At 45.8% G+C, this 144,179-nt stretch overlaps 1 long non-coding RNA gene across 1 annotated transcript; it reads left to right on the forward strand.

The window, feature by feature from the left end:
• Window positions 1–21,940: 21,940 nt before the first annotated feature.
• LOC132573408 (uncharacterized) lies at window positions 21,941–106,968 on the forward strand. Its single transcript, XR_009555541.1, has 2 exons — window positions 21,941–21,991; window positions 106,806–106,968. It is a non-coding gene; the product is annotated as an uncharacterized LOC132573408 (long non-coding RNA).
• Window positions 106,969–144,179: the final 37,211 nt, after the last annotated feature.

A 144,179-nucleotide genomic window follows, 5' to 3' on the forward strand; every position in this document is an offset into this window, starting at 1 on the left:
TGGGGTTTGTAAAACTTCCTGGTACTTTCTATGGGAGCTCACAGATATCTAACCTTCCACTGAAACCCTCCTGGAGACAAATAATTATACACAAACCGAATGGTTAATACTTCCATTTAAAAATTTCAACCCCAAGTAGCTAGTGCATTGTGAAATGTATGCTTTCACCATACTGGGGTCATTTCGGTCCTCCCTCCAGAAGCTGTGAAATACAATGTTTCATATCCTCCCATTTAGTTTAATTAGAGCATAACCCAAAGCTTAACTTTAAATACTTAATTTTAAACAAAACCAAAACCACAGTAGATGAAGTGATTGAAATGCTACGGAACAATTCCCTTTATTACAGAAGAATAAATGTAATATATACAGGGGTGGAATTGTAGCAGGAGCTCCTTTGCATATTAGGCCACACACCCCTGATGTAGCCAATCCTCCAAGAGTTTACAATGCTCTTTTTTGTAAGCTCTAGGAGGATTGGCTACATCAGGGGTGTGTAGCCTAATATGCCAAGGAGCTCCTGCTACAATTTCACCCCTGAATATTTATGAATGTAAACAAGGGATGCCAATCTCCAGGTAGGGTCTGGAGATCTCCCAGAATTACAATGGATCTTCAGACCAACAGATATCAGTTTTCACCTGGAGAAAATGGCAGCTTCAGAGAATGGATTCTATGGCATCAGATCCTGTCGAGGTCCCTCCCCTTCCCAAGCCCTGCCCTCCCCAAGTCCCACCCCCAGATCTCCAAGGGTTTCTCAACCCAGACCTGGCAATCCTAACATAAGCAAGACCTTATGACATCGTAAAGATGGACAGTTGTTTAAATTCTAGAGCATTTAAAACTGGTCTCTTGCACCACATGTATATGAAAGGGCGTTTTAAAAATCCCACATGTGTTATTCTTATTTACAAAATCGATACCATGCCTTCCTGCTCTGATCAGAGCCACCAGGGCAGTTAACAGAGTAAAAATGTACATAAGAAAAACAGAACTTAGAAACCACTTAAAACAAACAAAAAGATATCATTAAAACACTGAATGAGAGTTGTCCGTTCTGAGTTGGGAAAGACCTGATGATTTTGGGGGCGGAACCTGAGGAGGGCGAGGTTTGAGGAGGGGAGGGACTTCAGTGGGATCGAATGCTATAGACTCCACCTTCCAAAGTGGTTGTTTCCTCCAGGTGAACGGATCTCCGTTGCTAGCGATAAGATGTAGTCCCAGGAGATCTCTAGCCACCTCCTGGGAGTTGGTAACCCTAACTGAATGTCAAGCTAAAATGAAAATACAGTACAATAAGATACACATACCATTAAAAGAACAATTAAAACAGTGGGAGGGAGGGAAGGATCACTGAGGGACCTCTTTTGGGCATGCTTTCAGGTTGCTTATGAAGAAGATGAAGATACTGGATTTATATCCCACCCTCCACTCCGAACCTCAGAGTGGCTCACAATCACCTTATCTTCTTCTCCCACAACAGACACCCAGTGAGGTGGGTGAGTATAATATAGTGGGTTCAACGCAATGAAGAGGCAAGGTGGTAATGATCATAGCTCTTTTGTATCATCACAGTATAGTATAGGGCTGTGCTCTAAGACTGAAGACAGGGCCAACAGGGCCAGTTATATATACACGCAAGGTTTCCATGCTAGCATCCTATTGGACCATTCAAACCAGCAGGGGGCCCGTGATTGGAGCAGGACAGCAGGGATTTGGATCCTACTGCCTATTGCTCCCGAGTCCCCAAGCTCAGTCCTACAGGCTCCAATGAGCCAGGCAAGAACTCCATACTTTATACATATATCCGACCACATATACAAGAGGCTGAGAGAGCTCTCACAGAAGCTGCCCTTTCAAGGACAGCTTTGCAAGAGCTATGGCTGACCCAAGGCCATTCCAGCAACTGCAAGTGGAGGAATGGGGAATCAAACCTGGTTCTCCCAGATAAGAGTTCACACACTTAAACACTACACCAAACTGGCTCTCTTATGACCCCTTAAAGCACAGAAGGTGGGAAAAAAAGAAGCATAATCCCACACCATACTGAATTAGCTCAAGAGACTATTATGTGGATTCTTTTTGAATTCAGGTTCATTTGATAAAAAAGTCTCTCTCGATTGATGCGCATTCATATTGAGGCATTCTTGCAAGAATATGAATATTCACATTTGACATGTGGATTTGAAAAAAAAAAAAAACCTCATCATGTCTTTTGGAACTGGGATGTAGAAACGGAGCTGAAAAATGGCATTCGGTAGAGGGGGAGAAAACACACACACACACACACACAAAACCTGGATGAGTAAACCAATTTCTAAGCCTGGATGTTCCTTGGCTTCCTTATGACTAATGGGGTCTGATCAGAAATGAGTTGCTGGGTAATTTATTTCTTCCATTGCTTAATAACTAATTTTCTTCATTCTTAAAGTTCTCCCTCCCCACATAGACACTTCACTTCAGAAATATGATGGGATTGTGCTAATGAGTGACAGCCAGTTGTTTGAGCGTGTTCTCCCATCACTATGCCAAAATCTAAGTGCGTTTGACTGGAATGGGCAGGTAGCAAGTGGCCATCTAGTCTGTTCACACCGCTCTCCTGGGAAAATATATGGAACCTGTCCTTCAAAATAATCCGGAGTGCATTATATAATCTGTAATCCCTGGAATCATTCTGGGTTTGGAATAGGTCCAGAGGCAGTACGGTGTAGTGGTTAAGAGCAGAAGACTCTAATTTGGAGAACTGGGTTTGATTCTCCACTCCTCCACATGAAGCCTGTTGGGTAACCTTGGGCCAGTCTCAGTTCTCTCAGAACACTCTCAGCCCCACACAGGGCTTTTTGGGTAGAAAAAGCTCAGCAGGAACTCATTTGCAGTGGTTAAGTGTGCAGACTCTTATCTCGGAGAACCGTGTTTGATTCCCCCCTCCTCCACTTGCACCTGCTGATATGACCTTGGGTCAGCCACAAGTTCTCTCAGAGCTGTTCTGCTTAAGAGCTGTTCTGGGAGAGCTCTCTCAGCCCCACCTACCTCACAGGGTGTCTGTTGTGTTGAGGGGAAGGAGATTGTAAGCCACTCTTGAGACTCCTCTGGGTAGTGAAAAGTGGGGTATAAATCCAATCTCTTCTCCTTTTTTCTTCTTTCCTTGTTGCAGCTCTTTGCATTTTCAAGGCAAGAGATTAACAGAGGTGGTTTGCCATTGCCTGCCTCTGCACTGCAACCCTGAAATTCTTTGGGAGTCTCCCATCCAAACCAGGGCTGGCCCTTCCGAGATCGGGCTAGCTTGGGCCATCCAGATCAGGTAATCGGTCTCTACTACTAGAGATTTCCTTACCACTATACAGATATGAGAACGAGAAATAGCTTTTAGCTGAGCTGGACACCGGTCCCCATAGCTCTCTATCAGGGAGGTACGAATGTGGCCTCTTGCATTTATTTCAGTTTTCACGAGCATTTGCTGCGTTTTCATCCTGCCAATATTTTGTGGTTGGTTTTCTTTTTCATTCGTCTCTTTTGTGTCCTCTTTACATGCCGTTTCATGCTGCATTTACAATAGTCCTACAAAACCAACGAACAACTAGGCTTTGTTTTTAATCAGGGGTGGAATTCTAGCAGGAGCTCCTTTGCATATTAGGCCATGCCCCTCTGATGCAGCCAATCCTCCAAAAGCTTGCAAGGCTCTTTTTTGTAAACTCTTGGAGGAGTGGCTGCATCAGGGGTGTGTGGCCTAAAATGCAAAGGAACTCCTGCTAGAATTTCACCTCTATTTTTAATGATACTCCCACCAAGTTTTGTTGGTATGCTTGAAAATAAAAAGACAATGCCTAGCTTTGTGCCAAGCAGGAGGAATTTCAGATTTAAATTTATAAAATTCAGTAGACTACCTTCAGTCCATTAAATGGAGACATCAAAGACCTTGGGAAAAGGGTTGTTAATTCCGGGTTAGCAAATTCCTGGAGATTTTGGGGGTGGGGCCTGGGGGTGGGAGGGGCTTCAATGGGGGATAATGCTACAAAGTCCACCTTCCAAAGTGGGGATCTGATCTCTGTTGCCTGGAAATCGGTTGTAATCCCAGGAAGTCTCCAGCCACCACCTGGAGATTCAAACAAAAATCAACTGTGCCAGAAAAAACAAAAACCAAGTCTTTAGGAAATGTACAAATTTATACCAGAAGTTCTCAATCCATGCGATAAAAGTCCGTTACAAAGGAGATCCCACACATATACAGTCCACAAAAATCCATTCTGATAGGTCGACTCCTGAAGAAATTCGCAACTCCAAATGGATAAAAAAACCTCCTTCTTCCTTACAACACACAAGGAGTCCAACCAACGAAGTCAGCTTCTAAGGTAAAAATCACCTCACGTGATCGCTAGCTTGAACCACGTTCCGCTATAGATAGCTTTTTCGAAAGCCGAATGATAAACCTTAACGCATCGTTCTGTCACACTCTTATCAACGCCCATTCTTAACTTCTTAAAGCGGTCTTTAAGAAGTTAAGAATGGGCGTTTGATAAGAGTGTGACAGAATGATGCGTTAAGGTTTATCATTCAGCTTTCAAAAAAGCTATCTATAGCGGGACGTGGTTCAAGCTAGCGATCATATGTACAATTTGTACAATTTCCTAAAGATTTGTTTTTTGTTTTTTCTGGCACAGTTGATTTTTGTTTGATTCCCTAACTGTGCAGCCGCTGTTGGACTTTACCACTTGGAGGTTGGCAACCTTAAATAGGGTTGTCATCTCTGGGTTGGCAAATTCCTGGAGACTTTGGGGTGCAGCCTGTGGAGGACAGAATTTGGGAAGGGGAAGAACTTCAGCAGGGCATAATGTCATTTAGATTCTACCTTCCACAGCAACCCTTTTCTTTTGGACAACTGATCTCAGTCATCTGGAGAACAACTGTAATTGCAGGAGTTCTCTCCAGATCACATCTAAAGCAGGGGTGTTGAACTCATTTGTTATGAGGGCCAGATCTGACCAGGACGGGGAGGAGCCTCAGCCAATAGAAGGAAGAGAGGCTTGGCTCAGTATCTCTTCTGTGTGATTGAGAGAGCCTGGCAAAGCAAGCTATCCCTCCCCCCTTCCTCTCCAAGGGAGGAGCCTCAGCCAATGGAGAAAATAGAGGTTTTGCTCTGTAGCTCCTGTGCGATTGAGCAAGCCTGGCAAAGCAAGCTATGATGTAGAAGGAAGCAAGAGAGAGGGAGAAGGAAGCAGACAGCAGACAGTTGCTTGGGGGGCATGATAGGGTCACATGTTTGACACCCCTGATCTAGAAGTTTGTAATGCCACTTGGAATCATGGATGCAAAGGCCTAGAACTGAACTGGATGCCCTCCCCTAATTATTTTATAGCCATTTCCTCAATAGCCACTCAGTAGACCAACCAGCCACTCTGTTACATAATCTCTCATCAATGAGAAGCTACAATGTCAGGTACACAACACACCCCACCGGCATTTAGAGGTGGTGCGGCCCAGAAGACGCAGGTTTTCCACTTCCTTGAGAACTTAAGCCTTCAATTTGTCATTTTGCCAGAACATGTTGCGGCAAGCTAGGTTGACTTCCAACCCTTGGCATGGCGAAAACCCATTGCAACATAGACCTATTCAAAATTTCCAGGAGTTATCATGCTTTTTAAAAAAAAGCATTAAAAAAGCATTAAAAATTATTATGAGTATTTAAGCTTTCAACTTCTTGTGGGACATAAAAATGATATCCGTATCAAAAGAAAAATCCTGTGCTGTTTAGTAATCTCCTTAACCCGGCTTTCCCCCATTTGTAATTGCACCTGGTTAATTAGCAGACCCAAGATGATCACACCCATTGTTGTGACACTGGGATTATTTCCAATGACAATGAAACCCCATGCACTTCTGGTATGTCTTCCAAGGCAAGCCAGCTGTTGCCCCCCCCCCCCAGTTTTCCTGACAGGGTTGATTGATCTGCTTTAATTCACCAAAGAAGAAGAAGAAGATATTGGATTTATATCCCACCCTATACTCTGAATCTCAGGTCACAATCTCCTCTTTCCCCCCACCCCCCGCAACAGACACCCTGTGAGGTAGGTGGGGCTGAGAGAGCTTTTTACAGCAGCTGCCCTTTCAAGGACAACTCTTGTGAGAGCTATGGCTGACCCAAGGCCATTCCAGCAGGCGCAAGTGGAGGAGTGGGGAATCAAACCCAGTTCTCCCAGATAAGAATCTGCGCACTTAACCACTACACCAAACCAGCTCTTGAGAAAGGAAGTTAGTATGGATCGGGATAGGATTTGTAACAGAGTTTAAAATAATAATTAAGAAATATTTAAAGTTTGACCAAAAAAAGAGGCCAGTCCTGCTATTGGGAGTTTTGCTATCGGATTCGTGCTTCTTGATTTTGACTCTGACGGGTGTTAAGTATGAGGGTTTTTTTAACCTGGGAGCTGTCAAATGCTGCCAATTGTTAGTCAATATCCTTGCTTACCTTCCTTCAGTGATACCCCTGCTCTTCTCCCCAGTGGGAGGCCCAAAATAGATAGCATTGTTCTCCACAGGAGCAGAATTCTAGCAGGAGTTCCTTTGCATATTAGGCCACACACCCCTGATGTAGCCAATCCTCCAAGAGCTTACAAAACAAAGCCTTGTAAGCTCTTGGAGGACTGGCTACATCAGGGGTGTGTGGCCTAATATGCAAAGGAACTCCTGCTAGAATTCCACCTCTGGTTCTTCACTCCTCCATTTTGTCCTCACAAGAAGCCTGACTGGCCCACTGTCAGCCAGCAAACTGTCCCACAGTAGAGTAGGTAGTAGAGTTGCCAACCTCCAGGTGGGGCCTGGAGACATCCCATGATCACAATTGGTCTCCAGATGACCAAGATCAGTTCCCCTGGAGAAAATGGTTGCTTTGGAGGGTGGACTGTATAGCATGATACCTGTATGAGGTCCCTCTCCTCCACATACAGCCAGCTGGGTGACCCTGCATCAGTCAGTTCTCTCAAAACTGTTCTCTCAAGAGCAATTCTCTGAGAACTCTCTCAGCTCCACCTACCTCACAGGGTGTCTGTTGTGGGTAGAGGAAAGGAAGGCAATTGTAAACCACTCTGAGACTCCTTCAGGTAATGAAGAGTGGGTTATAAAAAGCAAGTCTTCTTCTTCCTCCTTCTCCTCCTCTGCCTCCCCAAGGCCCACCCCCCAAATCTCCAGGTATTTCTCAACTCAGAGTTGGCAATCTAGCCTGGGTCTCCCTGATTCTAATGTGGCACTCTAATGACTTGACCACACTGGCTCTCATTTGCTTCATCTGTTGCTGAATTCCCTTGCAGTGGTTTGGTATCAGAGAACAATGTCAAACTAGAAAATATTGAAATCAAATGCCATTATTATCAGCTGCTCAAGTATTCCGAGAACATTTTGCTGGCATCTTCTGAATATTCAACACAAACATTGTTAGAAGGGAGCCTTTGGGGGCAATCCTGCTGAATGGAGGCCAAGAATTGTTCCCCTTTCAGAGATGTGGGGATTTTTAAATAGGGATTTATAGAAAGACAGCATCTAATGCTTTTGAAAAAATCCACTTCTTAAGGAGCAGGACTGTAATCTTAAAGTTGTATTACTTAAAATGCAAACGCCTGCCTGTCTGGCTCCCTCTGTCAGTGCTTCCAAAATATATATTACAAAACCTCATCTTCCTACTTTCCCGTTGGCCCTGTAATCCCTTTCACTTGTGATTCTCAGAGCTTTTTTAGAGCAGGAACGCACAGGAATGCAGTTCCAGCTGGCTTGGCGTAAGGGGGTGTGGCCTAATGCTAATGAATTCCTGCTGGGCTTTTTCTATAACAGGGGTGACCACACTCTGGCTCGGGAGCCACATGTGGCTCTTTCACACATATTGTGTGGCTCTTTAAGCCCCCATTGCCCTGTTGGCCGGCTTGGAAAAGGCATTTGTCTCTTTAAATCACTTCTCCAAGCCGAGCCAGCTGGCAGCTTGGAGAATGCATTTCAAGTTACTTTCTTTCTACCTGGTCTTCTCTCTCCTTCCTTCCTTCCTTCCTTCCTTCCTTCCTTCCTTCCTTCCTTCCTTCCTTCCTTCCTTCCTTCCTTCCTTCCTTCCTTCCTTCCTTCCTTCCTTCCTTCCTTCCTTCCTTCCTTCCTCTCTCAAACACTTGATGTTCATGTCTTGCGGCTCTCAAGCCTCTGTCATTCATGTCTTGTGGCTCTTACATTAAGCAAGTTTGGCCATCCTTGTTCTATAACAAAAGCCCTGTGTGAAACAGTAGTGATGCCAGGGGGTGTGGCGTAATATGCAAATGAGTCCCAGCTGGGCCTTTTCTGGTGATTCTGGTTGGATTTCCAGCCTCCCAATGGGGCCTACAGTTATCCTAGAATTACAACTGATCTCCAGACCACAGAGATCAATTCTCCTGGAGGAGACAGCGGATTTGAAGGACAGACTCACATACCCACTGGCTCCCTCTGTCAGTGCATCCAAAATATATATTACAAAACCTCACCTTCCTACTTTCCCGTTGGCCCTGTAATCCCTTTCACGTGTGATTCTCAGACCCCCTTCCCTCCCCAAACCCTACACTCTCTGAGCACCTCTTCCAAATCTCCAGGAATATCCCAAGAGGGATCTGGCAACCCTCGTCTAACCTATTAGGCCAGGCCTATACCCTTTTCAAGTTACAGAGTCCTGAGGGGACAGAATGAACAGGGCCACTGAAACCAGCCATTGGGGAGATCTGGTTTCCATAATTCTCACCAAACAGAAGCCTAGCACATCAGGAAACATGCTGGATTGCAACCTTGCTCCTTGCAACCTTGCAGTGTTATTCCTTGGAGGTAGCCAATACTTGCCTACATGCTCTCTCTGCATTTAGCCTCCTAATAACTCTGGGAGTTGGTTTGCCCAAGAGACCAAGTTCACACTAGACCTTTAATTCTGGTTTAGGTCTGTCCCCAAACTGAAATTCTACACTAGAATCAGAGAAACCAACTCTGTGACTCTATGATTTTAGCGTAGAATGTCAGATTGGGGACAGCGTTAAACCAGGATTAAAAATCCGGTGCAAAATTGGTATGTGTTGCTACAGCCAGGGAATGCCCAATGCATACTGCTCTTGAACTCAGGTCTCCCTGTCCCAGATCTAGCCCTATCTACTACCCCAGGGGGTTTCAAGTGAACCCTTTCTGCTTTGATAAGGAACCTCAGAAGGCATAAAACAAACCTGGTTCATTGCATTGCCAAAGAATTCAGTCATATTCTAGTGTTGTTTGGGCTGGAACCTGTTGGGCTTCTCCATTTGGAGGGCTCCCATTAGTCCCCTTGTGGCAGCGACCTCCAGTCAATTATAACCCTTGCCTGCCAAAACTCAGCAGAAACTGGGGCCAAGCAGGGAGCAGTAACATCCTGGGGAGAAAAGTTAAATAGAAAAACAAGGCTTTGTCAGCTCCCTGATGTAGCCAATCCTCCTGGAGCTTACAGTAGGCCCTGTACTAGAAGCCCTGTAAGCTCCTGGAGGATTGGCTACATCGGGGGTGGTGGTGGTATGTAACAGGAACTCCTTTTTGCATATTAGGCCATACCTCCCTGATGTAGCCATTCCTCCTGGGGCTTACAGTAGGCCCTGTAGTAAGAGCCCTATAAGCTCTTGGAGGATTGGCTACAGCAGGGGTGTGTGGGCCTGGGCAAAGCACCCCTAAATCCCAGGAATCTCCCAACCCAACTGGCACACGCAGCAGGACCATGGCAACCCATGCTAACCGGCTTTATTACATGTGCCAGGGTTATGAATCTTTCCCTTCAGTGCCTAGTGGGTTTTCCTCTGAGTGGTTATTATGAAACCGCGCTTAGGCACTTGTGCATTACATTCTTTGGTCAAGTGTTTTGAAAAATAAAAAAAGCCCCTGGCTCGCATTGCAGGGTAATGCTTTTGGCGATTGATGTTTATTTCAAATCCATTTTATGCTGCCCTTTCCTCCCCCTTCCCCCTCTTTTCCTTTTGTGTGCATCCATGTGCAGGGAAAGCCTTTCAGGCTCCAAGCCATTTATCTTCTAGAACAACGACTTAGTTGCAACTTCAGTGTTATGAATTTCCACGGAGAAGGACGGAATGGAGAGCCAGGAGGGAGATAGATGAGGGGGTGGGCAAAAAAAAAAAAGAGAGAGAGAGAAACCAAAACGTGGTGGTGGTTTATTATTATTATTATTTTAAAAAAAGAAAGAAATCCAAGGGTATTGAGCCAAAGCACATGCCACTTCTTGTGTATCTTATTCGACAATCCTTTTGAAGTTTTAATCTTTCTGAAAAGAAAAGCCTTTTCAGCTCCTCCGTGGCAACAAGGCGGGCTCGCAACTTTTGACTCGGAGTTCACAAACTGATCTCATCCTTTTCCTGACAATTAGTGCTAAGTGATTTTCAATTTGATCCTGAGCTGCCACTGTGTCAGCTGCCTGGAACGATTTGCCCACCTCCTTCTCTTTTATTCCCCCACCCCACCATCCTTAAATTAAAAAAAAAAAAAATCCAGCTCAAACCAGCTTCCTTTCCCAGCAGGCCAGAGCAGGGAGTTCGCAGTTCGCTTTCTTCCCTTTGTCAGCATCTTTCTCAAACTCTGCAGCGATATAAAGTTGGTGGTTTTCTTAATGTCCTGACCTGGAAAGCCCAGGTGTCAGAACATCAGACTGGAGTCCAAGGCTGTATCCTTCCCCATGGTGTAGTGGTTAAGTGCGCGGACTCTTATCTGGGAGAACCAGGTTTGATTCTCCATTCCTCCACTTGTGCCTGCTGGAATGGCCTTGGGTCAGCCATAGCTCTTGTAGGAGTTGTCCTTGAAAGGGCAGCTGCTGCAAGAGCTCTCTCATCCCCACCTACCTCACAGGGTGTCTGTTGTGGAGGGGGGGAGGTAAAGGAGATTGTGACCACTCAGATTCAGAGCATAGGGCTGGATATAAATTCAATATCATAATCATCTTCTTCTTCTAATTCTCCTCCTCCTCCTTCTTCAGTAGGGCTTGCCCGGACGGAAGAACCTCAGAAGAGAGAGGAGAGTTTTTACAGCATCCTCTTCCCGCTCCTGCCAGTAACCTCTCCCCAGTTGCCTTACGTGAGATCTGGCCCTTCCTCCCTCATTCTCCCAGGGTGTACCTTTTAAAAGACAGCCCAGGGGTGGGACAACTCTGGCCTCATCCATTCCCTCTATCCTGGGGGATGGGCCTATTGGAATGGCAGGTCCTAGGCCCAATGGGCACCTGCCTGCCTGGGATCCTATTTCCCTTGCCCCTCCCCCTTGGAAACCTTGTAAGGCTTTTACTCTGCCCCCTGCTGGCCTGAGGAGATCACTGCAGCCTGTTTTTGCCCTATCCCTCCAAAGAAACTTTCCTGATGCCCACAACAGGGGAGGAAAGGGTCATCCCTTGTGGTGAGTTCTGCTGCTCTTCTGCCAGGGTTGCTGATTTGTGCTTCTGCTGCTGGCTGGCCCCTGGCCCGCTTGGCGATCTGGGTGAGCTGGGAATATGCTGCTGCAACTTCCCCTTGGGCTTCTGCAGCCCTCCCTGGATGGGTTCTTTTTAGAATTGCCAGTCCCAAGTCCTGGTGGGGGGTTCCCCTAGTTTTTAAGGCTTCCCCTTACCCCTGGTCAGGTGACCAGTGGGGAAAATCCCATCCCCAAACAGTTACGTCACCACACGACATCCCCGATGTGATGACATCACCCGGAAGCAATGTCATCATGTCAGGGATGTCACGTGCTGAAGCTCTGGCTTGAGGGCAAAACTCTATGGTTTAAAGCCGGTTTTATCATAGAGTTTTGTAAAAAAGAAACCAGAGTGTCACCATGTGATGTCCCTGATGTGATGACATCACTTCTGTGGAATGTCATCACAAGATGTCCCAGATGTCCAGGAACGCCCAACCAAACCCCCCAGCCAGCACAGTGAGGGGACTTGGCAGTTCTACCTGGCACAGTCTGGAGGCCTCTGTCTCCTTGAAGGTAAGCGTGAGGTGGTAGGTCTGGCCTGAGCAGCCTCCACTTGGAGCTCCTCCACTTGCAGCTGCTGGAATGGCCTTGGGTCAGCCATAGCTCTCGCAGAGCTGTCCTTGAAAGGGCAGCTGCTGGGAGAGCTCTCTCAGGCCCACCCACATCCCAGGGTGTCTGTTGTGAGGGGAGGAAGGTAAAGGAGATTGTGAGCCGCTCTGAGATTCGGAGTGGATGGCGGAATATAAATCCAATATCTTCTTCTTCTTCTGATCTTGTCAGCTCTCGGAAGCTGAGCAGGGTTGGCCCTGGTTAGTATTTGAATGGGCGACCTCCAAGGAATCCCAGGGTTGCTATGCAGAGGCAGGCAAGAGCAAACCACCTCAGAACATCTCTTGCCTTGAAAACCCTACAGGGTCGCCATAACTTTTTAACTGTTTATATTCGTTCATTGCCTATTGTTTTATTGTTAGTTATTACTTACTGTTACTTATTGTTTTGTTACTTTTATTGTTTTAATGTGTCGCAATCTGCCTTGAGCCAACCTGCGGGACAGGATGGAATAGAAATGAGCAGAGCGGGGTTTTTTTGAGCAGGAACGCACAGGAATGCAGTTCCGGCTGGCTTGGCATTGGGGGGTGAGGCCTAATATGCAAATGATTGCCTGGTGGGTTTTTCCCTACAAAAACCCCTATGTAAAACAATGATGACACCAGGGGTGTGTGGCCTAATGTGCAAATAACTTCCTGCTGGCGTTTTCCTACAAAAGAACCCCTGGAAATGAGCAAAAACAAACAAACAAATAAATCTATGTCAGCTGTGACTTAATAGCAAAAAAAAAAAGTAGAACTATACCACAATAAAATGTTTTTCAGGAAGTTTTTTTGGTAAAGGTGTAGAGGCTTGGTCTGTACTACTTATATGTACTGTCTGTTGCTGTATGTATGATCCTGCTATGGGATTCCTGTACTGTTTAATGTCTCACATTAATGCTTATGCTTAGTTTCAGCTCTGTTATTGGGGGAGGGCAGGAATGTTTGAACAACTCTCTCCCCTTCCCCCCAATGAAATTAAAAGGAACTAAGCCTGAGGGATCAAAAGTTATGCAAAGCTGGTGGGTGAGTTTTTTGTGGTTCACCCATTTATTGACAGTCCTCTTCTCCTCCTGCTGCAGCTGATGTTTTTATGACCCACTTTTAAGATCGCTTTGTATCACTGTGATGGTTTTGGGAACGGCTAAGTCTGGCATCCGGCCCCATTACTCCTTGGCAAATACAAGGGGAAGATGTGGAAGTAGCGACAGACTTCACATTTCTGGGATCCAAGATCACTGCAGATGGCGACTGTAGCCATGAAATTAAAAGACGTTTGCTCCTTGGGAGTACAGTTATGGCAAACCTAGGCAGAATAATAAAAAGTAGAGACATCACTCTGCCAACAAAAGTCCGTATAGTCAAAGCGATGTTATTCCCAGTAGTAATGTATACCTGTGAGGGTTGGACCATAAGGAAGGCCAAGCGCAAAAGAATAGATGCTTTTGAGCTGTGGTGCTGAAGAAGAATCTTGAGAGTCCTTTGGACCGCAAGGTCAAATCAATCAGTCCTAAGAGAGATCAACCCTGACTGTTCCCTGGAAGGTCAGAAGCTGAAGCTGAAGCTCAGATATTTTGGCCACCCAATGAGAAGGGAGTACTCACTGGAGAAGACCCTGATGCCGGGAAAGACAGAAGGCAAAAGAAGAAGGGGACGGCAAAAGATGAGCTGGCTGGACAGCATTACTGATGTAACGAACACAAATTTGAGCAGACTTCAGAGAATGGTGGAAGACAGGAAGGCCTGGTGTGACTTTGTCCATTGGGTCGCAAAGAGTCGTAATCGACTGTGCAACTGAACAACAACAAAGTCTGGGATAATATTATTGATTATTGACGGTTTTATTTATGGCTTAAAAAAAAGGTAGCCACCTTGAAGAGGTCTCTGGAGAGGCAGCATGCAGATTGGTTAAATGCATGAAGAATTTTTAAAATTGATATGAGGTGACCAGTGTTCCCTCTAAACTGAGTTAGTGTGAGCTAGCTCACAGATTTTTAGCTTCCAGCTCACACATTTTTGTCTTAGTTCAGGAGGGATGACCCCAGAGCACAATAATCTATGCAGTAGCTCATAACTTTAATGCCAGTAGCTCACAAAGTATAATTTTTGCTCACAAGCCTCTGAAGCTTAGAGGGAACATTGGAGGTGACTACTGTAATGCGCTGTATGTTGGTCTCCCCTCCAAATCCGTTTGGCAATTCCAGCTGGCGCAGAGTGCGGCAGCTCAGCTATTTTAGGGAGCTAGATGGAGACTGCATCTTGCTCCTATTCTGTCGTGCCCATCAGTTACTGGGCTTGACGGAATGTTTTGGTTATTGTAATGTGCTGGGATCGGCGCAGTAAGAGACCAGAGTCAGAGAGTGATTTCAGCAAGCTTTACTTCAGGAACACACACACACAGACTGAGCTCTGTTCAAACTTCCCGCTCCTTTATACAATTCTTCCCCCCTTCTGATTGGTCCTTAACTATCTACATGGATTGGCTATTTACAGGGCCCTAAGGGCCTATCAGGGTACAGTATGAGCCTGGATGTTGATTGGCTACTTATGTTTCAATCCTTCCCCTGATTGGGCACGCTTAGGCCTTCTCTGGAACCCTGGTGTGGAGTTCAAGCTCTGGCTTGTTCGGCTTCCCTCCAAAAGTAACAGTTACCTCCAAAAGTAACAGTTCTCCCATTTGAGCCTAGGACACAACAGTTATCATGTGGCCTTCATGGCCTTGGACCCTCATACAGGGCAAGCCCTGCCACTAGGCAAACAAGGCAATTGCCTAGGGTGCCGGCCTTTTGAGGGTGCCAAATTGGGTGCCCTTTATGAGACTTGGTGACATTGTCAGTGCATGGGGGGTGGGGAACACTGGTGCCAACCTGCTAATGGACAAAATTGACAACTGCCTGTACAGGTGCCTTCTCTGTTGTGGCCCCTAAAAGACAGAAGTTAGCCTTCCCAGGGTGCCAGACAGTCTAGGGCTGGCCCTACCCTCATATCTGTGAGACCACTGCTCCTCTTGCATTCCGCCATGACAGGTCCTCTCATCCCAGCAGGGCCTTCTGCAGGTGCCAACCAGTGTTCCCTCTAAGCTGAGTTTGTGTGAGCTAGCTCACAATTTTTAAGCCTCCGGCTCACATATCTTTGTCTTAGCTCAAGAAAAATGGCCCCAGAACAAACTGATTTATGCAATAGCTCGCAACTTTCATGCCAGAAGCTCACAAAGTAGAATTTTTTCTCACAAGACTCCACATCTTAGAGAGAACGTTGGTGCCAACCAAGACTCCAAGCTGTGGAGTCTTGCGAGCAAAAATTCTATTTTGTGAGCTACTGCACGGATTAGTTTGCTGTGGGACCATTTTTCCTGCGCTAAGGCAAAAAAGTGTGAGCCAGAGGCTAAAAAAGTGTGAGCTATCTCACACTGACTCAGCTTAGAGCGAACACTGGTGCCAACCTGCTAATGGACAAAATTGACAACTGCCTGTACAGGTGCCTTCTCTGTTGTGGCCCCTAAAAGCCTACTTGAGGAAGTCAGGAAGGTTTCCACTCTCCTGGCTTTCCACAAACTGTGGAAAACTGAAGTATTCCAGAGGACTTCTCTATGTAGATAGCAGGGTAGCACTGTTCAAAGCAATTTACAAAGATACTTGGACAAATTATTTGGGGCTGTGGTCCTCACTACTGTGTACAGTTTGCTACAAGTTGGATCCTACTATGGAGCCTTGCATCATTTAATGCAGGGGTGTTGAACATGCAGTTCGGGGGCCAAATCAGGCTCCCAGAGGGCTCCTATCAGGCCCCCAAGCAATTGGCTATCATCTGCTTCCTTCTCCCTCTCTTTTGCTTCCTTCTGCATAACAGCTTGCTCAATTGCACAGGAGCTACAGAGCAAACCTCTAGCTTCTCCATTGGCTGAGGATCCTCCCTTGGGGAGGAAGGGGAGAGGAATAGCTTGCTTTGCCAGGCTTTCTCAGTTGCACAGCAGAGCTACTGAGCCAAGCTTCTCTTCCTTCTATTGGCTGAGGCTCCCCCCCATCCCCCTGGGGAAGAAAGGAAAGAACCAGAGCTTACTTTGCCCTGTTCCCTGAATCCCATGGGAGAAATACAAAGAAAGCACCTTTAAGACCAATGAATGCTAACGTTTTAAGCATGTTTTAAGTTTTATAAAATTTATATCTCTGCTACCTAATCTTAAATAGGTACACACATGGCCTGGCCTGACATGGCTTAGCCCAACCTGACATGGCCCAGCCCAACACCATGTAATGGTATTAAATTGTAACTATTGTTTTATTAGTTTTAACTTGTAAATATGAATGTTGTTAGCCGCCCTGAGTCCGCTTGTGGAGAGGGCGGGATAGAAATTTAAAGTAAATAAAATTAAAAATAAATAAATAAACAGGATCTCATTTATGTCAGATCCGGCCCTCATAACAAATGAGTTCGACAACCCTGATTAATGTGTCGAGTTACCACAGTTGGCTTGGCTTTGGTTTTTCATGTGTCTGGTTGGTTCTGCAACCCACATCCTATTTCATTGTTTCTGGAATGTTCCATCCGCTGAATGTACTCACTCTGAGTAATTTGCCTTGAGCCCCTGGGAGAAAGGCAGACTATAAACAATGCAAACAAACAAACAAATATCTTCTGCTTTTTCAGCTGTACATCAAACCCAGGCATTTTGATTCCTTGATTGACCGGGACAGATTTTATATACTTATTTAGAGCATTTATTTTGCCCCTTCCTCCAAGGAGTTCAGAGCAGCATGCATAGTTTTCCGGTCTCCATTTTATCCTCACAACAACCTTACGAGGTAGGCTGGGCTGAGGAAGAATGATTGGCTCAAGGCCATCCGGTAAATTTGCATGGCAAGTGGAGATTTGAACCTGGAACTCCCCAGATCTAACTACCAGACTTTATGGGTTGCCTGATGGCTAAAATTACATATCAAATATCAAAGACAGAATTTTCACTTCAGTTCGCACTATCTGAAATAACATAAAGCTAGGGTAGATAGGTGTAGGAAACAGGGCTGTTTACGAAGCTAGTTGGATAATAGGCCTATGAAGCCCCTGGGCCGGGTGGGGGTTCTCCTGACCTGGAGGTTCCGAACCTGCTGGCCCACGTTGGGCCGGTGGGGGAACCTCCCCCGATGTCACCAGCACGATGACATCAACCGCAAGTGATGTCATTGCACCGGTGATGCCGTGCACCGGCCACTCTAGGCATTTCCAGGAAAACTCTATGGTTTCCCCGGATGCTCTAGCAATTTGGGAGGCCATGGGGGACTTTGCAACCCTATTGGATAATAAGATGGTATAGAAAGCTAGTTGGATAAAGATTTAGGGTCTGTGGTCTATACTACCGTGTGCAGCTCATGCTGTGCATTGGTTTCAGTAGGACCCTGCATTTTTGCAGTGCTTAACACATCATGTTAATACTTAATGCTTTTGTTTCAGTTCTGTTTCAGATTGCTGGCTGGTTCCAGATTTCTACAATCCGAATCCAATCACCCTGATTACTGGAAGTCCCACCCTGTTGACTGTATTGTCTTACTTTGCATGATCCACCTTGAGACCAAGTAAGAAGAGAAGACAAAGAAATAAACAATAACATTAATAAGTACACAAATAAATATAAATTGTTAAGTTATGCAATACTGGGAACTCATATGTATATGCATGATCCAATCATCGGCAACTGAGCCTAGGTTAAAAAAGAGTTTCCTAAGATATTCAAAAGATAAAGGTAGTCCCCTGTGCAAGCACCAGTCATTTCTGACTCTGGGGTGATGTCGCATCACAACGTTTTCACAGCAGACTTTTGACGGGGTGGTATGCCATTGCCTTCCCCAGTCGTCTACACTTTACCCCCAGCAAGCTGGGTACTCATTTTACTGGTTTCGGAAGGATGGAAGGCTGAGTCACCCTTGAGCCGGCTACCCGCACCCAGCTTCCGCTGAGATCGAACTCAGGTTGTGAGCAGAGAGTTTGACTGCAGCACTGCAGCTTTACCATTCTGTGCCAGGGGGCTCTTTCCCAAGATATTAGATCAATATATTTTAAAAGATGAACATTGACAAACTTATCATGACAAACTTACATAAGTCAGGCATCTGGCATTCTCATTTGTATGCTCTAAAAAATTTCGTATCCTGCAAGAAAGTCTCATTCATAAAGTGGGGGGGGGGGGACAGAGAAAACTTCAGGCCACCTGTAGAAATGTATCCTGGGTTACAGTTAATCAAAAGAATGTATTACTTTAGAAATATCCTTTCTACTCTCTGCAACATTTGACTAGGAAGTAAACCTGTCAGATGGTTCTAAGGTGTTTACTTTGGGCAACAGGTGAAATCTTATGCCAGGAGAAGTCCCTGCTTTATTAAGCTTTAAACAAAAAAGTCTACCTGAGGTGTTAATTAGAATCTTGATTCAGGTGCTAACCTCTTTGACTGAAAGCACCCGTTGAGTAATTGCAGGAAAGGGGCCAATTTCAGGCAGAGCAGTAATTACTGAATTAGTAGAAAAGTTCAAGGAGAGCTTCAGATTTCCAGTCATTACTGAGTTTTCTGGAAAAAAAAATAGAACAGCTAATCCCAGAGGGACTGGACTTCCCTCTCTCACCTGTGGACCTGGAAGATGATGTACTTTAAGGCAGTCGGCTTCCATTTCCAAGAAAACGGACATAAACAATGAGAAGTTGGTTGGAGGGAAATAATCTTCCTTTCTTCTTGTGGCTGATTCCAGCGTCGAAGAGGAAAACTTTTGGTGCAATTTTTTTTTTTTAAATGACCCACTTCCTTGGTTTGGACGGTGGCATCTCCTATTACATGGATCTCAGTTAGCAGGGCTTGGAATGACTTCAGCGAGCTGTTGCCTGTTAAGCCTTCGGCTAGACAGATCACTGGTTTTACGCAGTGTAAGGCAGATTCATAGCTTCATATAAAAAGAAAAGCAACATTTGCTGGTGACCAAGATTGACGTTCATTCATACCAGGGTATTCCTCATTATTAGGGAGATGTGCAAAAGCTGGACAATGAAGATAGCTGACGGGAAGAATGTTGATTTGTTTGAAATGTAGCGTTGGAGGAGAGGATTATGGATATCGTGGAGTGCCAAAAAAGATAAGCAAGTGGGGGTCTAGATCAAATCAAGTCTGAACCCTCCCTAGAAGCTAAAATGACTCAAACGAGGCTATTGTATTTCGGCCAGATTGTGAGAAGTTCAGAGTTGCTGGAAAAGACAAAAATGCTGGGGAAAGTTCGAAGGCGGCAGGGAAAGAGGACGATCCAACATGAGATCGATTGACTCAGTCAGGGAACCCACAGCCTCAGTTTGCAAGATCCAAGTAAGGCTGTTAATGAGAGGACATTTTGGAGGACGTTAATTCATAAAGATGTAGCCCCGTGGCGCAGAGTGGTAAAGCTGCAGTACAAAGCTCTTCTCACGACCTGAGTTCGATCCCGGTGGAAGCTTGGCTCAGGTAGCCAGCTCAAGGTTGACTCAGCCTTCCATCCTTCCGAGGTCAGTAAAATGAGTTCCCAGCTTGCGGGGGGGGAAAGTGTAGATGGCTGGGGAAGGCAATGGCAAACCACCCCGTAAGAAAGTCTGCTGTGAAAACATTGTGATGTGACATCATCCCAGAGTCAGAAACAACTGGTGCCCCTTTATTTTCTAATTCTTAAAGGTCACCATTAAGTTGGAAGCAACTTGCCAGCACTTAACACACACACATACATGCATTCAGATGCTTTTAGAAGAAACTCTCAAGACTGATTGGTACTGGCAAAAATGATGAGTATGTGCAGACACTGATATGAACATATGAAGCTGCCTTATACTGAATCAGACCTTTGGTCCATCAAAGTCAGTATTGTCTTCTCAGACTGGCAGCGGCTCTCCAGGGTCTCAAGCTGCAGCTTTTCACACCTATTTGCCTGGACCCTTTTTTGGAGATGCCAGGGATTGAACCTGGGACCTTCTGCTTCCCAAGCAGATGCTCTACCACTGAGCCACCGTCCCTCCCCGATGGATTCGTGGAATTGCAAACAGTGTTCCTATGTAGCCCAGGCAGGGCTTTTTTTGGTAGAAAAAGCCCAGCAGGAATTCATTTGCATATTAGGCGACACCCCCTGATGGCACCATTGTTTCACAGGGCTTTTGGGGTAGAAAAAGCCCAGCAGTCGATTTATGGTAATCCTGGAGGGTTTTCAAGGCAAGAGACATTCAGAGGTAATTTGCTATTGCCCGCCTCTGTGTAGCAACCCTGGACTTCCTTGGTGGTCTCCCATGCAAGTATAACTGAGGCCAGCACTACTTAGCTTCCGAAATCTGATATGATATCCTAACCTAAGCTCTTCAGGTCAGGGCTCTATTAAACCTCTGTCAAAGTAAGAAGATTTTTCCCCTCCAGGCCAGTTGGCAACCACATCTAATGCAAATAGGCATGAATGCTCCGTATGTTGTTAGAAAGGGGATGTCTACGTGGGCCTCATGTATCTCCATGCAGCCTCCTCACAAATCTTAAATCATTCTTTGCTGCCTCAACTCCTGCCTTCAGCTTGCGGAAAATACCTTTCTCTGTTTTTGAAAGACATTAGAAGGGGTGGGGGTGGGGAGAACATGTTAGGTTTCGAACCTGTGCCTCTTCATTTGATCCCCTCTTAAACCTTTTTTTGACATGTTGAGAAGCCTGTGATGTAGGTGTCCTTCAGGTGTGTGGGCTGCCATGTTTGTTGGCAATGTTTATTTTAGGAATTTAAGTGTCTGAACATTTCTAATATCTAAAAGGATCTCTGAGCTTCGGCGTGATGCAACATGCAACCCAGGGGCAAACAATGCATAGAAATTGAAGAACTCGCCTCTCCTTAAGCTGATGAAGACATAAAACCCCAGGAGGTGCAGGCATTCAGATTCTGAAAGTGAACAACATTTGCGGGGCGGGAGAGCATTTGAAGATTTGTACTTGTGGTTCCCACTGCATGTTTGTAGTTGCTTATTTCCGAAGGCTTATATGCATGCATGTTACCTGCAACCATAAACCTGCATTTATTCCAAAGCTCCACACCATTACTTGACATCTGCTTCATTCACAATTGTCATGTCTTATGAGAACTGCCAGGGGCGGAATTTTAGCAGGAGCTCCTTTGCATATTAGGCCACACACCCCTGATATAGCCAGTCCTTCAAGAGCTTACAAAAAGGAGCCTTGTAAGGTCTTGGAGGATCGGCTATATCAGGGGGTATGTGGCCTAATATGCAAAGGAGCTCCTGCTAGAATTCCACCCCTGAGAATTGCAAAGACTACACATCCCATAATGCTATGCAACCATGGCTGAAATGGTAATATGCCAGCCAGGAACAGCCAGGCATGTGTACAGAACATGGTTATCAGCATATACACGGATGGCCCATAGTAGCCTGATCTCACCAGATGTCAGAAGGGCTAAGCAGGGTCAGCTCCGGTTTGTATTTAGTAGATGGGAGACCACCAAGGAAGTTCAGGGTCACTACAAAGAGGCAGGCAAGGGCAAACCACATTTGAACATCTCTTGCTTTGAGAACTCTACAGGGTCACTCTAACTTGGTTGCTATTCGATGGCAAAAATAACATTTTTTTTTAAATAGCACATATAACACACTGTCCTCTGGGGATAAAAACATCACTGGCTTCTTTGTACATTAATTAAGACTCTTCTAGGCTATCATTGTTTGGGGCATTTTTGGTTCTTGTAATGGAATTCATAGCCCTCCTCTTAACATAAGAATGTAAGAGAAGCCATGTTGGATCGGGCCAATGGTCCATCCAGCGCAACACTGTCACACAGTGGCCAAAAAAGCCAGGTGCCATCAGGGGGTCCGCCGGTGAGGCCAGGACACTAGAAGCCCTCCGACTGCTGCCCGCCCCCCCCCCCCCGGACCAAGAATACAGAGCATCACCTGCCCCAGACAGAGAGTTCCATCTCTACCTTGTGGCTAATAGCTACTGATGGACCTCTGCTCCATATATTTATCCAGTCCCTTCTTGAAGCCGTCTATGCATATAGCTGCCACCAGTGCTCCCTCTAAGCGGAGTTAGTGTGAACTAGCTCACAGTTTTCTAGTCTCCGGCTCACACATTTTTGTCTCAGCTCAGGAAAAATAGCCCCAGAGCAAACAAATGTATGTAGGAATGCACAACTTTAATGCCAATAGTTCACGAAATAGAATTTTCGCTCACAAGACTCTACAGCTTAGAGGCAGCACTGGCTGCCACCTAGGGTTGCCAATCCCCAGGTGGGGGCAGGGGATCCCCCGGTTTGAAGGCCCTCCCCCCACTTCAGGGTCGTCAGAAAGCAGGGGGAAGGGAGGAAATGTCTTCTGGAAACTCTGTTATTCCCTATAGAGATTTATTCCCATAGAAAATCATGGAGAATTGATCTGCGGGTATTTGGGGCTCTGGGGGGGGGCTGCTTTTTTTGATAGAGACACCAAATTTTCAGTATAGCATCTAGTGCCTCTTCCCAAAATACTCCCCATGTTTCAAAAAGATTGGACCAGGGGGTCCAATTCTATGAGCCCCAAAAGAAGGTGCCCCTATCATTCATGATTTCCTATGGAAGGAAGGAATTGAAAAGGTGTGCCGTCCCTTTAAATGTGATGGCTAGAACTCCCTTTGGAGTTCAATGATGCTTGTCACAGCCTTGATCTTGGCTCCACCCCTAATGTTTCCTGGCTCCACCCCTAATGTTTCCTGGCTCCACCCCCAAAGTCCCCAGATATTTCTTGAATTGGACTTGGCAACCCTACTGCAACCACTTCCTGCATCAGTGAATTCCACGTGTTAATCACCCTTTGGATAAAGAAGTACTTCCTTTTATCAGTTCTAAAAATATATATTTTAAATTCTTTGGGGGAGGGGGATCCAGATTCGGTTGCTTGTTTTGACATCAATTTTGCAATCATTTTATAATTTTTCATGAATGTAATTTGCTTTTTTCATGAATATAATTTCAGTGACACAAATGATACACAGTTTGCTGCCTTGGCTGCTGTTCTGATCTAGGGTTGCCAACTGTCTGGAGGGAACAAATGCCCTCTCCCTTTAACAGAGGCTCAGCTGAATGTTATTTACCCTTATGTCATGAAAAGTGTCACCTTCCTATCTAGATACAACCAGTCTCCATTAAAGAGACTGGACTTGTCCCCTCTCCAGGCCTGTGGACAACCCTATTCCTTCACACAGATTTTGAGTCCAGTGGGACCTTTAGGTTGGTCTTAAAGAGAGCCAGTTTGGTGTAGAGGTTAAGTGTGCGGATTCTTATCTGGGAGAACCGGGTTTGATTCTCCACTCCTCCACTTGCACCTGCTAGCATGGCCTTGGGTCAGCCATAGCTCTGGCAGAGGTTGTCCTTGAAAAGGCAGCTGGTGTGAGAGCCCTCTCCAGCCCCACCCACCTCACAGGGTGTCTGTTGTGGGGGAGGAAGGTAAAGGAGATTGTGAGCAGCTCTGAGACTCTTCGGAGTGGAGGGCGGGATATAAATCCAATATCTTCATCTACCTCACAGGGTGTCTGTTGTGGGGGAGGAAGGTAAAGGAGATTGTGAGCCGCTCTGAGACTCTTCGGAGTGGAGGGCGGGATATAAATCCAATATCATCTTCTTCATCTTCTTCTTCTTAAAGATGCCACTGGCCTCAACATTTGTTCTGCTGCTTCAGTTCAACGCGGCTGCCCACCCGGATATTCTCCTGTGCAATTGCTCTTATTGCTCAAACCTTGGATTCATAACATTTGCTAGAATATCACTTCCTGTTTTTTTTAAAGGATGATTTGTTTTGGGATAGTCTTGTGACGAGGTTTGGCTTCATTTGCCAATATAGCGGTACAGCTCCACCCACAATAGAGTGAGTGGCTACCTGTTTCCCCTGTTTATTCCAGACTGAGAGTTCCGTGTCCTCTGTGCTGGGAGAGGTCACATCTCCAGGCTCTACAGCTTAACATAGCTATCCGTGGATTACCTCCCCACAATTAACATGTCCTAAACAATCAGCAGCAGCCCCGTGGTGCAGAGTTGTAAGTCTGCAGTCCTGCAGTCCAAGCCCTCTGTTCATGACCTGAGTTCGGTCCTGGTGGAAGCTGGGTTCAGGTAGCCAGCTCAAGGTTCACTCATCCTTCCATCCTTCCAAGGTCAGTAAAATGAGTACCCAGCTTGCTGGGGGGTGGGGGGTGGGGAAGCAATGGCAAACCACCCAGTAAAAAGTCTGCTGTGAAAACGTCGTGTTTTGATGTCACCCCAGAGTCAGAAATGACTGGTGCTCGCACAGGGGACTACATTTACCTTTAAGCAAATATCACCCTATATTCCAAGTGATCACCAAGGAACGGTGAACTAGTTCTTACACAGAAAGAAAAGCTATTTTTAACAAACACATATATGAGTGGTGTAATAGCATGAGATTAGTTAGGGGTCAAGAAAGCCGCCTTTTAAAACCTCTGAACGTCTCTTGACTTGAAAACCCTACAGGGTCACCATGAATTGAAGAAGAAGATGATGATATTGGATTTATATCCTGCCCTCCACTCCGAAGAGTCTCAGAGCGGCTCACAATTTCCTTTACCTTCCTCCCCCACAACAGACACCCTGTGAGGTGGGTGGGGCTGGAGAGGGCTCTCACAGCAGCTTCCCTTTCAAGGACAACCTCTGCCAGGGCTATGGCTGACCCAAGGCCATGCTAGCAGGTGCAAGTGGAGGAGTGGGGAATCAAACCCGGTTCTCCCAGATAAGAGTCCGCCCACTTAACCACTACACCGAACTGGCTCTCCAATTTGTGACTTGCCTGCGCTTTCCACCACCAAACTTGAACCCCCTCCCCCCAATAAGGGATTCTGAGCTACGCCTCACAGACAAATCTTACAAGATGGGGGAAGGATCCAGGTTGCACAAAAAAAATTCAGAGTTGCATAAATTTACTCTCCTGGACCGATTTCCCACTCACCTTCTGCCGCTCTCACGTTCCTCTTCTCAGCAGAGCTTCCTTCCGATTTCACACTATCTGCCCCGGGGCTATAGCAAGAATTGGTTTTTCGCGCAGCAAACAGAAACTGGTTTTTAGTGGGTCAAGATAGCCGCCTTTTAACTGGTTTTTAATGGTTTCTGTTTGCTGCACGAAAACACCAACACTTGCTGCAGCCCCGGGGCAGATAGTGTGGAATTGGAAGGAAGCCCCGCTGAGAAGAGGAATGTGAGAGCAGCATAAGGTGAGTGGGAAATCGATCATGCTTTTTGCTTTCAAACAACTCACCTGAGGCATAACTGCTTGAAGAGCCAGCTTGGTGTAGTGGGTAAGTGCACGAACTCTTACCTGGGAGAACTCTTACCTGATTCCCCATTCCTCCACTTGCAGCTGCTGGAATGGTCTTGGGTCAGGAGTTGTCCTTGAAAGGGCAGCTTCTGTCAGAGCTCTCTCAGCCCCACCTACCTCACAAGGTGTCTGTTGTGGGGGAAGAAGAAGAATTGCAGATTTATGCCCCACCCTTCTCTCGGAATCAGAGACTCAGAGCGGCTTACAATCTCCTTTATTTTCTCCCCCCACAAGACACCCTGTGAGGTGGGTGGGGCTGAGAGAGCTTTCACAGAAGCTGCCCTTTCAAGGACAGCTCTGAGATAGCTATGGCTAATCCAAGGCCATTCCAGCAGAAGATAAAGGAGATTGTCAGCCGCTCTGAGACTGACTCAGAGAGAAGGGCGGGGTATAAATCTACAGTCTTCTTCTGTGTGCATGCAATGTGCCCCATTGATTCAGGGCTGCCCTCGGACCTGCTGGGTGGAAAACATGATGCACAGCTGTGCACAATACATTTACGAGACACAAATAGGATATTCGCTTTTGTGGATAGGTGTCCAAGAAGTGCAATTCTAACATACAGGAAGGCAATGATTTCAGTTGAAATAAAAGCAACAAGTTTTGTGCTCCCCTTTAGCAGGCCCTTAACTCAAGTTACAGATCTTTCCTGCCCTTTACAAACAGGCAATGCACCTGAGGGGACACGAGGCTGCAGAGGGGAAAGTGAAAACACGAGCTGCGTGTCTGTCTGTTTCTCTCATAACTGAAGGGTGGGGAAGGGGAAGGAGATATAGAGGGAGATCAAAGAGCTCTCTTCCTCTCTCCGGTGAATCCAGCCCCAAGGCTCTGATGGCCTCCAAGGTTTCCGTTGTTCTGTAGGATCTGCAACTTGTCCCATGTCAATCAAGATTAGAGCAAAGGAGAAAAAGAAGATATTCATCCTGGCGGAAGGGCCATAACTCAGTTCCATAGGCGCTGCGCATAGCATGGTTTGGTTCACTCTAGCTAAAAGGACCTGCAAGCTCTCTGCTGGAGAGATGAGATACCTGCTGAGTTAGCATAAGCTAGGTCTCAGAATTTTAGCTTCCAGCTCAAAATTTTTTGTCTTAGCTCAGGAAGGATGGCCCCAGAGCACACTCATTGATGCAGCGGCTCACCACTTTAATGCCAGTAGCTCACAAAGTAGAATTTTTGCTCACAAGACTCCACAGTTTAGACAGAACATTGCCTGCTATGTGTTGGGGTTAATTGAAGGGTTGCCAATCCACAAGTGAGGGCAGGGGATTCCCTAATTTGGAGGCCCTCCCCCAGCTTCAGGGTAATTAGAAAGTAGGGGGAGGATGTCTGCTGGGCACTCCATTATTCCCTATGGAGACCGATTCCCATAGGGCATAACGGAGAATGGATCTCTGGGTGTCTGGGGGGCTTGTTTTTTGAGGTAGAGGCACCAAATATTCAGCATAGCATTAGGTGCCTCTCTACAAAACACCCTCCAAGTTTCAAAAGGATTGGACCAGGGGGTCCAATTCTATGAGCCCCCAAAAGAAGGTGCCCCTATCCTTCATTATTTCCAATGGAGGGAAGGCATTTAAAAAGTGTGCGGTTCCTTGAAATGTGATGGCCAGAACTCCCTCTGGAGTTCAATTATACTTGTCACAGTCTCACTCTTGGCTCCACCCCCAAAGTCTCCTGTCTCCCTCCCCAAAGTCCCCAGATATTTCTTGAATTGACTTGGCAACCCTAGTCAATAGGCTCGCCTTGGTGAACCAGTTCCCTCAGTTCGTGCAAGCCAGCCCTATAGGACAAACCATGCAGCAGTTCTGAGGTGCACTGAGTGCTTAGGAAACTGCGGCCGCAGCCGTGCCACAGACTTAAACTGTTTCTACAATGACGTTTTTGTCCCACACTTTCTCCAAGTAGCTCAGGTGGGCATACATGGTTCCCTCATCCTCCAACTTATCATCCCAGCTGTTACTGTGGGAACTTTGGAAGATCCTCCAGGTCCCACAAAGAAATTAGCCCAGCTGCTTGTAAAGAAACTGAGCAGTTTGTTTACATATGCTCTTTTGCATCTTAAGCCACACACCCCTGATGTAGCCAATCCTCCTGGAGCTTACAGTAGGCCCTGTACTAAGAACCCTGTAAGCTCTTGGAGGATTGGCTACATCAGGGGTGTGTGGCCTAAGATGCAAAGGAGTTCCTGCTACAAAAAAGGCCCTGAGATGTAGTTACATCCTAACTTGCACACAATGTCTCTCAACGAGTCACTTCCTGCTTGGTCTTTGTTGGAAAATACCTGGAGACTTTGGGGGTGGACCTGGGAGAGGGTGGGGTTTGGGGAGAGGCCTCATCATGATACAATGCCATGAAGTCTACCTTTCAAAGCAGGGATTTCCTCCAGGGGAGTTGATCTCTGCCAGCTGATGATCTGGTGTAAAAGTGGGAGATCTCCAGGCCCTGCCTGGATGTTGGCAACCCTACTTCCTGCTTCTCCATCAGCCTTGGAAATTGTGGTTTAATTTTCATTCCCAATTTTTATTATTTATTTATTTCGATTTATATCCCTCCCTACCCCACTGAAGCAGGCTCCCTATACGCAAATAAACAACATAAGACCGCAAAAGTCCAAATGTGACAATAAATACTGTATGGCTGAGATCACACACACTAAATAATGCACTTTTGATCCACTTTCAATGCACTTTCCACCTGGATTTTACTGCGTGAATTGGAAAAACCCAGTTGGAAAGTGCATTGAAAGTGGATTGAAAGTACATTATTTAGTGTGTGTAATTGCAGCCTTTATCTACCATAAATAGTTACTAAATTTCTATCAACTTTGTCCTATGCTAGGGTTACCATATTTTGGAAAGCACAAAAGAGGATATGTTTCCTGACTTCAAGGCAGTTTACAAAATAAATAAGAGCATCACATTCAGAAAGCAAACTGCTGGCATCCTCTTCTCTCTTGTTCCTTCACTGTAAACAAGGATTAAATCAATGGGTGTTTAATTACCAACCATGACAGCAAAAAAGAGGAACTTCCTATATTGAGAGGCTGCAGACATCTGGCCAATGGATGCTCATAACAAGCAACCCAGAATGACTCTCCATGTCTCATACCTTGCTTATGAAGCATGAAAGGGCATCTGGTTGGCCAAGGCTGGAGATCAAGTGTAGATTGAATGAGAATTGGGATGATCAATCAAAGCAATTCTTAGGAGAACATTTTGGGGCAAAGAAACAAGATGGCCCCATCTTGCTAGACCAGGGGCGGTCAAACTGTGGCTCAGGAGCCACATGTGGCTCTTTCACGCATATTCTGTGGCTCTCGAAGCTCCAACTGCCCTGTTGGCTAGCTTGGAGAAGGCATTTCTCTCTTTAAACCACTTCTCCAAGCCAAAGTAGCCGGTGACTTGGAGAATGCATTTGAAGTTTCTTTCCACCTTTCACTCCCTCCCCCGGATTTCTTCCTTCCTTGCGGCTCTCAAACATCTTATGTTTATTCTGTTTGGCCACCTCCATGCTAGACAATCCAGAGTCAGACGTCAATGGATTTTCAAAGGAATAAAAAGTGCTTCTGATAAGAACACATTTTAGAAACCTGGACTGTCTGTTTCATGAGTTGCTCCACCAATGCACACCTGTCTAGCAAAAAAAAACAAACCCCAACCTCTTGAAATATATATATATATATATATATATATATATATATATATATATATATATATATATATAAATAAATGCTTGAAATAAATCAATCAGCAGGTTTGATTAAACAGTATAGACAGAAGCTAGGTACACTGGAGAAAGTAACAAGATTAACTCTACTCATCAAAAATGAAAAATATCCCCTCCCAAAGTAAGGAAAGGGGGGGCACTAGCAGGTGTTGCAAATAATCAAACCTAGATCAATGATGAATTGGGCTTCTCAAGTACATAATCAGATCACACATAATCAGATCACATATAATCAGATGGAGAGTATTGATGAAGGAAGTTTTTAAAATAAAGTTTCCTCTAGCATCCATAATGATACTACTCAAGATGCTTGGCTGCCGAAACTACCCTCATGTGTGGGAGATTATGGCTATATTGCTGCCTACAATCCTTTAACTGACAGTACTTCTTGCAGTTGCACTACATGCTTTTGTTTTCATCATGCCTCCTCACAGTCACACTGCATGTTTTTGTTTGTTTCATCTGCAACTTCTCACAGGCACGCTACATTCTTTTGTTCTCATTTACAACAACTCTTAGACTGACTTCTTGCAGTCGCACTGCATGCTTTTGTTTTCATCTGCACTTTCTCACAGTCGCACTGCATGCTTTTAGTTTTCATCTTCACTTCTTAGTTTTGTTCATTTAGGTTTTGTAATGGGGAAGTTAATTTCTCTGTAATCCTTTTGGGGAAATAATTTGGCTACTGGGCATATATACAGCATATGCAAGTATTCAGATCGTTTAACATGAATTATCTCAGTAACATCAACCCAGTGACATAGGCTGGTATTGTTATAAAGAGAATATTGATGGCACATATACTCGCTTCGTCCTAGAAGGACCACACAGCAGTACTCACATGATCCCCCATCATTCTATCCTATATATAGAACAGGGTGGCCAAACTTGCTTAACAGAAGAGCCACATAGAATAAACATCAGATGTTTGAGAGCCACAAGACATGAATGTCAAATGTTTGAGAGCCACAAGGCAGATAGAAGGAAGGAAGATCTCGGTCCTTAGAAGCAAGAAATGCAAGGTTCATAATTGTGGAAGTTTTATTACTTGCTAGAGATGAGCTGATGAAATAATAGTCTCTGCTTCCAGAAAACCAACACCAGGAACTAGAGGACAGTATCCTGGTGCAGTCATCAGGTTGAGAATCCCCTAATGTCCCCAGTCCCCTTCACAATTAAGGTTGCCAACTCCAGGTTGGGAAATACCCGGAGATTTTGGAAGTACCAGATAGGGCAGGGTTTGGGGAGGGGAAGGACTTTAGTGTGCAATGCCCTGGAGTCCACCTTCCAAAGCAGCCATTTTTTCTAGGTGAAATGATCTCTGTCACCTGTCTCTCTCCAGTCTCATTGCAATCCCAGGAGATCTCCAGCTACCCCCTGGAGGTCAAGCGTAGGCACCGTGTACCATTGACTCCTGTAGCAGAGTTAACCCTTTACAAACCAATTCAAAAAATGAAAATATGTCCAAAACATTTATTAATTAATTCAGACGATGAACATCGACCCCAAGGTTATAGAAAATGTCTCCAATATCAAAAATTAGTTTCCACAAGGGGAATGAAGCTGACAGGCAAAACCGATCTATTTTTCCTCTATCGCTGTAAGCTCTATCTAAGCCTTCGCTTATTCAATTTGCAAAACAACTTCCACTCTCAAAGATCATAACATTCTAACACTTCCAAGAAAAAGCTTTTTTTGCTGTTGGAGAAATATACCCTTGGGGTCGATGTTCACCATCTGAATTAATTAATAAATATTTTGGACATATTTTCATGTTTTTTGAATTGGTTTGCCAAGGGTTAACTCTGCTACAGGAGTCAATGGTACTCAGTGCCTACACTTGCTCTCCAGTTCCACATCCCATGTGACTCTCTTTTTGGTTACTACCTGGAGGTTGGTTCCTTGAGGTGCCATGGAGAACTTCAGCCAGTGCCCCATTTCTTCTTATATTTCTGCTCTCTTAACCCAAAAGTCTTGAACAGATAAAGATCCAGCCCTCTTACAGACAGTCACCACAGCTAAATAGAATAGAATCATAGAGTTAGAAGGGACCTCCAAAGTCATCTAGTCCAACCCCTGCACAATGCAGGAAATCCACAAATATCTACACCATATTCACAGGATCTTCATCGCTGCCAGGTGGCCATCTAGCCTCTGTTTAAAAACCTCCAAGGAAGGAGAGCCCACCACCTCCCAAGGAAGCCTGTTCCACTGAGGAATTGCTCTAACGGTCAGGAAGTTCTTCCTAATGCTGAGCCAGAAACTCTTGATTTAATTTCAACGCATTGGTTCTGGCCCTGCCTTCTGCGGCCTCAGAAAACAACACGCCATCCTCTATATGACAGCCTGTGGAGAAACGCCATTTTAGTCAGTGGTGGTGCTTCATTTGGCAGGGGTCAGTAAATCCCTCAGCAGGCTTTGTTAGCCTTCCCCTCACTCCCCCCCTCCCTTCCAGAGCCAAACCAACAACGCTAGGGGGAAAATCTCCTAGAGAGGCAGGAAGTGCTTTTGTTCTTGGCTTGTGTGTTAGCAGGAAGAGAAAGGCAGTTGGAAGCCAGCGCTCGAGCGAGCATGTGGTGAGCAATGGAGGCTCCTGCCTGGGAGGCCCCCAGGCAGGCAGGCAGACTAAGTAAGTAATTCATAAGACAGGGCAAGTTTAGATCAGGGCCAGCAGGATGCGTTTATAATCAACTTTTCTTTGTTATGCTGTGTGCTGTACGGGTGCTGAGCTGTGCTGTGCTATGCTAATTTTGTAAATGCAACTGTTTTTGTTTTCCTATCTTTTTCTCCTTTTAAATAAATGTTTTTTCTGTTTTAAATGCTGGCAGTCAATCTCTGTACCACCTAGATCCCCAAACCGCTTTAGACCACGCTGTGTTGAGAAGGGGCCCCGGGGAAGGGGGAAGGCATGCAGTTGAATAAGGTGCCAATCCTCCAGGGGTGCCCCAAAGAAGTGCTGAGGTCTCTGTGAAACCCAAGTACAGGGTGGCAGAGGACCTGGAGGCCTAGCCTCATAGACGGAGAGGGGGATTGGGAGTCCTGTTCCTCTCAATCTGAACCCCAGGACTGAGCAGGTGGTGGCAGCGAGCCCAAGGGGCAGGAGGAGAAATAGCTCCCTCCAGGAGTTGGCGACTCAATAGGGAGCTGACGGGACCGGGTCTGAAGGCAGAATCGGGCCGGTTCCGCCACACAGCCCTTCAAGTACTTGAAGATGGTGATCATATCACCTCTCAGCTGCCTTCTCCAGGCTAAACATATCCAACTCCTTCAAACTTTCCTCATAGGACTTGGTCTCTAGACCCCTCACCATCTTCGTCGCCCTCCTCTGGACCCGTTCCAGCTTGTCTATATCTCTCTTAAAATGTGGTACCCAAAACTGAACACAATACTCCAGATGAGGTCTTACCAGAACAGAGTAAACGATACTATCACATTACATGATCTGGACACTATACTTCTGTTGATAAAGCCCAAAATTGCATTTGCCTTTTTAGCTACCTCATCACACTGTTGACTCATGTTCAGCATATGATCCACTAAGACCCCTAGATCCTTTTCGCACATACTACTGCTAAGACAAGTCTCCCCCATACTATAACTATTCATGGCTAGGGTATAGCTAGGGTTGCCAAGTCCAATTCAAGAAATATCTGGGGACTTTGGGGGTGGAGCCAGGAGACACTGAGGGTGGAGCCAGAAGCAAGGTTGTGATAAGCATGATTGAACTCCAAAGGGAGTTCTCGCAATCACATTTCAAGGAACTGCACACCTTTTAAATGCCTTCCCTCCATTGGAAATAATGAAGGATAGGGGCACCTTCTTTTGGGGCTCATAGAACTGGACCCCCTGGTCCAATCCTTTTGAAACTTGGAGGATGTTTTGAGGAGAGGCACCAGATGCTATGCTGCAAATCTGGTGCCTCGACTTCAAAAAACAGCTCTCTCAGAGCCCCAGATACCTGTGGATCAATTTTCCATTATTCCCAATGGAAATCATTCTCCATAGGAAATAATGGAGTGCCCAGCAGACATTCCCCCCATCCCGCTTTCTGATGACCCTGAAGCAGGAGGAGGGCCTCCAAACCGGGGGATTCCCTGCCCCCACCTGGGGATTGGCAACCCTATGTATAGCAATTGCTAAAGTAGCTTTCTGATCCTCATCTACATGGAGAGAAAATGGTAAAGGTGCAAGTACCAGTCATTTCTGACTCTGGGGTGATGTTGCACCACAGCATTTTCATAGCAGACTTTTTATGGGGTGGTTTGCAATTGCCTTCCCTAGTCATCTACACTTTACCCCCAGCAAGCTGGGTAGTTATTTTACTGACTGAGAAAGGATGGAAGGTTGAGTCAGAATAGCAAAAATCCAGTTGCAAAAATGCATTATTTAGTGTAGTGTGAATGCACCCTATAACCAGCCTTCCTGTATGGCAGTGCCACACTTAATCCAGGACTAGCAAAAAAGAGAGCCAGCTTGGTGTAGTGGTTAAGTGTGCGGACTCTTACCTGGGAGAACCAGGTTTGATTCCCCACTCCTCCACATGCAGCTGCTGGAATGGCCTTGGGTCAGCCAAAGCTCTGGCAGAGGTTGTCCTTGAAAGGGCAGCTGCTGTGAGAGCTCTCTCAGCTCCACCCACCTCACAGGTTGTCTGTTGTGGGGGAGGAAGATAAAGGATATTGTGAGCCGCTCTGAGACTCTGAGATTCGGAGTGGAGGGCAGGATATAAATCCAATATCATCTTCTTCTAACAGATGCTTGCTTATGAAAAAATGCATTCAGCTCTCCCGTCCTGGACCTCTTTCTGAATCATCAGGGTTTTGTAATCTATTTTTAATGTAACTGATTTTATTGATATTAATTTATGTATTCTGTTTTCATGTTGTACATTGCCCATAGCCTGGCACTAGCTGGAATGGGGTGATTCATCAAATAATAATAATAACCCAAACATCAGCTTTAAAAAAAATGAATCTCTTTACTCTGCTCTGGTAAGACCTCACCTGGAGTATTGTGTTCAGTTTTTGGCACCACATTCTAAGAAGGATATAGACAAGCTGGAACTGGTCCAGAGGAGGGCGACGGTGAGGGGTCTGGAGACCACGTCCTATGAAGAAAGGTTGAAGGAGCTGGGCATGTTTAGCCTGGAGAGAAGGCGGTTGAGAGGTGATATGATCACCATCTTCAAGTACTTGAGGGGCTGTCATATAGAGGATGGTGTGGAATTGTTTTCCGTGGCCCTGGAAGGTAGGACCAGAACCAATGGGTTGTAATTAAATCAAAAGAGTTTCCGGGTCAACATTAGGAAGAACTTCCTGACCGTTAAGAGCAGTTCCTCAGTGGAACAGGCTTCCTTAGGAGGTGTTGGGCTCTCCTTCCTTGGAGGTTTTTAAACAGGGGCTAGATGGCCATCTGACAGCAATGAAGATCCTGTGAATTTAGGGGAAGGTGTTTGTGAGTTTCCTGCATTGTGCAGGGGGTTGGACTAGATGACCCTGGAGGTCCCTTCCAACTCTGTGATTCTCTGATTCTATGAATCCAAGATGTCACAATCCCATCCTTATTAGCCCCTCTTTCCAAAAGGCTGAAGCAATAAAGGGGAAGATGCCGTTTAATTAAACGCTTTCAGGTTTCTAACCCTCTAAGCAACTCTCCCCCCCCATAATTAAACAAACCATTGATTTATATATGATAATATAATCTCCCCTATCTCCCTGGGTTAACTCCAGGAGCATTCCTATTATCTAAGCACCTTGGAAGCGGCACTGACAAACCAATATTATGGGTGACAGTTTCCCAATGAATCGGGACAGACGTCATGAAAGTTGATCGTTGTAACTTGGTTTTATCAGGCTCGATACAGATGTAAGGTTACTCACAGATCAGGCACCGTTTGGATGCTTGCTTCTGCTTCGTTGCCCACATATGGGTTTGTTGAGCATGAATGATTAATAACGGAATTGTTGTTTTTTTTTTAAATGCCGGATGATGTGCCAATTGTTGTCGGGTTATAAATATGCTTCTTCTAATTGCATAGTTACCATTTACTCTACCACACGGATCCACGGAGTACTAATTGCTCGAGAACAGTTTCCACCCCTTTCTTTGGGTTCGGTCGGATGTAGATTTGGACTGAGAGAACCGGGAGGAGAGAAAGCTATTTTTAAAATTATCAATAGTGATTAGGAAATCATGCATCAAACTAGGCTCTGAGCAAGGAATTCCTTGCACTGACCGTTTGAACATGGAATCCAGGGCTTTGTACTGGAGAGATCAGAGGAATTCAAGCAGACAGTGATAAGACAGGGGCAAAGGGGACCTTTCTTCCCATGAGGTTATTTTTGTGGGGGTTGCATTTTTATGGGTTTGGGGGCGTACTTATTACTTTTGAGATGAGGACTGGTGTAGAGCAGTGCTGTTGGCATATGACAAAATATTACCTAACGGCAGGGCTTTTTTTTGTAGTAGGAACTCCTTTGCATATTAGGACACACACCCCGGGCTGCCAGGTTTCTGGGCCAGGTGGGGGTTTCCCTGCCTGGGAAGTTCCCAACCTGCCAGCCTGCTTGGGCTAGCAGGGGTGGATCCTCCCCCGACGTCACCGGCGCGATGATGTCACTTGTAGTGATGTCATTGGAGTGGCGATGTCACATGTCGGCTGCTCTAGGAGCCTCTGGGAAAACTCTCTGGTTTTCCCAGATGCTCTAGCAATTTGGGAGGGGAAACTCTATGGTACCTATCATATCATAGAGTTTTCCCTCCCAAATTGCTCTTGCATGCACAGGCCTACCCCCTATTCTACCCCCATGACATTCTCTTTCTTGATAAATCAATCCCAGAGGCTGAAACCATAAAAGAAAAAAGACACTATTTATTTATTTAGGTTTTTTTTAAAAAAATAATTGATGAATGTAATATGACAAAAATACAAAAAAGAGTAATCTCAGCACAATAACCCAAGGGAGTACAAACTATTGTCATTAATCATCCTTTACAACAATGGTAAATCTAACTTTTAAATAGTTATTGGGCAAACTATAACAATGTCCATAAAGCCTTATCCTTGTTAAGCAGATAAAAACAAACTACGATGAAGATAATTAAAGTATTTTTTAAACTCTGTCGTTTGCCGTTCGTGTTCTAGGATAGGAATCCATTTGTGTGTGTGTGTGTATATATACACATATATTGGCCACTGTGTGACACAGAGTGTTGGACTGGATAGGCCATTGACCTGATCCAACATGGCTTCTCTTATGTTCTTATCTAACAAATTAGATAGTCCTGTCTGAGAATCCATCCTATGTAAAGTGTCTGCTATTTTATCCACAGTAAAAAAACAACCATACCTTGGCAAGCCATCGATCAATGGTAGGGACAGATTTAGATTTCCTATTTAGTTTTTTATTATTATTATTATTATGGCATGTATATGCTCCTTTTCTCCCCAAAGGGAGCCAATGCAGTTGACAGAAAAATACTGACATACAATTACCAATTAAAGGAAATAATGCAAATTAAACAAACCAAACAGACAAAGAAACACATTCTGGCTGGTCTTGATCAACATGACTGCCTTGCCTTGCCCCACTCCAGACTGAGTGCCTCAGGTGAAGAAGAGTCCTTTGGCTTGTGCCTCTGATTCTAGCCAGGGTTTAAATACCTCCAAGCAGAGGAAAACAGCCCTGATGGATTTCAGCAGCTGCTAGCTTCCTCCCATGGACAAATTACAAATCAATGCAATAAAGAATTAATTCACTATCTATTTAAAGTCCAATACCATAATAAAGACTATCCAGATCAAACTGTTATTCTTTCCGTTTGTTAATTTCACTGTTTTGCCATTGGATTCTAACTTTGTACCATTTTGCATGCTTAACCACTACCCATACCTTCAAGCTATATGTAGTTCTGCTAACTGTACCCCATTTCATTGTCTGATGAAGTGTGCTTCCAACACACAAAAGTTTACATTCTCAATAAAACTTCATTGGTCTTAAAGGTGCTACTGGACTCCAACTTTGCTACAATAAAGAATTAATTCATCGATGCCTCACATACATTCACAAGAATATTTACCCTGCAAACCACAGTCCATATAGTCTATAGAAGTATTTCAAAAAGATGCTTGTTCTTATCCTATGGAATCCAATAAAGTGCTCAAGGAAGTCTTATGTATGGCTCCTCATTCCATTTTAGAAGTAAAGCACATTTCACAGATATGTCGTAAAGCCTCTGACATGTATAGCTGTTTCCCATTCCTGCTTTTTCAAAGAGACAGACTCCAATCCAATCCACCCTCAGCATAGAGACCATCTAGCTTGCTGCCAGCAGGATCTCCCTCGTCTCTCTCTCCTTCCATGAATTATGTTATTTAAAATAAACTCAGAAGATATTGTTGAGCCCCGAGAGTTGCTGAAGATGTTATTGAGTCCCGAGAGTTGAAGATCTTCGAGGAGCTGGTTTCATGAAGGTTGAGGTTTGCCAAGACCGGCCTTAGACTGTTTGGCACCCTAGGCAAGGATAACTTCTGCCCCCCACACACACACACACTGATAACCTCACCGAGTCACATGGGGAGCACCCAATTTGGCACCCCCAGAAGGCTGGTGCCCTAGGCAATTTGCCTAGTGGCAGGGCTGGATCTGAGGTTTGCCCAAAATAATGTCCAATCAGATCCATCTCTCAAGAGAAACTGGGATGGCAGCAGTTCGTTGTGGTGGTGTCAAGTTGCAACATAGCAACCCTGCAGGGTTTTCAAGGCAAGAGATATTCAGAGGTAGATTGCCAGTGCCTTCCTCTGTATAGCTACATTGGCCTTCCTTGATGGTCTCCCATCCAAAAATGAATTGGGGTCAACCTTCTTAGCTTCTGAGATCTAATAAGACTGAACTATCATGGGTTAGAAAAGTATTTGCTGTATTACTCTCAAAATGGTAGAAATGAACATGCATTAGGGTTTGTAGAATCTTTTGGGATCAAGTGCCGTGTTCTACTGGAGAAAGTTTTCCTTCCAGACGTTTCGTTCTCAGCTGCGGAGAACATCCTCAGTGGCGTTGCAGCCGGAGCAGCCGCTCAGACCCTAATGATGTTACGAGCCGTGAAAACCTGAAATCTTTGATAATGAACATGCAGTCATGCAATTACCTGGCCACTTCTCATCTCGTAACTGTCATCCATAGCCCATTGATTGGGTTGGGTTGCCAACTCTGGCTTGGGAAAGTCCCAGAGACTTGGAGAGTATTGCCTAGGAAGGAAGGAATTTGGGTAGGGAAGGGAGCCCAGAGGGAATATGATGTCATAGAGTTTCCCCTCCAAAGCAGCCATTTTCGCCAGGGAAACTCATCTCTGAAGTCTATAGTGTGTAATGTGCAGGGGTGGAATTCTAGCAGGAGCTCCTTTGCATATTAGGCCACACACCCCTGATGTAGACAATCCTCCAGGAGCTTACAAGGCTACACAAGGGGTGTGTGGCCTAATATGCAAAGGAGCTCCTGCTAGAATTCCACTTCTGGAGTGTGTAACTCTGAGCTACACACTGGAATATTAGAGATGTATAGACTGAAAAGGACTGGAGATCAGGAATGCTTCTGCTAGAACTCCAGGCCCCACCTGAAGGTTGGCATCCCTATCAAATCTTTGAAAAGATCCTTAAAAGGTAAAGGTAATCCCCCTGTGCAAGTATTGAGTTGTTACCGATCCATGGGGTGACATCATATCATGAGGTTTTCTTGACAGACTTTTTACAGAGTGGTTTGCCATTGCCTTCCCTAGTCACCTACACTTTACCCCCTGCAAGCTGGGTACTCATTTTACCAATTTTGGAAGGATGGAAGGCTAAGTCAACCTTGAGAGAGCCAGTTTGGTGTAGTGGTTAAGTGTGCGGACTCTTATCTGGGAGAACCAGGTTTGATTCCCCACTTGCACCTGCTAGCATGGTCTTGGGTCAGCCATAGCTCTGGCAGAGGTTGCTCTTGAAAGGGCAGCTGCTGTGAGAGCCCTCTCAGCCCCACCCACCTCACAGGGTGTCTGTTGTGGGGGGAGAAGACATAGGAGATTGTGAGCCACTCTGAGACTCTTCGGAGTGGAGGGCGGGATATAAATCCAGTATCTTTTTCTTCTTGAGCAAGCTACCTGAACCCAGCTTCCACCAGTATCGAACTCAGGTGGTGAGCAAAGCTTGGACTGCTGTACTGCAGCGTACCACTCTGCGCCACTACCCACATGTTAAAGGAAGGATTTATAACTTGCTAAAAACTTTCTTGAAATTCTATTTGTGTTTTTTTTAAAAGCAGCCCTCCCCAATTTGAGTTGCTTTCAATTTTCAGATCTCAAAAGCTGATAAACTTTTTGCAACCTGTCGTAGCCCGGAAAGATTTTTTATTGCTTCTCCCTGCTTCTCATTTACCATATGGTGCGCCATTCACTGGCTGTGGCCTAATGAGAATTACTTTTGCAGGTAATTTTCTGTTGATTGTCTTGGGATAAACAAATTTTTCATACTTGTTTTGCTAATGTATTCAAGTAGGCTCACGGGGAAAAAGATTAATCATCTCAAAAGCAAGCCGGCACCTTTCATTATGCTAAAGGAGCCCAAATATGATCAGAGCAAACCACTTGTTGCTATGACAGCGGATACCCCCCTTTTTTCCTTTTTTGGGTGAGGTAAACGGTGTCTCCTGAGCCGATTGGCCGAAATTAGATTACCACAATGACCAACCGCAGGGAGTTAATTTCATCAGAATGCAGAAACGATGGGAAATCCTGCCGCGATCCGACAAAGGAATTTTCATTAGAAGTCAACAGAGTCAGGGGTTTGCTTTCATCGCAGGGAATACGTTGCCTCTAATAAAATAATTTGGGAGAAACAGACAATAGAATTAGCCTATCTATTATTGCTGATGTCTACATAAGCTTTAATCTGTTTTCCACTAATGCCTCCATTCACAATAAAGAACCCCTTATTTTCCCAATAATACCTCTGCTACCCAACACTGTCATCATGTACCTGTTCATGTAATTGGAGATTTAATTGCCATTCAAAAGGGGCTGGCAAAGAGACAAACATTACATCAAGGATACAAAAATTACATCAAAAGAGTTTCTGGCTCAACATTCGGAAGAACTTCCTGACCGTTAGAGCAGTTCCTCAGTGGAACAGGCTTCCTCAGGAGGTGGTGGGCTCTCCTTCCTTGGAGGTTTTGAAACAGAGGCTGGATGGCCATCTGACAGCAATGAGGATCCTGTGAATTTAAAAAGGTAGTCCCCTGTGCAAGCACCAGTCGTTTTCGACTCTAGGGTGATGTTGCTTTCACAATGTTTTCACGGCAGACTTTTGACGGGGTGGTTTGCCATTGCATTCCCCAGTCATCTACACTTTCCCCCCAGCAAGCTGGGGACTCATTTTCCCGACCTTGGAAGGATGGAAGGCTGAGTCAACCTGGAGCCAGCTACCTGAACCAGCTTCCGCTGGGATCAAACTCAGGTCGTGAGCAGAGGGCTCCGACTGCAATACTGCAGCTTTACCACTCTGCGCCATGGGGCTCTTCCTGTGAATTTAGGCGGAGGTATTTGTGAGTTTCCTGCATTATGCAGGGGGCTGGACTAGATGACCCCGGGGATCCCTTCCAACTCTACGATTCTATGATTTACTCATGTTCATACTGAATGGGAAGAATGGACACAATCCATTTCTTTTTGGGCCTTATTTTTGTTTCTTGTTGGACAGTTGTCATTAGGGTCACCAGCTCTGGGCTGGGGCAATCCAGGAGATTTGGGGGCAGAGCTCAGGAAGTGGAGAAGGAAGGGAGCTCAGCTGGGCTGTGAAGCCATGGAGTCCCCTCCCCCTCCAAAGCAATCCTCTTCTGCATGAGAACTGATCTCTGTAGCTTGGGAATCAGTGATAATTCCAGGGGCACCCACCTAGAGGATGGCAGCCCTTGTTGTAATCTACCAAGCGAAAAAGAGGCCTGCCACAAGCTGTTTGGGCAATGTTTGCTCATTTTTTTAAAAAAAATTTGTATTTACATTATATTTATATCCCGCCGATTCTTTGCAGGCACAAGGCAGCTAACAACATAAAATACACAATAAACAATAAGCAATATTAAAACAATAAAGCTACCTACCTATCTATCTATCTGAATATATGAAGCTGCCTTCTACTGAATCAGATCCCCCTCAGTCCATCAAAGTCAGTATTGTCTACTCAGACTGGCAGCCAGTTCTCCAGGGTCTCAAGCTGAGGTTTTTCACGCCTATTTGCCTGGACCCTTTTTAGTTGGAGATGCCGGGGATTGAACCTGGGACCTTCTGCTTACCAAGCAGATGCTCTACCACTGAGCCACCGTCTTGCAATGGTGCTCCTTCCTTGGAGGTTTTTAAACAGAGGCCAGATGGTCATCTGACAGCAATGCGGATCCTGTGAATTTAGGGGGAGGCATTTGTGAATTTCCTGCATTGTGCAGGGGGTTGGACTAAATGACCCTGGGGATCCCTTCCAACTCTATGATTCTATGATTTACTCAGAATGTTCATACTGAATGGGAAGAATGGACACAATCCAAAACCTCTCAGGAAAAACGCATTTCTTCACAGTCCTCTTATTTGGATAATATCTGAATAGGTGGGACATTTCATATATGCTTGGGATGCCATGTTCACTTTCCATAAGGATCACAGGGGATTTTATAGAGGTCGACATCTATAGAGGTAAGGAGCGAAGTTACTGAAGCTCGGAGCTGCAGTGTTGATTAAAATCTAACAAAATAATGTTTGTACTTCCATCTTTAAAAAATGCCAGGGTGAATAACCAGCGATATAATCCTGAAAGGGAGCACTTAGGAAAATAAATGATGGGACGTTTCCCTCCCCAGCCTTCCATGCCACTTTCAGATTTCAATTTTCTAAGGTCACTGAGAGAGGATGAAGTATTGAATGCCGTGTGGGAAGCTTAGCAATACAAATATGTTGATTTAGGATTTTACTCTCACTTGTTCTTTCCAGTTTCCAGCAGAGAAGCCAAAAAGAACTGTACCGAGAGAGTGTATTAACCTGAATTGACTTGATTTCTAAATAATCCTGTAGAATGGCAACATTTTCACCCCGGATCTAGAGGAAATGAAACATACCCATTCACACAGAGCATATGAGTAACACATATCGGCAGCAATGCTACGTTTATTCCAGAAGTGTTTTACATATTAAAACCTTTCAGAAGTTTCCTTTTTAATTTAAATGTAATGATGGGGAAGAGTTTTAAAAAGTGCCCTTAAACAACCTGCTTCTTAAAAGTTTTCTTTCCTAAAGTAAACAATATCCCTAAAGCAAAGGGGTTTTTTTTAAAAAAAAAATTTTATTTCGTTTAAACTCCGACTTCTTCCCCACTGAAGACCCAAAGTGGTGTACACATCATTATATTCTCCTCCATTTTTCCCCCATCACTACAACCCTGTAAGGTAGATTAGGCTGAGAGGGTGTGACGCTACTGGTCCAAGGTCACTGAGCAAGCTTTCATGGCAGAGCAGGGAACTGAATCTGGGTCAACCCAGATCCTCGTCCGTTGCTCTAGTCCAGGGTTGTCAAATAGGCCTCCTATCAGGCCCCTGAGCAACTGGGTGTCATCTGCTTCCTTCTCCCTCTCTCTTGCTTCCTACTGCATAACAGCTTGCTTTGCCAGGCTTGCTCAATCACACAGAAGCTACAGAGCAAAGCCTCTATTTTCTCCATTGGCTGAGGCTCCTTTGTTGGGGAGGAAGGGGAGGAAAGCAGAGCTTGCTTTGCCAAGTTCTCTCAATTGCACAGCAGAGGTACTGAACCAAGCCTCTCTTCCTTCTATTGGCTAAGGCTCCTCCCCCTCCTGGTTCCTTGGGGAAGGAAGGAAGGAACCAGAGTTTCATTTGCCCAGTGCCTGGATCCCATGGGAGAAATACAAAGAAAGCACCTTTAAGACCAAGCAGTGTTAATGTTTTAAGCATGTTTTATTTAAAGCTTTAAAAAAAATCTTTAATTGAATTGTGTTTGTCTGTGTCCTTTATAAAGTTTATATCTCTGCCACCTAATCTTAAGTATGTACGGCCTGGCCCTACAAGGTCTCATTTATGTCAGCTCCGGCCCTCATAACAAATGAGTTCAGCACCTCTGGCCACTGCATCATGCTGCCTTTCAAAAACAAAATGAGTGAGCAAAGATATATGCAGCTGAATCAGAGCATCTGGTCCATTGAGGTCTACTCTGATCAGCAGCAACTTAGTGCTGGTTTCACTGCCTTCTCTCTCTAGGGCAGGGTGGCCAAACTTGCTTAGAATAAGCGTCAGATGTTTGAGAGCCGCAAGTCAGGAAGGAAGGAAGGCAGGAAGGTGAATAGATGGGGATGGGAGGATAGAGAGGTAGAAATAAAACAACTTTAAATACATTCTTCAAGCCACCGGCTGGCTTAAGTGAAGTAGTACCTTCTCCAAGCCAGCCAACGTGAAGGTGGAGGCTTCAAGAGCCACACGATATGTGTGAAAGAGCCACATGTGGCTCCTGAGCCACAGTTTGGCTACTCCTGCTCTAGGGCATTGCCAGACAACACGTCAGCATTAAACCAGAATGTCACTCTCACACAGGAACCCATGAAGCTGCCTTACATTGAATCAGACCACAGGTCCATCATGGTCAGTATTGCCTACTCTGACTGGCAGCAGCTCTCCGGGGTCTCAGGCTGAGATCTTCCATATCACCTACTGCCAGATCTTTTCACTGGAGATGCCGGGGATTGAACCTGGGACCTTCTGCACACCAGGCAGATGCTCTGCTGGTGAGTTTATCAAGGCTGCAACACCATTACCTTAAAACTCCTAGAGATTTTGGAAAAGCATCCCAGGAGAGCAGAATTGCAAATATCATGTGGGCTTATTTGCATTCTGTTTTCATCAGGATTTCTCTATACAAGATTATGGTACATTTGATGGATGAATATGTGGATGAAGTCCATTGAAAAGCAAAATACTAGAACAAAATGTGGAATTTGCTGCCAGAGAATGTAGTGATGGCTGCAGGAATAAACAGCTTTCAAAGGGGATTAAATAGATTTTTGGAAGGTAGGTCTATCAATGGCTGCTAGCCATGGTGGCTGAAGTGAACCTCCACATTCAGAGGAACTTAACCTCTGAATCCCAAAGCCAGGAGGCAATATCAGGGTAAGGCCTTGGCCTCTATGTTCTGTTGTTGGCACTGCTGAGGAACTGGTTGGCCACTGTGTGAGACAGGATGCTGGATTAGATGGACCACAGGTCTGATCCAGCAGGGCTCTTCTTGTGAACTCATGATGGCCTCAGTCTCTATGTCTTGGTATTGCCTGTCATCCAGAGCAGGGTTTCCCAAACTTTTCTTTCCCGTGGCCCAGTTATTTTTACACTTCTCCTTTGTGGCCCACTAAAATTTGGGGGTGGAGCCAGGAGACTTTGGGGGTGGAGCCGGGAATTATGTCATTTCCTGTGGTGTCAAGGACCATGTGATGTCACCTCCAGGGCACTCCCCCAAACCTGCCTCTTCTTTGAAAGTAAATTCATTTTCAGAAAAATCTCTCTGAAACTCATGCTGAGCCAAAATGGGAGTGGAAAGTGGACCATCCTCTCTTTTCACCCCCACACCTGCATGCACCTATCTGTTTGTGTATTCTTCTCCAGTTTGCAAGCACTCCTAATGCCCATGTTCAATTGCCTGCATCACCTACACATCCCTTCCTCAACAGCACTGGCCAGTATATGCAGTTGGGAGTGCTGTTGCCATTGCCATCAGGAATGCCAGCTCTGTGTACCACCCACACTGGGCCCTGGCAGCTGCTCTACCTCAAAATATGCTGATACATTTAGTAGGCCTACTGCTACTTCAGCTACTTCAGCTGCTACTACTGGAACCCTGCCTCAAGCTACAACCAAGCTTGCTTGGTTTCAAGGAAATCTTTCAACAGCTATTTTTCATACTTTTCTTTGGTTGAAACATGGGGGAATTGCTGTAAAAGGTAGCAGAATTGTATTGCAATTAATGAATTAATTTCAAGTTATATGAAGTTCATACAAGCTTTTCTGCAGTTATCCCAAAAAGGATATTTATGAGGGGCTTGCAGCTTTTTACTGGCTGTGTTTCCCATGTCTTTGCAACCTGTTGAGCAGATACTTAGCCAGTGAACTACTTTCATCCTTTTTAATATCTACAGGAGGAGTTTAATTTTGGTGTCAGACAGCTGTTAAAAGCAGGACCAGTAAAATGGTGCCAGGTTCATAGTACCATCTCTTCAGTGCTGTTGAGATATACCGCAGTAATCTCCAATAATCTCTTTCTGTCCCACACCTCTTACTCTCACTCATTCACTCACTCACACAGAAATCTCATAGAAGGCCACATGACTGCAACTGGGGGTGCCAACTTTTCATTGGCAGAGCTCCTATGTCTACAAAACAGTATGATGAACAGAAAAGTTTCATCCAGTAAAAATGGAAGAAAAAAAAGAAAAGAAAAGAATGAAATGGAAAGAAAGGAAAAGAAAAGAAAGACATGGAAAGAAAGAACATAAACATAACAGGAACCATATTGGATCAGGCCAGTGGACTATCCACCAGTCCAAAATTCCCTCATACAATGCCCCAAAAGCACCAGAATGTCCACCAGTGGGGCCAGGGCACTAGAAGCCTTTCCACTGCCGCTTCCCCCCCCTCCCAGCACCAAGAATACAGACAGAGCATCACTTGCAGGGAAAGAAAGAAAGAAAGAAAGAAAGAAAGAAAGAAAGAAAGAAAGAAAGAAAGAAAGAAAGAAAGAAAGAAAGAAAGAAAGAAAGAAAGAAAGAAAGAAAGAAAAGGCTTCTTCACCATCAGATTACTCCAGCCAGCAAAAATTCTGCCCAGGGGTCGTTTGGTAAAAAAAATAGCTACTGGAATGCCCACTCCCCACTCCTCCTGGCTGAAGAAAACACACACCCTTCTTTGCCGCCCAGGCCTCCTGGGGAAATCTCTCCAAAAGAACATACTGGGAGGCACATGAAAGCTCATACCTTGAAGAACGCTTCATGGGTTTAAAGTGCCAGTGGATGCTAGCTTTTCTCTCAAACACTGGGAGTGGGGGAGAAGGAAGGAGACACAGCCCGGCTCCTCTCTGCACAACACAGAGATGGGGCGGGATTAGCTTTGCTGGGGGTGCGGCTAGCTTTGGCTTTTCTTGTGACCTGATAGTGAGGCTTCTGTGGCCTGGTACTGGGTCACAACCCTGCAAATGGGAAACACTGCTCCAGAGAAACTGGTTGGCCACTGTGTTAGACAGGATGCTGGATTAGATGGACCACTGGTCTGATCCAGCAGGACTCTTCTTACGCTGTTATGCTCTTAACCTACTTCATAGGATTGTTGTGAGGATAACACATAGGAGTGATTTAGGCAGGTGTCATTTTGTAGAAAAATAGGTGGTGGAGCTCATCCAGGGATTGTTATGCAGCTGCACATACTATTCAATGGGCAAGGAGGTGGAACTCTCAGAAGGAGGAACTCTCAGAAAGGTTCAGGAGCTGTGCTCCTGTGAGTTCCCACTGAGCCTGAGGCCTGGATTTAAGTACCCTATCTGGAGTCCCTTAGAAAGAGAGCAGGATACAAACGCACAACGGATGGAAAAACCAACATGTTTCTTCCCTGCGTGCAGCTGCAAAAGGCTGTCTGCAAAAAGCTGACAATGCCAACATTTTTGCGCAGATAAAAGAATCCCATTGCTACTGCGGACATCCTTCAGCGGCTCGGCAGCAGCTCCTAACAAGGTGTTTGTCAATGCCGGTGATTGACAATGAGATGTTAATAAAACATGTCTGTTCCTTCCATAATGTTTACCCAAGTTCCCACCGCAAGCCTTTTCATGAATCCCTCCACCTAAGATCAAAGAGTCAAGAAATTATAGCTGTTGTATAGTTCCTCTTAAAAAAAAAACCCACCAGAGCAGAGAGAGAGGCTTTCCCCCATAAATGTGCAGAGAGTTAAAATACTGCGCTTGCACAATTAACAATTTGGGGCCAGATGACAAGACAGAGAAGCCTGACGTTAAAAGGCGGGGGGAGGGGGGGAGGGAGAATAAAACCGGTTCATGACTTTAGAAGGAAGGGTGTGGAGGGGCATGGAGAGAAGCAGGTTAGATTATCGGGATAGATATTACGGCAGCTCCTGTCCCCTTCTGTAGAAAGCAACAGCTGGCAGGCAGGAGGGAACAGGAGAAAGATCCCTTGCCTTTAATCTACTCGGGTGCTGTTCAGGGCCCGCTTTGCTAGAAGACTCAGTCGCTCGGGGACAAAGACTGTTGACGGATCTGCACAATTACTCGCTCTAATATCGCTCTCAGCTGTCTCCCTTGACTGACAGCAGTGGATAAAGTTTAGTTAAAGTCTGGGAAAAAAGGTTTTTTTTAAAAAAAAAAAGATATTAAAAGTGGGAGGACAAGAGACACTCCCGTCTTTGTGGTTATTTTGCATTTTTTTTTTTTAAAGTGCTGCTAGTGTAATGGTTTAAAATTCATTTTGCAATTATTACAACCAGGGCTTTTTCTGTATCAGGAACTTCTTTGCATGTTAGACCACACACTCCTGGAGCTTACAGTAGGCCCTGTAATAAGAGCCCTGTAAACTCTTGGAGGATTGGCTACGTCAGGGGTGTGTGGACTAATATGCAAAAGAGCTCCTGCTGCAAAAAAAGGCCCTGATTACAACAATATAAAAGGACCACATGGAAAGTTAGGAACTCGGTTTGCACTGAATTATCCTTAATCTTGCAAGCTATTTGCGTAGAGGTTGGTGGCTGATGCCTGTATTCTCGGGGCTGTTGAATTCTCCAGTCACGCTTCTGCGGGCCGGAACAATCATAAGAACATCAGAGAAGCCATGTAGGATCAGGCCAATGGTTCATCCAGTTCCAACACTCTGTGTCACACAGTGGCCAAAAAACTAGCTGCCATCAGGTCTATCAGTGGGGCCAGAACACTAGAAGCCTTCACACTGTTGCCCTACTCAAGCACCAAGAATACAGAGCATCGCTGCCCCAGACAGAGAGCTCCATCAATACCCTGTGGCTAATAGCCACTGAAAAACACCCTCATACAGTGGGCAGCACCCAGCAGTGGGGAGCACTGTAGGGCAGGCAGGGGTCCCCAATATGGCACCTGCCAGCCCCTTTCTTGGTGCCCGCCAAGTGGTTTTAGTATATTGGGGTGGTGGAGCTCCTGCCCAGCAACGTTTCTGATTGGCCACTGGAAGAATGAGTGGGCTGTGCAGATTCAAATAACATGGTTTGGGTGGCAGCTGATTTTATTCCTTCTCACATTCCTTTTCCCCAGTGCATTTTTTTCAAGACTGCTCATCTTCAGCACTTGGACTTGCACTTTACATGTGTGCCTTGTGTGGTGGGCGTTTTGTGGTTGTGCCCATCACCCTGTGTCAGGATCTCAAAGGTGCCTGCCAGCTCAAAGAGGTTGGGAACCCCTGCAGTATGGGATAGAGACACTAACACTATGAGAATTTATTGACTGAGGAATGGATGTGCATTTTAAAAGATCTTGAGATGTACTCATTCTTCTTCTTCTTCAGTTTGATGTAGTAGTTAAGTGTGCATGTTCAAGTCAACATGAAATGGTGATGGAACATATTGCCAAGTCACAGCTGGCAAATGGCGACCCTGTAGAGTTTTCAAGGCAACAGACCAACAGACGTGGCTTATCATTGCCTCTGCATAGCAACCCTGGACTTCCTTGGAGGTCTCCCACCTAAGTACAAACCAGGGCTGACTGTCAAGAGTATCTCTTGCCATGGTTGCTTAATGGAGGGGGTCCATGCTTTGCCTGATTATTATTCTGCTTAAAAATGCCTGCCTGTCATGTCTTTACCTTACCAAGTCAATGTTGAGGGATTTCAATTGTACCCCCAACAAATAAAACACCAAAAATCAAAACCCTGCAGGAACTCTAAAACAACCTGCAGTTATCAGAAGGCTAGTACATACCTACTAATAAGTGTTAAGACCTCGTAGAGAAACTTTATCTCACTCCAGGCTTCTCAAGGCAAAAACAGTTTATTAGACTCCAAGTTTCTCTCCCAAACAGTTTAGATACCATTAGTACATTTCAGTTTCTTCTTTAAACAGAAGGCTTCAGATCCTATAGACTTCAGAACACTCCTTTAAAAGGCTTAAAATATATGGACAGAAAGTCAGAAGAGAAAACAGTTTACACAGTTAGAGCATAAAGCATACAATACAACATTGGAAATCTAAGTCCCAGCAGGACTTAGCCTTATTAGTCTACATTTTTCCATTTAAAATGTAAGCCCCAATTCCCATTCTATGAGAGCTATGCTCTGTGTTCAATGTTTGAGGCCTCCGACAGAAATTAACAAGGATTGTTCAGTTCTGGGCTAGACTGACAAAGAGGTCCCTGCCTCTGATACAGTCTGCAGCTTTTGCTCAAAAGTGGAGGGCTTATAAAGGCTTCAACCCATCTCTTTATCAGATCTGCAGGGTCACACAGTACCCCAGCTGTGTTTCTGACGTCAGCCAACTGTAGCTGACTCAAAACAATCATGGCTGAGATTGTCCTTAGTTCACTTCAACCCTTCAGCTGCTTAGCAGCCATCTTTGCAAATGGCTGCCTCCTCCATCTTGTTTTCTCCTTGCTAGATAAGGATTTTTACCATATATGGTCCTTCCTGCATGATAGTGCTGAATAGCTTAGAGCTCTAGTGGCGAAGTTCGTAACTGCAGTCAAAAATCATAGAGAAATATAGAGGCTTCTAAGGCGTTTGAAGAGCTTAGTGCTCATTTCATGAGCACAGCTACTTTCAGAAAGAGTTCTTGTAGCCAATTTCATAAAGAGTATATTTAAGATTATGTTTAAGACCATAGAGAGTATGGTTAGGATCATAAGGAGGGCCAACCCAAAACAAATTCCACCACAGTCATCTCTCTACCCTGGGAGAATGTGCACAGTGGTACCAAGGTCACGCAGTGTTATCTGACTCTCAGAGAATGTACTTTCATTTCTTTCTCACAACACAGATTTGGGATGTTACTAGGGGGACTGGGAGGGGGGATGGTAGATTTTGGCTTTTAGAATTTTGAATGCTTAACTTGACAGCATATTCCACCACCATTTTGACTTTCCCTGGTCTGAAGGACGTCTGGCTTGCCTCACCCAGAGCCACGGCTTTTTTGGTCTTTGCCCCAAACTGGTGGAATCAACTCCCCATGGAGATTCGGGAGAGCCAGTTTGGTGTAGTGGTTAAGTGTGTGGACTCTTATCTGGGAGAACCAGGTTTGATTCCCCGCTCCTCCACTTGCACCTGCTAGCATGGCCTTGGGTCAGCCATAGCTCTGGTAGGAGTTGTCCTTGAAAGGGCAGCTGCTGTGAAAGCCCTCTCCAGCCCCACTCACCTCACGGTGTCTGTTGTGGGGGAGGAAGGTAAAGAAGATTGTGAGCCACTCTGAGACTCTTCGGAGTGAAGGGCAGGATACAAATCCATTATCTTCTACCTGACTTACTACCATTCTGTAGGGCCTGCAAGACAGAGCTATTCTGCCAGGCTTTTGGTTGAGGCAAGCGGGCGTCCTTACTATATTGCTTACACCAGCCGTTTGTCCTCCTCTATTGTGACATACCAATTTACCATCTTGACTATTATATCTCTGGCCAATATCTATGTTTAATCAGTAAAATGGGCCTGCACCGCCAGGGCTTTTTTTGAGCAGGAACGCAGCTCAGGCTGGCTTAGCATCAGGGGGTGTGGCCTAATATACCAATATGTTCCTGATGGGCTTTCCCCAGAAAAATCTCTGTGCAAAACAATGGTAGCATCAAGGGGGTATGGTCTAATATGCAATGCGTTCCTGTTGGGCTTTTTCTACAAGAAAAGCCCTGTGCATCGCCTATGTTGTATCTTATCCTATTGCTTCTATTTGGATTGTTTTATTATTATTTCATTGCTGGGTTTAAATTGTTATTTATTACATACATAGCTATTTCCTTTGTTGGCATTATAAAACTGTTAGCATAGAAAAGGGTAGGATATTTATTATGTCTGTAATCTGCCCTGAGCCCAGAAAGGGTGGAATATAAATTTACTAAATAAAATAAAATAAAATAAATAACAGATGGACCTGAACCTATTTCTGAGGAGGGACTGAGGTCCTGGACCTCAGTTTCAGCAAGAGCAGTCTTGCTCTCTGTACTTGTCTATATATACAATAAACAGCTCTGTTCGCATTTGGAGGAGTCATTACGGATGAGGACTACAGAACGTGACACCGACCCTGTTCAGCACAGCTTCTGAGGTCTGATGAGATCAGGGCAGCCTGGGCCATCCAAGGCAGGGCCAATAGGAAAGAGCTACCACTAAAAGCAAAGCAACTACTATTAAAACTTCCCCTCAACCCCTGACTCTTCCCCAGTGCCTTTGCCAAGGCATAGCTTGCTTTGCCCTGTGAGTGTGCTGCTTCCTCCTACTCAAAGCTCACCTCAAGGATGGCAGCTGTGGTTGGTTGGCATGAAGGATAACCAGGTTGACCACTGATGCAGATTCCTTTTCAGTCCTTGCCCGGACCTGGTGGAATCAGCTCCCTATGGAGATCTGGACCCTACCTGGTTTGTTAGCCTTTCATAGGGCCTGTAAAACAGAGCTGTTCTGCCAGGTTTTTGGATGAGGCGGCGGGCATCTATCTATTAGATCAGTTGGCCTCCCGCCCTACTGTACTGCTGTACCGTGGTACTATTTTTCTGTGCTATTCTGTAGTACCATTCTGCCATCCTATTCTGTTACGTCATCTTGCTGGACCGTCCTGTTGCACTTTACTAAATGTTGTGATTGGTTTTTATTATGAAGTTATTGAAATTTTACTGTGATTTTATTATGATTTATGATGTACTTCGCTCTGAGCCCCCAAACGGGGAAATGGGCAGAATATAAACAAACTAATAATAATTTTTTAAAAATAATAATAGGTATGAGCACTGTCCCTTGCTTGGGAGAACATCCACTGGACAGACCTGCTGGCTGATAGGCAGGGCATCCCTCCCATTGTCACCTTGGCCAGACCTCTCCAAAGGGGCCCCATGTCTTTCTCAGCCCAATATGCCAAGGGATGAGTTTTCTTTGGCTTGAAAGGCTCCTCTCTGCATCCTTCCTCATTCACTTTGGGTATGGCGTCCCTCTATGGTGGTATCCCTGGGGACAGGCCCCTGAGACGCGTCTCAGCAAAGTGTTTTAGAAATCCCACCTTGTGTTGCAGAACCAAGATCCTTGAGCCTAACGATTCCTGCCTCCATTGGCTGCCAGGGGTCCCACTACAGAGAAAGACCCCCTGCCAGCCACCATCCTTGCCTCCTGCTGCTCCAAGTGGTGGTGGGAAGAAAATAAATAAATTGAGGCCCTGTGTACCACTACATCACTTCTGGGGGAAACCCTGTTGTCAGTAGGGTTGCCAAGTCCAATTCAAGAAATATCTGGGGACTTTGGGGGTGGAGCCAGGAGACCTTGGGGCAGAGCCAGGAACAAGGGTGTGACAAGCATAATTGAACTCCAAGGGAGTTCTGGCCATCACATTTAAAGGGACAGCACACCTTTTTTAAATGTCTTCCTTCCATAGGAAATAATGAAGGATAGGGACACCTTCTTTTGGGGCTCATAGAATTGGACTCCCTGGTCCAATCGTTTTGAAACTTGGGGGGTACTTTGGGGAGAAGCACTAGATACTATACTGAAAATTTGGTGCCTCTACCTCAAAAACCAGCCCCCCCAGAGCCCCAGATACCCAATTCTCCATTATTTCCTAAGTCTCCATAGGAAATAATGAAGTGCCGAGCAGACATTTCCCTCCCCCTCCCCACGCTTTCTGATGATCCTGAAGTGAGGGGAGGGCCTCCAAACTGGGAATCCCCTGCTCCCACCTGGGGATTGGCAACCCTAACACACTTACTTGATCTGAAAGGAAAGCAAAACAAAGGGAGGGACTCTGCTTTGAGGAAGCAAACTGCTTCTGACCCTTCCCAATGAAGTACTTCCTGCTTCCTGCTCTTATTTAAAGGCACACATACACATTTTAAAATGGAACCTATTTGCAGGTTTCTAAAGCTGCTGGAGATCTAGAGGTAAATGGTGGCTGTGGGGGTGGAGGGAAGCCTGTAAAACCAGGGGATCACTCGCTGGGACCTGGGGATTGGGAAGCCTAGTTGTCAGTGTCACCACGGCCTGGGTTTGAACCAGTTGCCCCCTGCAATGCTGCCAGTATTACAGGAGCCACTCAGTTGACTTCCAGGCCACTTTAACACCCCAGATCACCAGCAATGGTAGACAGACAAATCAGTCTCATGGCCCCTACTCTGGGGTGTGGGAGGTTAAGAATATAAGAACATAAGAGAAGCCATGTTGGATCAGGCCAATGGCCCATCCAGTACAACACTCTGTGTCATACAGTGGCCAAAAACCCAGGTGCCATCAGGAGGTCCACCAGTGGGGCCAGGACACTAGAAGCCCTCCCATTGCTGCCCCTCCAAGCACCATGAATAGAGACAATCACTGCCCCAGACAGAGAGTTCCATTTATACCCCGTGGTTAATAGTCACTGATGAACCTCTGCTCCATATGTTTATCCATATGGATCCGTATGGATTTGTTTGAGGGCTGAGTCTATTTTTTGCGTGATTCCCTCAAAGACACAGGGCATCTTTTAGCTGAGTCAGAAACTACATCTGGCAGTTTCTGATATTGCCATGAGGGACAACCCACACTTACTTGAGATGACTTCATCTGGTTTTATGGCTCCTTCCTTTGCTTTGCAGGAGTGTGATAAAAACCTGAAGGGAAAGTGGGCTTTTCCCAAACCTGTTTGTTTGATGTCACTCCCTTACAACCGACTCTGGAATTGACTTGAAACCATTTACTCATCAAGGCATACCTGTGTTTGTTTGTTTGTTTTCTCCAGGAGACTTAAATTTCAAGGAAATAAAACAAGAATGTACACACATCTTTGAGCCTCCCCCACCCCCGCAAGCAAAGGGTGGCAAGTCTTACTGCAATCTGCAGTCACAAAGAAAGCACAAAATGGTTCTTTATCACTTGAAAACCTAAGTTTGGAAGCTAGGCTTGCCGTTTCAAAAGAACTCAGCTTTCCTCTTTTGTGACACCTAAGTTGCTAGCCCTCGTGTTTGTTCAGGAAAGTTTGGAAACAATAGGGAAGTGCTGAGGAGAACCAGTTAAGCTGGAATATAGCTAATAGTCAATGGATGGACTTCTCACAGAGTTGCCAACCTCTGGGTGGGCCCTGGAGGCTTCCTAAGGTGAGAACTGGTCACTAGGCTACAGAGCAATCTCAGAGAGCAGACTGTATGGCATACCATAGATTCTAGGCAAAACCACTTCCCATATATCCCTCCCCCCCTAGACACAGACTCCAAATCTCTTGGAATTTCCCAAGCTTGCAGTTTGGAAAACCCCACCCTGCTCAACACTTGTCTACCTCCGTGCTCACATCAAGCAGACGAGGACCTGAAAATCAGTCACTGCTCAGGATGGCAAAACCAGCTGCATGTCGCTGAACCATAACAAGGAAGAAGACCGTAGATTTATACCCTACCCTTCTCTCTGAATCACACTCAGAGCGGCTTACAATCGCCTTTATCTTCTTCTCCTCACAAAACAACCCCATGAGGTGGGTGGGGCTGAGAGAGCTCTCACAGAAGCTGCCCTTTCAAGAACAGCTCTGCAAGAGCTATGGCTGACCCAAGGCCATTCCAGCAGGTGCAAGTGGAGGAGTGGGGAATCAAACCCAGTTCTCCCAGATAAGAGTCCACAAACTTAACCACTACACCAGACTGGCCGCACAACTCCAACTCTGAGGCTGTATCTGTACAGGATTTCCCCCCTAACTTTGGCTACCCAAACGGGACTGCCTTTTAGTTGATCCTCCACACAGCATTGTGGTCTAATCATACTCCTGTTGTCACTTTCTCCATGCTCAGTGCACCATTTTTGAAACTGTCTTTTCTCCAAGTATATTTTTGGGGGGAAGGAGGAGAAGGCAGGCCCAATGTCTCCTGGGACATTTTGAAAGATGCTCTTTTCCTTCCGTCAGCCCCTTGAAGCTTCCATGTCCCTCCACTGTGCCATCAGGGGGCTTTTGGGAAAAAGTAGTAATTATGGTATAGCACTAAGGTTGCCAGCTCTGGGTTAGGAGATACCTGGAGATTTGAGGGGAAGCCTGGGAAAGAAGGAGGAGAATATTATTGGATTTATACCCCACCAGGGCTTTTTTTGGTTGGAAAAAGCCCAGCAGGAACTCATTTGAATATTAGGCCACACCCCCTGATGTAACCCTTGTTTTGCGCTGGGCTGTTTGCAGAAAAAGCCCAGCAGAAGCCCATTTGCATATTAGGCCAAACCCCTTTGCACGAAGCCAGCTGGAATTGCTTTTCTGCTCAAAAAAAGCCCTGTACCTCACTCTTCACTACCCAAAGGAGTCTCAGAGCAGCTTACAATCTCCTTTCCCTTCCTTCCCCACAACAGAATTTGGGGGGAGGTGAGAGACCACAGAACAGGCCTCACATTCAGCAGGAGCTCACAGGAGTGCAGCTCCTGAACCTTTCTGAGGGTTCCCCCTCTTCCTCCCCAACTACCTTGTTGTCCATAGAATAGTAGGTGCAGCTGCATAACAATCCCTGGATGAGGAGAGCAGGCAGGCAGCCAGCCACCAGGGGGTTTGCCACACCCCCAGCAGCCCTCATTAACCCCTGGAGAAGCCCGCACCACCCTTTCTCCACTTCTTATGTGATTTGGGGTGGTGGGTGGCTTGCTGGCCTTTTGACTGGGGAGGGGAGCAGCCCAGGAGAATCCCAGGCCTTGCTCACCCGGGGCTCTCCTTTCTTGCATCGGGTTGCTTTTGGCTGCGGGAAGGGGGGGGGCAGGATATGCTAATGAATCTGCCACCTCTTTTTCTACAAAACGACCCCTGCTACAGAATAAAGTCCGCTTTCCAATGTAGCCATTTTTTTTCTCCAGAGGATCCTGAGTCTGGATATTAATATTTAGGGGGATTGCCCAATCAACTTAGTTAAGTACTTTACTATATATTTCCTTTCATATCTCCTGTGTGCAACTCTGCCATACAATAAATAAAACAAAGTAGGAGTCAAGGGCACCTTTAAGACCAACCAAGTTTTATTCAGAATGTAAGCTTTCGTGTGCTCTAAGCACACTTCATCAGACGAGGAATCAGGTACAGCGAGCAGAGCTACAGAGAGCTGGTAGGCAGTGGTTTAGAATGCAAAATGTCTACCAGCTCTCTGTAGCTCTGCTCACTGTACCTGCTTCCTCGTCTGATGAAGTGTGCTTCTAACACATGAAAGCTTACATTCTGAATAAAACTTGGTTGGTCTTAAAGGTGCCCCTTGACTCCTACTTTGTTCTAGTGCTTCAGACCACCACGGCTGCCCACTTGAATCTATATACAATAAATAAATCTAATCTGGAGGTCAATTGTGTTCTTGGGAGATCTCCAGGCCCCACCTGGGGGCTGGCAACCCTATTTAACAGGAGAGTTTTAAATAAAAAAAAGGACAAGCCCTCTGGTTGTGCAGCAAGGGAAACAGTGGCCCCAGGAGGAAAGTGCTCAGAAAATTCCCATGTGGCAGCTCCACTGGCCACAGCAGCAATGAATGCAAAACAGAGCATCTTTGCGGTGTGCATGCATCTTGCGACCTGTGCTCTCCAGAGTCCTTATCACAGCTAGGGTCACTGGGGTGGCTTGCCCAAATGGTACAATGGGGGTTGATCATGAAATGCCCCAGCTGGTTGCTGATGTCACCCCTGACATCGGTTTCTGGACCAGTTCTCATTTCCCATTGGTTCAAAAGCAGGAAGCCAGAGCCGATCTGGGGCACTTGGAGCTTTGATGGACAAGCTTGAGAGCGTCTATGCCAGGTATGCAGGTCAGGGCAATAACAGCCTGCCGGACAAGAGTGCGGCAGAAACAAGCAGACCACCCAGGGAGAGGAACCGTGAACCACGACTTCTCGTTGATTGCAGAGCTCTTCAAGGATAACTCAGCATTTTAGCACAATGGAAGTTGACATGTTACTCACTGTGTATCTAGCACTCCATGCCAACTACTTGCTTGGGATATGCGTGTTGCACTCGATTGCTTAGTGCACAGCTAAAGTGCGGCTAACTCTTTCCCAGGAGCTTTGCAGCAAAATTCCATCTGCCGATACTCATGCACCCACCCTTGCACATATTGCTGCATTGCAAACCCCGGCTCGATAAGCCTCTCACTGCATTTTCCCCAACCAAAACTTGACTTAGGATGTTATGTTTGACTGGGTGGGTATAATATAGTGGGTTCTATGCATGGATAAGGTGAAGAATAAGTGATAACAAGCTCTTTATTAAGAACAGCATAGTCGGTAGCTGCATTAACAAGACTGAGAACTGGGCCAACGGGGCCAAACCTATATACATCTCTGGGTTCCCACGCAAGCATGTTATTAGGTCATTCAAACCAGCAGGGCTTGTGATTGGTCCAGGGTGGCAGAGATTTGGATCCTGCTGCCCATTGTTTCCCAAGTCCCCAAGCTCAGTCCGTATGGCTCCAATGAGCCAGGTAGGAACACCCAGAGTCTTCACTTGAGTCCACATACGTAACAGTGGGATTCAGAAATGGCTTCTGCACTCTGAGCAGACAGTCTCCGTATCTGTTGAAGCTGCTTCAGGAGAAACTTCAGGAGAGCTGCTGCCAGTCTGAGTAGACAATACTGACTGTGAAGGCCCGAGGGTTTTACACAGTAGGAGGCAGTTTCATGTGTTGATGTGTTCAGGAGATGCAGGGGATTGAACCTGGGACCTTCTGCATGCCAAGCAGATGCTCTGTCACTGAGCCACAGACGTTACATGTGCATGCAATCCTAAACAGAGCTGTGTCTTTCTAAATCCATTGAAACCAATGGAGAGGAATCCTCAACAGGTTGACTCGGAGACCTTCAGTAGGTCTTCCACCCAGGGAAATGTTCTTGGGCTTGTACAGTCAGGCTGCTGTGAAGGGCACGGGAGCACCAGGCTGATGAGTAGGGAGAGCAATTTGCTCATGAGCTCACCTGAGTTTGGCAGAACCACCACCCAACAAGTAAGAACAGGTAAGCTTCACCCTCGCCAGGACACATAACGCTGCACACGGCGTTCCATGCATGCAAGGGAACATTTCAGTTTTTCTTGCTGGTACAATTCCCATTGCACCCTGTTTGCTTTGCCAGACAGGCCTAAAGAGAAGTGCTCATCAAGTCACAAATGACTTATGGCAACTCTATAAGGTTTTCAAGGCAAAAGGCGTTCTGAAGTGGTTTGCTGTTGCCTGCCTCCATGTCATGACCCTGGTATTCCTTGTTGGTCTTCCAACCAAATACTAGCCAGGTCTGACCCTGCTTAGCTTCCATGATCTGATGAGATTGGGCTAGCCTGGACCACCCACGTCCCTTATTTGGGGAGAAAGAGTGGGGAGAAATAATAAAAAAAGATCCCTGAAACAGGAGATTGACCATGTTCGCTAATAGTGATGGACCAGATAGGTTGGTAAATTCCAGGATATTTGGGAGGTGGGGCCTGAGGAAGGGTGGAGGTTGGGGTAGGGAGGGACCTCAGCAGGGTACAATATCATAGAGCTCACCTGCCAAAGCAACCATTTTCTCCAGGAGAACTGATACCCATCGTCTAGCAATCAGTTGTAATTCTGAGAGGTCTCCAGGCACTACCTGGAAGTTGGCAACCTTATGCACCTCCAGATTTAGGCCCTTGTAGAAAAAAAGAGATGGTTTTGCACATTCATGCCAACTGTGGAGGTTCTGTTCTTCCAGCTTATCCCCTCCAGTACAAAGTTTCCCTTGTTCTCCTGAGCCCTTCTCCTGGTGGTTTTAATTGTGCAAGTCCACCATCTCCCCCCACTCCCACCCAGGTGTCAGGCCCAAACTGTCAGGTGGGCTTCTGTTTACATGTCATTTGGGACTTACCTAGGTATGGCTGATTGCACAAAGTGGAACAGGGGAGTGACAGAGCCGCAGGTGCGAGCAATCTGTGAAGATCACTGCTAATCCACTCGGCACTAGAAGTCCCCATCATGGAAGGATCAGGTAGAAAAGGCGAAGTGAAGTGAAGGGGAAATATGCGAAAGGGGAGAGGATCGGTAATGTCATTGTCTTCTCCCAGGTGGCTTAGTGGTTTGGGGTTCATAAAATGCATTGCCTTTAAAAAAAACATTCAGTTTGGTTGTTCGACTTACAATAAAGCTCATCCTTAGACCACTTTGGTGAGCTGAAAATTCAGTTGGATGGAAGAAGACGAAGAGGAAGACTGCAGATTTATACCCCACCCTTCTCTCTGAATCAGAGACTCAGAACGGCTTACAATCTCCTATATCTCTGCCCCCCCCCACAACAGACACCCTGTGAGGTGGGTGGGGCTGGGAAGGCTCTCACAGCAGCTGCCCTTTTAAGGAAAGCTCTGTAAGAGCTATAGCTGATCCGAGGCCATTCCAGCAGGTGCAAGTGGAGGAGTGGGGAATCAAACCCGGTTCTCCCAGATAAGAGTCCGCACACTTAACCACTTCCCCAAACTGAATTAAAAGAGGGGGTCAAATATCTCCCAGAATTAATGAGCTCTTTGGACTTTTTTTTAAAAAAATCCCACTCTGGGATGCCAGCCTCCAGGTGGGACCTGGAGATCTCCTGGAAGTACAGCTCATCGTCAGACTACAAAGATCAGCTCCCCTGGAGAAAATGGATGCTTTGGAGGATGGACCCTGTGGCATTGTGCCCCCCTGAGGTCCCTGTCCTCCCTAGACTCCATTCCCAAATATCCCAAAGTTCCCCAACCTGGATCAGAGAACCCTACCCTTCATGCCCTGCCAGTGGCCAGGAAGGACCTGGTAACCCTACCCTAGTCTGAGTGTTCTCAGAAAATGAAGAAGGGAAGTCACAGCTGAGAAAGGAAGAGTTTAAACATTACCAGCACAAACCTGAAAAATGTGGTTTGGTTCATGGTTTGTGATGTGCCTGGTTCTTGAACCTTGAATTGTCACAAACTTTTAGCCTCCAAACAGAGTAGTTCATGAGGCAGAATGGATCCTGTGCAAACTGAAGACACCAAACTTGCAGAATATCTCTGGCTGGCTCACATCAACAAGTCCTCCAAGTTTGGTAAGGACTGGATTTACAGGGTCTGGGTTATGACCCCATAAAGAAGGTGCCCCCAGGAAAGTGCTCTTTGGGAGAAATGACAGGTCCGGTTCAGTAGGTTCCTGGGCAAGCTTGAGATGTCAAAGTTGCAGGGGACCTCCCCTGGATGATCCTGTTCATGCCTTCCAAGTTCTCTCCCCCAGTTGCTTTGAAGTTTGATAAAAATTTAGACTGAGTGGAGGCAGTCTATATGGAAATGCATCCATTCACTAACCTCCGCAAACCACCAGAAACAGCTTGAAAGTTTATGCTGGTTGACCTGCCACGATCTTCACTTCACAAACCACGAACCAACCAAAATCCATCATGAACTGTAGTTCGTGAGCTGCTTCGTGCCCATCCCTTCTTACCAGACGGTGGCTTGTGTGTTTAATTGCCTTCGTTTCATTGCATTCGCTCAAAGCTGTAGCAAAACAGCAGAAAGTTTTTAACTGTAAGCCTCCTTGAGCAGAATGCTGAAGAGGCAGCACAGAAATATTCAGGGCTTTTTTTGTAGAAAAGGCACAACAGGAACTCATTTGCCACACCCCCTGACATCACCATTGTTCCACACAGGGATTTTTTTGTAGCTGGAGCCCAGCAGGAACTCATTTGCATATTAGGCCACAACCCTGACATCACCATTGTTGCACACAGGGGGTTTTGTAGAAGAAGCCCAGCAAGAACTCATTTACATATTAGGCCACACCCCTGACATCGCCATTGTTTCACACAGGGGTTTTTGTAGAAGAAGCCCAGCAGGAACTCATTTACATATTAGGCCACACCCCTTGATGCCATGCCAGCTGGAATTGCATTCCTGCTCAAAAATAGCCCTGGAAATATTCTAAATAAATAGTAAATACTCTTCTGCCATATTCATTGTACTGTTTTTAATGCACTCTATGCCAGTATTGTTCACTGTTCATTGTATATTTTATACTGTTCCTAAGGGTTGCCAGCAACCAGGAAAAAAAGTTTTACCCCTTTAACAGAGACGTCATCGGTAGAAAGGGGCAGTCAAATCTCTTTTTTTTTGGCATGGAGGTCAGTAACACCACTTGCTAAATAACATCCTATTAAACCACGATTGAAGGGACAGGACATTTTCCCCTCCAGGTTTTTGGCAACTCTATTCCTACTGTATTGTGTTTAATTGCATAATCCCCTTGAGTCTCAACAAGAACGGTGGGTCATAAATGAAGTAATGAATTAAACCAGCTACGTTCAGATCCAGAAGTTCTTCCCAGCTGGACAGAGATTTAGTATGGGCAGCTGAAGCATTGCATGCCTTGGAACTTAAATAACATCACCTGGAAAATGCTTGCAGATCCAACTGAGGGCCAGTGTGGTGTCGTGGTTACGTGCATTGAACTAGTATCTGGGAGACTGGGGTTCAAATCCCCACTTGTGCCATGGAAGCTCGCTGTCTGCTCTTGGGCCAGTCACATGTTCTCAACCCAACCCTACCTCACAGGGTTCTTGTGAAGACAAAACGGAGGACAGAACAGTGTTAGCCGCTTTGGGGGCCCTGCTGGAGAGAAAGGCAGGGTACAAATGAAGTAAACAAACACATGCAGGGGTGGGATTCTAGCAGGAGCTCCTTTGCATATTAGGCCACACACCCCTGATGTAGCCAATCCTCTGAGAGCTTACAAAAAGGAGCCTAATATGCAAAGGAGCTCCTGCTAGAATTCCACCCCTGAACACATGTATATAAATATTAAAGGGACAGCTAGAGGGACTAGTTTCAAAGCGGGCACCTGTAGTTGGGGGAGGTGGAAGGGTATAATATAACCCAATTTCATCAGATCTCAGAAGCTAAGCAAGGTCAGCTCTTGGAAGAGAGTCCATCAAGGAAGACTTTGCAGAGGCAGGCAATGGCTAACCACCACTGCTTAATCACTTGCCTTGAAAATTCTATGGGGTCACCATACGTCAGATGCAACATGATGGCACTTTATACACACATAGGGCGCTTTTTTTGTAGCAGGAATTCCTTTGCATATTATACTACAGACCCCTGATGTAGCCAATCCCTCTGGAGCTTACAGTAGGCCCTGTACTAAGAGCCCTGTAAGCTCTTGGAGGATTGGCTTCATCAGGGGTGTGTGGCCTAATATGCAAAGGTGTTCCTGCTACAAAAAAAGCCCTGCACACACACGAACACAGACACAAACACACACACGCACCCTAGTTGCAATCTAGTTTCTAACAGTACAAGGGAGCAAAAGAAGGTCTTACTGGGGGATTTAAAGAAGCTTGCTGCACTGCTAAAAGATCACACACACCCCTAAAATCTACTGAGGAAGAGAACCAGCAAAGCTGGATCCAGATAGACACAGTGGAACGAATGCTTCAAATTCACCCACACCACTGTATTAATTTTGCATACTTGGGCATTTGTGCACACCTGTGAGACCTTGGCAATGCCTTGAGCAGATCAGCAAAGGAACCTGCAGCCTACACTATTTGTGTCTTGTTGCTATGCCAGGGCTGCGTGACTACCCTTGGGCATTATTTAGTCATTTATAGATTTTCCTTCAGCTCAGAGTAGAGCATTTGCCAGATTTCTTTGCCTTTCCTAGCCTCAACAAGGCCAGGTCCTTCATGGATGGAACCTTTCCTCAAATCTTACCTCTCTTACAGATAGATATAGGTTTAATTCACACAACAGATGAAACAATGGTTTACTGCTAACCATAGTTAGTTTGTGATGCTCAGATTTGGCTCAGAGATGACCCTCCGATTCCTAGTTTGCTCCAAACCATGACTTAGCTAGAATGTCATGTATGTGAACCCATGAAGCTGTCTTCTACTGAATCAGACCATTGGTCCGTCAAAGTCATTATTGCCTACTCTGACTGGCAGCAGCTCCCCAGGGTCTCAGGCAGAGGTCTTTTAGATCACCTGCTACCTGGTCTTTTCTACTGGAGTTGCCAAGGATGAAACCTGGTATCTTCTGCATGCATGTTCTATCTCTCGGGAAGCAGTGGGTTCTCCTTCTTTGGAGATTTTTAAGCAAAGGCTAGATGGCCATCTAACAGCAATGCTGATTCTGTGAACTTAGGTAGATCCAATTCCAAAAACCTTCATTGGCATAACAACTTCGGTAGATCATTAGGGTTGCAGGTTCCTGGTTGGGAAATACCTGGAGATTTGGGTGTGGAGCCTGAGGAGGGTGGGGTTTGAAGAAGGGGAGGATCTTCAGTGAGGTATAATTGTTGGATAATGTAACTCTGCATGCAAGAGGCTCTGGGATGGAAAGGGTTAAAAGCAGGAGTGGAATTCTAGCAGGAGCTCCTTTGCATATTAGGCCACACCCTCCTGATGTAGCCAATCCTCCAAGAGCTTACAAAAAAGGAGCCTTGTAAGCTCTTGGAGGATTGGCTACACCAGGGGTATGCGGCCTAATATGCAAAGGAGCTCCTGCTAGAATTCCACCCCTGGTTAAGAGAATTCTTTCACTGGGGTCCATTTGGCATTGGCCCCACCCTCTCACTGATTAAATGTTGTGACTCTTTGGCTCCAGTCACACACACTAAATAATGCACTTTCAATCCACTTTCAATGTACTTTCCAACTGGATTTTACTATGTGTGATGAAAGTGGATTGAAAGTGCATTACTAAGTGTATATGATCACAGACTTTGACTGTTGATTACCTTCTGTGTTTTATGCGTCCTCTCTTTCCAGAGGTCTCAGTGCAGAAAGGCTTATCCTTTCAATTGGGGATGCCAGGGTGAGCCAGGGCTCCTCTCCACATAAATCAGATGCTGAGACCCTGAACCAGGCAGAGAGTGAGACAGGAGCACACATGAAGACATGATGAAGCTATCTTATACTGACTCAGACCACCAGTCCATCAAGGTCAGCATTATCTACTCAAACTGGTGGTTCTCCAAAATCTCAAGTAGAGGTCTTACACATCTCCTACCCCCTGGGTCTAGCACTGCTAGGGAAAGAACCTGGGACCTTCTGCATGCCAAACAGATGCTTTAGTAGTGAGCCTCCCTGCCTGAAGCTCCCTTCTACCCAATCCAACAAAGCCAGTGTTATCTACTGCTCTCCTTCACTTCACCTGCTACCTGACCACTTTTAACTGACAATGCCAGGGATTGAACCTGGGACCTTCTGCATGCCCACACAGATGCTCTAGTAGTGAGCCACGGTCCCTCCCTGCCTGAAGCTCCTTTCTACCAAGTCCAACAAAGCCAGTGTTATCTACTGCTCTCCTTCACTTCACCTGCTGTCAATTGCCCTGTGCAAAAGAATTTACTGGCAATTGCCCTGTGCAAAAGACTGAAAATTTAAAGACCAATTCTAAATTCTAAGAGATTTTTGGATACAGGATAGGCACAGTACTGGCCTGCTTAAAATCGTGCACTTAAGTGGCTTTGAGATAAATTTGCTGTCAAAAGAATGGCTTGCTTGAAATTAAAATTAAGAATGTTCAATGTATTATAAAGAGTACAAGAGCACTGGCCATCTAAAGAACAGCTTGCCTTTAATATATTGTAGAAAGCTATAGGCCAGCAAACTCCAGAAAGCTTGCGTATCTGGTTAAATGAATACGTTTGTACTGGCTCAAGCTCCTGTATAAAATATATATATACGTGTCATTGAAGGGTAAGTTTTTTTACAACAATATAGGTAAGAATTTTTTATTTCCATTCAGCTTTGTGGTATCTCTTGTCATTATCTTGGTTTATTCCAGAATGAGAGAGAAGATGTTGTAGAAGAACATTGACATTTGGTTGGTACTAGAGGCTGTGAACCCTGGAAGAAATATAGAAAGGATTACTCCTGAGGAAGTCTACTGACGAAATGAGCCTACATCCGGGTGCTCATAGGGCTTCTTTTGTAATATAGGAATGTTAGAATTGGACCTCTGTTACAGTATGAAGTATTAAAATATAGGAAGCTTTTAAAATGATTTTATTAAACGTTATTAGCCAACATATCACAGGAGTTGTTTAACTTTCATTGCTTGTGTCATTAACTGTGATTCCTTTTTCGTTCATAAATGAGACCTTGCCAGGCCAGGCCATGTGTGTGTGTACCTATTTAAGATTAGGTAGCAGAGATATATCAGAGTGGTAAAGCTGCAGTACTGCAGTCGGAGCCTTCTGCTCACGACCTGAGTTCGATCCCAGGGTAAGCTGGGTTCAGGTACCCAGCTCCAAGTTGAGTCAGCCTTCCATCCTTCCGAGGTCGGTAAAATGAGTACCCAGCTTGCTGGGGGGAAAGTGTAGATGACTGGGGAAGGCAATGGCAAACCACCCCGTCAAAAGTCTGCCGTGAAAATGTTGTGAAAGCAACGTCACCCCAGAGTCAGAAACGACTGGTGCTTTTACAGGGGACTACCTTTACCTTTAGCAGAGATATACATTTTATAAAGGACGCAGACAAACAAAATTAAAGATTTTTTAAAATAAAAAAACCTTTAAACATGCTTAAAACATTAGCACTCAGTCTTAAAGGTGCTTTCTTTGTATTTCTCCCAAGGGATCCAGGGAACTGGGCAAAGGAAGCTCTGGCTCTTTCCCTCCCTCCCCAGGTGACCAGGAAGAGACACTTGGCTCAGTAGCTCTGCTGTGTGATTGAGAGAGCCTGGCAAAGCAAACTCAGCCTCCCTCCCCCTTCCTCCCCAAGGGAGGAGTCTCAGCCAATGAAGAAAATAGAGGGGTTTTTTCTGTAGCTCCTGTGCAATTGACCAAGCCTAGTAAAGCAAGCTGTTATGCAGAAGGACGCAAGAGAGAGGAAGAAGGAAGCAGATGACAGCCAGTTGCTCGGGGGCCTGATAGCATTTTGCTCACAAGATTCCACAGATTGGAGGGAGTATTTATTCAGATTGGTGGTAGATCTCTAGAGTCACAGTTTCAGGTCTTTGTCATCAACTGTTACCTGATTGCTTTAAACTGGAGATGCTGGGGACTGAATTTGGGATCTCCTGACTGCTAAGCAGATGCTCTACCACTGAGCCACAGCCCCTCTCCCTGGCATCATAGTTTGTATGATGCTAGAAGGAATCCATGCATTGGAAAAAAAACAGTGCTGAAAGAGGAAGCAAAACCACACCAGCCTGTCATATTGCTCACACCTAGCAATGTTTACGAACCACATTTCTTCCATCAGATTACCACCCAAATAATCAGCAATGCGCTAGAAAAATAAGCCTGCTAAGAGATCAGAGAAGCTTCTGTTTCCCTCGCACACTCTGGAGCTTCATTCAATTGCACATATTCTTCCGAATCCTTGATGTTGAATTAATTGCGCAATTTCACAGCCTGGTGACTTAAGCAACTCCTCTCTCCTTGCCAGATGCCATGGGAAGAAACAGCAGAGTCTCCTGGGAAGAGGAAAGAAGGCAGGTTGCCAAGAGATGGGGCTTTCCTCCCCCACCCCTGGCAAAGTCCCGCATTTCAATTCAAACTTCAAATTCTTCACAAGTGCAGGTTGGTTTTATGGCTGGCCTATCTACAGGTTAAGTTTTTACCTGAGTCTTCCCAGAGTCTGCATGATGATGTAGAAGAAGAGGAGGAGGAGGAGTTGGATTTATACCCCACTCTTCACCTGGAGTCTCAGAGAGGTTTACAATCTCCTTTTCCTTCCTCTCTCCACAACAAACGCCTTGTGAGGTAGATGAGGCTGAGAGAGCTCTTTTGAGAAACCGCTCCTGAGAGAACAGCACTGAGATAACTGTGAATGACCCAAGGCCACCCAGCTGAGTACATGTGGTGGAATGGGGAATCAAACCTAGATCTCCATATAAGAGTCCACCACTCTTAACCACTACACTAAACTGGCTCCACATGCTTTATCAGTTAAAATATAGGATAGATTCCTTATGTGTTGTAAATCTCTACAGAGTTTCGTTATCTTGCAGCTTCCTCCAGTTGCCCCCTCCAGACTTCAGTTAATAGTTCTGTCTGTTCTGATGGACTCAGCACCTCCTTGCTTCCAAGAGTTTTATCACTTCTCTTTTTCCCACCCACAGCTCAGGCCAGGCCAGAGAGCCTCTTCCTGGAGATTCTTCAAGAATTCCTTCCTGAAGTCTCTCTGGTATTTAACACCTCCAAGTCTCTGTTCCCTGCTTGAAGGAGGGGAGAGCTTGACCATCCTTTTCTCAAGACCTATTAGGATTTTTATGAAAGTGGACAGTGGCAATCTTTAAGCAGCAGCTGGATAAGCACTTGTCAGGGCTGCTCTAGGCTCATCCTTCATTGAGCAGGGGGGTGGACTAGATGGCCTGTATGGCCCCTCCCAACTCTGTGATTCTATAAGTCTGGAAAGCAACCAATGTTCCCTCTAAGATGCAGAGTCTTGTGAGCAAAAATCCTACTTTGTGAGCTACTGGCATTAAAGTTGTGAGCTACTATTTGTGTGCTCTGGGGGTCATCCTTCCTGAGCTAAAATTGTGTGAGCTGGAGGCTGAAAATCTGTGAGCTAGCTCACGCTAACTCAGCTTACAGGGAACACTGAAAGCAACTGAACTGACCTCCCCTCTTCCTGTCTGTTCTCTGCCCAGAGAGGGGGGAAAAAAAAAACCTTAAAAACTCGGTGAATGTTTTGCTCATTTGAAACCTCCAAAGGAAAAAAAAAATCATTTCTTCACAAAGCCCGAGTATAATTGGCACGTTAATTGCAGTCAACTTTACCTCTCTCAATATTATTAACCTCCTGATTTCCTCCTGCATGGCAAATGGAGAGGGAAACAGCATTCTTTAGTATATTCTCAAGAACGAGATTAAATAATAGGCACAAATGAAGTCCAAATGTAGTATTAAAAAAAAAAAAACCCTTCTAGCAAAGATACGTCTCCAGCTGCCTCCCTAATATATCCCAAGTCGGAGATAGCTATCAGAACTGTCATTCGGCAGCCGAGACTTCAAATTATAGCAATTATGACAGTTTGTGCCAATAGCCAGGAGGTGGGAATTTTTTGATGTGGTTAAAAATAACATCTGTTTTTTTAAAAAAAAAATCCATAAAATTACATTTTGCTAATTTTCTGATAAGATAATGTAGACGCTATGCTGTGTGCCTTCTAGCGCCAGATTTCAATTAGAGCTTTTTTTTTTTCCCTTCTGGGTTTTTACCACCTCGTCTCTGGGATCCAGCTCCATTCTGAGGAGTTAATTTGTTTTAACTTTCTTAATTAATTGTTTTGTATGGGTTTTTTGCCTTTCAAGCCGATATCCATCTCCCCGACTTATTAACGAGCTGATTGCCAGGGTGTGATACAAAGCGCAACGGCGGTTAAGTTGTTCTCGCTGTCACTTGGAACAGAGTTCTCGTATTAACCCACCAAACAAAATAATTGCATGCCATTTAGAGGGGAGCAAATGACAAGAGGCTTGCACCTGGAATGTCGAAATGAATTTTATTACATTTTTAAAAATTAAGTTTTCTGTTTCCCCGTACAAGTTACTTACACAATCTGGGCCCAACAGCCAGGAACAGAATGGAAAATAATCATTTTCTTTAAAGAAGAGGGCGATCTGGGAGATTTGTTTTAATCCCATGTTTTGTTCCTTTGAATGCTGCCAGGTTGTATGTCTGTACCCTGTGCTGGGGTTCACAGAGTAAGTTTAAGTTTATTTCAATTTATATCCCGCCCTTCCCACCGAAGTGGCTCAGGGCGGCTATTCAACAGGGGTCCCCAACCTTTTTGAGTCTGCAAGCACTTTTGCCATCCTGACACAGCGTAGTGGGCACAGCCCACAATGGCAGCCACAAAATTGATGCCACAGGAGGCACAGCCAGCCACAAAATGAGTGCTGCCGCTTACCTTCAGTGGCACAGTAAAGATGCGGTGGGGGCAGCTGTTGCCAATCTGAAGCCAGGCTGGGAAAACGTCCCACCTGATCCTGCCCATCCTCAGCAAAAACAGTTGCTTTTCACAGTCTGGGACAGGCATGTTAAACATGTGGCCTGGAGGCTGAATCAGGCCCCCAAACAAATGGCTGTCCTCTGCTTCCTTCTCCGTCTCTCTTGCTTCCTTCTGCGTCACAGCTTGCTTTGCCAGGCTTGCTCCATCAAACAGGAGCTGCAGAGCAAAACCTGTAGTTTCTCCATTGAGGCTCCTCCCTTGGGGAGGGAGAGCTTGCTTTGCCAGGCTCTCTCAGTTGCAATTACTGAGCCAAGCCTCTCTCTGCCTTCTGTTGGCTGAGGCTCCTCCCCCTCCTGGTCCCCTGGGGAAGGAAGGAAAGAGCCAGAGCTTCCTTTGCCCAGTTCCCTGGATTCCATGGGAGAGATGCAAAAAAAGCACTTTCTTTAATTGTTTTTTTAAAAAATCTTTAAGTTTTAAAAATATTTTTAATTGTGTTTGTCTGTGTCCTTTATAAAGTTTATATCTCTGCTATCTGGCATTACATTTTATGACACACATGGACTGGTCCAGCAAGGTCTCATTTTTGTCAGATCCGGCCCTCATAACAAATAAGTTTGACATCCCTGATCTGGGAAGTATTATGATGAACCAAAGAAACAAGCTAAAAACTTATGACAACCCTTGCACCAATGCAAAACCAACCCCTGGCTATCGTAGCCAATTGATAGGGCTTTTTGGGTGACATAAGCACTGATATTGTGAGCCAACAAAGAGGGGAGTGATCACTGATTTTTAATTTTCACTAGCACTCTTAATTACTGGAAGGAAATCCAGAAAGGGCTATGATCTGACATGCCTTATTATAACGCCCAAATGAATATGTGAATATGAATATCCAGGCTTTTTATCTTTGCGGGGAATCAAAATTTCAAGTTACACATGAAGTAGGCTTCCCAATCCCCAGGTCCCAGAGGGGGATCCCCCAGTTTTACAGGCTTCCCCCCTCCCCCAGCCAGCTGGCCAGCGGGGGAAGCCCCACCCCCATAGCCATCATGCACCTCCATGAACGATTCCCATAGGGAATGATGGGGAATTGATCAGCGGGTATTAGGGGCTCTGGGGGAGCTGTTTTTTGAGATAGAGGCACCAAAATTTCAGTATAGCATCTAGTGCCTCTCCCCAAAATACCTCCCAAGTTTCAGGGGGTCCAATTCTATGAGCCCCAAAAGAAGGTGCCCCTATCCTTCATTATTTCCTATGGAAGGAAGGCCTTTAAAAAGATGTGCAGTCCCTTTAAATGTGATGGCCAGAACTTCCTTGAAGTTCAATTATGCTTGTCACACCCTTGCTTTTGGCTCTACCCCCAATGTCTCCTGGCTCCACCCCCAAAGTCTCCTGGCTCCACCCCCAAAGTCCCCAGATATTTCTTGAATTGGACTTGGCAACCCTAACATGAAGATGCCTTTTACTGTTGTATCCTCTGTCTGGAAGCAGCACTCTAAGGCAGTGATCTTCAACATGGTGCTCACCAGTGAGTTTCCTGGATCCCACTTACCCCTTTCCCAAACAAAGAACCAATCTAGTCTATCTTCCACCTCACTTGGGCAGGAAGTGCTTCAGAAGATGCCAGGATGCATCATCTTTGGCTCTGCAAAGAGCACCCAATCAGCAATAGTTGCTGGTTGCTTGACTTTGAATCTCCCAACCTTTTGTAAGAACTCCTATGGAAGTCATTTTGTGACTGGTCCCACCTCCTATGGCAGCCATTTTGTGTTGTCACTTTCTACCCTTTCTCTAAGCTCTGAAATTACCCAAAGGCCCCAGCAGACAAGGAAGAGTTGTCTGAATTCCCTTCACCACTGAGCCATAGCCTCTAAGTTCTTCCTAGCTCTTCCCCTTGTCTATATCCAAGGGTTGGACTAGAAATCTCTCAAATGTCTGTCTTATGCTATTCCACAGAGCTGCAGTGCCATTTGTAGCTCAAAGGATTTAACTTGTCTGAGACATTTATCCAGCAACCAGCCATTTGCTAGATACACAATAATAAGAGTGACACAAAGCAAATTGTTAATGTTTTACTCTGATAGTTAGGGCTATTAACAGTGACAGTCATTGGTTTCAATTAAAGACGCTACCATACATACGTAAGCTACATCTGTACAGTTATCAAACAGAAGATCAGATTTAACAGCACAAAGCACAGGCATGAGAGGAGATCCTAGGGAGGTTACTGTCCAGTGTGTATATGTGTGATTTGAGGAAGGACTTTGGCAGGCAATCCTAATCAGAGTTCTACCTTTCTTTCAAGTCCCTTGAAGTCAATTAGGGTTGTCATGTAATGGCCGGCAACCAGTGGAAGGGCTGTGGGTGGGGATATATGAGGGGGGCACGACACCAGCTGGAGCATCATTTCGCTTCCTGGAAAAAAATGGAAGTGACATAGGTAGCTCTAGGAACTGCCACAAAGTCTATGGTAAAACCATACACTTTTTGGCAATTCCTAGAGTTACTTAATGCCACTTCTGGGTTTTCACTTCTGGGTTTTCACAGTGTGTGTGTGTGTGTGTATATATATATATATTTGGCCGCTGTGTGACACAGAATGTTGGACTGGATGGGCCATTGGCCTGATCTAACATGGCTTCTCTTATGTTCTTATGATATGATGCTGCAGCTAGTATCATGATATTTTTTTTTCTCCCACTGCTGCTCAGAATGGTGGTGGGAAATGGGAGTGGAAGCAGGGCATCACCCACCATGATTGGGGAACAAGCGGTCCAAGAGCTAACAGACTTAGAAGGATGAAACTCTATGTAGGATATCTCTTGAGGTGGACTGGAGTCTTAAAACAACTCTGAAGCAAGCTGGGCTGAGTGTCCCAGTGGGTTTTTCTTGGGTGGGACCTAAGCACTCATATTCATCATTGCCATCATGACCCAGGTCCCAACCAAGTGGAACCCATGGAGCTACTTGGCTCAACTTGCTATTGGCTGGGGATGGTGCCCCTATCTCTTATTGGGTGAGAATATGCCATTTAAGTCAAGGGCAAGCCCTTTGAACTAAGGAATAGTTAAGGATCTTAATTTGCTTCCCTTAAAAGCTTTTATGAACTTGCCAAACATATATTAAATACATTGACTAAAGATAAAAGGGAGGAAAGTGTCTACAAAGCAGACTCTGTGTCATGCCAGGTTTTGTTCTGTGTCGTTGACTGTATCTTTGACCTGCTCGATTATGAGGTCAAATCTCTCTAGAGTGCAGCAAGGATTCACCTATCAGGACAAGCAAACTCTAACTGCATTTTTCATAAAGAATTGTGACTTAAAAAAGAGATAATTTCTTGTAAAAAGAAGCCTATTGACATAAATGAAGGCAAAGATCACCCTATTAACTTTATTGTTTCGATTCATCTTGGAAGTTCTACCACAGGCAGGTGCACTTGAAAGCCCAAGGCAGGTAGGGCGATCACAATTTGTCACACACCAGTGACTTGCTAAGGAATGGCAGTAATAAGCACTCAGGAACATGGAGAACAAATTAGGAGTGGGGAACCAGCTTAGGATACAGCATTCGAAGGATAATCGAGGTGCATTCTGATGTGGCACTGGTGACAAGGAAGGGGTGGTGGAGGAAGAGTCTATAATCTGGGACAAGGACTCTAGTCTGAATGAAGGGGCAACTGTCTTGCTGGATCAAACTATGGTGTCCTGATTCTCCAATACATGAACACCCATGAACACATGAAACAGCCTTATACCAAATCAAGATATTGGTTTACAAAGGTCAGTATTGTCTACGTAAACTGGCAGCAGATCTCCAGGGTCTCAGATGGAGATCTCTCACATTACCTCCCACCTGGTCCTTTCAGCCATAGCATCTGGGGATTGAACCTGGGACCTTCTGCTGGCCTAGCAGATGTTCTGCCACTGAGCCACAGCCCCTCCCCTGAGGAAGATAGCCTACCAGATGTCCCTGGGAAGAAGAAAGCAGAACAAGGTGGACATACTCATCCCCAGTTGTTTGATGATCACAGATCTATTGCCTCTGAATGTGGATCATAGTCTAAGACTATTTCAGTCAGGGCTTTTTTAGTAGCAGGAACTTCTTTGCATATTAGGCCACACCCCCTGATGTATCAAATCCTCCTTGAGCTTACAGTAGGCCCTGTACTAAGAGCCCTGTAAGTTCTTGGAGGATTGGCTACATCAAGGGTGTGTGACCTAATACTTTTATTTTTAAAGTTTTAGTTGGCTTATACGCCGCCCTTTCCTGTGAGCAAAGGAGTTCCTGCTACAAAAAAAAAGCCCTGGTTCGGGTGGGTAGAAGAAGAAGAAGATATTGGATTTATATCCCGCCCTCCACTCCGAAGAGTCTCAGAGCGGCTCACAATCTCCTTTACCTTCCTCCCCCACAACAGACACCCTGTGAGGTAGATGAAGATATTGGATTTATATCCCGCCATCCACTCCGAAGAGTCTCAGAGCGGCTCCTTTACCTTCCTCCCCCACAACAGACACCCTGTGAGGTGGGTGGGGCTGGAGAGGGCTCTCACAGCAGCTGCCCTTTCAAGGACAACCTCTGCCAGAGCTATGGCTGACCCAAGGCCATTCCAGCAGGTGCAAGTGGAGGAGTGGGGAATCAAACCCAGTTCTCCCAGATAAGAGTCCGCACACTTAACCACTACACCAAACTGGCTCTCCACTACACCAGACTGGTAGCCATGTTGGTATGAAGCAACAGAACAAAGTTTGAGTCCAGTGGCATCTTTAAGACCAACAAATATAACTCTGGATATAAATATTCATGTGTAAGCTTTTAAATATAACTCTGGGTACAAGCTTTTATGTACATATCTGAAGAAGTGTGCATGCAGGTGAGGGCTTCTAGTGGCCTGGCCCCACTAGTGGACCTCCTGATGACACCTGGGTTTTTTGGCCACTGTGTGACACAGAGTGTTGGACTGGATGGGCCATTGGCCTAATCCAACATGGTTTCTCTTATGTTCATGCACATGAAAGCTTATACTGAGAATTATACTTTGTTGGTCTTAAAGGTGCCATTGGACTCAAACTTTAGTCTAAGAATGCGTTGGACTTACCTAAGAAATGTCACCATGGCATCCCTCAGCTGAGAAGAACACCCACCTCAAATGCTTCAAATTAGGTACATTTTTAGTGGCAACTGGAAAAGAACTTAAATCTATGGCTCCATGGTGGCACACCAGGCTTTCATGTAGAAAGCCATGTTCACTCCTAGCATCTTCTGGTTAAAGGATTTCTGGTGGGAGGGATGAGATCCCACAGAGCTTCTGCTACTCTGGGTATACAATACTATGACACAAAACAAAGGCAGATTAATATATCTATGCAGACTGGAGAATGTTCCTGGTACAAGTCCAAGGAATCTTCAGATAGTCTTCATGAATGGACAAAGCTCAGGACAGGATAGGAGCATCTAGAAGACCTTAGGTTCAATCTTTGGCATCTCCAACTAAAGGGTCCCTAGTTGCAAGTGTTAGGAAAGGTCTTTCTTCTCTAGAGAGCCACTTCCACTCAGAGCAGACAATAAATGAGGCTGCCTTAGACTGAATCAAGTCCTTGTTTCATCAAGGTCTGTATTGTCTACTCAGACTGGCAGCTGCACTCGAAGGTCTCATGCACAGGTCTTTCACATCACCTGCTGCCTAATTCTTTAACTGGAGATGCTGGGCATTAAATCAGGGACCTTCTGCCTGCTCTACCGCTGAGCCACAGCTCTCCCTAAATGCTAGGTCAACCAATGGTCTAGCTATTGAAGGGAAACCTCCTATGCTCCCTTCATTGTTACATATTCACCTTGATCTAGAACTTTCCAATTTCAGGTTGTCGAGAAATAGGTCTGTATTTAGAACTCAGTGTTCAGGTTCAATAACTTGCTTATTCTTCCCTTCTAAATCTGCGGTACGTCCATTATAGAAATGACCAGAGTGATTTATGTTCAGAAGGAGAATTGGGATAGGGGGATGTGCCAGTCATAAAACAGCACGCAGGAAGAGACATGGCTACATCTGCTAGAGGCAAAGACTTAACACCCCCTATCCCCAGCCTATCGCCAGATCTGAAAACACAGATTTAGGGAAATCAAAGGGTGCAGAGCGGGTCTTAATTCTGCTTTCCTTACAACATGCAGAGATTTGGTATAGTTCCTTTCCCCATTATATCAGGGTTTTTTTCCCTCCTTCAAAAGGACAGAATTTGTGAAGACAGATAGCGCACAAAGCATACATCTCCCCTCCCTTGAGCAACTACTTATATATAAACTTCTGACCTTTAAAGTTTTTCAGATCATCTCTACAAAGTGATACACTTTGCTTTCATCCCCATAGGAACACAAGCAATTTACAAGGTACACAGAGCCTCTCGACACAGTTCAGCCCACCCACTCGCTACAGCGAGAAACTTTTTAAATGGATAAGTAAAAAGTGTTGGGTTTTGACCCCCCCCCCCATCTCCCCCACCACACACATATACCCATAACAATGAATAGGAAGCTGGTGGAGGGATAGTTGGCAATGGTGAGAGGCTGTGGCTCAGGGACAGAGCCTCTGCTTGGCATGCAGAAGGTCCCAGGTTCAAGCCCTGGCATCTCCAGTTAACAAGGACTTGGCAATACGTGACGTGAGACCCTGGAGAGCTGCTCCCAGACAATGCTGACCTTCCTGGACTGATGACTGATTCAGTGTAAGGCAGCTTCCGGTGTAGGGTGTCCTGGCTCAGTGGCAGAATATTTGCTTGAAGGTCCTTGGTTCAGTCTTTGGTAGAGTTGCCAATCCCCAGATGGGGGCAGGGGATCTCCTGGTTTGGAGGCCCTCCCCCTGCTTAAGGGTCATCAGAAGGGGGGGGGGAGGGACTCCATTATTCCCTATGGAGACCCATAAGGTATAATGGAGAACTGATCTGCAGGTATCTGGGGCTTTAGGTGGGCTGTTTTTTGAGGTAGAATCACCAAACATGCAGCATAGCATCCAATACCTCTCCCCAAAATACCCTCCAAGTTTCAAAAGTATTGGACCAAGGGATCCAATTCTATGAGCCCCAAAAGATGGTGCCCCATCATTCATTATTTCCAAAGGAGGGAAGGCATTTAAAAGGTGTGCGGTCCCTTTAAAGGTGATGGCCAGAACTCCCTTTGGAGTTCAATGATGCTTGCCACAATCTTGCTTCTGGCTCCACCCTCCACATCTCCTGGCTCCACCCCCAAAGTCCCCAGATATTTTTTGGACTTGACAACCCTAGTCTTTGGCATCTCCAGTTAAAAGGACCAAGAGCTTGGAGCTGCCAAGCAATTTCAGCATCTCCTAGCTATTCTACACACAATGCCATACAACAACAACAACATTGTTGTTGTTGTTGTTATGAGATTAATTAAGTGGAGAGGGAGCGACTGGCCAAGTGATTTCCATGGCTAAGTGGGGATTTGAACTGTGATCTCCTAGTTCATAGTCCAACACTCTAACTCAACACTCAACTTATTTGAAACTGTGGACACTAGGGTTGCTACCTTCCAAGTGGGGCCTAAGATCTCCCACTTTTACAATTGCTCTTCAGTTGGCAGAAATCATGACTACTTTGGAGGATGGACTCTATGGTATTGTACTATGCTGAGGCCTCTCCCTTCCCCAAACTCCACCCTCCCTCGGATCCACTCCCAAAGTTTCCAGGTATTTTCCAGCACAGACCTAGCAACCCTAATATACACCTTTAGAATTCTGAGACTGGTGGTGGACAACCACAAAATGGCTGCCACAGGAGGTGCAGCCACTTGCAAAATGGCTGCTGCAGAAGGCAAAACCAGCCACACAGAGGAAGGCCAAGGACAGGGGTGATGAAGGAATGTTTAGAAAATGCACCAGGAAAAAGGAATGAAAGAGAATAAAACCAACGTTATGGTGGCAGTGGCGACTGTTGAATCAATGTCATTTTAATCTGCCCAGCCAAGATTTGGTTTTATACCCTGCCCTTCACTACCTGGAGTCACCGAGCAGTTTACAATCACCTTCCCTGCCTCTCCCCACAACAGACCATCTATGAGGTAGGTGGGAGTGAGAGAACTGTGATTGACCCATGGTGGAGAAGTGAGGAATCAAATCCAGTTCTCAGGGCTTTTTTTGTAGCAGGAACTCCTTTGCATATTAGGCCACACCCCTCTGATGGACCCAATCCTCCAAGAGTTTACAGGGCTCTTCTTACAGGGCCTACTGTAAGCTCTTGAAGGATTGGCTACATCAAGGAGTTCCTGCTACAAAAAAATCCCTGCTGGTTCTCCAGATTAGAGTCTGCCGCTCTTTAACCACTACAATAGTTGTCTCTCCAACAGCCAATCAGAAGCCCTGCTGGGCAAGAGCCCTACCTGGCCCCAACCACTTTCTAAAAACTCTTGGGGGGTGGCATGAAAGGTGTCAGCTGGCTCCATGGCAGCCACAGGCACTTGCTCTAACCATTACACCATAGTGGCAGATTCTCAAGCCTATTAAACATAGACACTAGGCCAGAGGTGGCCAAACTTGCTTAATATAAGAGCCACATAGAATACACATCAGATGTTTGAGAGCCACATAAAATACACATCAGATGTTTGAGAGCCACAAGACCTGAATGTCATATGTTTGAGGAAGGAAATAGATGTGGAGGGAGATGTAGAAAGAAAGCAGTTTTAATTTTAAATGCATTTTCCAAAGTGCTAGCTGGGGCTTGGCAAAGTGATTTAAAGAGAGAAATGTCTTCTCCTAGCAGACCGATGGGATGGTGGGAGCTTTGAGAACCACACAATATGTATGCAAGAGCCACATGTGGCTCCCAAGTCGCAGTTGGGCCACTTCTACACTAGGCTGCTTTTTGTGTGTGTGACTTCCAGATTATGTGAGTCTAGGGAGGCCCTCATGTCATGGGCAAAAATAAATCGACCACTTCCAAAGGATGGGGCACCCAATTAGCTACATTTACCCCAGGCTGAACAGAAAGTAATTCAGCAATAGCTTGGAGATCCCTTGAGATATGCTAACGCAGTAGGCTTAAATTAAAGCAAACGCTACCAATGGAGGATCGACGGCATCAGCTTCCCGGTCCCGCTGCTCTTGAATGGCATTCCCTGCGGCTATAATTACCTTTCGTTGTTTTTCTCCCCCCTTTCTGCCAGCATAATCCAATTATAAACCAATAGCTAAACCCACAACATATTTGCTTGTTTCTTTGAAGAGGGAGCATGTAATAGGGAACAGTAGCATAAGCATCTTGTTTAATACCCCCTGGGCAGCTTTGGGCACCTGTTCCCACACCAGCCATTTCTGCGCTACTGACAAACTGAGAGGTCAAAGGTCAAGGTATCTGATCACAGAGAGAGTGGCTTAATGCAGGGAGAGGCCGGGGTTCAGAACTGGAGTAACAGTTTTGCAGACAGAAAGTCCCAGGTTCAGTCCCTGGCGTCGCAAGTTAAAGGACTGCTGGCTGAAGATGTTGGGGTTGCCAACTTCCAGGTGGGGCCTGAGCTTTCCCAGAACTACAACTGATCTTCATGGAACAGTTCTCTTGGAGAAAAATGGGGCTTTGGAGGGTGGACACTTCGAAATTACTTCCTCATTGAGCCCCCTTCCCAGGTATTGCCTCCAAATTTCCGGGAAATTCTCAAGACAGAGTTGGCATCTTTAGTGGTGAGATGCAGGGATTTTTTTTGAGCAGGAATGCACAGGAACGCAGTTCCAGCTGGCGTGGCACCAGGAGGTGTGGTCTAATATGCAAATGTCAGGGGTGTGGTCTAATATGCAAATGAGTCTTGCTGGGCTCTTTCTTTAAAAAGCCCTGTGTGAAACGATGGCACCATCAGGGGTGTGGCCTAATATGCAAATAACCCCATATGGAACAATGCTGACATCAGGGGGTGTGGCTTAATATGCAAATGAGCTATTACTAGGCATTTTCTACAAAAAAAACCCCTGGTGAGACAGACTGCCTCGGACATGGGCAGCTGGCTAAAGTAGGCGATACTGTCAGATGGTCTGGTTTGAGAGAAAGCAAATTCATAGATGAGTTGGTCAGATGACTGGAAATGGAGATAGAAAAATTACCATGTTGATCTTCAAGAAATAAGCATAGTTACAGAAAATAAGAAACAAGCTGTTAGGGCAGGCCCATCCAATAGGCAAATCTAGGCATTTGCCTAGGGTGCCAGAGCTGTGGAGTGGGCACCAAAAGAGTTATACAGGCAGCTCCAGAGGTAGAGGGTTCAGGGCAAAGAGGAAACTAAATGAGCGTTCCTCCTACACAGGTCTATCATGTTTACTCAGAAGTAAGTCCTTCAGAAGTACATACAGTCAATTTTATTTACTCCTGGGTAAAGATGCTTGGAAGAGCCCCATGGTGCAGAGTGGTAAGCTGCAGTACTGCAGTCCAAGCTCTGCTCACGACCTGAGTTTGATCCTGGTGGAAGCTGAGTTTAGGTAGCCGGCTCAAGGTTGACTCAGCCTTCCATCCTTCTGAGGTCAGTAAATGAGTACCCAGCTTGCTGGCGTTAACGTGTAGGCAATGGCAAACCACCCCATAAAAAGTCTGCCAAGAAAATGTTGTGATGCGACATCACCCCAGAGTCGGAAACGACTGGTGCTTGCGCAAGGGACCACCTTTACCTTTTAAAATATGCTTGTGCCCTGACTTGGATCGCCCAGGCTAGCCCGATCTCATCAGATATCAGAAGCTAAGCAGGGTTAGTAAGTGGTTGTGAGACCTCCAAGGCATACCAGGGTCATGATGTGGAGGCAGGCATAGGCAAACCACCTCTGAATGCCTCTTGCCTTGAAAACCGTACGGGGTGGCCAGAAGGCAGCTGTAACTTGACAGCACTTTTCACCACCAAGTATGCCGGAGCCCTGGTAGATCATATTATCCCAATCTTGTCACAGCTCAGAAGCTAAGCAAGATCAGTACTTGGGTGGGAGACCACCAAGAAAAATGTTCCAGGCGAAGGCAATGGCAAACTGCCCCTGCTCATCCCTTGCCTTGAAAAGCCCATGAGGATGCCATGAGTTCATTGCAGCACAAAGGCTTTACCTTAAGCATGCTTAGGACTTCAGACTTTGTTATAAGTTGGTTAATATTTCATTATGTAAACTGAATGCTTAGGGGTATCCAGGGCTTTTTTTTTGCAGCCGGAACTCCTTTGCATATTAGGCCACTCACCCCTGTTGCAGCCAATCCTCCAAGAGCTTACCGGGCCTACTGTAAGATCTTGGAGGACTGGCTACATCAGGGGGTGTGGCCTAATATGCAAAGTAGTTCCTGCTACCAAAAAGGTCTGGGGATATCTGTGTGCATGCCCAAAGACAAACAGTCCCACACATACCCAAAGGCACACGCAGAGCCAATTTGGTGTAGCGGTTAAGAGGGTGGACCATAATCTGGGTGAACCAAGTTTGATTCCCAATTCCTCCACATGCAACCAGCTGAGTAACCTTGGCCAAACCACAGTTCTCTCAGAGCTGTTCCTCTCAAGAGCAGTTCTCTCAGAGCTCTCTCAGTCCCACCGACCACATGAGGTGTCTCTTGTGAGGAGAGGAAGGGAAGGAGATTGTAAACTGCTCTGGGACTCCAAATGAAGGGCAGGGTATAAATCCAATCTCCTCCTCCTTCTCCTTGCGGAACCAGAAGAGACAATGATTTTTTTAAAAAAACATTCTATTAACAGGCTCACGCCCCCCCCCCCCTATTTTTGATTGGGGCACTGGTTTATGGTTGCCAGCTCTGAATTGGGAAATTCCTGGAGATTTGGGGGTGGAACCTGAGGAGACTGGGGCTTGGGGCAGAGAAGGACATCAGTGGGTATATGTCATAGAATCTAAAGTGGCCATTTTCTTCAGGGGAGCTGATCTCTATACTCTGGAGATCAGCTATCATTTCATTAGATCTCCAGGCCCTGCCTGGAGGATAGCCACCCTATGTCCAGGGAGGGAGTTTATGCTTCCCTCTGCCATATTTTCCCAATCTAAAATGTTTCAGGGTGGCTGATATTTTTCTTATTGGAGCTATATTTTGGTAGAGATGTAGGTACCCCTTCCCCACTGGGGAAAATTTCAGTGCCATTGGAGCATCTGAGAACTGAGAAAGCATCTCTGGATGGAAAGCTTCAATATCTCTTCCTTCTGACTGCAGTCCCAGTCCGGGGCCCATCCCCCAATAACTGGTTTTTTAAAAATAAATAAATAGTTCACAGAAAACCTCAGGGTCTCATTTGGTTTGGCCCCTTGGAAGATTTCAGTAAAGAGTCACTGTGTCCCATCAAGCCCCTGACAATCCTAATTTGGGAAATAAGGCCTCGTATAACATTTCCCCCTGAAATTAAACTCCTTCTGGAGTGAAAAGAAAGCAATGAAATGTTCTTAATGTGGATTCTAACTTCTCTTTTTGAGGGAGGGGTTTTTTTTGAGGGAGGGGGGTGTCCAGTATACAGTAGGAGAGTCCTCTGCCTGCGTGGTATAAGTTACCACACAGTTGGCAGGGACGGTTGCCTCAGGTGATCATCAAAAAGGCAGGGAGCTAAGTCAACACATTTTGATTTGTTAGTTCAACTGAGTACAAGGTAGATGAAGGAGGGGGGGCAAAAAGAAAAAAAAGAAGCAAACTGGAAACAGAACGTAACTATATCTGAGAGGCAAGCTGTGGCTTGCAGGAAAAGAAAATGTTTGCGGCAAACACCGGTGTTGGAGATTTATCTAAGGTGCGGCCTCCTTGCTTAAGCTGTAGTAATTACCCAGAATACCACAGTTAGTGGCTCAAGGAGACTGGAGGGGTGGGGGGGGGGGACCTGGAGCTTTTAACAAATTTAACCCTTTCACACCAACTGGGACCGACCACAGTGCTCTATCTAGTTCAAATCTGGATCCATCTGTTGCCTTTTGGGGGGTTTTGTTTTAAAAAGAGACGACAACAACATCTCTGTTGCTCAGTCACTTTGCCCTTTGACTTCTTTCTTTCATAACAGGCCAGAGCCTAAGTTTGGAGTTTCCCACACACATGTAGAATAAGAGTTGGTTTTTATACCCCGCTTTTCTCTACCTTAAGGAGTCTCAAAGCAGCTTACAATCATCTTCCCTTCCTCTCCCAACAAAAGGCACCTTGTGAGGTAGGTGGAGCTGAGAGGATTCTAAGTGAACTGTGGCTGGCCCAAGGTCACCCCGCAGGCTTCATGTGGAGGAGGAGTGGGGAATCAAACCCAGTTCTCCAGATTAGAGTCAGCCACTCTTACATAGGGCCGGCCCTAGACTCTCTGGCACCCTAGGCAAGACCAACTTCTGGTGCTCCCCCCTTAATTGATAACATCACCAAGTCACTTGGGGGTGCCCAATTCAGTGCCCCAGAAGGCTGGCACCCTAAGCAATAGTAGCAAAGCCGGCCCTGCCTCTACACCACGGTGGCATCACACACGTGTTCAAAATATGAACTAGCACTGTGGTGAAATTAACCCTAAACAGGATCTCAGGGACCGGGATGAATAAAAGAAAATAAAAGTGGGTCAGATCCTAAGGCAGAGTGGCCATTTTTTTTTCCAGCTGCCCCTGTAACAATATACTGTGAGCATATTGTTCTGCAGCATTGCAGCATTGAGCACATGACCCTGTTTTGCCCTTGCTTTGAAAAGCTTCAGCTTTTGATTCCTGTAGATCAGGTGCTGTTATGAGCATAGCCACATAAGCTAGTTGGAGACCGACAACCTTTCATAGGATGATGATATCGGATGATATTGGATTTATTATATCCCACCCTACACTCTGAATCTCAGAGTCTCAAAGCGGCTCACAATCTCCTTTATCTTCCTCCCCCACAACAGACACCCTGTGAGGTAGGTGGAGCTGAGAGAGCTCTCACAGAAGCTCCCCTTTCAAGGACAGCTCTGCGAGAGCTATGGCTGGTCCAAGGCCATTCCAGCAGCTGCAAGGGGAGGAGTGGGGAATCAAACCCGGTTCTCCCAGATAAGAGTTGGCACGCATAACCACTTCTGCAAACCATTGCACCAAACTAGCTCTATGAATCAGAGCTTTGTGAAAATATTAGGTTGGGGGGCTCAAAGCTGCACAGAAGTTATAGAAACAGAGCTGGAAATGACCTCAGAGGTCATCTAGTCCAACCCCTTCCCCCTGCACAACACAAAAAATCACAACCACCTTCTCCCTGATACTCCCTCAGTGATTCTGTATGCCCAGAGGAAGGCAAAACAACTACAAAATTCCTGGGTCAGTCTGGCCTGGAGGAAAATTCTATGCTGATCACGGAGTGGTGATCAGCATTACCCTGTCTGGACATCTACTACAGGAATCTCTGCCCTCACCTGGATGGCTCAGGCTAGCTTGATCTCATCAGCACTTGGATGCTGACCAGTGTCAGCCCTGGTTAGTACTTGGATAGAAGACCACCAAGGAAATCTGGGTTGCTATGGCGGGCAATGGCAAACCACCTCTGAACCTCTCTTGCCTTGAAAAGTCTTTGGGGTTGCCATAAGTCAGATGCAACTTTCCACTAAGGGTGTGCATTTAGTTCAACTGAATCGAATATAACCCCGAAAAACAGCTGATTTGGCTGCATTTGGGCCATATACAGCCGAATTAGATTCTCTGATCTGATTCAGCTGCCGAATACAGCAGTCCCAAATAGCCACCAAAATGTGGCAACTATTCAACCCCATTATACCATATGGGCCATTGTTTTACTGCAACATCATTTCAGAAACAGACTGGAATCTCCTCACTTCTATCAACTCTGCCCTCCTCTCCTGTTCCAGTCTATTTCTGAAATGATGTTGCAGTAAAACAGGTCACTCAGCTTTGTGAATCTTGATTTCAGATTTGTGTCCATTCATCTTTCAGTATACCCACATGGGCGCTGAGTTCAGCTCCTGGGCAGTAGTTTGTAAGGTTATGCCACTGGGCTAGATGCTATTGGGTTGGCACATGGGCCTGCTGCTTAGCACCAGTGCATTCAATGCACTGTTTCTGTGCTGGGGTCCTTGCAGAAGGCACCCCCCCCCCATAGGTTTGTAATTCAGATATATTCTCAGATTTGAACTATGATCCTATGTGTAGCACTGGCACTGCCACAGTGGCACTTGTTCTGCTGGGCACATAGCACTGTTATGCTCCTTGCAAACAAGCATCCTCACCACAGTTGACTTTCCACTGCAGAGATTCTCTAGGAGAATCTGACTGCTGCCTGTGTTTGCAAGTTTCTCCCATCATAGGAGAAAATGGGGAGGGGGCAACCACTTTGGGGTTCCATAGAATGGGAACTCGTGGTCCAATATTTTTTGGAACTTGGGGATTCCTTGGGGGAGAGGCTCCTGCAGCTACATTGCAAATTTGGTGCCTCTCTCTCAAACCCCCTCCTCTTCAGTGTCAATTTTCCCATCATGGGGAAATTGACACCTTTTCACCTGGGGCACCTTTTTGGGTGCCCCTAGAATTGGACCCCCTAGTTCAATCTTTTTGGAACTTGGGGGTTCTGTGGGGGAGAGGCTCTGGAAATTTGGGGGTTCTCCCTCATACCCCCTCCTCCCCAGAGTCTATACATTACTCTATATTTTGCCATTGACTTCAATGGTCCACAGAGAACAATGGTGGAATGAAGGCACTTAAGAACATAAGAAAAGCCCTGTTGGATCAGGCCAATGGCTCATCCAGTCCAACACTCTGTGTCACAGAAGAACATAAGAGAAGCCCTGTTGGATCAGGCCAATGGCCCATCCAGTCCAACACTCTGTGTCACATAAGAACATAAGAGAAGCCCTGTTGGATCAGGCCAGTGGCCCATCCAGTCCAACACTCTGTGTCACATAAGAACATAAGAGAAGCCCTGTTGGATCAGGCCAGTGGCCCATCCAGTCCAACACTCTGTGTCACATAAGAACATAAGAGAAGCCCTGTTGGATCAGGCCAATGGCTCATCCAGTCCAACACTCTATATCACACAGTGTCCAAAAAAAACCCAGGTGCCATCAGGAGGTCCATCAGTGGGGCCAGGACACTAGAAGCCCTCCCACTGCCCCCCCTCCCCCAGTCACCAAGAATACAAAGCATCACTGACCCAGTCAAAGAATTCCAATACTACGCTGTGGCTAATAGCCACTGATGGACCTCTGCTGGCACTCTCATTTAGTGCCCCTAGAATCAGACCCCCTAGTCCAATCCTTTTGAAAATTGGGGGTTCTGTGGGGGAGAGTGTCCTGCAGCAGCCCTGTAAATTTGGAGCCCCGAATACCATCAAATCTGAATTTTTCTGATTATTTTTTTTGCACACCCTTACTTTCCATTGCCACAGCAGTCTCTAAGCCTTACTCCAGAATTAAATAAAGTCATGGGTAGGTTGCCAGCCCTGTGGAAGACTAGGGTGTCAGAGACCTGGTGAAACCATGTTGTTTAATACCGTGGCATCACTTCTGCCTATGTAACCAGAAGCAACATCACTGCATTGTGAGAAGCTCTAGGGTTTTCAGAAAATTCTATAGTGAAATCATAGAAATCAGGGAAATTCCTACAGTGTTGCATGACATGGTGTTACTGAGTGTATTTTATATGCTGTTAGCTGTCCTGAGTCCTGTTTGGGGGAAAGGGAATGGGATATAAATTTGATAGATAAATAAAAAATAAATAAATAAATGTATTGTGCCAATTACAAAAGGAGCATGACCTGTCTAGTCATTATTGACTGCCCAGGCATGCAGCAAAATAGGACTTTATACATTAACGTTTTGGATACTGTGAATTTCACCACAAATGTATTTAATGGTCAAACTTATCACATATTTTAAAAAGTATCAGTCAGATGTGGGCCAATCACTCAATCTGTTTGGTTTATACCAACAACTGCAAATTGCTGCCAAAAAGGTTTGCAGCGGGACTTTGTAAGACCACACGTGTTCAGTAATGCTCAATGATTCTAAGTGATCAGCGATCATTAGCCACGCTCAGGACTATTTAGATCACTGGTGGCCAAACTGTGGCTCAGGAGCCCCATGCGGCTCTTTCACAAACATTGTGTGGCTCTTGAAGCCCCACCACCCTGTTGGCTGGCTTGGAGAAAGCATTTGTCTCTTTAAATCACTTCCCCAAGGCTTGGGGTGGGGAACCTTTTTTCTACCAATGGCCATATGGATATTTATAATATCATTCACGGGCCATAAAAATTATCAACTTAAAAAGCAGCGCTCCATCGAGGGAGAATGACTCAGGCCAGCAAAATTAATGCATGTAATTGTTTTTCTATTTGAAGTAATGTGGGGAGAGCCTAATCTGGCACGCACACACACACGGCCCGCCACCCTAGACAAATGCATAGGGAACTCAGTAGCATATTAGACCACATCCCCTAATATTAGCATATTAGGTCACACACTCATTAGCATATTAGGCTACACCATCTGGGATAATCAAGTGCAAACTGAACTGTGACAGTAACTTTTCCAGCCCCTGCAGCAATTCTGGCTGGCCAGCCAGGCCCCAGGGAGGCTACCACACAGTACATCTGGGCCCTGTGATCCCTACCTGGCCCTGGGGAGGCTAGTGCACAGCATGGCTGGGCCCCATGATCCTCACTGGCCAGCCAGGCCCCAGGGAGGCTGCCACATGGCTCGGTTTGGTCCAACAATCCCCGAGGGCCGCACCAAGTGACCTCGAGGGCCGCATATGGCCCTCAGGATGGAGGTTCCCCACCCCTGCTCTAGGTAGTGAAGGGCAGGGTATAAAACCAAATCCAAGCTAGCTAGCGGCTTGAAAAATGCATTTAAAGTTAAAGTTGTTTTCTTTCCATCTCTCTCTCCCTTCTTCCTCCCCATCTATTTTCCTTCCTTCCTTCCTTCCTTCCTTCCTTCCTTCCTTCCTTCCTTCCTTCCTTCCTTCCTTCCTTCCTTCCTTCCTTCCTGTCTTACAGCTCTCAAACGTCTGATGTTCATGTCTTGTGGCTCTCAAACATCTGACATTTATTCTATGTGGCTCTTACATTAAGCAAGTTTGGCTACCCCTAATTTAGATAAGAACCAAAGGGGTAGGAATTTAGTGAAGCATAGTATTAGCTTGCAATTGGTTTGCATGATTCGTGACTGATTCAGTTGCCTGCTTAAAGAATTGCTTGCTGAGCAGAACAGTTAGGTTGCAACACAGCAGGACTCGGGCTGTGTGAGGACACGTGTCTGAGAAAAGCCTGTACTTCACGGTTAGGAAGGAATGCAGCAAAGCAACCCGCAGAACAGCTGCAAACAGTTTAATGAACAGTTTTAATGAACAGTCGAACAGACCACTGAAAAATCAGCTCCTTGTTTGTGACTGGCGAACTGGATGTGAGCCAGGCTGGTGGATGTTCAAACATTCCTAAGGAACACCTCATCATCACCCAAGATAGGCCTGATTAGGAATGAACATGCTCAAGGAGACACAGAATGCTGAGAGCCAGTTAAGGGAGTGAGGAAATGTGTGAGAGGAAATTCGCTCGAACTCTTCAAATCTTATAGCAAGATTTTAACATAGTGCATATGGGCACTATGGCACCAAGAGCTTTTAGAAAGTGGGTGGAGTTAGGCGGGACTTTGCCAAGCAGGACTTCTGATTGACTATGTAGACTAAAAGGCATCCTGTTAAACAGAACTTCTGCTTGAAATGTTGAAGAGTTAGAGTCAGGGGTGGAATTCTAGCAGGAGCTCCTTTGCATATTAGGCCACACCCCACAGATGTAGCCAATCCTCCAAGAGTTTACAAGGCTCTTTTTTGTAAGCTCTTGGAGGATTGGCTACATCAGGGTGTGTGGCCTAATATGCAAAGAAACTCCTGCTAGAATTCCACCCCTGGTTAGAGTTATCTATAAACTTGATCCCTGATATTTTGTGGTTGGCTCCACATCTTGCAGCAGGCATTTTGTGATTGGTTCCACCTACTGCAGCAGCCATTTTGTAATTTTGTTCACTGCTCCATGTCAAAATTCCAAAGGTACCCAAAGGCTCAAAAAGACTGCAGACCCCTGGCTTATAGAATCTGTGAGGAAGAGATGGGGGGCACTGACAAATTGTTTAAGTCCCCCTGGTTCCACATAGCCCCCAGTTTGTTCCTTCAGATGTTAAAACGCATGGTTAAGTGTTTATCACATAGGCCCACTTGCAAATACTGTAAGAATTTCTGCATACTTAGGGGATTCTCTACGCATATAGTGAAATATTACTCTGTACAATTAAAAATGACACACACACCACTAGCACGATGCTCATGACCTTTGGAATGTTGAGAGCCAGTTAAAGCAGTGGGGAGAGATGTGGAAACTGGGTAGTTCAAGCCCACAAGAAATCTGGGTTGGCGAGGGAAACATCCCAATCCTAAATCCCTCTGCAATTCCTTGCAGCCCCCTCATTGTAAAGCCTAATGCTGATGAAATGCCAGTTCTTCCAAAATTACATCTCACCTCCTAGAAGCTAGAAAGATCCTCCTCAAAAGAACCTTTCTAGGAACTAGAAAGTTCATCCAGCTTTCTTGTGCAGTATTAGGTCTTCATGAACCTCACCAATAACAATAGTTTAGTTTAGTTCTCCTCACTCAATGATATGGAGTTCTCGGACAACCAATTGTATCTCCCAAACAGTATGGTTTTTTTTGCCCCTATTTGGCGTTCATCTCTCTCCCCTTACCCCCAGATCTCAAGCTATTTTCCTTCTGACTTTTGCCCCATCCATCTGGGTTTATCATTCTACGTATCTATCCATCTATATAGAAACCGTTGTTCAAATATTTGCAGCCCTTCGAAGGCACAGAGAGCCTTTAAGCAATTTCGAAGGCACAGAAGAGCCCTTTAAACTCAACGGAAATTATCGAAATTGCATCGGGAGAGTGCCCTTGCTGAAACACACGAGAGACGTCTACAACTCTCAGATGTCCAATACAGCCCACAAGAGGCTCCAAGAATAATACACCAGGTCACACTTAAACGAATCTCTCAGACAGCGTAACTTTAATAAGATAAACTGCCTTTGCGCTCAAACCACAGCACCACCGATGGATAATGGCACAATACAGATTTCTTCAATGAACCCTCAGTTAAAGGAAATGACCAGAAAACAGAGTGCACCTCTTGAGCCTGAAAAGAGGGGACAAAAATATATATATGAAAAAAAAAAATACATGCCCCCAAATCAACCTGTAAAAAGAATCAATTTTGCTGTGTACCAGAGCAAAACGTTAATGGCTCAAAGGGTGGCATAAGCTTTGCTCCTTTTCTGTCTCCTGCAAAAATCAATTTGTCGAGGCCAAGTTTGGAAAAAAAAGGGGAACCTGACACAAACTAAAGCTCGGGGGGTGGGGTGTGTAAAAGGAAACCAAAAGAGCTCTGAAGATCCCCTTCAAGTTCAATCCATTTTTGTCTGAGCTGCTTAACTGGAGGTTTGGGGGGCCCAGCAACTGCACGAGAAGGGGAGCACAATCCCGCGTTTGTGTGAGCCTGGCTGTCGCGACAGCAGCCGAGTGAATTGCATTTGGTGGATTCATCGAGGTTATATAATGCCAGCCTTTCGGGAAAATCGGGCCCAGTTGTCAGCCTTTGCTCCGAAAGGGCGCAAGATTAAATGAGCATAAAATTTTAATTGTCCTCCCACCCTGCATCAGGCGAGGGCCTTGCGCATTAGTGTGGAGATAGCTTAGCCGAGTCGCAAATTCAGCTGGCCTGCGCATAAAGAGAGGCATTCATGCTTCTTGGTCTTTCAGCTTTCATTACTGCAGAAATTAATCACATACATGAATATATATATACCTCCCCCCCACACACACACACACTCGCAGCCTGTAGTCCTAAGGGCACTTTCCTGGGAGGAAGCCTTGGTAAATAACATGGGACTTGCTCCTGAGTAGGCCTGATTTGCTGCCCCTAACACAAATATGTGTATGCTCAGATAAAAGCTTCACGTTCATTTGTTGGGGGGAAAATTCAGACGCCTTTTCAACATCAGTACTTCAAAATTGTATCTGATCAGTCTGTGCTTCACCTTAGTCCTTTCTGGCATAAACCCAGGACTTTTTTTGTAGCAGGAACTCCTTTGCATATTAGGCCACACACTCCTGATATAGCCAATCCTCCAAGAGCTTACAGTAGGCCCTGTAAGAAGAACCATGTAAGCTCTTGGAGGATTGGCTACATCGGGGGGGGGGGTGTAGTTTAATATGCAAAGGAGTTCCTGCTACAAAAAAAAAAGCCCGAATAAGCCTGAAACCTTGGAATGTAACAAACCACTGTGCTGTAGTGTTAGAAGAACTTAGGTTTGCCATCTCCAGGTTGGAGAATTTCTGGAGATTTGGGGATAGATACTGAGAAGGGTGGAATCTGAGGAGGGGAGGGACCTCGGATGGATTTGATGCTATAAAGTCCACCCTTCCAAAGCTGTCATTTCCTCTAGGGGAACTAGTTTGTGTAGTCTGGAGAGCAGGTGTAATTCCATTTTAGCATTCTGAGTTTACTTTAAGGGTAGCCCCATGCAGAGTGTGTTGCAGTAGTCCAGTCTAGAGGGTACAGTAGCATGGATCAGCCTGCCTCAATTGCTAAAGTTAGAAAGGAGAGAGAATTCCTGAGCCAGTGTGGTATAGTAGCTAGAGTGATGGAGTAGGTGCTGGGAGATCCCAGGTTCAAATTCTGACTCTGCCATGAAAGCTCGTTGGGTGACCTTGAACCAGTCATATACTCTCAGAATGAAATGGAGGATGGGAGATCGATGTCAGCTACATTGGGTCCCCATGGAGGGAAAGAAAAGAATTCTTCAAAATTCGTATTTTAGGAACTGGAAATCTCAAATCTGATATGTCAACTTTTAGAAATTCACCCAAGTATGCAACTTTACTTTTGCTGTATTAAGAATTATTTCAGGGACCTGACAGCTATAATGATTGTGTATGATTCATTTCAGAAAAAGATCCAGTTCCCAGAAGCCATTTCACTATCACATTTAAAAAAAATTGCCAAAAGAAACTAAGCTACTTTTTGAACACCCAGACTGATATCATTCATGTGGGACATTATTAAGTGCAGTATTATCAAGTAGATTACACTCTTATTACTTGAGAACGCTAATTATAGCATTTGTGGTTTCATGTTAATATGATACAAGCACTGTTATTTGGAATATTACAGACGGGCACTCTGACGTCTTGGTATAAATGCTTCAGGCTCTCTTTAGAATAAAGTACGGCGGAAGGGGGAGAGGAAGGGGGAGAAATCTACATGCACGCTTATTAAAATAAAGTTTAAAAATGGAGGGAAACATCTCTCAGCTTTGATTTTTATCCTTTTTTTTTTACATTTTTGACCATCTTTCTATCTTTCCTATCTGCATTTTTTTTTTAGCAGCAGTATATGTAATTTGAATTTGATTGCGGAAGACCTGAACACCAGCTACTTTGATTAAGTCTGAGTGATTAGAGAAAAATCATATATATATATATATATAAAACCTACATGAATCTCAACACAGTGGAAGGCTGAGGGTCATAAGTATGCTTGATTGGAAGCAACTTCATTGAAATCAATTGGACTGATGGGCTCACAGCCTGCACTTAATTGTGTTTGCTCAGAAATAATTCCCATTGATTTCAAAAAGACGTACTTCCAAGTAGGCATAGACAGGGCTCTTTTTCTAGCAGGAGCTCCTCTGCATATTAGGCCACACACCCCTGATGTAGCCAATCCTCCTGGAGCTTCCAGTAGGCCCTGTACGAAGAGCCCTGTAAGGAATTCTAGCAGGACCTCTTTTGCATATTAGGCCCCACCCCCCTGATGTAGCCAATCCTCCTGGAGCTTCCAGTACGAAGAGCCCTGTAAGGAATTCTAGCAGGACCTCCTTTGCATATTAGGCCACACACCCCTGATGTAGCCAATCCTCCTGGAGCTTACAGTAGGCCCTGTACTAACAGCCCTCTAAGCTCTTGGAAGATTTGCTACATCAGGGGGGCATGGCCATATATGCGGAGGAACCCCTGCTAGAAAAAGAGCCCTGGGCATAGGATTCCACCAATAGGGTCCATTCTCATGGCCAAACTGACATGCTGGCAACTTCAGTTCTAAGTGCCTCCTCGTGGATGTGAGAAGTGGGGATGCAGCAAACATGTTCTTTCATCGCTTGTGTAATTAAATGTTTTCTACTTGAGGGCCGGAAGTCACTTTCTAAACCATTTTTTAAAAGACACCTTCCAGCACTAACAAAATAAATAAGAAATGAGACGAATCTGCTCCCCGAATTTTCCTGTTAGGGTGAATCTTTCTTGAATATTTCTTGTGTGGTTAAATATGTTGAGAATATGTGCTACTCAGTATCAGCATTTGGATGGCCAAAGATGTTACAGTAGTAATCAACATTAAATGGGTATCTGGCAGCTGTCATTCAATAGCAAGCAAGCACAAGCTTTTATTGGCATATATCAGATTATAAATAAGGCAAAAATGAAATACAGAAATAACAAAATACACCAGTCATATACAATTGCGCAGAGCATTTACTCTTGCCAGATGCAATACTAGCCCATCAGCAGTTACACACGGTAGATATAAAAAAATTGCGCTCTCATTAAGACACATGAAAGCTTACGTTCTGAATAAAACTAAGTTGGTCTTAAAGGTGGGACTTGACTCCTGTTTTGTTGTACTACTTCAAACCAACACGGCTGACTACTTGGATCTTAGAACAAGTTGATTCGTTGTCTCATATTCTTCTTTACTGCTCCCGTTATGATACTATACGCCTTAGGTTTCTAGACCCAATTCTGCTCAATATGACAAGTTGCTCAGATGCTGGAAAGGTATGCCGTCTTCTGAATGATTTGTTATCTGAAATAACCAAAAAGGTTGCTTTATTCTTGAGGATGGTAATCAAGGTTCGATTGACATTCAATGGCAAACATAGCTTGATAAACTCTCCGACATGCAACTGTCTCACTTTGACAGTATTGTATTGCTGCCAAGAGGCAGCAGTGGGCATTGGACAATGTCTGACATTTACTAGTCAATATTTCAGAGCGTATCTAACAGCTGATAGCCCAAACAGCCCACATTCAATAATACCTGACTTGTATTTCATAAATTTCATTCTAGCTATTTATTCATTGAACTGACCCAAAAACACCTTGAGCGAGAGAAGAAACTAAGCGAGATTTCAGATTTGCGTGTCAAATGTTTAATTTTGACAATGGAATGTCCTGTGTTTATGTTGGCTTGGTATCAGAATGGCAAAATTTTAAAATGCATTTTAAAGCTTAATTTGTTTGAGATATCAGTTCCAACCAGGGCTTTTTTTTTGTAGCAGGAACTCCTTTGCGTATTAGGTCAATCACTCCTGATGTAGCCAATCCTTCTGGAGCTTCCATTAGGCCCTGTACTGAGCCTTGTAAGCTCTTGGAGGATTGGCTACATCAGGGGTGTGTGGCCTAATATGCAAAGGATCCAGGACCGGCCCTCCCGCTAGGCAAACTAGGCTGCTTTTTAGGGCGCCGGGAGGGTGGGTGTGCAAAATTGGGCTCCCCACCCCCCTCCCGGTGCCCCAGGCAAGCACCTATTTTGCCTTTCTCCCCAGCCCCCCACCACTACCGCGGCCCGCCACCACCCGCCCCTCCATTCCCTTCCCTCTCTTAGCCTCCCCCCCCCGTGGCTCTGCACCTCCCCCCTCCCCGTCACATCTCCATGCCCCCCTGCGCCTCCTTGCCGCACCTCCTCCTCCTCCCTCCCTTCGGACCTTTTCCCACCCACCCCCCATGCCAATTTCAACACCGGAAAAGCTCTAGTGCTGCATTCTGGCTCTCTAAAGTCCCCCCCTCCCCGGCCAAACACTGGAATCGCGGGTAAAACTGTGCTGCGAGGCTGCACTAACCGTCTCTCAAGAATAGAGTCCTGAAAGAGCGGCCCCTGCTGCTACTGTCCCCTCCCCTCCCCACTTCCTGGATGGGAGAGGAGGCAGCGGGGGTTGCCCTTTCAGGACGCTATTTCTGGGAGACTGGGAGCACAGCCCAGCCCTGCGGCGCTGTTTTACCCATGATTCTAATGTTCGGCCGGGGAGGGTGGGTGCTTTAGAGAGCCAGAACACGGTGCTAGAGCCAGTTCCGGCATTAAAATTGGCACCGGGGGTGGGGGTGGGAAAGGGTCTGAAGGGAGAGAGGAGGAGGAGGCATGACAGGGAGACGCAGGGGGAGCACAGAGCCACGACGGGGAGGGGGGAGGCACGGGGGGTCCCAGGCAGCGAGTCTGCCTAGGGCACCATGGGGCGTCAGGCCACCCCTGAAAGAAGCTCCTGCTAGAATCCCACCCCTGCGGTTTACCATTGCCTGCTCTGCATCGCTACTCTGGAATTCTTTGGTTGCCATCCTTTTCCCCTCCCATTGAAGCATCTCCCTCCTTCTCTCCACTGAATTCATGTCTTTCCAAAGCAGAGAGAGGTAACCCTGAAGTGCAAAGCAAAATCTAAGAACAAAAGATGCATCATGCCTTTTATTTAGAACCTATTAAATTAGCAGCAAACTCTGACCTGGAGAGCCCAGGCTAGCCTTATCTTATCAAATCCCAGAAGTCATACAGAGTTAGCCATGGTAAGATTTTGGATGAGAGACCCCACCAAGGTGGTCCAGGGTTTCTATGTAGAGGCAGGCAATGTCAAAGCACAGATGTTATTCTCAGGGCTTTTTTTTTTTTAAGCAGGAACTCCTTTGCATATTAGGTTACACCCCCCCCCCCCGGGTGTAGCCAATCCTACGAGAGTTTACAGGGCTCTTCTTACAGGATCTACTGCCAGTTTGGTGTAGTGGTGAAGTGGGCAGACTCTTATCTGGGAGAACCAGGTTTGATGCCCCACTCCTCCACTTGCACCTGTGATTGGCCTTGGGTCAATCACAGCTCTCGTAGGAATAGTCCTTGAAAGGGCAGCTGCTGTGAGAGCCCTCTCAGCCCCACCCATCTCACAGGGTGTCTGTTGTGGGGGAAGGAGATAAAGGAGATTGTAAGCCGCTCTGAGTCTTTGATTCAGAGAGAAGGGTGTGGTATAGAATCATAGAGTTGGAAGGGACCTCCAGGGTATAAATCTATGGTCTTCTTCTTCTTCTACTGTAAGCTCTTGAAGGATTGGCTACATCAGGGGTGTGTGGCCTCTTATGCAAAGGAGTTCCTGCTACAAAAAAGCCATGATTATTCTCTTACCCGGAAAACAGTATAGGCTCACCATAAGCGGGTTGTGACTTGACAGCACTTGACAGACACAAAATAACATCAAACCATGTACAAGCTGCAGAAGAATTTTGGAACACCCGAAAGCTTCCACACCCAGTTTTGTGTTGTTTCAGTTGGTTGTAGTAAAAGCTGTTACATAGGTTTTTGACCTTGAAGTTTGCCTTTGCTGCCATATGGGCAGGGACCTGTTCTGTCTGACTGTTGAGAGGCTTGGACAAACACATTCACTCACCTGGACTGGTTTGTTCTTATGACAAGTTTTGTGTGTCTCGTCAAGGTTCACTGAGACAACCTTCAATACTTACCTGTGTGCTAATTCACTCCTGGCTAGCGTGTCACTGAAGCCACAAATACTTTCTCTTCAGGAATATTGCTGAGGGAGTCAAGGTGTTGGGCATGATGACTGAGCTGTAACGGGGCCTCAAATAAATGATAGCCAAGTGTTGGCTCTTGGTCTGATTTTGGGTGTGTTACCTGGAACCGTTGTGGATTCAAGGTGGGGTTTTCCTGCCAGCCAGGGTGAAGACATGAAGCTGCCTTATACTGAATTGCTCAAACGATCAGTTTGTGTCAATGTTATCTCTGCTCTAGCCAGTCTGAGAGTCAGTTTGGTGTAGTGCAGTTAAGAGTGGTAGACACTAATCCGGAGAACTGGCTTCGACTCCCCACTCGTCCACATGCAGCCAGCTGGGTGACCTTGGCTCAGTCATAGTTCTCTCAGAGCTCTCTCAGCCCCTCCAATCTCACAGGGAGTCTGTTGTGGGGAGAGGAAGGGAAGCAGATTGTAAAATGCTCTGAGACTTTGAGCGAAGGGTGGGGTATAAATCCAGTCTCCTCCTCCTCCTCCTCCTCTTCTTCTTTTTCATTTTTGAAATAATCTTTATTTTCAACATACACCAAACCAATATGACAGTACATTTTAGAAAATTATGAAATGACACATATACATGTGCTACAGAGAAGATACAAATAAGGAATGACATATATTAGAAAAAGAGCAAGTCCTGATAATAAGACTTGTTAGGAACCACATTTTGCTGAGTCAAATCTGATACTACTGGAAACCATACTGCTGTAAATTTTTCTTGATAATTTTGCAAGTTTGGCATGAGATGTTAGCTGGCAATTTATTATTATTATTATTATTATTAATTACTACTACTACTACTACTTTCTGTCTGTGAAATCCTTTTTAACTGGTGGTTAGCAAACCACCCCATAAAAAGTCTGTCAAGAAAATGTCATGATGTGGTGTCACCCCATGGGTCAGTAACGACTTTGTACTTGACTTGTGCTTCCCTTTTCTTGTTCCTGGGATCTTACACATGCAAAGCATTCCTTGGGAAAGCAATTCAGTTCCATGTCTTCTTGGACAACTCATGTGTTCTGGACCATAACAGTTTGGTTTCATCGGATTACACAACTCCAGGTTCAGCGATATGTGGACATTTGAGGGAAGAGCCTGGGAAGGTGAGGTTTAAGAAAGGGAGAAACCTCTGTAGGGTATAATACCATGCAGCCCACCTTCCAAGGCAGCCATTTTCTCCAGGAGAAGTGGAGTAAATCTCTTAAATACATACATAACAAATAAGCAATCTATGTAGTCTGGAAATTCCAGGAGGTTCCAGGAGGTCTCCAGTCCCCACCTGGCGGTTGGCAACCCCAGATGCCAGGCTATGGGAGAGAGATGGTCCTCTTGGCTTTAGCTGATGACCTCCATCTGAATGTAGATAAAACTATCTGCAACCTTTCCTACAGTAGAACGAAGGTTGAGTCTGGTGGCACCTTTAAGACCAGCAAAATTTTATTCAAGGCAGGCCTCATTTTGGGCAGGAGCTCACAGCAGTGGAGCTCCAGAACCTCCAAATTTGATTGTGCTCTTTCTTTCTTACCCCCCCTCCCCCAAATACTTGCTTCTGGGCTCCATTGTTCAAACCCCTGTGAGAATTTTGCTGAACTCTTAAGATCTGACAAACTTTCTAATATCCCCCCCCCCCCCGAAAAAAAATAGGAAAGTAACCAAAACATATAAAACAGATAGATGGAAATCTTCATCATTGTCAGTAGCGCACCGTCAAATGTTGGTAAGGAGATTTCCCTGCCCGGACTGCCATGACTCAGGCAAAGGACCTCTGTCTTCATTGGATTCAGCTTCAATCGACTCAGCCATCCTGCCACGGCTTGCAACACCAGGTCCAGATTTTCTGGGACAGAGCCAGGCCGGCCATCCATTAGCAGATAGAGCTGGGTGTCATCAGCGTACTGATTGCAGCCCAACCCGTACCTCCGGGCAATCTGAGCAAGGGGGCGCATGTAGATGTTGAACAACATTGGAGAGAGTACCGCGCCCTGAGGCACCCCACAATTAAGTGCGTGCCTCCAGGACGACTCTCCCCAATCACCACCCTTTGTCCGCGACCATCTAGGAATAGGCTTTCCAATCCCCAGGTCCCAGCGAGGGTTCTTCCACTTTCCCAGGCTGCTTCCCGTCCCCAGTCTGCTGGCCAGCAGGGGGAAGCCCCACCCCCAAAGCCATCATGTGACTTTCCCCCTCTGGAGGCTCCAGTCTCCAATTGGAAAGGCTTCCACTTGGAATGGGTTGGAAGAAGTTGGCTGCAACTCATGAGTAGAGAGGCCAATGCCTCTTCAGAGTCGCCAGAAACCGGGAAAGGGGGGGAGTCTGCTGAGCACTTCATTATTCCCTATGTGGAGATCGATTCTCATAGGGTATAATGGGGAATGGATCTGGAGGTTTCAGGGGCTCTGGGGGAGCTGTTTTTTGAGGTAGAGGCACCAAAGTTTCCGTATAGTATCTAGTGCCTCTTTCCAAAGTACCTCCCAAGTTTCAAAACGATTGGACCAGGGGGTCCAATTCTATGAGCCCCAAAAGAAGGTGCCCCTATCCTTCATTATTTCCTATGGAAGGAAGGCATTTAAAAAGATGTGCTGTCCCTTTAAATGTGATGGCCAGAACTCCTTTGGAGTTCAATTATGCTTGTCACACCCTTGTTCCTGGCTCTGCCCCCAATGTCTCCTGGCTGCACCCCCAAAGTCCCCAGATATTTCTTGAATTGGACTTGGCAACCCTATCTAGGAAAGAGGAAAGCCATTGCAAGGTCAACCCCTGAATCCCTGCATCAGCGAGGTGGCAGGTCAGCAACTGATGGTTGACCATATCGAAAGCAGCTGATAGGTCTAACAGCATCAGTACCGCCAAGCCGCCTCGGTCCAGATGCCACTGGAGATCATCCACCTGGGCGACCAGTACTGTCTCCGCTCTATGGCCCGGGCAGAAGCCAGACTGGTGGGGGTCTTGGAGCCCTGTAAGCTCTTGGAGGATTGGCTACATCAGTGGGGTGTGGCCTAATATGCAAAGGCGTTCCTGCTACAAGAAAAAGCCTTGGCCTATGGGTTATACTGGATCCAGCATTGCTGCTGGAGAAGCAAGTCACTGCAGCCGCATAATGCCTCTCCTCTTTGGTTTCTTCTAACACAGTCTAGCCCAGATGTCCCCTTACCTTGACACAGCCATCCTGGCTACCTGGATCCATGCCAAGGCAATATCTACTAATGCAATGCATTCTACATAGGTCTCTCCTCAAAGTCAACTCAAGAGACCCAGGGCAAAGCATGCATATTACTCCCATTTTTAAGTCACTCCATTGGCTGACCATCAGTTATTGGGTTCCATTCAAAGTATTGTCCATCATACTCCCTAAGCCCCACTTCATCTGAGTGGGGGCTTCTGTAGGTGCCTCCCTACAACTGCCCATACATGTGCATTGTCTACTGTGACCCCTGCCTTCCGGAATGGTATGCCTGATGAGGTCAGGAAGGCCCCAACCCCCTCTGGCTTCCCACAAACTATGCAAAACTGAATTGTTCAGGAGGTAGGCTTCTCAATCCCCAGTTCCTAGTGGGGGATCCCCGGTTTTACAGGCTTCCCCCGCCCCCAGCCAACTGGCTGGCGGGGGAAGCCTCGCCCCCTCAGCCACCATGCAGCTCTAGGTCTTGGGCAGGTTTAGAAACCTGCAAACAGGTCCGTTTCAAAATGTGTGTGCCTCTCTGTGACTTTAAAGTTGAGCAGGAAATACTTCATGGGAAGGGTCAGCAACACAGTCCCTCCGCTTGTTTTGCTTTCGTTTCAGAGCAACTCTGTGTGTGCGTGTGAGGGAGAGAGAGAGAGAGAGAGAGGGAGGGATGGAGGGAGGGAGGGAGGGAGCAGCGTAGCCCCTGTTCTTTTTAGATGTCATTGCAGAGGAACCAGACTCAGTAAGTGTGAGTGTGAGATAGAGGGAGGGTTGCCAATCCCCAGGTTTGGAGGCTCTCCCCCCCCCCCCGCTTTAAGGTCATCAAAAAGCGGTGGGGGGAAGGGGAAATGTCTACTGGGCAATTATTCCCTATGGAATAATGGAACCCATCAGTTACTGGGTTCCATTCAAAGTATTCGATTATTCCCTCTGGAATAATGGGGAATTGATCTGCAGGTATCGAGGGCTGAGGGGACTGATTTTTGAGGTAGAGGCACCAAATTTTCAGTATAGCATCTAGTGCCTCTCCCCAAAATACCCCCCAAGTTTCAAAACGATTTGACCAGGGGGTCCAATTCTATGAGCCCCAAAAGAAGGTGCCCCATCCTTCATTATTTCCTATGGAAGGAAGGCATTTTAAAAGGAGTGCTGTCCCTTTAAATGTGATAGCCAGAACTCCCTTGGAGTTCATTTGTGCTTGTCACACCTTTGCTCCTGGCTCCACCCCCAATGTCTCCTGGTTCCACCCCCAAAGTCTTCTGGCTCCACCCCAAAGTCCCCAGATATTTCTTGAATTGGACTTGGCAACCCTATCAGGAGGGCTACGCAAGGGACTGTACTGTACAGTAATGAAATGTTTCAAAAGCAGGCCCCATTTTGGGCAGGAGCTCAGAGGAGCAGAGCTCCAGGACCTCTAAATTTTATCGTGCTCTTTCTTTCTTTAATGTGCTTACCCTCCCCCCAAATACTTGCTCCTGGGCTCCATTGTTCAAACCCCATGTGAGAATTTTGCTGAGCTCTAAGATCTGACGAACCTAATATTTCACCCCACAAAATATAGGAATATAACCAAAACATATAAAACCAACAGATGGGAGTCTTCATCACGCCACTGTGGCCTCATAGGAGAAACTAATTTAAAACCTATGATGGGAGTAAGGTTTTATTAGGACAATTATAAGTCAAGAAGCATTTGAAGGTAGATGTTGAGCTGATATAATTTAATACACTTTCTGATGATGTCAGGGGTGTGTGGCATATGCAAATGAGTTGTGCTAATGAGCTCGGGCACCTCTTTTTCCTATGAAATGACCCCTGTTCAAAAGGATGCTTTGGTAAAGAGAGAGGGACCATCATGCAGACTCGTATCAGCTCCTATCTCATGAATTACTAGGCTTTTCAATGGATTCAGCCGTGAGTCATGACCGTTGTTCCCTCTGAGCTGAGTTAGAGTGAGCTAGCTCACAGATTTTTAGCCTCCATCTAACACATTTTGACTTTGCAAAATGGCCGACTAGACCGTTCATGGATTGCCCAGCATCCCCTCTCAGCCAGCCTTTGGGGCCATTTCTTAGGAGCTCCTTCTGTAAAATTGAGGTCAGCATGTAATCTGTACTCTTCCTTGTTGTCAAGGAGGGGGGAACTATAGCTCGATTTTTCTAACTCCCCCCAACGATTAAAAAAAAATAATAAAATGGCCAAAGGAGAAGTTTTGGGTAGCTGAAAGAAAATTGTATTTCTGGCTAATGTACTTTTCCAAAGACAGCATAGCGTTTTTGTGAGAAAAGCACAGCTTTCAGCTTTTCAAAAAAAAGGTTTTGCCAACAGTTGTCTGCTCGGCTTTCCACAAGGTAAACCTGGACCACCCTTATCCCCTTTGGGTCATTCCAATCATGTTATTTTTCCCATAATGCCAGACATAATGGAGTAGGCAGGAAGTGAAAGTAGCTGTTATAAGCCCTGCACTCCTGCCTTTTGTTTGCTTGTCTTTAACTACCTTAAACTACTTCCTCCTCATCATTATAACAATGGGATGAAATGGTTCTTTTATAAGCGTTCCTGGAGTAAAGGCAGACAGCAAAGGTTGCTGCAACCTATTATTATGACCTTTCTCTCCTCGGTAATTGTTTAGCAATTTGTACCTGGAGAACCCATGCGGTGCATGGTGTGCCACACAAGATACAGGGAAAGTGGTTTAGGGACAGCGCGTATAATTATTAAGTCCCGCTATTACAGGGGAGCGAAACTCTGATGCTGTAAAAAGCATCAGGTTGGAAGAGCAATGTGGGGATTAATTACTCTCTGTGTATAATAATTATCATAAGAATAATAATCAGAAGGGACTAAAAAGCATTTAAAAAAAAACAAACCCTGTCAGGTTCCTGTCTTCCTCTGTAACATCTCATGGCTCCAGACATCTGGCATTTCAGAGGTACACTGCCTCTAAATACGGAGGTCCTATTTTACCATAGAGGTTTCCTTCCCAAATTGCTAGGGCATCCAGGAAAACCATAGAGTTTTCCCAGAAATGCCTGGAGCTGCCAGCATGTGGCATCACCGGCACAATGACATCACTTCCAGCTGATGTCATTGCGCCGCCGACCTCAGGGGAGGTTCCCCCCATCAGCCCAATGTGGGCTGGTGGGTTGGGAACCTCCAAGGTGGGAGAACCCCCACCAAGCCTGAGGGCTTGGCAGTCCTAACTAGAGCTGTCCTCCATGAGTCTGAGATCGATTGCGCACTAGACTTGTTTTGGTATTGGAGCTCTTTTCCCCCTGACACTTCCATCCGATTTTGCACAAACTGCCACAGGGCTGCGACCTGCCCCACCTCTTTCCCACAGCAAGCAGAAACCAGTTTTCAGAGGATCTTGCTTGCCGCTGGAAAGGGGCAGGGCAGGTTGCAGCCCCGCAGCAACTTGTGCAAAATCGGACAGAAATGTCAGCGGCAAAAGAGCTCAGATGCCAGAACAAGCCTAGTGGGGAATCAGGCTGACTTACACAGGGCTTTTTTTGTAGCAGGAACTCCTTTGCATATTAGGCTACACCCCCCCCCCCCCCAATGTAGCCAATCCTCCTGGAGCTTACACTAGGCCCTGTACTAAGAGTCCTGTAAGCTCTTGGAGGATTGGCTACATGAGGGCTGTGTGGCCTGATAGTCAAAGGAGTTCCTGCTACCAAAAAAAAAAAAAAAAAAAGCCCTGGATTTACACAAAAAATGGGGTCTGGCTCAGGGGGCAAGCATGTGAAAGGTCTCAGGTTTAATCCCTGGCATCTCCAGTTGAAAGGAACAGATGGTAGGTGATGGGAAAGATGTTTGCCTAAGATCTTGGATAGCCTGTGCTGGTCTGAGTATACAATACTGACCCAGGTGGACCAATGGTCTGATTCACTATGAGGCAACTTCATGTGTTCTTGTGTTCATTTTTGGTAATTCTGCTATTGCAGGTGCTGTTTTGCTACATGGCATAATTGTTTGTGCAGCATTTGATCTGAAAATCGGTTCCTTAGGGATGGATTTGAATGTTCCTCTTCTTTTTTTCTGTGCCAATCATTTATGGAACACAAGAGTGGTTTGGCAACCAGTCAGCATCGCTTCATCAGCCTGGCATTTGGAAGAGTTCGCTTGTCCGGAAGCCACCAAGAAGGCCATGGGGAAGGACTGTGGCTCTGTGGTAGAGCATCTGTTTGGGCATGCAGAAGGTCTCAGGTCTAAACCCTGGTATCTTGAGTTAAAAGGATCAGGTTGTAGGTGATGCGAAAGGCCTTTACTTGAGACCCTGGAGAACCAACATCCATCTGAGTAGACATTACTGATCTTTCTGGACCAAAGTTCTGTCTCAGTATAATGCACTGTGGATTTAAGAGGGAGGTTTACTGACACCCAACCTGAATGTTGTTGTTCAGTCACAGTCGAGTCCGACTCTCTGCGACCCCGTGGACCAAGTCACGCCAGGCCCTCTTGTCTTCCACCATCCTCCGAAGTCCGCTCTTACTCATGTTAGTTACATCAGTAACGCTGTCCAGCCATCTCATCTTTCGCCATCCCCTTCTTCTTTTGCCTTCTGTCTTTCCCAGCATCAGGGTCTTCTCCAGTGAGTGCTCCCTTCTTCTTCGGTGGCCAAAGTATGTATGTATGTATTCAGCCTGCATCATGTATTCAGCCTGCATGGTTTTCCTTGTCCATTCAGATCCTGCTACTGCAGGCATCATACTTACTTTCTTAGTATATTTTCTGCTCCCCCCCCTCAAAAGGACCCCAAGCAGCTCACAAGACTAATAAATACAACTGGGGAAAATGCAATTTAAGTAAGGAAGACTCAGCATGGGTTCTGCAAGGGAAAATCTTGCCTCACTCACCTGTTACATTTCTTTGAGGGGTGAACAAACATGTGGACAAAGGAGACCCGATAGATGTTGTTTACCTTGACTTCCAGAAAGCTTTTGATAAAGTTCCTCATGAAAGGCTCCTTAGAAAGCTTGAGAGTCATGGAGTAAAAGGACAGGTCCTCTTGTGGATCAAAAACTGGCTGAGTAATAGGAAGCAGAGAGTGAGTATAAATGGGCAGTCTTCGCAGTGGAGGACGGTAAGCAGTGGGGTGCCGCAGGGCTCGGTACTGGGTCCCATGCTCTTTAACTTGTTCATAAATGATTTAGAGTTGGGAGTGAGCAGTGAAGTGGCCAAGTTTTCGGATGACACTAAATTGTTCAGGGTGGTGAGAATCAGAGAGGATTGTGAGGAACTCCAAAGGGATCTGTTGAGGCTGGGTGAGTGGGCGTCAACGTGGCAGATGCGGTTCAATGTGGCCAAGTGCAAAGTAATGCACATTGGGGCCAAGAATCCCAGCTACAAATACAAGTTGATGGGGTGTGAACTGGCAGAGACTTACCAAGAGAGAGATCTTGGGGTCGTGGTAGATAACTCACTGAAAATGTCAAGACAGTGTGCTTTTGCAATAAAAAAAGCCAATGCCATGCTGGGAATTATTAGGAAGGGAATTGAAAACAAATCAGTCAGTATCATAATGCCCCTGTATAAATCGATGGTGCGGTCTCATTTGGAGTACTGTGTGCAATTCTGGTCGCTGCACCTCAAAAAGGATATTATAGCATTGGAGAAAGTCCAGAAAAGGGCAACTAGAATGATTAAAGGGCTGGAGCACTTTCCCTATGAAGAAAGGTTGAAACGCTTGGGACTCTTTACCTTGGAGAAACGTCGACTGCGGGGTGACATGATAGAGGTTTACAAGATAATGCATGGGATGGAGAAAGTGGAGAAAGAAGTACTTTTCTCCCTTTCTCACAATACAAGAACTCGTGGGCATTCAATGAAATTGCTGAGCAGACAGGTTAAAACGGATAAAAGGAAGTACTTCTCCACCCAAAGGGTGATTAACATGTGGAATTCACTGCCACAGGAGGTGGTGGCGGCCACAAGTATAGCCACCTTCAAGAGGGGTTTAGATAAAAATATGGAGCAAAGGTCCATCAGTGGCTATTAACCACAGTGTGTGTGTATATATAAAAATTTTTGCCACTGTGTGACACAGAGTGTTGGACTGGATGGGCCGTTGGCCTGATCCAACATGGCTTCTCTTATGTTCTTAAGTAAAACAAAACTGACTATAACTTGGGTTGATCTTTAAAACAATGGTCCATCTCATTCAGGGGCATGAACACAAGTGAAGAGCCAACAGCTAAGAGTCCTTTGGTTGTCGTCCTTTGGTCAACTTTGGCCCATGGCCAAGTTGACATCTGGGGGCAGTAAGAGCAGAGAAGAAAGCAACAGCTCAGGTATCGCAGCTGGCAGGAATGGTGTCTCTCCACACTGTGACCCCCTGCTAACCCCCACTCACTTAACCTCTGACTATGCGAAAGTTCAAACATTCCATGGGGTCAACAGGAAAAGCTGAGGCTAGGTGAAAGCATGCGGGGCTAGCCGTTGGTTGGATACAACTGCATAACTTGTCATGCCTTGAAGTATACCCTTCCCCCCGTCCTTATCCTTCTGGAGACGACCTGCTACAGAAGTATATTTTCTCTTCATTCACTGCAGGAGTGGGTGCACCGATAAGCATACAAATGTAAGGTTAACACCCTACACAAGAATGTATGTCGAGAAATTTGTGCCTATCAGTTTGACAAATTAAAGAAAGGAAAACAGGCATTCCCCATTAACATGTGAACGGCTGAAAAAGACATTAGCCTAGTTCCAGTTCAGCAAACAACCCAATTATTATTTTCCTGCTTCTTTATTAGCGCTCTGGAATTTGGAAAATCGGCTGGGAGGCAAGTGGAATTTTAAAGTGGAGCAGAAAAAAGTATAAAATTAAGTTGTCAACATGGGAGTGGGGGGGTTGGAAACACCCCAATGCCGAGGAATATGGGGGAGGACCTTTGCCCCTCTCTCTTGTCTTCGCCCACCTGGTCCCCTCCCCTCTCCCCTCCCAGTCCCATCTAGACTCAGAGAACCTTTGGCAGCCTCGCTGGAGGCAAACTTTGAGTCATTCCTTTCTGGCGATGTCAGATTTCCAAGACACACTATTAGCGACGCATGTGTCAACCGCACCATCAGCCAACGTATCATTGCTGTTTCAAACTGTTACTGGAGCTGTTGACACAGAATATTGTGCCTGTCGACAGCTCCAATTAGTTGGCGTGTCTCACGACTGACAGTACAATCCACTTTTGTTTATGAAGACGGTGTGAGCTGTATCTCACTCTTACAACCTTCAGCGGCAGACAGATAGGTAGAACTATATAATCATCAATGGAAGTGGGTGATATCCCGCCTCGCAAATCGGCACGCGCGGAGCTGAGCCAACAGCCCTTTTGTCTGTTTGCGGCAGTGATGGGAAGATTCCTCCCAGCTGTCAAAGTTATGAGAATGAATATGTACAAAATGCGTTTGATATATACATCCAAAGTTTTGTGCGTCTCTTTGTGTGTGCGTGGCAAAGATTCTTTTCTTCTTGTCTGGGGTTAGAAAAGAAGGAAAAGGAGTGGGGGGTTTAAAAAACCTCACCCTAGATCATTTTTCTCCAGATATTACATTAGGGAAGTACTGTTCTGGATCTCAACTTGATTTCTTTTTATTGGCGGTTACTGAATAAATTTTTATGCAGCCGTTTGAACCTGCCTTGCACCAAATCAGAATGAGGACCCATCCAGCTCAGTAGCGTAAGAACATAAGAGAAGCCATGTTGGATCAGGCCAATGGCCCATCCAGTCCAACACTCTGTGTCACACAGTGGACAAAACCCAGGTGCCATCAGGAGGTCCATCATTGGGGCAAGGACACTAGAAGCCCTCCCACTGTGCCCCTCCTAAGCACCAAGAATACAGAGCATCACTGCCCCAGACAGAGAGTTCCAACAATACACTGTGGCTAATAGCCACTGATGGACCTCTGCTCCATATATTTATCCAATCCCCTCTTGAAGCTGTCCATGCTTGTAGCTGCCACCACCTCCTGTGGCAGTGAATTCCATGTGCTAATCACCCTTTGAGTGAAGAAGTACTTTCTTTTATCCATTCTAACCCAACTGCTCAGCAATTTCATTGCGTGTCCATGAGTTCTTATATTGTGAGAAAGGGAGAGACGTACTATTTTTTGGTCTAACCTCTACTTTGAATTGGGTTGGGTCTCCAAGGCTTTCCCCAGACCTTTGGACACTGAGAAGCAAATTAGAAACTTCCCGTAAACAGAGTATGTGCTCTACCATCTTCCTAGCTGGACATCATAATGAGTTACTATTGATGTGCTACACCATCTTGTCTTGATACACATCATAATGTGTTAATAATAATTATACAAAACTATATCTGACTGGCCCTGGCCTGGATAGCTCACGTTAGCCCAAGCTTATCAGATCATGGAAGCTAAGGACGGTAAGCCCTGGCAGGGCCGGATTAATAACTAGGCCAAGTAAGGACTGGCCTATGGGTCCCCACACCTTTAGGGGTCCCGGGCTAGCTTTTCCCCCGGTTTCCCCCCTGCTTGCAGCCCTCCCAGCCTGCATGCGCAGCCAGCAACTGAGCCGCTCTTTGCCCGACTTGCCTGGTGCGGCTGCTGCTGGTGTTGTCGCCAAGTTTGCCTCTCTCTGCCTCTCCCCCGCAGTTTTGTCAAAGGGTTTTTTGAGAAGGTGCCTGCAGGCTACAGTGGATGGCATGGGCGGTGGGGCAGGTGCTCCAACTCTGAGATAATTTGCAAGCACCCCCCCCCCCAAGATTTTGACTGCCTAGGGGCCTCCGCAGGGTTTAATCCGGTCCCGGTCCCTGATTAGTATTTGGATGGGAGACCACCAAGAAGTCTGGGGTCGTGATGCAGAGGCAGGCAATGGTGAAGCACCCCTGAATGTTTCTTGCCTTGAAAACCACATGGGCCCCCCTGAGCCTGCTTTAGTTTAGAACTAAACTAAACTAATGAGAGCACGCCGTACTGTACCATTCCGCATCTGAGGAAGCAAACAAAAAACTATGTAGCAATGTTAGGGCTGCCAACTCTGGTTGGCATATTCCTGCAATTATGGAGCAGACCCTAGTGATGGTAAGTTTTGGAGAGAGAATGGACTTCAGTGGGGTATAATGCCATATGGTCCACCCTCCAAAGCAGCCATTTTCTCCAGGGGAACTGGTCTCTGTGGTCTGGAGTGGTCTGGAGGCTGGCAATCCCATGTAGTATTGCAGCTAGTAGAGTGTGAATGATGAGCCAGGGACTCCATGGACTCAGCAGTAAACTCACTAGGGGCTTGAAGAAACCATCCTTCCCTCATTATCAGTCCTCTCTCTCCGACATACCCACCCACATTTGCAATATCAGGATAATAATACTGGATGGCCGAGCAGGGTTCATACAAGCATTATTGAGAAAATGAATGTAAAGTACTGTTTCAGTAGCCTTTAATACTTGGTGTTATGATTCATAATTAAGACTTTGATGTTAATGCAATGTTCACTTACTAATTGGCACTCGGTTTAGTTTACTGAATACAACACATATACAATTTAAACCCAGCAGAATCAAAAAGCTCACAAAGAGAACAGAGAGGCCTGCAGCTCCCCTTATTTTCAAAAATGAGTCCAGGACAAAAAAAAAAAAAACATTTTTCCCCACCCCATGGCAGGTTAGTGCTGGTTTTCTTTTCTATACTTATGCCCCGCTTTTCTCTTTGATAGGAATCCAAAGTAGGGTTGTCAGCTCCAGACAGGAAAATTCCTGGAGATTTAAGGGGACAGTCTGGGGAAAGTGGTTAGAGAGGGGACAGAGCACAGCAGGGATTTGATGCCAGAGAGTTTACCCTCCAAAGTTGCAATCTCCCCAGTAGGGTTGCCAGCTCCAGATAGGAAAATTCCTGGAGATTTAAGGGGACAGTCTGGGGAAAGTGGTTAGAGAGGGGACGGAGCACAGCAGGGATTTGATGCCAGAGAGTCTACCCTCCGAAGTTGCAATCCCCCCAGTATATTTATTTTGCATATATTTATTTATATCCTATTTTTCTCTCCAGCTGAGTCTAAAAGTGGTTTAGGACATCGTTCTCCTCTCCCACATTTACGGTTGCCAGGTCTGTGTTGGAAAATACCAGGAGGCTTTGGGGTGGATCTGGGAGAGAGTTTGGGGAGGGGAGGGGCCCCAGCATGGTACAATGCCGTAGAGTCCACCCTTCAAAGCAGCCATTTTCAGTTGCAAAAGCGGGAGATCTCCATGCCCCACCTGGAGGCTGGCAACCCTGTCTCCATTCTCTAATAGCATCAACTCTATGAGGTAGGCTGCAGCCTGAGCTTCCCTGGAGGAAGCTTCCGGGGTACCTCCAGAAGTCCCCTTCAAAGTCCAAGAGAAGGCCCAAGAGCCTGGGTCTCTCACACTGGGACGTAGCCCTGCCTTCCTCTTCAGACTCAGACCCCAAAACCACCACCCCCCAAAACCAGCTGTAGCCCTTCAAGCCTCTGCTCAATTTAGAGTTGCCAACCTCCTTTGGTGGCTGGAGATCTCCTGGGATTACAATAGACCCACAGGTGATAGAGATCAGTTTGCCTGGAGAAAATGGCTGCTTTGTAGGGTTGCCAGGTCCTGCCTTCTCAGTGGCGGCGGATTTTTTATTTATTTTATTTTATCAAATTTATATCCCGCCCTCCCCTAATGGGCTCAGGGTGGGAGGGATGGGAGGGAGCTTTCTGGGAGTGGGGTGGCAGGATGCTGTTGCTGCATGTGACATCCCCAGCATGGTGACATCCATGGAGTTGAATTCTAGCAGGAGCTCCTTTGCATATTAGGCCACACACCCCAATGTAGCCAATCCTCCAAGAGCTTGCAAGACTCTTTTTCGTAAGCTCTTGGAGGATTGGCTACACCAGGGGTGTGTGGCCTAATATGCAAATGAGCTCCTGCTAGAATTCCACCCCTGGCGATATCACGTGGAATTGATATCATCATGCCAGGGTTGTCATGCAGCACCACTCCGGTATATTGGGTAAAACTCTATGGCATAAGAGTTTTACTCAAAATAACGGAATGTCATTGCATGACAACTCTATTGCATAGAGTTTTACCTTTGGGCAGATTTACTTCCTGTTGAGTGGTCAACTCTTCCCCTCCAAGCAACCAGTTTGTTGGAGGAAATATGGCAGCAGCCAGGGGAGGAGAGACTGCAATGGCTGGGCTGGCCCCGATTCCCTGACTTCCAGCTTGGAGGAGGACAGAGGATCCCTGGAGAAGCTGGCCAGGTGCTCAGAAGATAGGAGATAAGGTAAGGTGGCAAGATAAAGAGAAGATAAATCTAGGATACTCAGGGCTGGCCCTGTCTGGCACCCTAGTCAATGCTAACTTTTGGAGCCCCCCCCTCCCACCCCCGGGGCTGATAAGATCACAAAGTTACATGGGGGCGCCCAATTTGGGGGCCCCAGAAGACCGGTGCCCTAGGCAATTGCCTAGTTTGCCTAGTGGCAGGGCCAGCCGTAAGGATACTCAAGAGGACACAAATAGTGAGGGTAGCTAGATAGCGTTGGCTGTGAGAGAAAAGCCAAAGAGGAGACAAGGCCCACTCTGGGTAACCAGAGGGCTGGTGGTTTTGTCTGTATACATCTGCAACAGACTCATCTCAGGAAGAGGGGCTGACGTGGTTCAGTGGTCCAGCATCTGTTTGGCATGAAGAAGGTCAAAGTTTCAAACCCTGGCATCTCCAGTTAAAGGATGAAGTAGTAGGTGATGTGGATGACCTCTCCAAAGACTCCGGGGAGCTGCTGTCATTCTGTGTAGCCAATACTGTCCTTGATGGACTTCTTTAGTGTAAGACAGCTTCAGGAGTTCACCTCAGTTTCTGAGCCTAACCTCATAGCTTTGGTCCTGAGATCTGGGGAAGACAGGGGGTGCCTCAAAGAAATATAGCATAGCAAAGATGGTGGTGGGGAAGAAGAGTTTTGCTTATTTCCCAGCAACAAAAGTCAGAAGTGGGATCCTAATCAAACACAGCATTGAAAATGTGATGTGAATTTATGGTTTCCACAGGGCTTTTTTGTAGCAGGAACTCCTTTGCATATTAGGCCACACACCCCTGATGTAGCCAATCCTCCTGTAGCTTACAGTAGGACCTGTAAGAAGAGCGTTGTAAGTTCCTGGAGAATTTGTTGCTTTAGGGGTGCATGGCCTAAGATGCAAAAGAGTTCCTGCTACAAAAAAAGTCCTGCGTTTCCATCTTCTAAGTGGGGCCTGGAGATTTCCCAGAATTTCCACTGATCTCCAGGCTACGGAGATTGGCTCCACTGAAGAAAATGGCTGCTTTGGAGGGCAGACTCTATGGCATTATTCCCCATTGAGGTCCTGCCCTTTCCCAAACCCCACTCTCCCTAGACTCCACCCCCAAATACCCAAGAATTTCCCAATGCAGCGTTGGCAACCCAGTGTGAACTCCATGAGACTTGGTGGAGGGAACTCCTCCCTAGTTGGAGACTTGTTCAACAACAAAGAAAAGAGGCACGGTCAAATTGGTGGACAGCTCAAATGTTCTTCGAACGCATCTTTGGGCAGCTTAATGAGAAGAAAAAAAGAGCCTGTCGTATGATTTGCTGAAATTCCTGTTAGAGAGATTTTTTTAAAAAAAATGCTCCTCGTTTAATGTGATCAAATTGGGCATACCATCGGGGTGCATGTGACTAAGAGAGGGAACGAAGGCGATGCGCTCGCTTCGTCTGGACTGCCCGCTTGTCTCTGGTGGGAGTTTGGTGAGGAGCGGAAAGGGATTCATTAAAGGTTGCGAGTCACGGTTTGGAGATGTCCAGAATCATTACTGTCACTGGTCCAAGGCCCAGCAGGGGTGCATTTGTTGTTCAGCCATCTTGGCACGATGGCAGGGACGACCGGGGCCTCATCCACAGCTGGCTTTTGCAAGCAGCATCGCAGTGACTAAAATGCATGCAAGGCGGGGGTTGTGGCAAAATCACGCACTCCGAGTTCCCTGTATCATGAAACAACATCATTATGAAAGATGGACGAGAGGGATCGTTTTGGAACGGAACTGAGAGACTTGGCTTTCAACTAGTTGGTTAATTCCTCTGAGTCCCTCTTCCATTGATACAGTGAGTTTTTACATGTCACAGGCACAAGGTTAGACTAATGACCCCACCTCTGATTGTACTAGTGATCAGATGCTTCAAGGAAAATATATATTAGAAAGAGGTCTTTGGGGTGAAAGATTTATCTACCTAGTAGCTTTTTTATCTAGGATCGTCAGGTCCAACTCAAGAAATATCTAGGGACTTTGGGGGTGGATCCAGGAGACTTTGGGGGTGGATCCAGGAGCAAGGGAGTGACAATCATGATTGAACTCTGAAGGGAGTTCTGGCAAGCCCAATTCAAGGGACTGCATGCCTTTTAAATGCCTTCCCTCCATTTGGATAGGGGCGTCTTTTGGGTCTAATAAATTTGACCCCCTGGTCCAATCTTTTTGAGACTTGGCGGGTGTTTTGAGGAAAGGCACTGGATGCAATACTGAAAATCTGGTGCCTCTTCCTAAAAAAACAGCCCCCCCCCCAAAGCCCCAAATACCCACAGATCAATTCTTCATAATACCCTATGGGAATCATTCTCCATAGGGTATAATGGAGTGCCCAGAACACATTTCCCTTCCCCTCTTTCTGATAACCCTGAAGTGGGGGAGGGCCTCCAAACTGGGGGATCCCCTGCCCCCAACTGGGGATTGGCAACCCTATTTTTATCCCACCTTTCCTCGAGGGTAGTCAATCCCAGTACCAGGAAGTAACTTCAAGGGAAGGCCTTGGCTTCTATGCCCTTTGGTTGAACCACCAGAAGAACTGACTGGCCACTGTGTGAGACAGGATGCTGGACTGGATGGACCAGAGGTCTAATTCAGCAGGGCCTTTCTTATGTCCTTATGAGCTCAGGATAATGCACAAGATTCTGGTTTGGATGCAATGATGCACAAGTAGAAACATTAGGGTTGCCAATCCCCAGGTGGGGGCAGGGGATCCCCTGGTTTGGAGGCTCTCCGCCCACTTCAGAGTAATCAGAAAGCTGGGTGGGGGAGAGCCAGTTTGGTGTAGTGGTTAAGTGTGTGGACTCTTATCTGGGAGAACCAGGTTTGATTCCCCACTCCTCCACTTGCACCTGCAAGTTTGAAAAATATTGGACCAGGGGGTCCAATTCTATGAGCCCCCCAAAAGGTGCCCCTATCCTTCATTATTTCCAATGGAAGGAAGGCATTTAAAAGGTGTGCGGTCCCTTTAAATGTGATGGCCAGAATTCCCTTTGGAGTTCAATTATGGTTGTCACAACCTTGCTTCTGACTCCATCCCAATGTCTCTTGGCTCCACCCCGAAAGTCTCCTGGCTCCACCCCCAAAGTCCCCAGATATTTCTTGGACTTGGCAATCCTAGGAAACGTAAACAGATTTAGCACAGTTCACCATTGTCATGTGCGACAGCTAACACTTCCCTCTCTGTATCGTGTGTGTAAAGTGTCATCAAGTTGCAACTGATTTATGGTGTCCCTAGCAAGGGGCTTCAAGACCATGGAGAAGCAGAGGTGGTTGGTCATTGCCTTCCTCTCCAGAGTCTTCCCTGGTTGTGTCCTTTCTAAGTGCTGACCTTGCTTACCTGCCAACATTTGACAAGAACAGGTTATGCTATGTTGCCTTCCCTCCCCCCTGTATGTTATAGTGCTCAGAAACTGGTTACGCAAGATCTTGTGCGAGTGGAAACACAAAGCAGCTGAAGGATCATATACATTCCTGCCGAGGAATTAAGATCACAGAAAGGAGACCTCCTGACTGTCCCACCAATCAAAGAAGCTTGTCTGTGGCCTCATGAGATAGGGTCTTTTTGGTGGCCGCTCCACAATTATAGAAGAACTTCCCCAGGGAGGCGTGGCCCCCTCTCTGTTGATTTTCAGGAGGCAGTTGAAGACAGTTCTATTTGAGACTGCTTTTGACTGATTTATTCATCAGCAGTCCTAACTGGAATTCTTAAGCTGTGACCTAGAATTGTTGTTTTCTTTACATCATTTTAGGGGGTTTTTTTAAGCTTTTAGGGTTGCCAATCCACAGGTGGGGGCACGGGATCCCCTGGTTTGGAGGCCCTCCCCCCGCTTCAGGGTCATCAGAAAGCGAGGGGGGGAATGTCTGCTGGGCGCTCCATTCCCTATGGAGACCGATTCCCATAAGGAATAATGGAGAATTGATCCATGGGTATCTGGGACTCAGGTGGGGGGGGGCTGTTTTCTGAGCTAGAGGCACCAAAGTTTCAGCACAGCATCCGGTGCCTCTCCCCAAAATACCCTCCAAGTTTCGAAAGGATTAGATCAGGAGGTCCAATTCTATGAGCCCCAAAAGAAGGTGCCCCATCCTTCATTATTTCCAGTGGAAGGAAGGCATTTAAAAGTTGTGCAGTCCCTTGAAATGTGATGGCTAGAACTCCCTTTGGAGTTCAATTATGCTTGTAACAACCTTGCTCCTGGCTCCACCCCCAGAGTCCCCAGATATTCTTGAATTGGACTTGGCAACCCTAATTTCTTTATTTACATTGTAAACCAGCTCTGGGATGGGAGATTAGGTGTGGAGCCTGGAAAAGGCAGTTTGGGGAGGGGAGGGAGCTCACCTCCAAAGCCAAAATGTCCTCCAGGGGAACTAATCTTTGTAGTCTGGCAACCAGTTGCAACCCCAGGAGAACTCCATGCCCCATCTGGAAGCTATAAACCATGGTGGGTATAGAGTTGTAAGAATAAAGTAGCAGCCAAGGCAAGGATTCTCTTTTCTTACTTAGAAGTTCTCTGCACCATCTAACATCTTCTTCAGGTTGGCAACTTCCAGGTGGGGCCTGGTGATCTCCTGGAATTACAACCCATCTTCAGATGACAGAGATTAGTTCTTCTGGAGAAAATGGCTGCTTTGGAAAGTGGACTCTATGGTAGTGTATTCCACTGAGGTCCTGCCACTCCTCAAACTCCACCATCCCAGGCTCCACCCCCAAATCTCCAAGAAGGTAGCTGTACCCTCTACAGCTTTAAAGCTGCTCTCAGAAGCCCAAGTTAACATAAGAGAAGCCATGTTGGATCAGGCCAATGGCCAATCCAGTCCAACACTCTGTGTCACACAGTGGCCAAAAAACCCAGGTGCCATCAGGAGGTCCATCAGTGGGGCCAGGACACTAGAAGTCCTCACACTGTTGCCCCTCCCAAGCACGAAGAATACAGAGCATCACTTGCCCTAGACAGAGAATTCCAACAATAAGCTGTAGCTAATAGCCACTGATGGACCTCTGCTCCATATGTTTAACCAGTCTCCTCTTGAAGCTGTCTATGCCTGTAGCCGCCCATAGCTGCCACCACCTCCTGTGGCAGTGAAATCCACATGTTAATCACCCTTTGGGTGAAGAAGGACTTCCTTTTATCTGTTCTAACTTGACTGCTCGGCAATTTCATTGAATGTCCACAAGTTCCCATATTGTAAGAAAGGGAGAAAAGTACCTTTTCTATCCTGTGCATAATCTTGTGAACCTCTATCATGTCACCCCTCACTCAACGTTTCTCCAAGCTAAAGAGCCCCAAGCATTTTAACCTTCCTTTATAGGGAAAGTGTTCCAATCCTTTCATCATTCTCGTTGCCTTTTTCTGGACTTTTTCCAATGCTATAATATCTTTTTTGAGGTGCGGTGACCAGAATTGTACACAGTACTCCAAATGAGGCTGCACCATCGATTTATACAGAAGCATTATGATACTGGCTGATTTGTTTTCAATTCCCTTCCTAATAATTCCCAGCATAGTCTTGGCCTGTTTTTCTCACACCAGGTCTTCCCTAAATGTACAGTTTCTATATGTATAAACAGATTTATGTATTGCACTTCCCCCCCCCCCTACTGAAGGAGTTAAGTCCACTTAGAAAAAAGGCATTCAGTATAAAACAAACACTATCCAGTTGGAAACTAGCTAGAAGGGTGATCAAAGCAAACACTGCAGAAAAGCCTAGTCATTCCCCATTAGGGTTGCCAGGTTTGTGTTGGAAAATACCTGGAGACTTTGAGGGTGCATCCAGGAGAGGGCAGGGTTTGGGGAAGAGAAAGGAAGATGGCCTCAGCATGGTACAATGCCATAGAGTCCACCCTTCAAAGTAGACATTTTATCCAGGAGAATTGATCTCTGCCAGCTGGAGATCAGATGTAAAAGCAGGAGATCTCCAGGCCCGACCTGTAGGCTGGCAACCCTATTCTCCTTCCTAACAGGTTCCAAAGGAGGCTCACCTACCAAGCACTGCCTTGCAGGACTTCCTGAAGACCAGCAGAGAAGGTGACCTTCTCACCTCTTCTGGAAGACTATGCCAGAGGACACACCTGACTACTGAGAAAGCCTATGACTGACCTGATAGGGCTGTCAGCTCCAGGTTGGGAAATTCCAGGAGATTTGGGGAGCTGGAACCTGGAAGAGGTGGGGTTTGGGGAGGGAAGGAGCCTCAGTGGGGTGTAATTCCATAGAGTCCACCTGCCAAAGCAGCCATTTTTCTCTGGAAGAATGGATCTCTGCTGTTTAGAGATCAGACAAAGTCATTCCTCTCCTTGGTCCATTTTTCTTCTTTGTCCTATAATTCAGTGGGATAATATAACTGCTCCTGTTCGAGCAGAGCCACACAGACAAGAAAGTAGTACTACCATCTGGAGGTACTGATGTATTTCTTTAATTTTTCATACAGTCAGGAAGTTTTGTGTAGCAAAATCTTCAGCAAAATGCTGTAGCCTGAATCACGATGGAGCTTATTCATTAGTGGTCCCGGATGGCTTTTAAAAATCCAATAAGTGAATTTGAGATTCCTCAGGGAACCGATCTATTCTTTGTCAAGTGTCCCTTGATTTATTCGGCATGAGCTTTTCAAATACCCCAAAGCAAAAATGTAGCTCGTAACGCTGTAATCCGGTTCCATTTTCTTTTGTTAAAACAGCCCCTCCAATGTAATAATAAGCAAAAAGCAGGCGAGAGAGAGAGGGAAAAAAATCTTTGGACGATAAAACCTCACAGCAAAAAAGTTACCCACCGGCTAAATTGCTCTTTAAGACACTACAACAGTTGCTTTAATTTCCTTCACATCAGCACGTGTTCTTCTTCCCAGTTCCCTGCGGCCTGCAGGGCTGCAGGAACTTAAGCCAGTTTTGAATGTGGTCTGCAGTGATTCTCCTGATTCTCAACCATCTTGATAAGCTCCACAAGGAGCAGAATCATAGAATCATAGGTCGTTTTCGCACTGACCTTATTCCGGAGCGACGTCCCTCTTCACCGCGCAGCGTCTGCGCGGATTTCGCACTAATTGCTCCACAGAACCCGGAAGAGCCGCAAAGTCCCGCGGCTTTTGCGTCACAAATGTAAACCACCAAAAACCAGTTTACATTTGTGATGCAAAAGCCGCGGGACTTTGCAGCTCTTCCGGGTTCTGCGGAGCAATTAGTGCGAAATCCGCGCAGACGCTGCGCGGTGAAGAGGGACGTCGCTCCGGAATAAGGTCAGTGCGAAAACGACCATAGAGTCAGAAGGGACCTCCAGGGTTATCTAGTCTAACCCCCTGCACAATGCAGGAAACTCATAAATACATCCCCCCCCCCCCCCGCATAGACCTCATTTTGAGCAGGAGCTCACAGGAGCGGAGCTTCAGAACCTCTAAATTTTTATTGTGCTCTTTCTTTCTCTCCCCCCACCCGCAATACTTGCTTCTGGGCTCCATTGCTCAACCCCCTCCCCCCTTGTGAGAATTTTGCTGCACTCTGAGATTTGACAAACTTTCCAATATTTTCCCCCACAAAAAATGGGAAAATGACTAAAACATAAAGCAGAGAAATGGAAATCATCACACCTCCTTGGCCACATAGGAGAAAGTAATTTTAAAAGTATGGTGGGAGTAAGGTTTTATTATGACAATTATAATTCAAGAAGCATTCTAATAATAATAATAATAATAATAATAATAATAATAATAATAATAATAATAATAATAATACATTTTATTTGTATCCCGCCCTCCCCGCCAAAGCAAGCTCAGGGCGGCTCACAACATGTAGATCGATATACAACAAAACATTCATACAATTCAATAAATAATACATTAATAAAACCATTATTTAAAACCAACATTGCTATTGAAAATTAACATTTATGGTGCTACATCTCAAACCAGTAAATTTAGTGACGGAAATGCCAACAGCGGATCTAATTTAACTCCATATTTAGATGAAGGCCATCTTAAAAAGAGTGGTCTTGCAGGCCCTGCGGAATTGATCAAGACTACACAGGGCCCGCACTTCATCTGGAAGTTGATTCCACCAGTGTGGAGCTACCAACAAAAAGGCCCATTCTCGTGTGGTCTTCAATTTGGCCTCCTTCGGCCCAGGGATTGTCAACCAGATTTTTCCCCGCTGACCTCAGTACTCTCTGGGGCTCATATGGGGAGAGACGGTCCCTAAGGCAGATGGTGAGCTGATATAATTTAGTACACCTTCTGATGATGTCAGGGTGTGTGTAGCATATGCAAATGAGTTGTGCTAATGAGCTCTGCCACCTCTTTTTCTATGAAATGACCCCTGCCCCCGCACACTCCCAGTGACCCCTGCCCCATACCCAGAAAATGGCAAAACAAACAAACAAACAAAGAAGAAGAAGATGAAGATGATATTGGATTTATATCCCGCCCTCCACTCCGAAGAGTCTCAGAGCGGCTCACAATCTCCTTTACCTTCCTCCCCCACAACAGTCACCCTGTGAGGTAGATGAAGATATTGGATTTATATCCCACCCTCCACTCCAAAGAGTCTCAGAGCGGCTCACAATCTCCTTTACCTTCCTCCCCCACAACAGACACCCTGTGAGGTGGGTGGGGCTGGAGAGGACTCTCACAGCAGCTGCCCTTTCAAGCTCACAGCAGCTGCCCTTTCAAGCAGCTGCCAGAGCTATGGCTGACCCAAGGCCATTGCAGCAGGTGCAAGTGGAGGAGTGGGGAATCAAACCCGGTTCTCCCAGATAAGAGTCCGCACACTTAACCACTACACCAAACCGGCTCTCCAGAATTCCTGACAACACTGGCCTGGAGAAAAATGGTTGCCTGACCCCAAACTGGCAATCAGCTTTTCCCTGGGCATGTAAGAAAGGGCCAGTTTCTCTAGGCATGTAAGAAATTGCCTGACCCTGATTTCCCTGGTCATGTGATAAAGGGCCACAAGAACTAAACACCGATGCAACCCATTTTGCCCTCCCACTCATGGTCTGCTTAAGTTCACAGAATCAGCATTGCTGTCGGATGGCCATCTAAAGGTAAAGGTGTGCAAGCACCAGACTTTTTACGGGGTGGTTTGCTATTGCCTTCCCTACTCATCTACACTTTCCCCTCAGCAAGCTGGGTACTCTTTTTACCGTCCTCAGAAGGATGGAAGGCTGAGTCAACCTGGAGCTGGCTACCTGAACCAGCTCCCGCTGGGATCGAACTCAGGTCGTGAGCATCTAGCTGCTGTTTAAAAACTTCCAGGAAAGGAGAGCCCACCACCTCCTGAAGAAGTCTGCTCCACTGAGGAACCACTCTGTCAGGAAGTTCTTCCTGATGTTTAGTCAAAAACTTTTGATTTAATATCAACCCGTTGGTTCTGGTCCACCTTTCTGAAGCAACAGAAAAAAGCTCTGCACCCTCTATATGAGACCCCTTCAAGTACATAAAGATGGTGATCATATCACCTCTCAGTCGTCTCTCCAGGCTAAACATACTGAGCTCCTTCAGCGTTTCCTTGTAGGACTTGGTCTCCAGACCCCTCACCATCTTCGTTGCCCTCCTATGGACATGTTCCAGCTTATTTATATCCTTCTTAGTAGATATTGTGAGTCTCTCCAAAGATGTAGCTACAGCGTGTGCTTTTCTGTTGTAACCATGTGCTTAGAGAGCACACGAAAGCTTACATTCTGAGTAAAACTTGGTTGGTCTTAAAGGTGCCCCTTGACTCCTGCTTTGTTCAACTACTTCAGACCAACACAGCTGCCCACTTGGATCTATCTGTTGTAACCACAGTCTTTCCATCACTTCTATTATTTCACAAATGATTTCCAGGTATTTTAGGGCTGCCAGATCCAGGTTGGGAAATTCCTGGAGATTTGGGGAGGGAGCCTGGAGAGGACGGGGGTCTCAGTGGGGTACAATACCATAAGGTACACTCTCCAAAGCAGCCATGTTCTTCAGGGGAATTGATTTCTTAGCCTGGAGATTAGCTGTAGTTCTGGAGAATCCCCAGGTCCCACCTGGAGGCTGGCATCCCTATGTGGCTGGCTCCAAATGTCAGGAGACCCTGGACAGAGAGTGGACCCTTCTCCAACTCTGACCACCACCAGGACCTATATAATGCTATATAATGCTAAGGCTTTCATTCCAGCTCACCCACATCCCTACCTAATCATCCGTCTTCCCCCCACTCATTTATAAGCCTTCCTGCTATGGTTGTCAGCTTCAGGCTGGGAAATACCTGGAAGAAGAAGAAGACTGCAGATTTATACCTCACCCTTCTCTCTGAATCAGAGACTCAGAGTGGCTTACCATCTCCTATATCTTCTCCCCCCACAACAGATACCCTGTGAGGTGGGTGGGGCTGAGAGGGCTCTCATGGCAGCTGCCCTTTCAAGGACAACCCTGCAATAGCTATGGCTGACCCAAGGCCATTCTAGCAGCTGTAAGTGGAGGAGTGGGGAATCAAACCCGGCTCTCCCAGATAAGAATCCATGCACTTAACCACTACACCAAACTGGCTCTCAACTGGAGATTTTGGGGGGTGGAGCCTGAGGAGGGTGTAAGGAGGGGAGGGGCTTCAATGGGGTATAATGCTATAGAGTCCACCTTCCAAAGCAGCCATTTGCTCCAGGGGAACTGATCTCTGCTGTGTGAGGATCACTTGTAATAGTGGGAGATCTCCAGCCACCACCTAGAGCAGGGGTGGCCAAACTTACTTAATGTAATAGCCACATATAATAAATGTCAGATGTCTGAGAGAAGGAAGGAAGGAAGGAAGGAAGGAAGGAAGGAAGGAAGGAAGGAAGGAAGGAAGGAAGGAAGGAAGGAAGGAAGGAAGGAAGGAAGGAAGGAAGGAAGGAAGACAAATAGAGGAGGAGGTGGAGGGAGGGAGATGTTGAAAGAAAGCAACTTTAACTTTACATGAATTCTCTAAGCTGCCAACTAGAGAGTCCAAGCTAGCCTGATATTGTCAGATCTCAAAAGCTAAGCAGGATCAGCCCCGGTTAGTACTTGGATGGGAAGCCACCAAGGAAGTAGAAGGTAGCTATGCAGAGGCAAACCACCTCTGTATGTATCTTCCCTTGAAAATCCTTTGGGGGCTGCCGTAAATCAACTGCAACTTGATAATGCTTTATAGACAGGGTAGGTGAGGTGGAAGACCTCACCCTGAGACCCTGGAAAGTCCCTGCCAGTCCAAGTAGACAATACTGACCTTAATAGACCAATAATCTTCCTCAGTATTATGCTGGTTCAGTGTTCATGAGATAATGTATAGAAAGACTTAGATACTCCTCCCCTTCCATGTACTGTATCAATGCTATGTAGCAGGGCTTTTTTGTAGAAAAAGCCCAGCAGGAACTCATTTGCATATTAGGCCACACCCCCTGACATCACCACTGCTTCATGCAGAGCTTTTTGCAGAAAAGGCTCAGCAGGAACTCGTTTGAATATTTGGCCACGCCCCCTGACATCACCATTGTTTTACACGGGGCTTTTTTGTGAAGATAAAAAGCTCTGCAGGAACTCATTTACATATTAGGCCACACACCCCTAATGCCAAACCAGCTGCAACTGTGTTCCTGCTCAAAAAAAGGCCTGCTAAGTATTATGCTGCCGACCAAGACTCTTGCTCTTGCCTTTTCCCCATGAATAAAATTCCATCAATGAAGGGTGTTTTCTTTTTGCTCTTGGCTCCCCGGATAGCCTTCTTCTAATCCCAAGACCTACCCTAATTCTCCACGTTCTTCTGCCATTTTCCCTCCGTGTAGGATAACAAGTATCTTGACTGTAATCTATTAATTGAATAATTGAATAAACTTGTTTCCCTAGCAGTGAGAGCATATTGTTTGCACACACGGTGTCATCCCAAGCCCTCCAGCTATCGAAAGATTGCCAGATATGTTTATTAAACCCCCCCTGCGCTTGGAAAGAACACAGAAATCTGTCATCTGGGGTAATACGAAAGTGCCTATCTCAGCTGGAGATCGAGCGGTTATGAATAAAAGAAGAGTTTGCCTTACAGTTTGGAGATGCAAAGAGAAAAGGGCTTCCCTACGGTGCAAATGTGTTCTAACCTTCAGGCAAGGCGGGGGGATCATATTGAATCCTGGCTGACAGTGCAATGCAAATACTAAGTTGGCTAAAGCTTGATCAGGAAGTTTGCAAAGGAACATCCCAGGAAACTTGGTTTCTATTACCTTTTCTCCTACCCAGGAATCTCAGGGGAATATACGTCATTCTCCCCATTGGTTTTGTTGTCACTCACAACAAGCCTGCGAGGTAGACCATGCTAAGATCCACGAGTTAGACCACAGCTGCCCTTTCAAGGACAACCTCTGCAAAAGCTATGGCTGACCCAGGGCCATTCCAGCAGCTGTAAGTGGAGAATCAAATCCGGTTCTCCCAGATAAGAGTCTGCACACTTAACCACTACACCAAACTGGCTACACCAAACTGGATTCACAAGTGCCGCCATTTTGAATGCAGTAAACATCTGGCCTATATGGCCAGTCTCATCAGATCATGGGAGCTAACAAGAAGATACCTGGGTTGGGAAATAGCTGGAGATTTGGAGGGTGGAGCCTGGGAGGGTGGGGTTTGGGGAAGGGAGGGACCTCAGCAAAGTATAATGCCATAAAGTCCACCCTCCAGAGCAGCCATTTTCTCCAGGGGAACTGCTCTTGGAGATCAACTCTAATTGCAGATCTTCAGGTGCCCCCTGGAGATTGGCAACCCCAAGGAAACCCATTGTTGTTATGCAGAGGCAGGTAGCAACAAACCACTTCTGTTTGTCTCTTGCATTTTCTTTCCCTTAAAGTGCAATTCTATGCAGAAGTTCAGTATTTACTTCAATGCAAGACTAGTCTCCCAACTCACAGGTATGCCATCAAAAAAAGAGGGGGGGGGGCGCAGACACTCCATTGGCCGCTCATTAGTTACTGGGTTCGGTTTAAGGTATTGGCTATCACATGCAAGGCTCCTCATGGCATTGGCACCTCTGATTTGTGGGACTGCCTATCTCCCTGTGCACCACCATGACAACTTTTTTCACATCAGCAGTGGCTTCTGCAGGTGCCCGCTTGCTGATGGCAAAATTGACAATCGCTTGAGCCACACTGGCTGTTGTAAGAACATAAGAGAAGCCATGTTGGATCAGGCCAATGGCCCATCCAGTCCAACATTCTGTGACACACAGTGGCCAAATAAACCAGGTGCCATCGGGAGGTCCATCAGTGGGCCAGGACACTAGAAGCCCTCCTACTATTGCCCCCCCAAGCACCAAGAATGCAAGGCATCAGTGTCCCAGACAGAGAGTTCCATCAATACCCTGTGGCTAATAGCCACTGATGGACCTCTGCTCCGTACATTTATCCAATCCCCTCTTAAACATGCCAAGCACCTGGAGGTGGTAGCAGGTAGACAGCTCACCTGAAGCTTGGTGGGGGACAGTCTTGGATCCAGGTAGAGGCAGGAACAGCAGAGCAAATCAGCCCAAAGTCTTGCTCCTTTCTTCCCCACCTATTTGGTTAGGGTTGCAGCTTGAAGCTCAGATGAAATGGCTTCTTTGGGATTTTTTTTTTTTTTTTTAAAGACAACCCTAAAACGAAATTAAACTAAAAATAATTCAGTCCCCTCTCCGTTTTCTCTTCCAGGGTTTAAGGTTCAGTCAATACAACAAGAGAAGCCTGTCATTAATTTGCCATTAACTTTCTTCCTCTGGAGTGGGGAGGGGAATATGGATGAACCAAAGACCGTGTTGCTTGCGGCGGGGGCGGGGGGGGGGGACAGTCTCCTACTTTAATTCAATCTTGTTTATGTGACTAACACCATGCTGCACTTTCTGGTGTACTTAATATTTTTTAATATAGAAGATGCCTTCCAGTACTTGCGTTTTGGCAGCTCTCAGAGTGCATTACAGCATATTGTCCTTAATATTTCATGAAGGGAAGACATGGAAAATATGTCCTGCAATGGATCGCCCTTGGCATGGATGTTGAGGACTGCAGCGGAGGTGAACAGAAGGTCCCTGCCTGGCACAGGAGGAGTTCTGTTGCCAGCCTCCAGGTGGGTGCAAACAAGGTCAAAACCATCTACAGATCACTAAATGCTCTATATAGCATTGATAAGACTGATATTTTAACAATTCTTGGGGGATTAATAAAGTATATTTCCAAATACAATGCCAAAAGTGAATTCATTCAAGCAAAACTTCACTACATTAAAGTGCTTGTGCAAAAGGTTCAAAACAATCCTTGCCACAGGAGGTGGTGGCAGCTACAAGCATAGACAGCTTCAAGAGGGGATTGGATAAACATCTGGAGCAGAGGTCCATCAGTGGCTATTGGCCACAGCATATTGTTGGAACTCCCTGTCTGGGGCAAGTGTATTCTTGGTGCTTGGGAGGGACAACAGTGTGAAAGCTTCTAGTGTCCTGGCTCCACTGATGGACCTCCTGATGGCACTTGGGTTTTTTGGCCACTGTGTGACACAGAGTGTTGGACTGGATGGTCTATTGGCCTGATTCAACATGGCTTCTCTTATGTTCTTAAGTTTTCAAAAATGCAATAAGAAAGAAGTATGGCACTTTTGAAAACCTATGGACTATTTGCTCACCTTCTTGCTTATCTCCCAAGTTTGCCCCCATGTGCCTGTGGGGTTCCCAGCCTCCAAGTGAGGTCCAGAGATCTGCTGGAATCACAACTGATCTCCAGGCGATAGAAATCACTTCCCCTGGAGAAATTGGCTGCTTTGGAAGGTGGACTCTATGGCATTACACCCAGATGAGGTCTCTTCCCTCCCCAACCCCTGCCCTCCTCAGGCTCCACTCCCAAAATCTCCAGGTATTTCTCATTCTGGAGTTGGCAACCCTCTGTCTTGTAGGGTTGTCAACCTCCAGGTGGGGGCTGGAGATCTCCTGGAATCCTGCTAGATTACAGAGATCTGTTCCTTTTGAGAAAATGGCTGCTTTGAATGGTTGCATTATACTCTGCTGAGCTCCCTCCCTTCCCCAAACTCCATCTCCAAATTTTCCAGGGCAAATACTTGGATGGGAGACCTCCTTGGAATACCAGCAGTCAGGAGGTGGGGGGAAGGCTCTATTCCAGGGGTGTCAAACTCATTTGTTATGAGGGCTGGATCTGAAATAAATGGGACCTTGTTGAGCCGGGCCATGTTGGGTTTGGCCAGGCCATGTTGGGCCGGGCCACGTATGTATCTATTTAAGATTAGGTAACAGAGACAGAGGACACAGACAAACACAATTAAATATATATATTTTAAAAACACTTAAAACATTATTAAAACATCAGCACTCATTGGTCTTAAAGGTGCTTTCTTTATATTTCTTCCATGGGATCCAGGAAACTGGGCAAAGGAAGCTCTGGCTCTTTCTTTCCTTTCCCAGGGGACAGGGGGAGGAGCTTCAGCCAATAGAAGGAAGAGAGGCTTGGCTAAGTAGCTCTGCTGTCTGATTGAGAAGCTCTGCCTTTCTCCCCAAGGGAGGAGCCTCAGCCAATGGAGAAAACAGAGGTTTTCCTCTGTAGATGCTGTGTGATTGAGCAAGCCTGGCAAAGCAAGCTGTTATGCAGAAGGAAGCAAGAGAGAGGGAGAAGGAAGCAGATGACAGCCAGTTGCTCAGGCGCCTGATAGGAGCCCTCTGGGGACCTGGTTCGGCCCCCAGGCTGCATGTTTGACACCCCTGCTTTATTCAGCCACCTCCCTGAACATCTTCCAGCCCCCAGTAAGGGTCAGTCACCAGAGGTCACCATGGCTTCCAGATGCACACATGCTCAGACCTGCACACAGACAACTATAACTACAAAAATACCCTTCACACGCACACAAAAGATGGAAAAGACCTCCATTCCAACAAACAAACAAACACATTGTTCAGGCAAATGCAAACTCTACGCAAACTCGATGCTATATAATGCAAAAAGCAGTTTGAATCCGTGATTGTTATTTATTTATTTATTTTAAAATATGGTTGCTGGTGTTCCTCCCAAGCTGGCAAACCGCATTTCCCATTAGCCTTTTACACAATATTCGGTTATTATGATATTGTATATATGCATTAACAAATAAAAGAATGCATTCCCCGCAATTATGGTCCCCTTCTGCTCGACTGACTTGTCAGCAAAGCATTCGCAGCTGTGTAAAGGATCTCCTTTGCAGGCTCCCGTCAAGCGTACCGTTTCCTCCTGGTAACGCCAACTCAGTGTGGCACGCAGGCCAGGTGAGCTTGGCTCTCCCTCAGGTTCTGTTTGTCTTTTTCTTTAGCTAGTTGGGAAAGGGTGGGTGGGGGAGGAGGGTATGAAATACTAATTGCCACAAATTATATGCTGTCTCGGGGAAAACTGAGGGAGACAGGAGCTGAGCAGGACTTCCTGGGCAGAAGCCGTGAGAACGCTAACGAACGCTAACGAACAATTAGGGCTTCAGCCTAGAAACATTCGTAGCCCAAGCTGACCCCTCGTATCTTGGGCTTCCAACCAACCAGGAAAGCCAGTCAGTTAAAGGCTGATATGGCAGGGCTTTTCTGCTAGGAGCTCCTCTGCATATTAGGCCATGCCCCTCCGGTATAGCCAGTCATCCTGGAGCTTACAGAAGGCCCTATACTAAGAGCCCTGTAAACTCTTGGAGGAGCTTAGAGGCTGAAACACATTTCATCTCATTTTAATGCTCTTCAAGATTATCAGCCTAGGGCAAGGGTGGCCAAACTGTGGCTCAGGAGCCACCTGTGGCCCTCTCTCATATATTGTGTAGCTCCTGGAGGCCTAGGAGGAAGTTAATGTAGGCTTACTCTCAAGTAAGAGCGATTGGCACTGGGACCTCAGTCAGTCTGTTAGCACTGGCCTATAGGTAGGTGACTATTTCCACCATGTTTGAAGCCAGGAAGGAGGGGGAAAGAGGCAGGCTTGCAAGTTGTTCTCCTCCACCATAGAAGTTGTCTGGAGACCTACAGTGGGGAAAGAGAGTGCAAGAGCCAAGGGAGCCACTGGAATAGGGCTGCCAACCCCCCGATCTGGGCGGAAGATTCCGGCCGGCGGGGGGACCCTCCCTCCGCGTCGCTGACGCGATGACTTCACCCAGAAGTGACATCATCAGAATGGTGGCGCCCGTGTGGGGCCTCTCTAGGCATTTCCAGGAAAATGATTGTTTTCCTGGATGCTCTAGCCATGTGAGAGGTAAAACTCTATGGTGCAATAGGTGCCATAGAGTTTTAACCTTCCAAATGTCTACAGCATCCAGGGAAACCATAGAGTTTTCCCGGAAGCACCTAGATCAGCCCTGCATGTGCGCTGCCATTTTGATGATGTCACTTCCGGGTGACATCATTTCATCACACGGTGCACAGTGTGCGCACGACTGTCCCCCGCTGGGGGATGAAGAGGACTTGGCAACCCTACACTGGAAGGAGAGATGGAATTAAAAAGGGTGGTGCAGGGTTCCCCCTTAGTTTTATAGCTCTTGTAGGAGCTAATCTTGGTGTCAAGGCAAAGTGATGCATAATGATGCAAGCGGGAGTCAGTGATTTATATGGTACATGTGTGTTTCCTTCTCCTACTGGTACCAAAAAACAATTCCCAAGCCTTTCCCTATGCTGGTCTTATGGGGACTGTTATTGCCGGCTTTTGTTTTTAGCAAAGTCTCCTTCTAGCTTGTAAAGAGCATACATATGAAAGTTAACTTCCTATGCAAAGAAAGTATTAATAGCTTTAATAAAGACATGTGTGTGAAATTTGTTCATGTCTTGTGGCTCTCAGACATCTGACATTTATTCTATGTGGCTCTTAACGTTAAGGAAGTTTTGCCACCCCTGGCCTAGAGAGATTGGATTGCTGGTCCAGTGTTATTAGCTCAGGGCTCTTAACCTGGAGATATTGAATTGTATCATGTTATATAGATTCAGGACTGCTACATCAAGGGTGGAATGTGCTTATGTTTTTAAAGTAGTTTCAGTGCACTTTGCAATAAATACATATATTTTGTTTACTTTATTTCTCATAATTTTCTTGCACTCAACCACTGAGTACCCAACTTCAGCCTAAAAGCATTCATAGCCCAAGCTGACCCCTTATATGTTGGGTTGCCAATCAACCAGGGAAGAAAACCAGCCTAGCTTGGGGAAGGAAGGAAGGAAAGAAAATAGATGGAGAGGAAGGGGGAGGTATAAATAAAGCATCTTTGATTTTAAATGCATTCTCCAACCTGCCAGCTGGCTTGGCTTGGAGAAGTGAATTAGAGAGACAAATGCCTATTCCAAGCTGGCCCATGGGCCAGTGGGGCTCCAAGAGCCACACAATACGTGTGAAAGAGCCACAGCTTGGTCACCCCTGATTCAGATCTTATTGAGCCTTGTTGTGCCTCCACCCACAAGTTTTGTGCCCTGTGTCTTTTGCTGAATTCTGCCAGGGGATCCCTGGAGTTTTTGTGTGCGTGCGCGCATGGTGGGTATGCATACTGCATCTTTGCAGCTCTCCTTTTAGAAACTGGATTTCTGGATCTCAGCTTGAATTGCCAGTCTTGGTGTCTTGTTGTAGGGGGCATAGTACATAACATTAGAGGGGGTTGTTTTATTGAAAGTGAAGGTGAGGGGCGGGTTATACAGGTTCAAACGGAGGAGAAACTGAGCTGCTCTCCTGGGAAGTGCAGAAATTGTCTTTGATTTCACTAGATCAATTGATTTTCCCAGGGCTCTTTTTGTAGCATGAACTCCTTTGCATATTAGGCCACACCCCCTGTACGAAGAGCCCTGTAAGCTCTTGGAGGATTGGCTACATCGAGGGGGTGTGGCCTAATATGCAAAGGAGTTCCTGCTACAAAAAAGAAAGTCCTGCACCGATTTCCCACTCACCTTACGCCACTCTCACATTTGTCTCCTCAGTGGGGCTTCCTTCCGATTTCAAACTATCTGCCCTGGGGCTGCAGAAAGCATCTGCGTTTTCACGCAGCAAACAGAAACTGCTAAAAACCAGTTTCTGTTTACTGCGCAAAAATGCCGACGCTTGCTGCAGCCCTGGGGCAGATGGTGTGAAATTGGAAGGAAGCCCTGCTGAGAAGACGAACGTGAGAGCGGCGTAAGGGGAGTGGGAAATTGGTCCTGTATTTTCCCAAGAGAGACAATAACCTTACCAAGATTTTTTTTAAAGCAGCAAAAAGCAAAACCCACCTTTCTGTCTCCTTGGCTGCAAAACAGAAGAGTTTCTGCAACCAAATTCCTACAAAGGTTTTCACCACCACCACCAACAGCGGCTTAAATTTCTCTTCTATTTTTTTTAAAAAGGTGTGTGTGTGTTAAAAAAAATCTATGCATGCAGTTTTCTGAGTCTCCCCAAGATCCAATGAAATCTAGTTAGCTAATAATCACCTGAGGTGGAAAAGAAATGTTAACCAAAGGTCCTCGGAAGGAGAAGGGTTGTGTTTGCAAATAAGATCGGGGAAGGAATCTGACCTGCACGGGTCCGCTTACTGAGTCTAAACCCGCTGGGGAGTGCCAAGTAACTTAATCCTTGTTAATAAAAATATATCACAGCAAACAAGACGGGACTAACTGCCGCAGAGGGCAAATAAAAGGCAGACACACACGCCTGAGTCTTCTACATGAGGGTCACATTAAAAGGGTTAAAACCCAGAGGTGAGCAACCTGGTCCTCTTTCAGCCTCCCCATCCTGAATGGCACAGCTAGGAAGAAGTCAAATGGGACTGACCCAAATCCTCCCACCCAAATCAGGGGTGGCCTAACTGTGGCTCCTTCACACATATTGTGCAGACTTTCAAAGCCCCCACTGTCCCATCGGCCAACCTAGAAAAGGCATTTCTCTCTTTAAATCACTTCCAAGCCAGCTAGCGGCTTGGAGAATGCATTTAAAATTCAAGTTGCTTTCTTTCCACCTCACTCTTCTCCCTCCCTAGATATTTTCCTTCCTTCCTTCCTTCCTTCCTTCCTTCCTTCCTTCCTTCCTTCCTTCCTTCCTTCCTTCCTTCCTTCCTTCCTTCCATCTTGTGGCTCTCAAACATCTGATGTTCATGTCTGGTGGCTCTCAGACATCTGATGCTTATTCTATGTAGCTCTTACGTTCAAGGCTTTTTTTGTAGCAGGAACTCCTTTGCATATTAGGCCACACATCCCTGATGTAGCCAATCCTCCTGGAGCTTACAGGGCTCTTCTTCTACTGTAAGCTCCAGGAGGATCGGCTGCAACACGGGGGCGTGACCAAGTATGCAAAGGAGTTCCTGCTACCAAAAAAGCCCTGCTTATGTTAAGCAAGTTTGACCACCTCTGCTTTAGATCAACATTTTGTCAATGTTTTCTACAACTCGCTCCCCATCCATTTCTAAACGGATACTGTTCCTCTCAGCCCAGTAATAGTCCCATTCAGTAGGGCATGGCCCAGAAAGACCTGGATTCTTCAAATCCCTGTTCTGCCATGAAGTTCGTAGGTTGAATCTCAGCCTGCCATACCTTGCAGGGGTGTTGTAATGTTAAAATGGAGGAAAGGGGAAGAACTACATTTGCTACTCTGAGCTTCCTGGAGGAAGGATGGGTTGCAGCTATATTAAATACATTTTGAAAACTTTCCAGTTGAGCATGCAGTGATTTGGTGTAGTGGGTTAGGTGTGCAGACTTTTATCTGGGAGAACAAGGTTTGATTCCCCATTCCTCCACTTGCAGCTGCTGGAATGGCCGTGGGTTAGCCATAGCTATTGCAGGAGTTGTCCTTGAAAGGGCAGCTTCTGTGAGAGCCCTCTCAGCCCTACCTACCTCACAGGGTGTCTGTTGTGGGGGAGAAGATATAGGAGATTGTAAGCCACTCTGAGTCTCTGATTCATAAAGAAGGGCGGGGTATAAATCTGCAGTTGTCGTCATCTCCTCCTCCTCCTCCTCCTCCTTCTTCTTCTTCTTCTCATGAGTTTTGATTACTGGTGGTAAAAGCAGAAAGGAGCACACGTCCAGTAGCACCTTCAAGACTAACTAGCTAGCAGTCTCACGTGTGAAGCTGCCTTTTCAGAATCAGACCTTGGTCCATCAATATCAGTACTGTCTACTCAGACCGGCAGTTTCTCTCCAGAGTTTCACACCAAGGTCTTTCACATCACCTAGTGCCAGGTTCTTTTCACTGGAGATGCTGGGGATTGAACCTGGGACCTTCTGCATGCCAAGCAAATGCTGTGCCGCTGCTGGTATAGTGGAATAACTGGAGTGCTGGACTAATCCCAAGGAGCGGTCTTAGCCATGGGCATCTGGGGCAGCCTCCCTGGGCCTCATACTGTGAGGGACTATGCAGGGAGCACCTGACACTGCTGATCCCCCGGGCTGCCAAAGACTCAGGAAGGAGGGGTGGTAGAGCAATCAATCATTGGAAGCCTGAAGAGGAGACACCTGAAAGGTGATATCAGCACCATCTTCAAGTACATGAAGGGCTGTCATATAGAGGATGGTGCAGAGTTGTTTTTTGTTGCCCCAGAAGGTCGGACTGGAACCAATGGGTTGAAATTAAATCAAAAGAATTTCCAGCTAAACCTTTGGAAGAACTTCCTGACAGAGCAGTTTCCCAGTGGAATCGGCTTCCTTGGAAGGTGGCGGGCTGTCCTTCCCAGAGCTGGTGCCATAGGCTGGGGGAGGGGGCATTCCCTCCCTCCCAGGCAGTGTTAGCTTGAGCTAGCTCACAGATTTTTAGCCTCCAGCTCACAGATTTTTGTCTTAGCTTAGGAAAGATGGCCCCAGAGCACAATAATTTACGCAGTGGCTCACAACTTTAATGCCCGTAGTTCACAAAGCAGAATTTTTGCTCATAAGACTCTGCATCTTAGACGGAACATTGCTCCCAGGTGATTTAAATCATGTGGGAGGACGCCCAGGAGCAGCAGCTGCCCTTGCTATGCCTGTTGTTGGCCCTCCAGAGAAACTGGTTGGCCACTGTGTGAGTCAGGATGCTGGATTGGATGGACCACTGGTCTGATCTGGCAGACTCTTCTGATGTCCTTATGAAGGCCTCCACTTCTGTGCTCTATTGTTGGCCATCCAGAGAAACTGGTTGGCCACTGAGTGAGTTAGGAGGTTGGACTGGATGGACCACTGGTCTGATCTGGCAGACTCTTCTGATGTCCTTATGAAGGCCTCCGCTTCTGTGCTCTTCTGTGGTCTGATCCAGCAGGACTCTCCTGATGTCCTTATGAAGGCCTCCACTTCTGGGCTCTGTCGTCGACCATCCAGAGGATCTGGTTGGCCACTGCGTGAGAAAGGATGCTGGACCGGATGGACCACTGGTCTGATCCGGCATGACTCTTCTGATGTTCTTATGAAGGCCTCCACTTCAGTGACCTGTTGTTGGCCATCCAAATGAACTGTTTGTCCACTGTTTGAGACAGGAGGCTGGACTATGTGGTCTGATTCAGCAGGACTTATCATGTTCTTAACTGTTTTAGACAGGTACCATAGAGAGGACCCATACTGAAAAGCTCTGCATAAGCATGAGGTCATCCTGCACTGTTGTACAAACAGATGGCACTTCTAGGAATAGAGGCTAGTCTGGTCACAGGTCTTGCTGAAGGCCCCACCTTATCAGGGAACTCAGGTGTTCAGTTTGCTGCTTGAAATTGGGAACAGGCGCAGGCTTCCTTATGAGCAAATTATTTGCTTTGCTGCTGGGTGTCTCATTTCACCTGTCACTGTTGCTTCCACACAAATGCCTAGGGGCGGAATTCTAGCAAGAGCTCCTTTGCATATTAGGCCACACACCCCTGATGTAGCCAATCCTCCAAGAGTTTACGAAAAAGAGCTTTGTACGTTCTTGAAGGATTGGGTACATCAGGTGGTTGTGGCCTAATATGCAAAGGAGCTCTTGCTAGAATTCCACCCCTGCAAATGCCTACCTAAAAGATATTGGGTTAATTTTTAAAAAAAATCAATTGCCTTGGGAACACAAAAGCTTTATGTAGTATCCCTGATTCTCCCCAGTTGTTCAAACAAATTACAAAGATGATCTGACTCCAATCATAGCAAGAGAAAGAAATTTTACTTAACAAATATAGAAGCACATCTTCCATGACATATTTGAGTAGATACCTTTAACTTATTGTGAGCAGATTAACTTCAAAAAGGTTAACTGGCTATAGGGTTGCCTGGTCTGGCTCAAGAAATATCTGGGGACTTTGGGGGTGGAGCCAGAAGCAAGGGTGTGACAAGAATGATGGAGCAAGGGAGTTAAAGAGACCGCATGCCTTTTAACCACTGGCCAGTTTGGTGTAGTGGTTAAGTGTGCGGACTCTTATCTGGGAGAATGGGGTTTGATTCCCCACTCCTCCACTTACAGCTGCTGGAATGGCCTTGGGTTAGCCATAGCTATCGCAGAAGTGGTCCTTGAAAGGGCAGCTGCTGTGAGAGCCTTCTCAGCCCCACCCACCTCAGGGTGGTTGTCTGTTGTTGGGGGAGAAGATATAGGAGATTGTAAGTTGCACAGAGTCTCTGATTCAGAGAAAAGGGCAGGGTATAAATCTGCAGTCTTCTTCTTCTTTTTCTTCCTCTTCTTCTTTGCTTGGAAATAATGGATAGAGGCACCTTCTTTTAGGGCTCATAGAATTAGACCCTCTGGTCCAATCATTTTGAAACTTGGCAGGGGGTATTTTGAGGAGAGGCACTGGATGCTATACTGAAAATTTGATGCCTCTACCTCCAAAACAGCCCCCCCCCCTGCAGAGCCCCAGATTCCCACAGATCAGTTCTCCATTCTCCACAGATCAATTCCCACAGATCAATTCTCCCACAGATCAATTCTCCATTATACCCTATGGGACCTACCCACCACGATTGATACAGTACGCGAGCTGGAAGCCTCTTGGCCATCTTCTGGTCCTATATTGGACTGCTGCAGCGGGCTCTTACTGGAGGATGTGTACAGAATCCTGGCTGCAGTGAAGCCTACCACTTGCCCCCTGGATCCCTGTCCATCCTAGCTGGTGAAAGCCAGTCGGGATGGTATCAGGGATTCTCTGCGTGTTATTGTCAACTTGTCCCTTTCAACAAGGACCTTCCCAGAAAAATTGAAGGAGGCAGTGGTCCGTCTGCTTTTGAAAAAAAAAACATCATTACACCCTGGGGTCTTGGCCAACTACCGCCCCGTTTTGAATTTACCGTTTCTGGGTAAGGTAGTTGAGAAAATGGTGGCAGAGCAGTTACAGGTTTTCCTGGATGAGACATCCGCCTTGGACCCATTCCAGCCCGGCTTTTGCCCAGGCCATGGGATGGAGACTGCTCTCACAGATGACTTAAGACAGCATCTGCATCAAGGCGGGTCAGCGCTGCTGATACTTCTTGATCTGTCAGCAGCATTTGACATGGTCGATTACAACCTCCATCGCCGGAGTTCGGGGGGTGGCCTTACAATGGTTTTCCTCCTTTCTCCGGGGACGGGGACAAAGGGTGGTGCTTGGCGAGCAGACTTCCTTGTGATATCCACTTATATGTGGAGTGCCGCAGGGAGCCATTCTCTTGCCAATATTATTTAACATCTATATGCTTCCCCTTGCCCAGATTGCCTGAGATTTGGGGCTGGGTTGCCACCAGTACACTGATGACACCCAGCTCTGTTCATGGGTGGCCAGCCAGTCGCAGCCCCTGACCAGTTGTCCGAGGCATTGGGAGCTGTGGCTGAGTGGTTACAACAGAGCTGGCTGAAGCTGAATCCAGCTAAGACAGAGGTCCTGTACCTGAGTCGGGGTAGGGTGGATATGGGCATTGAGCTCCCAGCTTTGGATGATGTCACATTGGTGCCAGCCCAAAAGGTGAGGAGCTTGGGAGTGACCTTGGATGCCTCCCTTTCCATGGAGGCCCAGATCACGATGGTTGCCAGGTCTGCCTTTTGTTATCTTCAGCAGATCAGGCAGCTAGCACCATATCTATCCCCCCAGGACTTTGCTACAGTGATCCATGCAATGGTCACTTCCAGACTAGACTACTGTAACTCACGCTACACTGGCTTACCCTTGAGATTGATCCGGAAACTGCAGCGGGTGCAGAATGCGGCGGCTTGCCTGCTGACTGCATCACCTTTACGGGTGGGCATTCAGCTGGCACTCTGCAGTCTGCACTGGCTGCCCATCGAGTACCGGATCCACCTCAAGGTTTTAGTGCTAACATATAAAGCCTTCCGCGGCCTGGGACCAACATACCTGCAGGACTGTCTCTTTCCATATATGCCCAGGAGGTCGTTACGTTCGGCCTCCCAACATCTGTTGGCCATCCCCGGCCCAAGAGACGCCCGTCTTGCCTCAACTAGGGTGAGGGCTTTTTCAGTCCTGGCCCCAACCTGGTGGAATCAGCTCCCTATTGCAATCCAGGCTCTACCTGGCTTATTAGCCTTCCGTAGGGCCTGTAAAATGAAGCTGTTCCACCAGGCTTTTAGCTGAGGCTGCGGGCGTCTATTCTTGATCTGGTTGGCCTCCCCGGCCAGCACTGTCATCTGTGCTAGGAATTTGAATAAAAACTGCCATCCCTATGAGATATCATGATGTGAGATGGCTGGGCAATATGTGATGTCATGGTAATCTGAGTGCTGTTGAGTTGTCTGTTTTAAAATGTTATTATTGTATTTTATTGCTTTATTATATGTTGTTCTCTGCCCTGAGCCCTACGGGGAATGGGCGGAATAGAAATTCACTAAAATAAATAAATAAATAAATAATGGAGTGCCAAGCGGACATCTCCCCCCCCCCCCATGCTTTCTGATAATCCTGAAGTGGAGGGGGCCCTCCAAACCGGGTGATCCCCTGCCCCGACCTGGCGATTGGTAGCCCTAACTGGCTACAGCTCCAAGCCCAGGAAAGAGAGAGAGGAGAGGTCCTATAAAAGAGGAAACACACTGTGGCCGTGATCACACACACTCGATAATTTATTTATTTGATTTGATTTCTACCCGTAGATTTCTTCCCGTAGAACAGGCTCAGGGCGGGTTACGTCATAAAATCTGTCCACGGAAAAACAGTAAAAGACCAAATTAAAATATATAAAATATATAAAAATATATAAAATAATGCACTTTCAGCCCGCTTTCAGTGCACTTTCCAACTGGGTTTTGCCAGTTCACACAGCAGAATCCAGTTGGAAAGTGCATTGGAAGCGGATTGAAAGAGCATTATTTTGCGTGTGTGATAGCAGCCACAGAAGGCAACCAAGGGCCAAAGAGCCTCAACATCACAACACTGATGAGAGGGTGGGGCCAACTGCCAAGTGAATGAGAGAATTCTCTTAACCCTTTCCCTCCTGGATCCTCGTGCATGCAGAGTTACAATATCCAACAAAAATTCAGGTGGATAGCTATGTTGGTCTGAAGCAGCAGAGCAGTTGGTCTGAACTGGCAGAGACTGACCAAGAGAGAGATCTTGGGGTCATGGTAGATAACTCACTAAAAATGTCGAGTCAGTGTGCGACTGCAATAAAAAAGGCCAACGCCATGCTGGGAAGTATTAGGAAGGGAATTGAAAACAAGCCAGTCAGTATCATAATGCCCCTGTATAAATTGATGGTGCAGCCTCATTTGGAGTACTGTGTACAGTTCTGGTCATCACACCTCCAAAAAGATATTATAGCATTGGAAAAAGTGAAGAAAAGGGCAACTAGAATGATTAAAGGGTTGGAACACTTTCCCTATGAAGGAAGGTTAAAACTCTTGGGGCTCTTTAGCTTGGAGAAATGTCGACTGCGGGGTGACATGGTAGAGTTTTACAGGATTATGCATGGGATAGAGAAGGTAGAGAAACGTATACTTTTTCCCCTTTCTCACAATATGAGAACTCATGGACATTCAATGAAATTGCTGAGCAGTCAGTTATAATGGATAAAAGGAAGTACTTCTTCAACGAAAGGGTGATTAATACCTGGAATTCACTGCCACAGGAGGTCGTGACAGCTGCAAGCATAGCCAGCTTCAAGAGAGGATATACATATGGAGCATACCCTGCAGAGGTCCATCGGTGGCTATTAGCCACAGCATATTGATGGAACTCTCTGTCTGAGGCAGTGATGCTCTGTATGCTTGGTGTTAGGGCAACAGTGTGAGGACTTCTAGCATCCTGGCCCCACTGGTGGACCTCCTGATGGCACCTGGTTTTTTGGCCACTGTGTGACACAGTGTTGAACTGGATGGGCCATTGGTCTGATCCAACATGGCTTATTTTATGTTCTTAACAAAGTTTGAATCCAGTGGCACCTTTAAGACCAACAAAATTTTATTCAAGGTATAAGCTTTTGTGTGCATGTGTGCTTCTTCAGAGTCAGTCATCCAGCTATACACAACAAAGTCTACCTTTGCAATATTCCACACAGCAGCTTTTTAAATTGTTTCCAACAGGTATGGACTCTCCAACTAAGCACTGATGAAGCATAATTGTAGCTCATGCCTAGCAGCTTCTGTTGTTCGGTTCCTTTGGTGGGGCGGTGAGGTCAGGGGAAGAAGCTCAAGAAGAATGACTCAAGTACATTGCGGCCTTCCTTTTGCAAAGCAAGTTCACTTTATAGACCGTTACTCAACACAACAAGACCATCTGTCCTTGAATCACAAGGATTATTCTGATTCACAAGCTGCCCTTCAAATCCCTTGTCTCCATGACACCTGGGTGAACCTACCTCTTTTGGCAACTCGGTGACCCTGAGCGAAACAAGTAGGCAACAGTTTTGTGGCATAGAAGTTTTGTGTTCATAGAAGTTTCCAGCCTACCCTCAGATACCTATGGTAGTCATTTGTGGCCTTCCAAAGGAAAAGAAAACTGGTTCTCTTCCCATTTTTGAAACCTGCCTTCCTGTTTGCCTGCAGGCCTGGAGTATGGTTGCAGGTGAGCAGGTGCATTGCCACTTGCAAACATGATATATGAACAAATCAATCAAACAGCAAGAAGGCTTCCTTTTCTGCCTCACTTCCCTTTACTAGCCCTTCTTCTGTGGGCAAAGAAAATGTTCATTTGTCTTTCTGATAGGGCTGCCTTCTGCAATCATTTCCAGGCCCAGGATCCATTCAACATGGGACCCATTTAGGGTTGCCAAATCCCCCACAGCTGCCAGCAGGGGACTTTTTCTCTCTCATGTGCAGCACAATGACATCATCTGGAAGTGATGTATCGCTCTGGGCACATCAGCATGTCTAGGAATTTTCTTGAAACTCTATGGTTTCACTCGGGGATGCTCTAGCAATTTGGTGGAGAACTCTATGGTATTGCCAGAATCGAACTCAGGTCATGAGCAGAGCTTGGACTGCAGTATTGCAGCTTACCACTCCGTGCCACAGGGCTTCTTACAGAATTCTGACTACAACATGGAAATGTCATTTCTTTATGTGTCCTTTTTGGGACCAGAGGCGCCATAGTTTTCAGCAGCACAGACTTCCGGGATTGGAAAATGGCGAGCTGAGCTGCTTTCCTTAACGGAGGCAGGCTGGCACTTCTGTTCAGGGTAGTAAAAGGCAAACTAATGCCTTCTGCCTACTTTTCTAAGCTAGAGAATTGTCCAAGATATGCACAGATACTTTGAGGAGACTTGCCTTGGCTAAAAGGGAGTCTCGGAGGGGGCTCCTTTGCGGCTTTGAGGGATCTCCGGAGAGAAGTTGCATATTCATCATCTACAAAAGTTTCCAGAGTCATTTATTTGACTTAAGCTCGACAGGATCTGAGTCTTCTTTTACAACTTCAAACATCTAATCTACAAAAGACTGGTGTCGATTTGGATAAACTACAAAAAAAAGGTATCGATTGCTATCTTTTCACTCCAGGACTAACTAAAGCTAAACAAAGCAAAATTAAAAGGTGGATATAATGGAAGTTTGAAAGGAGGAGAAGAAAAGGGGCTAAATTTGAACTTTGTAAATCTAAAAGACAGTGCTAAAAGAAGAAAGGAATTTATTGTTTAGTCTATCTGCGGTTGAGGAAGTAGCCCCATCGTCATAGATCTGCAGCTCTCACAGTCAACACAGGAAATATGTCAGACAAAGCGAGATTTCTCTACCAGTGAAACGGGACTTGGTGGCAGGAAAAGCAGGAAGTACCAGAGGAAGTAAGAGAAGTGAACAGCCTACTCTAGGATTATAATACCAGAGAGAAACATCAGCGGCCATTGTTGGAAGGACAAAGTTTTAACAACGTTTTTAAAGTGACTGAGACAATAAAAATTGGTGGAGTTAATTGAGTTGGTAATTTTAAAATAGGGACTATTGGACAGTGGTGAAGAAGATTTGAATTGGATAAAGGGAAAAGAAGGAAATTTTTTAAAGTGAAGCAAGAGTCGTGACCGCCATTTTGGGGAAAATAAAAACTTTAAACATTAATATCTGAGCCTGGGAGGCTCAGAGGATGGCGAAATTAGGTTCATTGGAAAGGGCAAGCTTCACTTTATTGAACCTGATGGTCCAAATTTAATTTGGTGAGATAAAAATTTTCGATTTTTTTTACATGTCAGACCCGAAGCAAATTTGTACTAGGTCTGCTTCAATGGAGAAAATGCAAGCCCAATTAGATGCAATGGAAGCCAGGATAATGAAGGGGTGAAAGAAATGATAACTGCCTCAAAAAAAGAAATAAGAAAGGATATTGAGGATTCAAAAAAAGAATTAAAAAAAGAGATAGAGAATCTCAGAAATGAGACTGTAGTAATAACAAAAAAGTATAAGAGGTGGAAGAGAGAGTGAAAACACATGATTCCAATGTTAAAATTACAAGAAAAGGTGATAATACATGACTGCAAGCTGATGGAGACACAGATTTGTCTGAGAGGTGTACCAGAAGATGAAGAATCTGATTTGAAAGAATACATAATAAAAATAATTGCAGAATTTTTGGAAGAAGAACCTGAAGGGAACAGAAATATGTATGATTATATGTATAGAGTGAATTCACTCTATGCAAAAAAGAACAATCTGCCAAGAGATGTGGTCATAAGATTTATGACAAAAGAAATGGTGGGGAAAATCATGAACAAAAATCTTGAAAAGACATTGATAGTGGGAGGTAGCAGAATAAGAATTATGAAAGAGTTGTCAAGACAAGTGTTAACTGACAGGAACGCATACAAAAAACTGACAAAAAAATCACGTGACAATGGAATGAGATACAGATGGATAATACCTGAAGGTCTGAGCTTTGAACTTCAAGGGGAAAGGATTACAATTACAAACACACAGGAACTATGTAGATTTTATGGAGAAAATAAAGAATTTGCACCATGATGGATTACAAATTGATATCTTGGAAAGTAAATGGACTAAACTCATCACAAAAAAGAAGGGCAACATTTCATTGGATAAAAAAACCAAAATTGTAATATAGTTTGTTTACAAGAAGTGCATATTAGACAAAAGGATTATAATTTTTATGGAATAAGCAATTGGGACTAGAATTCTATACATTGGCTGAACAGAAGAAGAGAGGAGTAATTTTTTATATTAAAAAAGAATTAGACCCGAAATTGGCTTTTAAAGATAGAGATGGAAGATATATAGCAGTGGAAATTTTATTGAATGCTAAAAAACTTTATTGTTGGGACTTTATGCTCCAAATGGTGCAAAGGACATTTTCTTTAAAAATATTACACAACATCTTGATGAAGTGACTTATGAGCAAATTTTGTTGATGGGGGACTTTAATGAAACAATTCAGAACACAATAGATAGATCTGGGAAGAAAAAAATTGATAAAGAAGGGAAATTGCCAAAATCATTTTTTGAGCTGGTTAAACAAGAGAATTTGGAGGATATATGGAGGAAGTTCAATCCTGAAGTACGGGACTATAACTTTTTTTTATCCAGACATAATTCTTTTTCTAGAATTGACATGTTGTGGGGTACCAAAGATTTGGGACTTATAACAAAGAAGATAGAGATTTTACCCAAAATAGGAGCTGACCATAACCCAATAATGTGGATTACAAAATTGTCTAAAAAGTCAAGAAGATGGAGAATAAATGAAGATTTACTACAAAATAAAGAAATAGTGACATCTTTAGAAAAAGAAACTAAAGCTTATTTCCAAGTTAATGATAGAGAAGATATATAGACGGTATGGGATGCCTATAAGGCAGTAATGAGAGGAATATTAATAACACTGAATAATAAAGATAAGAGAGCAAAAGATAAACAGATCTTGGACATTCAAAAAGAAATTAAGAAAAAAGAAGGTGAATTAAGAAAAAGGCCAGGGAAAAAGAAGATTATAAGGGAGATTACAATATTGTAAACACAAATAAGACATTTGTTAAATAAGGAAATGGAATGGAATTTGAAAAAATTACAACAGAAATCCTTTGAGGGAGCAAATAAACCTGGAAAGTACTTGGCTTGGCAACTGAAGAAAAAAAGAGAAAGTAAAATTATTAACAAAATTGTGGTTGATGGAAAAGAGATGGTGGATCAAGAAGGAATAAAGAGAGAATTTTTAAAGTATTATGCTAATTTATTTAAGGGTGTTAAAGTAAAGAAAGAAAGGATCGAAACGTATTTGCAAAAAATCAAAATAGCACCCTTAACTGAATATATGGAAAAAAATTTGAACGATCCAATTGAAGAAATAGAAATTGAAGCAGCGATTAATGTAATGAAAGTTGGAAAGGCACCTGGACCAGATGGATATACGGCAAAATTTTTTAAAATGCTTAAAGAAGAATTAGTACCGAAACTTCAAAAATTGATGAATGCGATAAGATCAGATGGGAAAATTCCCAATACATGGAAAGAAGCTGTAATTTCACTGATTCCAAAGGAAGATAGAGATGTCATGAATGTAAAGAATTATAGACCAATTTCATTATTAAATAATGATTATAAGATATTCACAAGAATCCTGGCAGAACGGCTTAAACAATATTTAATAAATTTTATAAAGGAAGATCAATTGGGTTTTCTTCCCAAAAGGCAAATAAGAGACAATATTAGAACTGTTGAAAATATTGTAGAATATTATGAAAGACATCCAGAGAAGAAAGTTGCGTTATTTTTTGTGGATGCAGAGAAAGCTTTTGATAATCTGAACTGGGACTTTATGTTTGCAGTAATGGAAAAAATAAAGTTGGGGGGAAACTTTATAAGAATGATAAAGGCAATATATACTGAACAACGTGCAAGGTTATGTATAAACGCAGATCTCACAGATGAAATGAAAATTAGCAAAGGTACAAGACAAGGTTGTCCCTTTCGCCATTGTTGTTTATAATGACTCTTGAAATCTTACTGATGCAAATACAAGATGATGAAGAAATAGAAGGAATGAGAATTAAAGGTTTTACCTATAAATATAGAGCATTTGCAGATGATATGATGTTTATAAATGAAAATCCTATACAAGAAACATCTTTGTTGTTAGCTAAAATACAAAATTTTGGAGAATTGGCGGGACTTTATGTTAATAAAGAAAAATCAAAACTATTATGTAAAAATATGCAAGTAAATAAACAAAAGGAACTGCAGAGCCTAACGGGATGTGAGGTTACCTCTAAAGTAAAATATTTGGTGTGGAAATAACAATGAAGAACATTGATTTGTTCAAAAATAATTATGAAAAGTTATGGCGTAAAATGGATGAAGATATGATAAAGTGGAACAAGCTTAATTTGTCATTGCTTGGGAGAATAGCTGCAATTAAGATGAACATTTTGCCGAGAATAATGTATTTATTTCAAACAATCCCGATAGTGAAAGACAGCAAATAATTTAATAAATCAAAGATTTCAGGTTTTCACGGCTGGTAACATCATTAGGGTTTGTAGAATCTTTCGGGCTCAAATGCCGTGTTCTACTGGAGAAAGTTTTCCTTCCAGACGTTTCGTTCTTGGCTGCAGAGAACATCCTCAGTGGCGTTGAGGCCGGAGCAGGCGCTCTGACCTTCTTGGCTGCTGTGCATTGAGTAAGGCCAGGGCTGCTGGAGAGCTGCTATTTCTAGGCTGGAGGGGGTGTGGTGAAAGGGACAATCTTTTTGAAACTTGGAGGGTATTTTGAGGAGAGGCACTGGATGCTATGTTGCAAATATGGTGCCTTTACCTCAGAAAAAAAGGCCCCCCAGAGCCCCAGTTACTCACGGATCAATTCTTCATTATTTCCTATGGGAATAAGTCTCCATAGGGAATAATAGAGTCCCCAGTAGCCATCCCCCCCCCCCGCTTTCTGATGCCCCTGAAGCAGGGGGGAGGGCCTCCAAACCAGGGGATCCCCTGCCCCCACCTAGGGATTGGCAACCCTACCCCCACCCCAATGCTCTGATATCCTGGAAGAAGAACTTAACTGGCAAGATGCCATCAGGATAATATTACCGTACTGTTATGTTTATCTGTGTATTTCTTGTGTTTTTAATTTGTATTTTACTGACATATTTCGACCAGAACCTGGCCTAGGCCGAGGTGGGACAATTAACAAACAAACAAACTGACCTCCCAGCAACAGAAATCAGTTCCCCTGTAAGAACATAAGAGAAACCATGTTGGATCAGGCCAATGGCCCATCCAGTCCAACACTTTGTGTCACACAGTGGCCTCCTCCTGTGTCAGTGAATTCCAGATGTTAATCACCCTTTGGGTGAAGAAGTACCTCTTTTTATCCGTTCTAACCCGACTGCTCAGCAATTTCATTGAATGCCCACGAGTTCTTGTATTGTGAGAAAGGGAAAAAAGTACTTCTTTCTCTACCTTCTCCATCCCATGCATAATCTTGTAAACCTCTATCATGTCACCCCGCAGTCGACGTTTCTCCAAGCTAAAGAGCCCCAAGTGTTTTAACCTTTCTTCAAAGGGAAAGTGTTCCAAACCTTTAATCATTCTAGTTGCCCTTTTCTGCAGTTTTTCCAGTGCTATGATAGAAATGTAGAAAATGGGCACTTTGAAAGGTGGACTATATGGCATTACACCACACTGAAATTCTTCCCTCCCCCAAACCCTTCCCTCTTCAAAAATCGCCAGGCAGAGCTAGCAATCCTATCTCTGGAGCCACCAGGTCATGATGCATAGTGAAAACACTGTATTTCCCTCCTGGACG

This window comes from Heteronotia binoei, chromosome 6 (genome assembly GCF_032191835.1).
Source record: "Heteronotia binoei isolate CCM8104 ecotype False Entrance Well chromosome 6, APGP_CSIRO_Hbin_v1, whole genome shotgun sequence".
In the NCBI taxonomy this organism is placed as follows: domain Eukaryota; kingdom Metazoa; phylum Chordata; class Lepidosauria; order Squamata; family Gekkonidae; genus Heteronotia; species Heteronotia binoei.